Source organism: Trichosurus vulpecula, chromosome 2, assembly GCF_011100635.1.
Source record: "Trichosurus vulpecula isolate mTriVul1 chromosome 2, mTriVul1.pri, whole genome shotgun sequence".
NCBI classification, from domain to species: domain Eukaryota; kingdom Metazoa; phylum Chordata; class Mammalia; order Diprotodontia; family Phalangeridae; genus Trichosurus; species Trichosurus vulpecula.
The window spans coordinates 102,003,294-102,117,534 of NC_050574.1; the positions used below are offsets into that span (position 1 = coordinate 102,003,294).

A 114,241-nucleotide genomic window follows, 5' to 3' on the forward strand; every position below is an offset into this window, starting at 1 on the left:
CCCCTACTCAAAAAATCCTCAGTGGGTTCATACTGCCACTAATGTGAATTGTAAAATCCTCAGTCTGACATCAAAAGGCCTCTATGATCTAATTCCCATAATAATGCAAGACTAGGATAACACATAAAGTTTTGCCTCAACTTTATGCTAAGCAAGACCCATTTCCAGTCCCTTGAATCTGTTGTAATCTATATTAGGTAAAATTTTATGCTGTGAACCAGGTAATTTTGTAGGAACATAACAGCTATGACATGTTTCTAAGAGATTTTCCTAGTAACTTGATCACACTGCTGAAATTAGCGATACCTAGTGAACTGAGTGTGACTCTCAAAATGATTAGTTAGCCTATAAAAGCACCATTTAAATTAGAGGAAGCTACAGAAGAATTGGACCGGAAATGGACATTTTTGTTGGTTCTACTAACAATAGGATAGCTTTGGACAAGTGACCAGCCCAGTGTTTTAGTGGACCAGTGTTTTGTCCATATAGATAAGCAACAGGGAGTATGTTGACTTTTCCAGATAATCTGAATCTGAGGCACAGGCTGCATTGCATATAGCTCTGACATTTCATAGTAATATCTCTCTATGTCTCTGTTTAGTTTTCTCTGATTTAAGAACAAAAAGTACCATCTTGCTGCATAAGAAAGTTGTAAAGAACCATTTTTTCATAAATAGTCAAATATTATGCCATTATATGAATGCATTGCAAACCACATTATTAATTATTAATTAAACCACATTAATTACCAACATTAACCAAGTGAGGACATTGAAAGTTGCATAATGGTCTTCTCAGTCACTATGATCATCTCAGCTACTATATTGTATGTCTAGGGAAAGTTGTATTTAACATACAGTTTGAACTAGAAAAATCCAGACAGTGTAAATTTTAACTAATACAAAGTTATGGGAAACAAAGCCCATCTGCCAAAACAACAACTAAAGAAATTCCCAAATATAACCAGTCAGAACAGACACAGCAATGTGCTGTACTGGCCTTAAAATGTGTGGAGACAAAACTACTTTTTATATAATTTTTCCAATGACACAGGGCTCTAATATTCTTTCTTTTCTCATGGTGTCATCATGCTGCTCCCTTAGAACATAGCATACACGCTACGTATATCCCTCTGAGAGGCACAGCATCTCCTGTTATGTAATTATATATGCTACAATGTGCCATGGCTGATGGCAAGAGGAGAGGAATCCTTGACACCTCACCCCACCAGGGGCACAGAATGATTGCCTCCTTCCTAGCTGGCCCTCCACTGCAAAATGTCACATTCCTCAGAGCTATCTCCCACCTCAGCTGACCCCTGTAAAGAGTGTCTAGCTCTTTAAATGTCACTACGGGTATGGATGATACTTAAATCAGTCAATGGCTTGGTCTATCAAGTTTGATTAAAAAACTTAACTCCTCTGAAAGGAGTAACAAAGTGTAAATCCTACGTTATACTTTAAGACTTTAAAATTTATTGTCTTTGTCATCTCCCCATTACATTTTGTGATTTCATCATCATCTCATTATCTCTGTTATTTGTACCCTTTCATTCTGTAATTTCATCAAGTGGGCTGAGGAGACCTATCAGAATTCCCCTGTCAATTCACCTAAAAATATATGTGTATATATATATATATATATACATATATATATTTATGTATATATATATATATATATATAGTCTTACTGTAAAGGAATAAGATATGCTTTCTGAATTAATCCAGATTTTCTGTAAAAAAATTAAGTATTTTCCCCATCAGTGTTAGCACATTGAAAGTCTAAAGACTTATTCCAGCAATGGTGTCTTGGCTCAAAACATTTTAGGAACCCTCCTTTTGGATTGGCCTTCAAAGACATTTTACCCAGTCACACAAGCAAATCACACCTTGGGAATTTTTTTAATGCCAAATGATACTTCCTAACTGAATCACCTACCTGTTCCCAAATTGGTCTCCATATTACTTTGGGGCTATTTCCAAAAATCAATTTCACTCTTAGAAGAGAAATATTTGCTACCACCGAGGATCTTCAAAACAAGGCTCTAAACATGATTCCAAAAAAGAGCAGTTCCCAGACTGTTTTAAGCATGGTTGGAGTTATCGCCAAGTTTCCCAAAAGTGTAGCTTTGAAAGGGACAAAACTCATTTGTATGTATTCAATTCAAGAAACACTTATTTAGCTCTTCCTCTATGAAAGGCTGTGTAATAAGCCTTTGGGAAGAGCCAAAGGTGAAGGAGGAATATGAATTAGTGAAAGAATCTGAGGAAGAGCCATCAAAAAAGGTAGAAGAACAAAAATAAACCAATATTGTGGAGAGTAAAGGAAAGAGATTACCCATAAAGATAGTCAATAGTGTCTGAAATTCTTTAAAGGATGAGCACTAAGAGAAAAATCCATTGAACATGGCAATTAGCAGTTAATCGGCAACTTTGGAAAGAAGAGTTCCCGTAGAGAATTAGGGATAGAATCCAGATTGCAAAGAGCTGAGGAATGAATGAGTAGCGAGGAGGACGAATCAACCATATGGAATGTTCTTTCTAATAGTTTAGCAGTGAGGCAGAGGAAAGAGATTTAAAAAAATAGCTGAGGGAGGAGCAGGGTTAAGGTTTGGGGGAATTTTGTTTAGGTGGGAATTAGGAAGTTGGGGTTTTTTTAGGATATGGGAGGCCAGAGCAAGTTTCTAGAAAGAGAAGAAGCAGTGTTAGTGAGACTGAAGAACAGAAATGGAACAGGGTCCCAGAGGAGACAGAAGGACAAATGGTCAAGGAAATAAAGGGAAAAGTTGGTCTTCGTGAGGAAGAGGGTCACCTCATCTTCTGAGACTAAAGAGAAGGAAGAGAAGCCAGGTCAACATCCAGAGGTTTTGAGGTGAAAAAAAGCAGAGAAAGGTGGCATCAATTTCTCAGTAAAGTTGGAGCCAAGATCATTTATTAAGGGGCATTGTAAACACACTTAAGAAAGAAATTCAGAACAAGTCGTACAGGCAGTGTGCTGAGGTATCAATAGGAGATTAATCATGACTTCCTCCAGCAACATTCAGCTGAATTCAAATCTAGGTTTTATGACTGAAAGGTGGAGCAAGTTTCAGGTGTGACCATCTATTGGTAGAGATGGAGTTCATAGAAATTGAACAAGTTGATGAACTAAGAGACCAGAGCAATAGAATGGATACATTATATATGCATATATGTACATATACAATACATATTACTACATATTTAATTTTTAATTAGTTACTTATTTCATATACAGAAAACCAGGCCTGGTATATCTCATCATGCACCAAATTCAGAAATGGAGCAGCTATTTGGTCATCAGCAACTATTTGAAGCGCTTATAAAGCACCTATTATGTGCCAGATACCATGCTAGGTGCTGATGATAAAGATATATGTAGGTGCAAAAATTTTAGGGAAAAAAATAGATAGTACTTTCCACACCATTGTTCAGACCTATGATTTTACGTGGTATAGGAAAATCCTGATAAGGAAATTCTCTTTATCAATGCAGGGTGGTAACTTTTCTGAACCTTATAGTGTCAAAATATTAAGGCTCAGAGAGTTGTTTGGGGCACTGAATTCAAGTGACTTAGCCAGGGTCACAGAGCCAGTGTGTGTTAAAGGTGGGACCTGAACCTAGGTCTTTCTGACTCTTAGCTTGTGTCTTGCATAAATTCTGGTTCTCTAAATTTAAAACCAAACCCAACAGCAGCAATCTAAGAAGCTGGGTTTGATGTTTTAAAGAAACTCCCCTACTTGTTCTCCATGTGGATTAAGTAGTGTGGCTCTAAATAGAGTGGCTATTCAGAGACCCAGAGTGTTGGTTGAATATGGTTCTGCAATCATTGGCCAAGAGCAACATACTCAATAAACCTTTTAATTAGGAAGATCCCATTATCGATAAGAGGTACTCGTCTTGAATGTTGTTTTTCTCCAGTGATAGAACTGAGCTGCTTTGAGTTGCTCTCACTCTATTCCCTGGGCACTCCAGGGTCAATGGATGCTAAAACCTTAGAGATAGAGACTATTCATAACAGGAACTCCCAAGTAAGACAGTCTTTTTTCCAGTGTAAGGGACCTGTTCAGAGCCACACAGTCAGACTGCATCAGACAGGGCTTGAATTCAGGTCACCCTGGCTTCTAGGACAGCTCTCTCTGTCTCTGTCTCTCTCTGTCTCTCTCTGTCTCTCTCTCTCTCTCTCTCTCTCTTTCTCTCTCTCTCTCTCTCTCTCTCTCTCTCTCTCTCTCTCTCTCTCTCTCTCTCTCTCTCTCTCTCTCTCGGCATGCTTCCTTTCCACTTTACAATGCTAATACTCTACTTAATAGAAATGTGAGTAATACGTCAACAAAATGATGACATTCAAGAAAGCTAAATCCCCTTCAATGTACATTTAAAGAGCCATCATGTCAAGAACTGGAGGTGACAGTTCCACTGTTCTCTGCCCTGGTCAGACAAATTCTGAAGTGCTGTATTCAGTTCTGAAAACCACTTTAACAATATTGACAAACTGGAGAAGATCCAGAGAAAAGCAGCTAGAATAGTGACTAGACTCAAAATCATGCCAAATGAGAATTGACTGAAGGAACCAAGGATATTTAACCAGCTGAAGAAAAGGCAATGAGGATATGGTAGCTGTCTTCAGAATGCAAAGGGTTATCAGACAAAAAGGTGTTAGACTTGTAGTTCAGTCCCAGAGGCCCAGGCTATAATCAGCAGGTGAAAGTTTGCAGGAAGGAAAATTTCAGCTCAATATAAAGAAAACACTTCCTAACAATGAGGAATGTGCCAAAGTGGAATCACTGCCTCTGGAGATGGTGGGTTTCCTTCATGGGACATTTCCAAGGAAAGGTGCCCACTTTCCAATTAGGCTATAGGAAGGTTTCTTGTTCAGGTATTTTATCACTGTTCAGTTGTTTTTCAATCATGTCTGACTCTTCATGACCCCATTTGGGGTTTTCTTGGCAAAGATACAGAAATGGTTTGCCATTTCCTTCTCCAGCTCTTTTTGTAGAAGAGGAAACTGAGGCAAACAGGGTAAAGGGACTTGCTCAGGGTCACAGAGCTAATAAGTGTCTGAGGTCAGACTTGAACTTAGGAAAATGTGTCTTCCTGACTCTACCCACTGCACCACCAGGCTGCCTAGCTTTTTCAGGTATGGGCTGAACTAAGGGCCTCTGAAGGCCCTTTCCATTCTGAGACTCCGTGATTCTATGAGAGAAGGAATGTCAGGATAGATGAATGGATTTGTAAAGTTGAGATCATGGAAAACAGTGATCCCACAAAGTATTTCTTATTTCCATTCTGAAAGGGGTAGTCCTAGATGGGCATTAATCTAAGTATGACAATGCTTACATTTCTAAGGGGACCCACAGTACACAAAAGTACATTTCACTTTAACAAATCCTAACATGAGAAAATACAAACCCCTACATTCTTTACATTAGAAAATAATCTTCACAGAAGGGTTCACCGTGGGGTTCTTTAAAATAATAAATCTCCCCTCATGTCCAGAAATTTTCTAACCAATAATTTGAATAAAGGCATAAATGCCATGCTTATCAAATTTGCAGATAACACAGAGCTGGAGGAATAAGTATTTTCCTGCACAAAAGAGACGAGATATTGATAGACTACAACGATTGGCCAAAATGACTTGAATGAAATTTGGTAGGGGTAAATATGAAATGATACACAATTATGGGATGAGGGAGACATCCCTAGATTACAGTTTATACAGGATGTTCCTAAAGTCTGGACACATAGGCAAAAATGCATATTTTCAAGAAATGAAATAAAATTTTCAATAACATTTTATTCAATTGGAATATTAACAAATAACATCTTCAATATGATTTCCATCACTTGTGATGCAAAAGTTGATGCACTTTGCAAGATTCACCTGAACTTGATGCAATAACTCCACATTGCCGTCAATTTTAGCACATTTACTCTTTATGTATTCAATCAAGTGTGTTGCATCTGTGGTTTTCATTGGGTACACCTTCTCCTTTAGCATACCCCAGAAAAAGAAGTCAAGGGGGCTAAGGTCTGTGTTAAGGCAATCAGTACATGAGAAGCTCTTTCCCACCCATTTGAATAGGCTTAATGTGGGGCCCCAGGTGGGGCCAACTAAGGGAGCAACTAAGGGAGTAGGGCCAGCTAAGAAGGTCTGATTAGATCTTTGCTCCTAAGTTTGCCCCAAACCCCTAAGTACTAGGTGCTAAGCTGATGTGGGCGTGAAGCTCCCAGGGTCCTAAGGGGAGACACTAAAACCAGAGCCAATCACAGGAGCTTAAGTTCTGGTGGCTCAGACAATGTTTGATGATGTCTGAAACTATATAAGAGGAGAGAACACAGCTTGGAGATTGAGACTTGTTGGAGCCAGCGACAGCGACACCTGAAGCTGAAGCTGAAGCTGAGGCCAAAGGAGCTGAAGAAGCAGGCGCTGCTGGTAGCAGGGCTGACCTGGGTACAGACCGGGGAGTGCTGAGCAAGGGCTTGAAGCCAGTGGGTAATCTTCTTACTAGAGAGGGGAAGCACGAATATGATTTGGTTTAATGTCATCATGTTTTTCTGTAACCTCCTCGTTACTCTTGTGAGGCAGACTTATTGGGCCTGGAAGCTTTTGGCCAGGATATCGAATTGGGGACACTGGTTCGTGGGTCTGCTACTTTGGAGCTTGAATAAATGCTTTAATTCTTCTGCCTTCTACTTAGAGAATTCCTTATATCCTGCGGTTCTGAACCATTCAGGTATAAACATGATTTTCTTTGAAATCATGAATTCTGCCTTCATGATATAATCTGATAAACAAGGAGATCACTCCACATGAACATGTCTTCCAATCCAATTAGGGAAATTGTCATTCAGCCAATCTCTTGCCACTGTGGTGAAATGAGCAGGGGAGCCATCCTGTTGGAACCATTCAGGATGTTTTTCACCTAGCCTTTCAAGTTGGGGCACTAACTGGTCTCTCAACATGGCAAGATAGGTCTCACCAGGGCCATGTTCATTGAAGAAAAATGGCCCCAACACATGAGCTTTCCACAAACCACACCACACCATAATTTTTTGTGGTCCTTGCTGTTTACAATGGTCCACCCAATGCAGATTGCTTTGCAACCAGAATCAAACATTCTGTCTATTAACCTCACCATTCACACAAAACAAAGCTTCATCACTGAACAACAGAGAGTCTTCAGTGAAACGATTAATGAGATGTTAATGAGAATTCCTATGTGTCCAGACTTTAGGGACACCCTATGACGATCTAGAGGTTTTGATGGATTCCGTGTTCAATGTGAGTCAACTAGTGACAGAGTGGCCAAAATTCATGTTACTATGATCTTTGACTCAGCTTCCAAAACAAGAGAGGCTATAGTCTTCCTCTGTCTCTGCTCTGGTCAAACCACATGTGGAATACTACGATCAGTTCTGGACACACCACTTTGGAGTGTGCATAGAAAAATTAATGAGTCATGAAGAGGGTAGACAACATGATTAGACTACTAGAGACCATGCCTTTTGAGGATCATTGCATAAGATCCTAGATTTAGAAGCAAAAAGTCCTTCATAGGTAATCTAGTCCAACCCTCTCCATTAACTGATATGGAATTAAAGATTCAGTGGCTTGCCCACAGTGAAAGAAGGGGATGTTTAACCTAGAGAAGAGTACAGTTGGGTACAACATGGTAGCTCTCTTCAAGTATTTGAAGCACTGTCTTTTGGAAGAAGAATTAGACTTATTCAGCTTGACCCCAGAGAGAGGAACTAGGAGCAATGAATGCAAGTTGCAGAGGAAAATTTCAGCTGAAAAGAAGGAAAGAATACAAGATGTCCAGAAGTTGAATGGGCCAGGAGGTGGTAGACTTCCCATCATTCCCATCATCTCCCATCTCCACACCTTTGCACTGGCTGTACCCCAGCCTGGAAAGCACTCCACCCTCACTCCACCTATTAGGATCGTTTCACAACTACACTCAAATGCCACCTTCTACATGAAGCCTTTCCTGATCCTCTCCCCCTCAAAATTAATCTTGTATTTATTTTCCATATATTTTACACATATACACACACATACATATATACATACATATTACATATACTCATGTACATACATACATACATACAGTCTCCCAAGTGGAATGTGAGCTACTTAAGTGACTTTTTCACTTTTGGTTGTTGTATCACCAGCACCTCACACAGTGCCTAGTATTAGTAGGTATTTAATAAACACTAGCTGGCTGATCGATTGACTGATGGATTGATTAAAGCAAGGGCTAAATAAACATTTGCCTGAGAGGTTGCAGAGGAGATTCCTTTTCAGGTATGGTTTGGGCAAGATAACCTCTCAGGCTATCTTCAACCTTTGAAGTTCTGTGCCCCTGACAGTGAAAGTCAGGTTTACAACAATTGGATTCAAACAAACCTTTGAGGCACATAAGCTTGCATACAGAAAGGTGACTGACTCCATGCCATCTTTGTTATATTTCATAGTTGTAAATAAGCAAACTAAATTCTAAGGTGTGCTCAGGAAATCAGTAAAAATTAGACTGTCCAAAATAAAGCTAGTGAGATTATTTTAATAGTGCTATGCATAAATCTAATCACATTATTATGACAAACAAGGGAACACTGCTGAAGGAAAACAGGAGACAACGGAGGTCAAACCACATGAATTACGGTGTCAAAATAATTCAGTCTGGGACAGGTGGGAAAGATTCTGTACCTGGGTCTCGAGTTGTTGGAAAAATGGAAAGTCCAAGAGGTAGTCAAATGAATGACTGAGCACAGGAACAGCACTGGACTTAATATCAGGCTTTGAAACTGGTAGGAAGAACAATATGAATCAACTAGTCCAACACCATCATTTTGTAGAGGAGGAGCTTGCACCTCATGGGGGTGAAGGTACTTGTTTAGAGTGACGGGGAAATTGGTGGAAGAGCCAGAATTCAAAGCCATGTCTTCTGATCCCAGTCCTAGCACTCTTTCCACAACAGCAGACTTGGGTGGTGGGTCCTCCACTCAATAACCTTTTAAGCAGTTTGTTTATCTACAAAATGGAGGTGATGAGACTTGTCTCACCTACTTACTTTTGTAAGGAAATCTTTGGAAACTTTGAAGTTTTATGTAAATGGAAGCTGCAATTACCTTCATTGTTATGATGAGTCAAGGCAATATGGCACAGTGGATCAAGAGCTTGGCCTAAAGCCAAGAAGATCTGGGTTCAAGTCTCACCTCTGATACATAGTGGTCCTGGATAAGTCATGTCATTGCTCTAGGCCAGATGTTCCCAAATTTATTTGACCTACCGCCCCCTTTTCAGAAAAAAAAAAGATTACTCGGTGCCCCCCTGGGAATCTACTTTCTTTAATGCTTTAACAGTTTTTTTTTAATTTGTGTCATTTCAAAAAACTATAAAATAATTTTTTTAAAAAAGGACACATCTTCAATTTAATAATTTATTATAAATTTGTGGGGGTTTTCCTGAATTGAAATTTTGATGATGCAATATTGCGTCATGTAACAGTACAGTATCATACTGTAAACAAGTCATTACACACACATATTTCCTGCTGATGCATGCTGGACTTCCTGACAATACAGGACACGGTCTCCTGCCAATACTTGCTTGTTAAGACCTGTTGGTGTACTTGACCACGGATTGGTTATGGCTTGCATTTCCTGTATTAATTTGAAAATAATGTAATCACTACAACTTTAACTCTGTTACACAGCAAATGTAACATGTAAGAAAGGTTTTTCAAAATTTTCTTCTCTTCTTTACTTGTGCTTCCACCACCCCCTTATTTTTAATCAACCCACCCCCTAATTGCGCCCAAGGCTACTACCAACCCTGTGGATTGTTCCAACCCCCCCAGGGGGTGGTATCACCCACTTAGGGAACTTTTGTTAGGCAACTCTCTAAGTTGCAGAGAAAGCATTTACAGAGAGGTTTTCCTTACCAGGGAGTTTCCTATACCAATGGAGTCTCAAGTCTAGTCTTTGTCCCTATTATGTTGTGTTACTAGCAATTCTTTTAAAACAGACATGGCCCAAAGATGTACATCTCCTAGAATGTGCTACCCCAGCACTACTAAGATGGAAAGGTGGTACTTTGTATTATGCCACTGATGGTGGGAAATGTCAGGAAAAAATAAAACTTACCTTCAGGCAACCTAACAGATTTGTAGCCAGCAAGTGACAGAAATGTATCACCAAGGTTTTCTGTGTGTGACCTTTACTTTGGAAAGAAGGCATCCATTACATGCTTGAAAGGGCTACTCTTCCATCTGGCTTATGGAAATGCAGGCAAAGTAAAATATGCCATTTTTTATTTTCACGTGTATAAAGCTACATGATTAGATCCTACAATTAAACATTTTTCTTCCTAAATGGCTCTCTTCTCTTGTACTCAAGCAGAGACGTACTATAGTTGTGACATGAATGCCTAGAAACTTCCTATTGAGAATATTAAAGTCAAACCCTTGGTTCTTATGTTGTACATTCAGAATGAGAACTTTAAAATCATTTGGGCAGCTGGGTTGCACGGTGGATAGAGCACTGGGCCTGCAACCGGAAAAGTCTGAATTCAAATCTGGGCTCAAATATTTGCTAGCTATGTGAATCCTGGACAAATCATTTAATTTCAATTTTCTCATCTATAATAACTCACAGAGTTATCGTGAGGATCAAATAAGATGATACTGGTAAAGTGCCTGGAACATAGTAGGCACTTAGTAAATGCTTTTTCCCTTTCCCTTTAGAACTTGGCACACAATGGGTGCTCAGATATGTATTAGTCCTCATGATTATGCCTATCAAAGAGGAAAGAAAAACAAGAGGAACTATCACAATTTTTAATGTTCTATTTTGTATATATAATATAGATATAATACGCAGTTTTACAGGTATGAGTTTTACCTTGGAAGGCAGGGGTGCATTGTGCATTTGTTCTAACAGTGTCGTGTTCCGTAAAGACCACTGAACTTGGAGTCAGGAAATCTGGGGTCATATTCTGGTTTTGCTACTCACTCACTAACTGTACAACCTAAGTAAGACAAATCACTTACTTTAAGCTTCATCTTGCTTATCTGTAAAAGGGGGATAGGCAAGTAACTAAGACATAGTGGATAAAGTTGATGGACTTAGAGCCAGGAAGACCTGAATTCAAATGCAACGTGTGACAATTACTAGCTGGGAGGCATTAAGCAAGCCACTGAGCCTTAGGAAACTTGTAAGACTTCTCCTTTGAGTCACAGACTGGGTCTATTTCCATTAAGGGAGCTTCTAAATGGAGAAAATTACAGATCCTTGACTTAGGGACTTTAAATGGATGCCCCATCTCCCAAGTTTGCTGTGAGTGTCAAATAAAATGATCTATGGGAAGCAACTTATAAACTTCAAGGTGTGACAAAGTGAAGTTATTCTTAGAGAGTACTTAGCATTATAATGCTGTTCAGTTATTTCAGTCATGTCCAAATTTTCATGACCCCATTCAGAGTTTTCTTGGCAAAGATACTGGAGTGGTTTGTTATTTCCTTCTCCAGCTCATTTTACAGATGAGGAAACTGTGGCAAACAGGGTGAAGTGACTTGCCCAGGGTCCCACAGCTAATAAGTATCTGATGCCAGATTTGAACTCAGGAAGATGTCTACCTTACTCCAGGCCCAATGCTCTATCCACTGAGGCACCTAGCTGCCCCAAGCATTGTAACAGCATTCAATACATGTTAAATGGGAAAGAATGGATTGAAGTGAGTAGTGGCTACTACGACCACTTCACAAATTATAAAACTTAGCAATGAAAGGATTTTAAACTTCCCAGGTTGGGTTTTCTTAAAGCAGTGCCCTCCTCTAAGAGGGAGAACTTGTGGCTTCAAGGCCACACATGGCCTGCTGGCTCCTTGGTGTGGCCTTTTGACTGAGTCCAAGTTTTACAAAACAAATCCTTTTATTAAAGGGATTTGTTCTGGGAAGTTCGGATTCAGTCAAAGGGCTGCACTTCAGGACCTAGAGGGCTGCATGTGGCCTTGAGGCAGAAGGTTCCCAACCCTGGTCTACACAGAAAAACTGCCATTTTTAAACAATAGCCCAATGACCAGCTGCATCTAAGTACTATATAACTCAATACCCAAGCAAGTGTTATTTTATTCTCGTTTATCATGGTTAGACTTCAATTGGTCCAGGAAACCCTTATAGACAGCCTGCTACAGGAACAAGAGGATCTGGGTTCAATTCTGATGCCACCAGCATGACCTTGGGCAAATCACTTCGTGACCAAGTTACTCAACTGTGAAATGAAATAGTTGGGCTAGATAACCTCTGAGGTCTCTTTGAACTCCAGACCTACGAGGTTGTGCATGCCTGCCCAGCAGCAGGCATTTTGTTCAGGATGGAAGAACTCACAGCAGATGGACAGCAGCCATCTGACAGAGGGGCAGGCTGCTCCTGTAGGCACTGGTGTAAGAGACATGTCTGCCTAGTGAAAGGTGCCAGAACACATTGACTGTAACGAGATGTTTTCAAGAACAAGGAGTCATGATCTGGAAAAAAGGTTACCCCAGCACATAAGCACACCAGGGAGAATGTCAACAAACAAAGTGGCGTTGGCATGTTTAGGACTGAACAAAACCAGCCACTGAATCCACATGCCTTCCCTTCCTGGGGTTAGAGTGGATTTACAGGCTGGAAAGGAGTTTGCAATGAAGCTTTACCACAAGAAAAACAAACACAGTCATTAATGCACAAAAGGAGATATTGAACACATAGGTAATGTACACTTACACAACACCAGCTATGAGGTAATCCTCTCATCCACAGCTCTTTCTAGAGTTTTCTGTGTAATGTTGGGGACCTTCATATGAAGCATTTAGAGAAGGTTAAAAGAAAAGGCACAATGAAAAGTACAGATTAGAAATAAAACAAAAGTACAAGGGTGTGGGTCAATTAAATTAATAGATTTATCACATCACCCCAACTACAGCATCAAAATACTCTAGCTAAGATATGTTTATCAGGTGAAAACACCTCTATTGACTTAGTCAAACAAACAAACTAATGCACATTTTGCCACATTCTGTGAGTCTTTCTACAAAATAGTACAGCAGTTTGGAAGTCAGCTTTTTAGCTTCTCTCTAGACTAAAGATGAGAGCATCCAGGAGCGTGTGAGCAAATGATGGAAAAAGGAGGATTAGGGAAGGAGAGAAAACCTTGGCCACATATCCTCCAACCCCCACCCCCACCCCTTGACAAGAGGAGGACTTTATGAACTCCAGAGTGTCAGAATTTGGACTTCTCATTAGATTCCTAACAGAATCTAAAACAGTGTCTATACCAGCAGGCAGGGACAAGCCAAACAAATTGAGGAAAAAGAGGTTAAGAACTATGCAATGAGCCTGACAGAGAGTTACACCAATACCTAAAAGGAGCTTATATAATAAATGAGGAACCTAGCAAAGGGAGAAAAGGACTTCTGAGGAAAAAAAAGATTCCCAATAGCCTAGAACCCTGAGTGGAGAACTAGCTAGCCACCCTGCAGGGACTCAGCCTGAAAGCATAAAAGGAGATTGACATAGTGAGCCCAGAAAATGCACTACAAGTGGGAATCTTTTCATGGATCATTTTTTCTTTCTTTTCCTTTTCCCTGCTTAGGAGTTTTAAAATATTGTGCTAATTTTTATTGCTGTTATTTTATTTGTTTGTTTTGTTTCCTCTAAAGCATTATTGCTCAAGTATTGTGTTGTGAACGTTATTTATTTAAAATATTTTATATAACCCTTTAATTCTTATCTATGACTAAAAGAATACCAGCTGTTTTATCATAGCTGTAATCTTTCGCTAACAGTGGTTGACACTTCTATTATGGTTATCCTTTCTAATTTGCATTGTTAGAACTGACCAAATTATTTAGCCAGTCAGGGTGTTGCTCTTTGGTGGTTGGGTGAATATTGGCATTATGAGAAAAATTGTGAAGATGTGATTGTGGCATCTCAAAAATATTGTCAGTTTATTAGGTTATTCATAAGGAACTGGTGACATATAAAATAGACCCCATGTTTGATGAGGGGGATGTTATTAACTTATTGAAAACCAGAATAGGGGCAGCTAGGTGGCACAGTGAGTAGAGCACCTGCCCTGGAGTCAGGAGAACCTGAGTTCAAATTCAGCCTTAGACACTTGACACATGTACTAGCTGTGTGACCTTGGTGATGTCACTTGACCCCAATTGCCCTGCCAAAAAGCAAAAAAAAAAACCAGAATAAAAGAAATGAGGGACTATTATACTTGGGAGTGAAGTCAGGAGAATTCTAGTCATATGCTCTGTGAATTACCAGAATCCCTCAAACATTCAAGAATACCTCAAAGAATCCAGGTATGGAACAGTACCTGGAAATTGGGTCACAGTTCTCCATCTGAGAGGGAGGAGTTATGCACCTATCTTTACACTGCTGTGTTGACACTTTGTTGTTTTGTGTTTGCGTTCTCAATTCCCGCCTTTGCCTGTCATACTGATGATGCGCATTCCCCCACTTTCTATTAGTGCACTGTATTTTTTTATTCTGGGTGTGGCCCTCAAATAATTATTTTATTTTAATGCAGCCCTAAGATAACATAAGTTTGGACAGTCCTGCCTTATAGGTCAAGGATGTTTCCTCTACTACCACATAGATATCTATGGAAGGCAAGCTTTCCCAACTCAGATAACAGGAAGACTTCAGGGAGAAGGCCCAAAGATGATTCCACCATTGGACAGAGTTATTTCACCAGTATATCAAATGGAGTCTCTTGAAAGACACAGAAATGCTTCTTCTAGATATAGATTATAAACTGAAGATATTATTACAGACAGCAAAGATAAATCCAATATAAAAGTGCTTGGCCCAGATACTTATTCCTTTCCTCAGAGAACATTTTTAAGGAAGACCCTTCATCTTCTTCCCCATTCCCAATCCTTGCACCCAGGAAAGACTCTAGAGAGGAAGAGACTATATGTGTGCTGAACTGTTATAGGACTAGCAGACCTGACAGTAACAAAATTCCCTTCTTTTTTTAAATTAATATTTTTTATTTTTAGTTTACAACACTCAGTTCAGTTCCACATAATTTTGAGTTCCAGATTTTCTCCCTCCCCCCTCCCCAAGATGGCATGGAATTCGATATATCTTCTACATGTAACTTAGCATCAAACTTATTAACACAATAGTCAAGTTGTAAAGAAGAATTATGACCAATGGAATGAATCATGACAAAAAAGAAACAGAGCCAAAAAACAAAAACAAAAGAAGCCAAAAACAAACAAAACCAAAATAAAAAAAAAGAAAAGAAAAAAAAGGAGAGCAAACAGATTGCCTCAATCTACATTCAGACTCCATAGTTCTTTCTCTGGATGTAGATAGCTCTCTCCATCATAAGTCCTTTGGAGTTTTCTTTGAACCTTGTATTGCTGAGAAGAGCCAAGTCTATCAAGGTTAGTCAACACAAAATCAATGTATCTGTGGTTTCGTATAATGTTCTCATAGTTCTGCTCCACTCACTCAGCATTATGTTGTGTAGGTTTTTCCAGGTTATTATGAAGTCTGTATCTTCCCTATTTCTTATAGCACAATAGTATTCCACAGCATTCATATACCATAACTTGTTTAGTCATTACCCAATTGATGGGCATCCTCTTGATTTCCAATTCTTTGCGACTACAAAAAGAGCCTCTATAAATATTTTTGTACATACGGGTCCTTTTCCCACTTGTATGATCTCTTTGGGATATACAGCCCTAGAAGTGGTATTGCTGGGTCAAAGGGTATGAACATTTTTATAGCCCTTAGGGCATAGTTCTGCTCTCTAGAATAGCTGGATCACCTCACAACTCCACCAGCAATGTAACAATATTCCAGTTTTCCCACATTCTCTCCAGCATTTATCATTTTCCTGTTTTGTTATTTTAGCCAATCTGACAGGAGAGATGTGGTACCTAAGAGTTGTTTTGATTTGCATTTCTCTAATCAGTAGTGATTTCAAGCATTTTTTCATATGCCTATAGATATCTTTAATTTCTTCTTCTTAATGTAAATCTTTAAAGGCCCTCCCTTTGAACACTCTCAAGACAAAGCAAATGAAACACCAGACTTAATTTCGTAAAATGCATATATGAACTCTAATTATTCTTTCTTTTCTCTTTTTTAATTTTTTTGTGGTGGGAAGGTAGGGCGATTGGGGTTAAGTGACTGAACTCTAATTATTCTATAATCCTGACCCTGACAGTGGCAGTGGAGCTGACTGAGTTTAGAAAAAAAAAGTTTAATGAAGAAGGGAACTTCCATCTCAATCCCTATCATGGTTGAACAACCAGACTAGTAGCAGAAAAGGTGGCACCCCCTGAGTTCTTAGAGTTGGCATCTAGGTACCACAATGGGATGGCAGACTAGACTAGTGAGGAAGACTGAGTTCAAATCCAGCCTCAGACACTAGATATATGACCCTGGACAAGTGATTTAATCTCTGCCTTAGTTTCAACAATAAAATGGGGACAATAACAGAACCTACCTCACAGGGTTCTTGTGAGGATCAAATGAGATAATATTTGCAAAGCACTTATCAAAGTACCAGGTTCACAGCAGTTGCTACATAAATGTTTATTCCCTTCCCACTTGATCAGAATGACCCAAGTGGTCACATGACTACAATGTCCTGACTTAGAAGAATCTAATTAAATTGTCATAGCACTGAAATGAATATTGACCTGTGATGAATCATTTGAGTATGTAGGTGACAAGTTAGGAAGTGTCTCATATGACAAATATTTGACTTCAAAGATATTTTTCCATTCATAGTCCAAGGAAACTAAGCAAGGGAACAATGATACAGGTGCTCACTTAACTGAAGGAGGTCATAGAAACTATAGGGAAAGATGGACCCAGCAACAAATTTGGCTCACTTGGAAAATTAACAAGACAAGGAAACACAATTTTGTGTGTCTCCTAATTTTAAAAAAGCCAGTTCAGAAGCCATCCTAATACATGAATGCATCACCATCAGAAGAAAACCAGGAAGATAAATATTCTTTCTGTTAAAATTGTGATAAAGATAACCATATGTAGGCCACAAGAAGGTAGAAAAAATAATGTTAATTAGGTTGCACAGAAGTTGAGGGCTATAGGGCCAGTTGGGGAAAAGGAAATGGGACCAGAAAAGGAGGTCTCTCCAGTCCCTGAAAACAATAACTGTGACCTTGTCAAACCATTCATTTTGGTTTTTCTGACTAGGACTCAGAGGTTCTGATATGGTATTGACTAAAAATTGAAAATGTAGACTACACTGCTATCCTAGAGAGTCATTCTGTGAAAAATATCAGAAAGCTTATTTACAAAACCATTTACAAGTTTTGGCCTTGGAAGACAGTGACAAACACTACCCCTTACCTGGGATACATTGAAGTAACTTTGGAATTTCTTAAAGATATTTCTGGCATCAAAAAGGCAATGGACTTTCTAACTCTGGTATGCCTTTGACTGGAACCAATTTCTAGTCTATTTAGAATACAAGCAGAAGGCTGCGACTGGGATTCAACACTTGCAATGTCCTGACCATCCTTTCAGATTTTACAGAAATGTATAGGATAATAGAATCAAGTTTTCACAGAGAACAAAAGAACCCTGGCTCTTCAGCTTGCGAAAGAAATTCCAAGAAACTTTAATTTGGCCAATTCTCCAAAACCAAGAGAGAAGAAAGAGTGGTTGAGACAGACATTTAACAAGAAGACAGGCATATTTTCAGTCCATGACTGGGTACAAAATGGGCCCAGGGAGCAACTTCAAAGATCCAACTTAGTGATTCATAAACATTCTGGGAAAGAGCTAGGAAAATTACATTGTCTGTCAAGAATGATTCCAATGAATATTTCAATAATATGCTGGTGATTGGCATCATCCAAGAGTTCAATAGTCAATATACCATGATAAACTTTAAGACATCTTGGATTGTCTGTCTTATAGCTCTTGGTTTTCTATATTGGACTTATGCAGTGGCTATTACCAAATCCTGATGATGGAGGTAAGCAAGGAGATGACTAATTTTATTTGTCTGTCTATTCCAAGTGTGACTGTACTCAGTGGCTTTTGAGATCCCTCCATTATTGATACCCCCAGGACACAAATAGGTGTTCCAAAAAGCAGCTTTTTCCTTCTCTTCATATTCATACTGAGTCATTCAATTAACAAAATTAGCCCTGATATCTTAACCTCTATTGAATCAATCAGTCAAAGGCATTGAACAATCTAGTTCAAATAACTTATTTAATCAATTTGGAAAGATTGAATGATAAGATGAAGCCACACTGAACAATAACTGTATTTGTATTGAATGAGGAGACTTGGTCACAACCTGTGCCTTCTATAAAACAGCAAGCTAGATCACAATCTAAGGTTTGAGCATTGAGCCAGGAGAGAGCAATTCCAGCCAAGCCCTTGAGAGGTTTGGAGTAAGAGGGTTTGGGGAGAGACAGAGACAGAGACAGAGAAGCAGAGAGAGCAAGAAAAAAGACTGAAAGGGAGGTGTGAACCTCAGAGCTGGACTAGAAAGAATTGATGGCACATGGGGCAATATGCAAAAGAAAAAAAATATAGGACTGAATTATGCAGAAAAGGGAAGGAGTGAGGAGGACTATCTAGCCTACAGATAACTTGGGGCAAGACTTACACTGAAGCCACCAGTTGTACCCACCTCTTCAAAACTTTACAGAAGCACCAAGAAATAGGTCTGTTCTTTCTCCAATTTTCTCTCCCAGTGCCTGTCTATTAACAGACTGTCATATATTCTGCTTCTTCATCCCAAAGTTTCTGGTACCATGAATTTTTATCTCCAACATAAGAGACCATGGATTAGCTATAGATAAATAGAAATTTGATTCGAGGCAGAGAGCCAAACTTTTGCCTAGGTGTTAGGTATTTTCCTTACCTTGTAGCTCTGAGTGATTTTGATTATGCTTTTAAGTTTTTGTTTAATATAAACTCCAAAGGGCAGCAGAAAAGAATCCCACTAGACTAGCAGGGACATTATATTCCCCTGGAGATAAAAAAAATAAAGAAATAAATGTTTTGTTAAAAAAAAAAAGCTTAACTGTAGCAGGGCTTAGCTGATTAAATCTTCAGGGACAAAAAGTATATGGAGGGAAAGGTGTTCATATACTGGGAACTGCTCCCTTTGCAGTGACATCTACCTCCCCTAGTGTTACATAAAGACTAAAAGGAACTAGAACTATTTGGAATGAAGAAGAAAAAACTGACAAATGATCAAATAACAATTTAAAATTACATGAAGAGCAATTTTAAGACCAGGTGCAATTATATAAAGACCATTATAAAGACCAAGGTTGAAGGAATCAGCACAGACTGTAAAGAAGCTCAAACCAAAGTCTTCAACATTTACTGTATGTTATTGATATATTGTACTTATTCAGAATAGCTTTTTAAATCCTGGATCACTCCACTTGTTTTGATAAAAATAAATTGGGCCCAAAACTAAACAGAAAGAGAAGAGTAAGCTGAATTGCCTTCAGGAAATTTCAAGGCTCCTTTAATCACACACACACATACACACACACACACACACACACACACACACACACACACACCAATTGTGCACTCCCAGACTTCTCTCAGAAACAAAGACCGGTATTTTTAACAGCAATATCCTATCAGTGTTGTGTGGCCATAAATCATGGAATGCTCTAGTCTCTAAGGTATTAAACGTAAGAGCAACGAAGAGGCATGTGGAGGCTACAATGTATAACCAATAAGGTACACTGAAGAAGTAAAATAAAGACTGTCATCAGGGCAATGTGGCAGTGAAAGAAGATAGACTGATCATACAGTAAGGCTCAAGGTAGACAGCCTAGGTGCTTCATTTGCACTCTTACAAAGACAGAAGAAAGCAAAAGACCCCAGCACATTGGGTGGACATGAAACTGGAGAAGGACATGAACATAAGTTGACCAGGATAGGCAGACTCAATCTGCATCGGTTGGTGGAACGACCATATTAATGAACTCACAGAGATGAATTTGAGTATTCTCCCAATGATGCCTTCAAACCATGGAACATCACCGTATCAGAAAAATCAAAATTATAAATGACCCAGATAATGACAGAAAGATATACAGTGACAGTGGAGGTAAGTAGCCAGCAGCATATTACCAACAGTGATTTGGGCACAAGAAGGTAAATAAAAATGAATCAAAAGAGCATAAATAATCAGAAATGGAGGCGGGCCAATCACACAGTGAGCATAACAGGTCACCATTGAGTGCTAGACTCATATTCATGAAATATTAGAAGACACAGATTAAGGCATCTACTATGTCAACAAGATCCTCTGTAGAAGATACATCAAAGGACGTGAACAAGAATTGAACAACATAAGAAGCCTTGGCTGGTGGGTAGAGCACTGGACTGGAAGTCAGAAAGAACTGAGTTCAAATCCTGCCACTTCCTAACTGTTTGGCACTGGACAAGTCACTTTACCTCTCTCAGCCTCAGTTGTCATCATCTCCAAAGTGGGATAATAACAGCACCTCCCTAAAGAGAATGTTTCAAGGATGAAATGATAAAAATGTATGTAAAGCCCTTGGCAAACCTTAAAGTGTTAAATGTTAGCTATTATTATCATAGGATCATAGATTCAAAGCTTGAAGTTTGAAGAAACTGTTAGTGGTGATTGAGTCCAACACCACCATTTTACAGATAAAAGTGAAACCTTCAGAATTGTTAGGAAAGCACGTTATAAACCTGTAGGAACAACACAGTACTACCATCTTCCTAGTCATGAATTTTACCCCAATCTTTCTTAGGAACTACCCAATTACTAATAACAATCTTAGATGTGCGTTTCACATTTTACATATATAGAAAGTAGACAGTCTGGCCTTATTGAGTCCTTTGTAATTACCCTTTGGTATGTACCTTATATTTCTCTTGGATGTCGTATGTCAAATTTTCTATTAAGTTCGGGTTCTTGTTTTTTTTAACAAAGTCTTGAAAGTCTAACAGTTCATTAAATGCCCATTTTTTCCCATTCAATATTATGCTTACCTTTGCTGGGTATGATATTTTTAGCTGGAACCTCTGTTCTTTTGTTCTTCAATATATAGTGCTCCAAGACCTGCAGTCTTTTAGTGTCACCACTGCTAGGTCTTGTGTGATTCTAACTGTGGCACTGCCATATTTAAATTGCTTTTCTCTTGTTGCTCGTAATATTTTATCCTTGAGCTGGAGGTTTTGTAATTTAACTATAATATTTCTATGGGTTTTCCTCATAGGATATCTTTCAGGTGGTGATGAGTGGATTTTTTCTATTTCTACTTTCACCTCTTATTCTAATGCTTCAGGACAATTTTCTTTAATTATTTCTTGTATTATTGTATCAAGATTCTTTTTTTGATCATAGCTTTCAGGTAGTCCGATTATTCTTATGTTTTCTATTTTTGATCTGTTCTCCAGATCCATTGTTTTTCTTATGAGATGTTTCACATTCTCTTCTGTTTTTTTTTCATTTTTTATATTTTGTTTTATTATTTCTTGATCTCTTAAAGCTTCGCTGACTTCCCCTTGCCCAATTCTGATTTTCAAGGAGTCATTTTCTTCCTTAAGATTCTCGATTTCCTTTTCTAATTGGTTGACTTTCTTTTCATAATATTGTTGTTTTTCTTGCATTGTTCTTATTTTTTTAATTTTTCCTCAATCTTTCTCATTTGATTTTTAGTCTTTTTTAAGTTCTTCTATGAATTCTTTTTGAGCAAGAGACCTTTTGTGTAGCTCTTTGGGGTAGAAGAGGGTTTCTTTGCTTCAGTATCCTCCTCTGAAGATGAACCCCAGTCTTCTCCATTCCCATAAAAACTCTGTAGTTGAATTTTTTCCTCCTTTGCCTATGCTTTTTTTTATTTGTAGTAACTCTATTTTTATAAATACCTCTAGTCCTGGGATATGGGGAATGGTACCTCTGGCCTCAGATCCTCCCTCAGTTCTCCCCTCCAGCTTGGAACTGGAGCCAAGACGTCCAGCTTCCTGTAAGTGCCCACAGCCAGCAGCATCCCACCCCACTGCTTTTGCACTCACCCAAGCGTGTGCTGATTCCTCCTCACCCCTGGCTGCCCACAGCACAGTTGGGCCTGGCACTCCTTAGAATGGCATTCAGTAGAAGTTCCCTCATCAGATGCCCAATACTCCTCACTGTCCCAGGGTAAAAGTTTCTGCAGCTGGGGTGGAGGCAGCTTCCCAACCCAGCTAACCCCAGGGCTTGCCACTTGTAGTTTAAGTGGACAGACCAAACCTCATCCTGGAACTTTTCTTCAAATCTTCTCTGATTGTCCCAGGAGGACCCCTATTCTGCCTCTACTCTTATTTATTTTTACTACTCAATATTCACCCTGAGACTCTATTTCATCTCTTTTGTGGTGCTTGGAATTTTCTGACCTACTCCACCATCTTCCCAGAATCCTCCCCTGGTAATATACTCTAAAATCTCATTGTTCTCTCTGAGAGATTTTTCTCCTCCAACATATACGCAATCAGCTGATAAGTCTATTCCTTTCAGCTCTGCCCTATTACTCATTTGTATCACCTCCCTAATTCAAGTCTCATTGGTTCTCGTTTAAACTCCTCCAATAGTCTCCTAATTGGCCTTTCTATTCCCATTCTCCCCCCCACTCCAGTTCATCCTATACATTGCTGCTGAACTAATCTTCTTATGTGTCCTTTTTGCACAAAAATCCTCAATAGTTCCCATTAACCTACCAAATCAAATCCAAACTACTTTGCCTGGTACTTAAGGTCCTCTATAATTTGACCTCAACCTAGCTTTCTAATGTTATTTTCCACTACTCTGCTTCATATTGTAGGTAATATTTATTCAAATTGTGCTATTTTATATTTCCCAAATATGCCCTATGATTTCCTTTTCCCTGGCTCATACTTCATTCCATGTTTCACCTAATACAATACTTTTAAATGCTTCAAGACCCAGATCAAATGATATCTCTTCACTGGAGCATAAATTGCTCCCTACAGCCAAAAGTATTCTCCCGCTCCTCTATACGAACCTAACATTTTTTGGTTTGTTTGCTTGTTGTATTTTCACATGATATCATAGAAAGTGTTTTATGTCTCTCTGTACACAGTCAATAAGCATTTATTAAGTGTCTACTATGTGCCAGGCACTATGCTAAGTGCTAGGGATACAAAAAGAAGCAAATGATAGTCCCTGCCCTCATAGTTTAAATGAAATAAATATGTGCAAACAAACTGTGTACAAGATAAATGGGGGTAGCTAGGTGGCTCAGTGGATAAAGCAATGGACCTGGAATCAAGAAGACCTGAGTTCAAAACTGACCTCAGACACTTAATAGCTATATGATCCCAGACAAGTCACTTAACCCTGGTGGTCACTGTTTCCTCATCTGCAAAATGAGCTGGAGAAGGAAATGGCAAACCACTCCAGTATCTTGTCTCATTTGATCTTCCCAATAAAGTAGATGCTAGCTATGATTATCCCCATTTTATAGATGAGGAAACGAAGGCTAACAGAGATCCAAAGTCTTACCCATGGTCAAAGAGTTGCCAAGATTTGAACCCAGGACTTTCCTGATTCCAAGACCAGATTTATTTCCATCATTCAATCAATGAAAATGTAACTCAGTTCAATCAATGGAAGTGTTTCTTTGATCTGCTTTTCTAAGGAAAGCAACTTTAAGGGGTTAACAGTTTTCCTTTAATTACACATACATAGATCATTCACTTAGTTCAGGGGAAAATGTCAGCACCCTGAACTTCAGAGAAAACAAACAGAAATTACAAGCAGAAATTATATAAAAAGAGCAAAATAACACAAGTCAAAGAAACTAAATGTGAATAGGAGGGGAAGGAAAGCTAATGTCTAGGAGCCGTTTGTGGCTCTGTGTACCAGGGAATCAATAACAAAAGCCTCCCAGAGCCCTTGAGGACAGTCACCCCTGGAATAGACACTGACTACATGAAAAAGGACCTACAGACATAAGAGATCAATGTATTTTGACAGGTATCTGAATATCAAACAAGAATGATTAAGGACAATGATGAAATTTCTATGTTTTGTTTGTCACTTGTCATCTTTGAAAATTTAATTATCTTCTTTCTCTTAAATAGTGAATACATTGTTTTGTGAAAGAGGTCTTGTAGAGAAGAAACGAATTAGCCTATGCAAATTCCTCCTGGCTTCCCTGGCTTTTTTTCAAGACTCATCTCAAATCTCTGCTTCTGCAAATGGCCTTTCCAGGTGATAGCTCCCCCCTTACTCCACCCCCATTGATAATGCCTTCTCTCTGAGATTACCTCCCCTTTACACTCTATGTATCTCATATGTACAATTTTCTGCATGTTGCCTCACCCCTTTAGAACTTAAGCTCCTTGAGGGCAACATCTCTGTTTTTGCTTGTCATTGAATCACCACTTAGCACAGTACCTGGGACATAGTTAAGTGCTTAATTAATCCCTGACTAACTGAATAAACAGGAGGAGAAGCCACAGCCTTCCACATACCATCTGGCTGAGGGCTCTGGCTTATTCTCCAAGGAACCCTGGTGTGAGAATGTAATAATTCTGCAATCTTAAGAATTTTGTGCTGTAAAATTGACTGGAACCTTCTTCTCATTGGGTAGAGTTCACCAAACAAGCTCATCACCAAATGTGGCTATGAGTTTTCTTGGCCTAAACCTGGATCACAAGTAAATCAGACAAGGAGAGTCCTCAGTTCTGGCTTTTACTATTTTGTAACCTTAGAAAATATTATACTTATTTAACCCATATGTCCAAACCACTTGTTTTCATAGACTTTTGTTTATACAATATCAAGGTCTGAAGATAGGTGAGAGGTTAAGCTCACATAGTAAGAAAAGTTTGGTGGGGGAAGGGAATCCAACCACTATGATTGAATCAAACCTTGCTGGTTGTAAAACTTCAAAGATACCCAGATATAATATATGGATTTTTACTTTGTTGTTACTAGATTCCATCTTATAATGTCATGGTGGAAAGTTTTTATTGGTTTAATCAATATTTTCCCTTGAAGAGATTTCAGTGGTTTTCCCGGAAGAAATTCTCTACCTTTAACAGGCAGTCATTTGTAAGAAGGAAAGAGGCTATCTTACCTTACTGTATAACAGAAATCTAAGGTATGATGAATTCATTTCCCTATGCCCAGGTCATGCCCTAGTAGTATATTAGACAGTTGACACCCTCTAGGTCACTGACTATAACACCATGTAGAATGCTAAAACAGGCCTGCTTTAAATGGCCACCTTGTGACCTGAAATGCTTCTTAACACCTTAGTGTGACTCAGACACTAGGAACAATCAGGCTCAGTAATAATTATAATGACACCAACTGTTACTATCTTTATCTAAAGAGAACAATCTGCTTAACCTCCCGGCTGGTCCTCCCCAACTCCCTCTAGTTGTTACTCCACCTCCACCCTACTAAAATTGCTGTGTGTTTATAGTATGGATGCTATATGTACTCATTTGTGAAGACACTGCAGTCCCCTAGTAGAATGTAAGCTCCTTGAAGGCAGCAATTTTCTGGGTTTTTTGTATTTATATCTTCAGTGTCTAGCATAGGGCCAGGGATTAAACCTGTGATTTTATTGAATGAATGAAGGAATGAAACTCTTATTAAATGCTTACTGTGTGCAAAGCACTGGCAATACAAATAGAAAAGATAGTCCTTGAATTCAAAGAGCTCACACTCTAATGGGGGAGACAACAGCTATGGAAGGTTTTAGCTGCCAATTAGATGCAAAGGTAGCATGATCCTTGGGGTGTAGTAGCAAAGAAGGGGGGAATGTCTCTTCTTTAATGTCATTTACGCTGATAAGATGATATCATTTCCTAATGTTGAACCATTTTACAATGCCAAGGAGTCTGGTGATAAGAACCTTCTTTTCTGGGTCTTCAGTGACTGTGACTGTAGCACCTGCGGAAGCAACTGCTGAGATATATTGGTTCAGGAAAATCCCAGGAAAGGAAGCCCCATCTACTTTCTCCGAAACTTATGGTCTTAGAAAGGTGCCTAGAGCCCTTAGAGCTTAAGTGACTTAAACAGGATCACACAGCAAACATGTATCAGAGACAAGACTTGCACAAAGTTCTTCCTGGCTTCAAGGCCAGCTGCCTCTGGACACATGGTAGACACTTTAGAAATGCTTGAGTTATTGGTTGATCTGAAACTAAAGTTCTCCATTTCCTCATAATAGGGAATCTTTCCCTAAAAGGCAACACAGATGTCACTTGAATTTCACTGACCTCACCATCTCTTGACATAGGCTCCTGGTCACCTGAGGGCACAAAAAGTCCCACCCAGGTGGGACCCATTCTACTTCGTGAACTTCTGAAGATCACACAAGTCCCCACATCCTGCCTTGCTGACTATATAAAGATGAGGAGTGCCACTATATCCTTCTTGCATATCCTTGCTGTGTTAGGACAAAGGAAACTTCCATTAGTTAACTATCCAATGACTTTCTAGTGCCTCATTTCATCTCAACATCAAAGCTTTGGCATTGAACTTGCCATTAACATCATGGCAAAAATCAATCGATTCATGAACAAGCATTTGTCAAGTGCCTCCTATGTCCCAGGCACTGTGTTCATCACTGGGGATACCCAGAACCTGCTGACTCTCTTTTCTTTCTGTGCTATCTGAATATTGACATACAAAATAGTTAAATACAAGACACAGTGGGAGGACACTAGCAGTGAGGAGATGAGGAAAGGCTTCACGAAAAAGATACTGCTAGAGTTGTGTCTTATAGGAGGGGAAAGTAAAGAGGGAGTATGTTCCAAGCATAGCAGACTGCCAAAAATAGGAAGTGGGATTTCTTGAAAAAGAAACAAAGAGATAGCTTGGCTATCTTGGAGATCGAAGGAGGGGAAAATCCTCATCATCTTCAAGGTGAAGGAACCCTTCTACCCACATTCCTCAACTCGCCTTCCTTAACTTCTTTTCCCCTTCATGGATAAAGCTCATTTTAACCTGACATCAACAGCATACAAGTATTGAAGTCAAGGAGGAAGAAACGAAAAGTGTGATTTTCTCAGCCTTCCTCCACCTATGGATGACCCTGGCTTTCCCCAGACCAAAGAGCTAAACAAGACTACAGAAAATCAAAATGTGGTAGCCACCCCAAATGGCATTCCATTTCTGATTCAATAGTCAGGTATGTCCTGAATAGGCCTCCAAGTTGTACAGGAGAGTTTGGATTGAAGAGCAGCAGAGCCACACAGGGTTAGCAGTTAACAAAACTTTATTACTACTCACAAGGGGAAAAGGAGAACAAATGCCAACAGGAAACAGATGTGCTGAGAGGCCCCCATTGCTCCTGGCCACTGGCAGCAAACAGGGAGCTTCCAGACAGGGAATGATGCAATGACTTTCTACACTCTGGTTGAAGGCCTAGAGCCTCTCAGGACTAAAGCTTGTGCAGAATTGTAGACAAAAAAGCCAGCTAGTGCAAGTAGGAGACTTCCCTGTCATCCACAGGGGAAGATAGAAATATAGTCAGGATCAGTGAAAAGAAGATATTTTCTAAATTACCTAATAATGAATGAAGAATACAGGGCCTAGGGAATTTAACTCTAACTGTGCCAGTCCAGCAAAAGGCTGGGAATATGGGGTAATGCCTTTTCTCACAGTTTGTTAACCTTGGCTTACTTGCAGCCTAGGATGCTGGGGCCATACCGGTGAAACCAGTTTTCACAGGTTCATACTACAGAAACTAGTCAGGCTTCTAGAACAGTGGTCTTCATTATTTTTCACTGTATACCCCCATCAGTTAAAAGTTGAACATGCACTCCTAAAATACATTTATTTATTTATTTGAAAATATATATATATATCACTCTACTAGTAATTGTATATTTAACAATGGTTAGATGTTGGAGTTGTTTGACTCGTCGGAAAGCCAACTATCCTCTTGAATGGCCCCCACCTTAAGGTGAATGGAGCCACTCTTCCAATTTCTCCCTTCAGGGCCCATGGTTATGGACCCTTTCCAGTAATCAATATTTTCACTCCACTCCTAAGGGGCAAATGGCACCCTTTGAATCTTTGAATAGAAACACAAGAGATATTTTTCTGAGGCCACTAATATAACTGCTTCTAAAGAAAGTGGTTTCCACTCTCACCTTACCAAACTTCTGTCCTGCTTAGCTCATTCTTTGCTCCAGGGAAACCATGATGGTCTGGATTTATATTGCTTGTACTCTTACTTCTCTAATAAAATGACCTGTTTCTGGGCCCAGAGGACTAGGCGCTGTACCCTCTCCTTTTTCACTAAGGGAACCCTCTCATTTCTAGACCCACACGTGCATTCTAGACTGGATTCAGTCCTAGAGGAGCCTGAGTTCTATTGATATAGGTTATATGCTCCTTTTGTGACACTTCGGCTCTTTATAATTCCTACTCTTAAAATGGTTTTGTGTTCATTTCTAGGTTCTCCCCAAAGAGGACAGTAGAAAGATACTCACTGTAAAATTATACAATATATAATTACAATGTAATGAATAAGGTAAGGAATAGTTATTCTATTTCCTACACGCAAAAGAAATATTAAGCACAAAATATTTACATGTACATTAACAGAAAGACTTAAAATGACTCAGTAACTTAACTAAAAAGTATTGTTATACTCTCCTTGGGGATTGAAACTTAAATATTATCAGCAGTTTTCAGGATTGATGAATAGGCATTTCACCTCGACTCAGCACTGTCCCCTCTAAGTTCATATGTACTGACCAGCCCTAGGTCTTGGGTTCCTGTGTTTGTCGATGAATGTCTTCTCCAGTACAAAGATTTCCCCTGCTTCCAGGAAAACCCAAGACCTCCAGACCTCTTGAACACACAAGTCTGAGTATATCCATCTTGAGATAGATGTTCTGTCACCAGCTAGGATCAGACAAAGAAACACAAAGCAGAAAAGGCAGACAGAGGTCCAGGCTTCAGCTCATCTATCTAAACCCCAGCTGTAGCTGCCACATGGGAACAGTCAACTTGCTACCAGGGTGGAAAGGGGCAGCCCTACCCAACCACTCATAGTGTGATAGGAGCAATACTTCCTGTGACCCCTATCGGCTTAACCATTTCCCCCCTAAAGCCTTTTCCCAGTGCAGATATGTTTTCCAGGCTAGTTGTGTTTTGTTTTGTTTTATATTTTCCTTTTAAGATGTACTAAAACTTTCCTAAAACTTGATAGGCTAGGGGAACCAGCTCAATTTGTTGATGTAGTTTCCTAATCTCCTAGATGCAAAAGCTCACAGAGAGCTCCAGATCTCTCTCTCTGTCTCTGTCTCTCTGTCTCTGTCTCTCTGTGTCTCTGTCTCTGTCTCTCTCTCTCTCTCTCTGTCTCTCTCTCTCTCTCTCTCTCTCTCTGTCTCTCTCTCTCTCTCTCTCTCTCTCTCTCTCTCTCTCTCTCTCTCTCTCTCTCCGTCTGTCTCTCTCTCTGTCTCTCTCTCTCAACCATGGATCAACTGTGTGACAACCCCAGGAAATTGTACTCAGATGAATCATCATGGGGTCCTCACTGAGTATCCTTGTTGAATGACATTCCCTTACCATGGCTGAGAAGACGTCCCCCTGTTAACTATTGAATGAGCTATAAATGTCTCATTTCATTTCAGTACTGGACCCAAACTAACAAGGGATCAGCCTGCATGAGGTCCAACTCACAACATATGGGAAGTCCCAGAGTTACTTCATGCCACCTGGAGGGTCAAAGGAAGAGAGAGTGAGAGGTTGAGAGACAGACAGACAGACAGAGAGAGACAGAGACACACACATAGAGACACAGACACAGAGATAGAGAGAGACAGAGACAGAGAGTCATTCCCTTTTTAAAAGCCCACTGAGTCAATACTCTTCCTGCTCAGTGGCCAACAAGGGAAATGCTCTGCTATCTCCAAAGCGCCCAAGAGCTTAGTTGACACATGAGTTCTGCTGAATAAAGGCAGAAAAGCTGCACACATTCTCTGTGCAGTCTCTAGTTACACCTGCTTTTGGAGGGTGCTAACACTATTTATCAGTAAAATCTCTTTGATTTATTTTGAGCCCCTAGAGGAAGAAATCCCCCAGCATTTTAAAAAGAAAGCTTCCTTCTCTCTGTGTGTGGTCAACTATAACCTCCCTCACATCTCTCTCTCTAAGCAAATGAAATAGCTACAGATCAATCATGAGTTGAGCTAACCATAGTTTTATCTTGATATATGATTGTTGAGAGTAAGTACACAGTAATGTAAAATAGGAATTTTAAAGAAACAGAGATAAGCTTTAGAACAGATTCTCTCTCAGAGGAAGGAAAGGGATACAAAAGCAAAAAAAGATGGATCCATCAACTCCATATGACTTCTGCACAGTTCAGCCACCCCAATCATGGCAGAAGAAGCAGAGGCAACCACAAAAGCACACAGTGAAGTTCTCTCAATCACACTACAGAGGAGCTCCATCCTCTCCTAAGCATACTACTCGCTTCTTGCTTTTTGTGAGAGATTCTGACTCCCTCCTTCTTCTAGGATGAGCAAAAGGAAAGAACTTTTATCTTTTCAGGTGTCAATATATTCCCATTGGTCCCAGCAGCTCATTGAGGCAGGCATCAAGGGCTTTATATCCACCCACAGGTACTAATCTCCAATGTCTCACAACCTTATAACAAAAATAGAAATGTGAAAAGATAGGACACTAATGAAATAGTATTTGATCCTAGAGTCAATAGGGAGTTTATTGAGTAAAGGGGTGATATAATAAGACTTTCAACTTTAGGAAAAATCACTTTGGCAGCTGTGTGGAGGATGGAGCAGAGTGGAGAGAGACTTGACTCAGGAAGACCAATTAGAGATGGACCCTGGCCAAAGGTGATGAGAGTTTGGCTCCCCAGAGATAAGGAGACAGGTGTAAGAGATGAAAAGGCAGAAATTATAAGATTTGGCAAATTATTGAATAGAAGGGCTAAGGAAGAGTAAGGAGTTGAAGATGACAACAAGGTGATTGGAAGGATAACCATGCCCTCAATAGTGAAGTCATGAAAAGGATAAGTTAGAGGGAAAGGTCATGTAATGGGATATGTGATCCGTCATATCCCAGCCAAACCCACTCATCTTGTCCCACTGTCCCACCAACTGAGAGGCACCTGTCAAAGCCATGAGGTAAGTGTTTGGGGTGGGGGAGGTAATGGGGAAGAGTTTTCTGAGGAAGGGGGTGGGAGACAGAAGCTTTCCAATGCAGTCACTCTTATGAGTGTCAGGTAGCAGATGGGGTATAACTGCCCTGAAGGTTTGACACCTAGCTAAATTGGAGAAAGATTAGAAGCTAGCACAAGTGGCAGTGTTGGGAGATAAGAATAGATGTGAATGTGTTAAAGGCAAGCCCTCAAATTGGCTATTTCAAGGAAGATAGGAACCAATCCATCTTCCCAGTTGCCAACTAAGAACATATAGTTTGATGAACATATAGTTGATTACTTGGTGTCAGGTTATAGCCCCTTTAGGGTCAGATTATGAATTCCCATAATGCCCCAGCTTCCACTTTGGAAATTACTTCTCTAGAGCTACACACGATCCCAGATGGATTCAATATTCTTACAGTGAATTCATCAAGGACCATCATGATGTCCTGCCTAGAACCTGGAAAAGTCATTTAATATAATATTCTTTTTATGGTTTTTTTAATAAATCTTAAATATTAGGTTGCCATTTTTTTCTCTTGCTATAGAAGTAGAAAGTCAAATGTTAGGGGAAGGAAGAAACTCAGGTTTAGAAGGTTTTAGTTTTTTTATTTGAAAAAAATTATTCTTATCCCAATCAAGTATTTTTAGATATTTAAGTTTTGCTTGACAGATCAGCGATGACTTTATGCATGGTAATTTTTTTCTTTTTTTAAATTTTATTTACTTTATTCTGAACTTAAGAAATAAAAAAGCATTTCAATAGCATAGCAGAATAGAAAAAAAGATGATTATACATGAAACTGCAAGTCTGTTATGTGCAACTTGCTATCCCTTTTAAATATATAATAAAGTCATTATGTAAATCTTTTTTTCTTTTTTTCTTCCCTCCTCTCCCCTTGCCCTAAAGCTGTCTACCATTAGATGCAAATATATGTGAATAATATATATATATGTAAAACATTCTATGCATACTTGTATTTATCAGTTCTTTCTCTGAATGAAGATAGCTTCTTCTTTCATAGGTGCTTTGTAGTTAATTTGGGTATTTATAATAGTCAAAATAACTTAGTCACCCAAAGTCATTTTTAAAACAATATTGCCATTACTGTACACAATGTTCTCTTGGTTCTGCTCATTTAGCTCTTCATTATTTTGTACAAGTTTATCCATGTTTTTCTAAGACCACTGAGATCACCATTTCTTATAGTACAGTAGTATTCCATCACAATCATATACCACAACTTGTTCAGCCATTCCCCAATTCACAGGCATCCCCACAATTTCCAGTTATTTGCCACCACAAAGAGAGCTGCTATAAATATTTAGTTATTTTTTTTCCTTTTTCCTTAATCACCTTTGGAAACAGACCTAGTAGTGGTATTGCTGGGTCACAGGGTATAGGCAGTTTAATAATTCTTTGGACATAATTCCAGATTGCTCTCCAAAATGGTTGGATCAGTTTACAGTTCCACTAACAGTGAATTCATGGCCCAATTTTTCCATATCCCCTCCAACACTAGCACACACTTTTTCAGGGGGTCATGGTTCTAATTCTATGGGAGCTACTGTTCCTTATTTCACCTCCTTTCTAGGCTCACTCCAGCCTGGTTGAAACCTCAGCTGATGAAACCCAACCTTCCCCGAGTAGACTATATCATTGAATCATAGACACAGAGCTAGAAGGGACTTCCGACATTACTTAGTCCAATCCCCTCACTTAACTTATGAGGTGACACAGATACAGTACACAGAGCACTAGGCCTGGAATCAGGAATTTGGCTATTTAAATTCAAGATGCTTTGTATGACCTTAGGCAAGTCATTTAACCTCTGCTTGTCTCAGTTTCCTCATCTGTAAAATGGAAATAATAATAGTAATTACCTCCCAGGATTTTTATGAGTATCCAATGAGATAATAATTGTAAAGTGCTTGGCACAATGCCTGGCACATAATAATTATTACGTAAATGTTAGGTATTTAGTAATTTTTTTAAATAATAATGTCTGGGCAAAAAAGCTCAAAATCACCAAGACTGAGTTTGTCTTGTACAAGCTCACACCGTGCCAAAATACATGTTTTCATTGCCCCCAGGAAGCTTTGGAGCAGCTAGTTTTTCAACCTCAGGGTTCTCTCAGCATCTTGCTTCTTGTCCTAAGTGATGGAATTCACTGGCAATGTGGTCTGGTCTGCAAAGGAATAGAAAGGAGTTCTAGGTTCTGCTCCCAGTTCTATTTCTGATTCAATCTGACTTTTTAGGAAAGTGTCCATTTCCATATCTATAAAATCAAGATTAAAAAAAAATGACTTTCTTCTCTAGAGATCAAAGTCTAAAGAGGCTTCTGTTCTTGGACAAAACAGGTCCTTTCTCAGCAAAATGCCGTACCATAGCACTAATGTTCAGGAGATCATTTTGTTGAATTTTAATTCTCTTTCCAGATAGGGTAGATCTCTATGGACGAAATGTAGCTGAATTTGATAAAAATTTATTCTTCACAGCAAATGAAAATAAACCAGTTGTTCAGCTGGATTTAATATCTGCTTAGTTGCCGTGAGCTAATTGAGTCATGAGATTATAGGGTTAGCATAAAAGCTGCAGCCTTTTGGTTTATGTAGTTTTCTGAGTACAAATCATTTTCTTAGCTTTACTTGCCTTCTCACTTCAACCTTCACCCTGCAAGACATTATAGTGGTGCATACCTGCAAGGCAGGGCATCTTTACAAATGGCAATGGTTGGTGCTTATCTTAAAAAAAACTGGCTCCCCAATGATAACACGTAGTAAAAAAAAAAAATCACACTCCTATTTGGTCTGCCCTTCTTTTCTGTTGCTACCTTGCAGTTTGTGACTTCTAGACAGTGGGAGGTCTGACGAACTGAACAACAGAGGCTGCAAGGAATTCCATTCCTATTGAAATCCGTGATCCCTTGGTAGAGACAGCTCCTTCCACTTGGTGTGATTTCTTCTGTGTGACTTTGCGAGGGGCTCTGGTATGACTGCTGAACGGATGGCTCACAGAGAGAACGGCACAAGGCAAAAGGAAGCAAGCTGACTGGCTCACAGACGTGAAAGAGAGAGGAGCCCACAGCACAGCAACTGGCTTCCCTCTAACATGCAATTTTGAAGTCAGCAACGCTGAAATCAAATTACCATCATATTGTGTGGGTGAAGGATTAAAGAGACGGGGCTACAGACTGTCTTAATGAGGATGAAGGATCCAGTAAGTCAGAGAACAACCAAGTACATCTAATGTCTCGACTCTGAAGCCTCATGTAAGTTTTCATTATGCTCTGTATTGCTGAAAACTATTTTTAGTGCTATGTTATTTGCCTTCCAGTGTGAAGCTGTGCTTGGCTAAAAGGCAGTCATTACAATTAGCGTTTCTAGTGTGGCCAATTACTTTGCAATCGGTACCGGAGACTTTTTTCTTTTGCATATGGAGAGGCATAGTCCCTGCTGAAATTGCCGACAGAAGTCTGTGACAATCCAGTTTAATATGGCATGTGAACTATAACCAAAAGCATATCCAATTACAATAAGAGTGACACGATGTATTTTTCATCAACAGGCTTAAGGTAGAAAACACAGAGCCTTGTTCTGGGGGACTGCAAGCTATGTTAATAGGGCTATGTTTAATATAGTGCACTGAACAGTATCAACAGAATGAGAGGCAGCTAATGAGGGAGCCTAGGTAGTTACAAAACTTTTTTGCTCAAAGCATATTTTTCTCCCTGAATTCTCACTTTACATTTTATAAACTCATTCTGCTTTGTAACCTTGTTAAAGGGGAAACACACATACACAGTCACGCACGCATACACACACACATACACACACATACACACACACACACACACACACACACACACCCCAAAATAGATCTATTAGTGGATTTTACATGGGACTCTAGAGGAGAGAATAACAACCACATACTTCTATCATTTCTATCAGTTCTTTAAATATTGCTTTAATGATGAAGGGGATGGGCAGAATCAATCCACTGTCAAAGCCCATCAGTTTCACCAGTGTCAGGTTTACATAGTGTGGGGATAAAAAAGATGGATGAATGGTGACCAGAGGTTATAACTTGTTCTTTTTTTTCACATTTCATCTTTGCAAAGTTCAGGCTGAGAAATGGATATTCTCGTGGAAGACGATAGCTCTGTGACCCCAACTACAAACTCCTTAATACAATTAAACCATGACAGAAGACTCTACAAACCTGATTTCCTCTCTGGCGAGAATAACAATTCTGATGCACTTAACTGGACCGTGGATGCTGAAAATGGCACAAACTTCTCCTGTGAAGGTGGCCTCGCACCCCCATGTTACTCCTTACTTCATTTCCCAGAGAAAAACTGGCCCGCATTGCTGACAGCTATAGTGATTGTTCTTACCATTGCCGGAAACATACTTGTCATCATGGCAGTCACCCTGGAGAAGAAACTGCAGAATGCCACCAATTACTTTCTGATGTCACTTGCCATTGCTGATATGCTGCTGGGTTTCCTGGTGATGCCAGTGTCAACATTAACCATCTTGTATGGTGAGTGTCACTTCTGTTCCCTGATGCACACTCACTCACTAGTCACAAAGTGTGTTTGTACATGGGCTCAGTAGATCAGAAATGTGTATCGGGGAAAAATAGAGAAAAAGTAGTCATTATTAGGACCCAAGTCTCTCATGTTCTGGTAGCTAATGAAAAATTACTCTAATTAATATGGATGTTCAGTCATAGGGGAAAGGGAAGACAGTTACCATGGGAAAAGTCAGAGTATCGGTGCTTAGGGGCAAGCATATATAATTTCTCCCTAACTCTTCTAAGTTTTAATGCTTCTAAATAGGTATTTGTTTTGTATCAGTTCCAATGCTATCACAAAGGAATGACTTATGGTTTACTTGTCAGGAATCTGCTTGATTTTTGGTCCTTCATATTCTTCCCCCAGCAAACATTCTAGCCTTCATGAAAGAACAGCTTTATCTTTGTCACCCAGTTTTCTGCACTTCTAATGTAGCAAAGCCTTCTCAATTACTCTGGAACATTTGCAGAGCAAACGTTAATGGTGCAGTGAGCCTCACGTTAAAATATGCAAGCCTCTGTTAAAATAAAATTAATTACTCCCATTTTTAATCATTCTCTCCCGGAGGTTCTTTGACTGCACTTTTCAATGACATCATCATCCATTCAAATATGCGTGCACATACCATTGCAACATAAAATATGCAGTGGGTAATTTTAATGAAGGTAGAAAAAAGTGGGGGGCGGAGTGGAGCTGTGTTCACAGCATTTGAAATAGTCATATAAACCTATCGATGAAGTCTGAAAACATTTGGACTGCTTCAGCTGGGAAACAGAGTGTATGATAGATACCCTTTCCAGAAGATGAGTAATACAACTAGGTATAAATAAATAAAAATCCTTCAGGCAACTGACAGATACAAACTGACAGCCAAATAAAGGTTAAAGAGATGAGTTACAAAGGAGTTCCCATTTAGAGATGTTTTTCTGGCCAATTTTTAGACCATGACTGGGATAAAAATCAGCACAGAGCATGCGAGATGGGGAGCGGAGGAAGTGAGGGATCCAGGTTGCACAGAACCGGGACGGCTCCCTCACTGAAAGTCTTAAAGCTCACTTCGCAGCGGTGCAGACACCCCGGGACACTTCCGTGAACTTAACATTGTCTTTCCACTGCGCCCCAGCGCCCTGCTGCCCTCCAAGGTGAACACCACTAGCCTGGGTGTTATTCTAGAAAGTGCAGAGGGAGGGAAGGAGAAAAAGAGAGAGGCGACCAGTCCTGCGTTAGTGAAGAGCAGGCTGTGGGGCCGCGAGCCAGAAGATCAGGGATGCGCCCCGAGAAAGCAACGTGGTTTGTAAGACTTAGCAGCTGGCTAGCTACACTCTCTAAGCAGAGGAGTCGAGAGCCGGGAATGGGCCTTCACTTGAGAGGACGGCAGCGCCCCCTGGCGGCCCAAGCTAACCCTCCTTCCCCTCCTGCCCCCTTCCACCGCTCTCGCTGCCGTGAATGCCTTGTAGATACTTTTCATCCAGTTGCGCTGTACCGTCTTTGGAGGTGTTGCTTAGTGGGCGGAAAGACCCTTAAAAAAGCTCCAATCCCCACTTCGACGACCCAGCCTAAGCCTCGCTGCTTAGCAAACTTTGCAAAAGCGAGCGGATTAGCCTGGTGCGGTTTTTCTGACAGACACCAAGATGACTCCAGTCTTGGCTTAGGCTGTTTGCCAAAAAACCTCAGCAGAAGTCCTCTAGTTAGTCTGGCATCCTACATACACCCTCTAGGTTTCTAAGCATTCACGCAAGCATTTTCACGAGAGTATTTTTACACTGGGGAGAGTTTCTGCATATATTTCTGGCCTATCATGAGATATGGAACCTTATGATAGGTTATAAAAAAGTCATTACAACTTTGCACCTCACCAGCATAGAAACCCAACACCTTCTCCAAGCCTCAACATGACTCCGTGAACTGTTAATATGAATGAAACCTTTAATGACTGGGGGAAATCACCCGATAAAGTTGATTTGGGAAAATTTAGTTTAAAAAAAAAACTTTCTTAATCCCATATGCTTCATGTAACAACAGATAAGACGAGCTTTAGAATGTACAACAAAAATATAGTAAGCACTGTTATGGGATACCGAAAGCTGTTGCCACACCGATGCTAACCCTCTTTGTTGTTGTAGGGTACAAATGGCCCTTGCCCACAAAACTCTGTGCAGTCTGGATTTATCTGGATGTACTTTTCTCCACTGCCTCCATCATGCATCTCTGTGCAATCTCCTTGGACCGCTATATTGCTATTCGGAACCCCATTCATCACAGTCGCTTTAACTCAAGAGCGAAGGCGTTTTTGAAAATAATTGCTGTTTGGACCATATCAGTAGGTAAGTGAGAACATTCAGCATCTGTCTCCAAGCTGCTTTGCCAGAAGGCTTGATACATTGGTTGACCTTTTTAAAATGACATTCAAAAATTTATAGTTTTGCCACATAATTTAATAATAATCTGATTTCCAAATTGTAGCAGGATAGGCAACACAATTCAATTCAACAAGCATTTATTAAGTGCTACTATGTGTCAGGCGGGCACTGTGCTAGGCATGGGGGGTACAGACAACAGTTCTTGCCTTCAAGGAGCTTACATTCTACAGGTGGACTCAAGCTATACTACATAAGTAAGAATATGTTTATGAGAAGCAGCATGGAGTAGTGAAGAGATAATAGCCTGGGAGTCAGGAAAACCTGGCTTCAAGTCATGCCTCTGACACACTTCATCTGTGTAATCCTAGATAACTTATTTAATCTCTTCGTACCCCTAGACGATTCTCTTCAACGATCAATTTCAGAACAGTTGCTGATTTATACTGACAGAAGGAATTTCTTCACAGGAAGTTCCCTTCCTACCCTGAAGAAATTATAAGTCTGAAGATCAGATAGATGGATGGATAGATAGATCAGTAGGTAGATAGATCTAGATTTATACTCTACATGTCCACATATAGATACATCCATATAAATATACATATTATATACATACATACACATCTAGTCAACTCCATAAACTCTGCATCATATTCCTCCAATTTGCAACTCAAAACCATGAGTACTCACAAGACCCCTAATCAAAAAGATACTCAACATCTGCTGAAGACCCATGACTTTCAAAGTGCTGTTAAGAAAAGATGTAGTTCTAGCCACAAAGTAGCCTGGGAATGGGCTCTAACAGCCATCCATTGGCCAAAAAGAGTGGGATTGTAATGAGCTGTTGGGGCTAAGTCAAAGACCCCCTCCAGCTACTCACTCAGTGCACCTGTGAGGCACCCCCACACACACACCTTCTGATAGCATACCACAAATCAGAGGTTTTCAAAAGCACTGCATCCATCAGGATGATCTCATGTATTTACAGTAGACCAGTCTTGATCATCCATCATAACTGGGTGGCCAGAGAAAGGAGAAGCTCCCAGTTATCAGTCATTTGTTGCTGCCAGATACCTCCTCAGCATGTTTAGCTTTTAGCTAAGGATTCCTTGAGATTAATTTGTTTTAGAACCACAAAATGTGTCAGTGGGTGACGTCGCATCCTTCCTGGAGTGAATGTGTGTATGGAATAAGAAAACAGGCAATTTAAGTCTAAGCAGAGAAATAAGCTCTAGCTTACAAGCTGTGACCTAAAATAAATTAAACCAAGGACCTAATGAAAATCAGGCAATGAGTTAAAATAAATCGAATGCAATCAACCTCTTTTCTTCTTCCTCTTTTGTTTGGTTTTCATGGGTATAAATAAAACTTACATTCCTATAGCACTTTTTAATTTTTGCAGAGCTTTTTCTATTTTTATATACAATCTGAGAATTAGACATAGTTATGTGTGATCACCATTTTGCAGCATTAAAAATGAAGCATGGAGAAAGGCAATATGATGCACTGGGATGAGCTGGGGATTTGTAGTCAGAGGCCCTAGGTTCATATCTTGGCTCTGACCCTTAAGACCTGTGTGTACTTGGGCCTTGGTCAGAGGTCTTGATCTTGGGCCTAAGGTCATTTAACTTCTCTATGTCTCATTTTTTTCATCTGAGGAGGACTGTACTTGATCACCTATAAGTCCTCATCTAGCCCTGAGTTTATGATCCCATGGGATGAAGGGATTTGCCTAAAACTCAGCAATTAGCTAATGGCAGATCTAAGACTAGCACTCACATTTCCTCATTCACAGTCACAGGCCTACTCTTCCTCCCCACCCCCATTAGTAAATGCTATATTTGCTCCCAAGAAATGCATAAGCATCCTTGCCATCAGGCTATGGCAGCTGTTGCAGCATGGAGATAAGTGGATTTTGCAGGATGAATATTGTTTACTTGGACTAGTGTTTGGCAAACTATTCAACATCTTCTTTTAAGTGCCAATCACATGCAAAGCACCATGCCTGGATATTTACTCACAGTCCAGGGGCAGTGGTCAGCCATCCTCAAATTTCGGACTTAGAGAAATGTTTAAGCTGTGAATGAGTTTCTCCCACTACAATCCTGACATGTGGTTATCGAGCTTCTAATTAAACATGTCCAATGACAGGAACTCACTACCTACCAAATCAACCCATTTTATCTTTGAGACAGTTCTAATTATATGTGGGTTCTTTATCTTAAATTGAAACTTGCCTCTCTGTATTTCAATTCATTGGTCTTACTTTTCCCCATTGGAACCAAGAAAAAATAAATCTAATCTCTTTTATAATAACCTTCAAATATCTGAGCATAGCACCTATGTCACCACCAAGTCTATTATGGATGAAATAGCCCAGTTCCTTAAACTGAGTCTCATATGTCATTTTTAGTCCCCTTGCTATCCTGATCATAATCCTCTGGACATCTGTCAACATCTCTTCTAAAATGTGGTACCCAAAACTGGACACAATACACCAATTGTGACCTGACCAGGGCAGAATACAGTGAGATGGCTACCTAAGTCATTCAGTAGACTATGTTTCGAATCAAAGAATTATAGAAACTTAGCTTTGGAACAGACAGCACAGGTCATAGAGTTCAACCCATACTGAGGAAGAATCCCTCTACAAGTCATCAGTCAACCTTAGCTTGAAGACCTCCTGTAATGAAGTACTGGCTGCCTACCAAGAGGACGATGCCACTCTAGTAGAGCTCTAGATGCTAGGAAGCCTTTCCATATATTGAGACAAAATTAGCTTTTCCACAATATCCACACATTACTCTTCACTCTGCACTTTGGGATAAGCCAAACAATCAAGTCTTCTTCAGTGGGACAGCCCTTCAAATACTTGAAGACAGTTCTTCTGTTGTCCCTAAGTCTTTTCTTCTTGAGGCTAAATGGCCCCACTTCCATCAAGTAAAGATTGAATGTTACATGGCAATGTAGCCAATCTTTCATCACCCTAATCCCCCTTCTCTGGGCACGCTCCAGACCACCCATATCCTTCCAAAACTGTGGCATACAAACTGAAAGCTGTACTCTATATGTGGTCTGACCAGCGTGGAGTATAAAAGGACTACTATGTCCTTATTTCTGGAGACTGTGCCTCTGTAACTGAAGCCTAAGTTCACATTAGCTTTTGGCTAATTGTCATATCATATTGTTGATTCATATTAAAATGATAGCACACTAAAACCGCAAGGCCTTTTTTACAGAAACAGTCTTCTAGTCATCACTACCCCATCTTAGGGGCAGCTAAGTGGTCCAGTAGATAGAGTGTGAGGCCTAGAGTCAGGAAGACTCATCTTCCTAAGTTCAATTCTGACCTCAGACACTTGCTAGCTGTGTCACCCTGGGCAAGTCCCTTAACCCTGTTTGCCTCAGTTTCTTCATCTGTAAAATGAGCTGAAGAAGGAAGTAGCAACCCATCCCAGTATCTTTGCCAAGAAAACCCCAGATGGGGTCACAAAGAGTTGGGCACAACTGAATAACAACAACAAAACCCCATCCTATACCTAATGTAATTGGTTTTTTGAGCCCAGTTTTGTAGAGTTTTACATTTATTATAATAATTATCATAGCTAGCATTTATATATATATGTATATATATATAGTTCTTCATAAACCTTTATCTCATTTTACCTTCATTACAGCCCTATAAGATTGGTTCTACTACTACTCCCACTTTATGGATGAGGAAACTGAGGCAGAAGGAGGTTAAGTGACATGCCCCAGGGTTACACAGCTAATCAGGGCCTCAGGCCAGTTTTGGACCCAGGTTTTCCTCTCCCAGGGTTCTGTCCACTGCACCACCTAGCTGTTGAGCTCTTTTTAGGCTCCTTTATCTATTACTCTACTTTATCTCAGACAATTATTCGAGTTAGCTGCAAGGTGGGGAGTTTAGCCAGAGTGAGCTGATCCTGGGAGGGACATCTTGGTCACCCTTCACTTTTGCAAATGTATTGAGAGTGGTTTGAAATGGACAGAATTGAGTCAGAGAGATCAATTAGGAAGCTATTGCAATAACCCAAGTAAGAGATAATGAGGGGCCAAGCTAGGGGAGTGGCTATGGCAGAAGAGAGAAGGCAATGAATGTGAGATGTTGTAAAGCTAGATATGAAAAGATTCAGCAGCTGATTGTATATGCAAGTGAGCAAAAACTGAGGAGTTGCGTATGGCACCCAGGTTGTGAACTTTTGTGGCTGGAAAGATAGTGGTATCCTCCACAGAAATAGAGAAATTTTGAAGAAGGGTGGATTTGGAGGCAAGGATGATGTAATGGAATCTGTGAACCAGTTTGGAATCCATCCATGCCTGTTCATCTTGCACAATTCACAGAGTCCCATTGAATATGAAAAGGAGGACAAGGCTCTATTCACAGTCACCTGCCCCAAGATGCAGAGCTTGCTCTCCCCTCAGAGTGCCTGCCAGAGCCATGAAGTGATCTGGGAGTAGGGGGTTGAAGGAATTTTACTTTGGAAGCTGTTAATGTGCGTGTTTGGGTCCTGATGAAGGGTCCACACCCAGTGGAAAAGGGAAAAGGCTGGGTATTTTTGGCAAGGTATGGTGCAGACCAAGTAGAGTGGAGAATGTTAGTGATCATGCATAAAAGGGTGGTCTTGGAGACAAGCACAGGGACTGGCTATTAGCTGGGGGTGGGGGTTAGATGTGACCCATGTACCTACCTTCTACCCCTATGGATCATGCCAAAGCCCCACTCCCCTAATCTAGCACCCGTGTCTAAAAAAAATGGCATGAGATTTACAGTACATAACATGAATGACCCTATGCTCACTCTAAGCCCCCACCAGTTCCCCTTCTAACTGCTCACAGAGCATCTCATTACATTACATCTCAATACAGTAAATTCCAGACTTTTGCCAGGAATCAAAGCCAAACACAGTAGTCTATAGTTTAAGGAATCTGTTCTCTTTTCTGTTTGAAAAATCAGGATGATGTTTGCTCTAACTCGATGACATTTATCTCTCAATGATTTTTCAAAGATCACAAATAACTACTCAGCATTACTATCCACCACTACATCCATATCCTGCGATATAGATAGACATAGACAATAAGCATTTATTAAGTGCCTACTATGTAGCAGGCATTGTACTAAGTGCTGGGGATGCAAAAAAGAGGCAAAAGACAGTGTCTGCACTCAAGAAGCCCACAATCTAATGGGGGAGACAATGAGTAAACAAATATGTACAAACAAGCTATGTGCAGGATAAATAGGAAATAAATAACAGAAAAGGGCACTAGAATTAAGAGGGATTGAGAAAGGCTTCCTATAGAAGACGAGATTTTAGTTGAGCCTTGAAGGAAGCCAGGGATGCAAAAAAAAACCCAGATACAAGGAGGGAGAGGGACTATAATCATATGTTGGTGGGTTATTTGTTTGTTTTTTAAATTCATGTCTTCTCCATAGCCATGATAATACATTCATTAAAATCTAATAGGGAACTCTATCTGCAAGGAAAATTAGTTCAACCTGCGGCCATCACCCAGTTGCTGGTAATTACCACAATAATGATGATTTTGGAGGGAGAATGTCGCATTCTAGGAATGGCAAGAAAGCCAATTTGGACTGACCAAAGAGTGTATAAGGAGAAGCGATGTACAATAAGGCTGGAAATGTAGAATGGAGTTAGGTTGTGAAGAATTTATAAGCTAAACAGAGGAGACTATCTTTGATCCTCTTTGATATACCTTTGATCCCCCAGAGGGAGCCACTGGAGCTCATCAGTTAGGAAGGCGGATGCACTCAGACTTGTAGTATAAGAATTTCACCTTGGCAGCTGTATGGTTGATAGATTGAAGAGGGAAGAAGTGTGAGTTAGGGAGACTGATTAAGAGGCGATTACAATAATCTAAGTGAGGGATGATGAGGGCCTCAACCAGAATGGTGTCTGTATTAGTAAAGAAAAGGGAAAAGATGCAAGAATTATTGCAGAGGTAAAAATGACAAAATCTGGCAATGGAATTAGATATTCAGGTTGAGTGAGAGTGGGAAGTCCAAAGTGAAATCAAAGTTGCAAACCAAGAGACTAGGGGATGGTGGTACCCTTGACAGAAATAGAGAAGTTTTGTAGAATAGTGGATTTGAGAGAGAAGATATTGAGATTTGTTTTGAATATGTTGACTTTGAGATGCCTCTGTGACATCACTTGAAATAATCAAGAGAATGCTAGTGATATGAGATTGGAGCTCAAGAGAGATATTAGAGCTGGATGTATAGTTCTGGGGGTCATTGGCACAGAGATGATCATTGAACCCATGTGAGCTGATGAGGTAACTAAGTTGAAAAAAAAAGACAGAGCCTTGTAGGATAACCACAATTAGGCAGGATGATATTTCAGCTTCTTTTTATATGTAGTGTTTCCTCATTAGATTGTAAGATCCTTAATTATGAGGGATATAGAATTATGAGGGATTATAGAATGATAAGGGATCATTTGATGGAGAAGATGAGAGGTGATGGGATCAAGGGTCCATATAGATGGTTTGACCTTCATCTCGTCATCAGAGGATAGAGGAGGAGAGAATGAAGGATATAAAGAAGGGGGAAAGAGTATGTAGCAAATGCCTTCTATTTTCTCATTAAATATGAGGCAAGCAAGATCTAAGACCAAAGATCAAGATACCATCCAAGCATAATTGTTTCTATTATTTTCTCTTTTGGATAGTGGTTCATGGGTTGTTAAAACCAGCAGGAACCTTAGAGATCATCTAGTCCAACACCGTCATTTTGCTAAAGAGAAAACCGAGGTGCAGAGTAGCCAAGTGACTTATCCAAGGTTTGCTTATTTGCAATGTTGAGACTCTAATCCAGGTCCTTTGATCCTTTGATCCTTTGCCCTAGTGTTCTTTTCACTACCTGCTATTGGAACATTTCCCTGCTCCAATCTAAGAGGGAAAAGCATCAGTGTTTATCAGTCAGACTATTTCTTAGTTTCTCTGGTTAAATGTCTATTGAGGGAAAATACTGAAGCTATTAAATTAAGTGAGATTAGTTGGTTTTCTATGGATTTCATTTTTCCCCGTTAGATCTGATCCTTATTAACCACGGGCAATCAAGCATTCATTACGTTAAACAGTAATTCTTTCCCCCTTCAAAATCTACAGTAGCTTAAATTAAGCCTATGACATTAAATATTTAAGAAAAGAGGAGGGAGCAGTCTAAGACAAAGAAATAGGAATGGAACTCCAGTTATCAGAGACTTATTAGCTAGTAAGAATTTAACTAAAATCTTTCATCAACTAAGCATATACATGCAAAAACAGATGCATGTAGACATACAGTGATGTTTTCTCACCTGCACAATGAAGAGGAGGTGAAATATACGGTCTCCAAGTTCTCTTCGAGATCTAAACTTTATCACCTTAAGATCTACATTTATTCATGCACGCACTTACATATTTGTACATACACAATCTATAGCTACCAACAACGAGCTACTGCAGGAGGAGAGAACAGGCCTTAGTGACATCACTACGAAGCAAAAGGTTTCTGCTTCTCAGATCATTCAGAAGCTTCTGTTTGTTTGTCTAAAGGAATCTGCCAACGCATTCCTCCCCTACCAAAGAAACCCCATTGCACCAGATTATCGTATACAAAAAGTACCCAGTAGTCATTTCTTAAATCTCTTTGTATTTTCCTTTTATTTGCATTGCATTAAGCCCAGTGAAATGAACACTAGCATCTCTTGTTTGAAGTTTCCATCTCCTTTCCCTGGGGTGTGTGAAAATGTATTGAGCTGGGTGAAGATTTTATCTGAAATCTTCCACAGAGATATATTGTTATACAGCCAAATGCATTGTCAAGCCCCTGGTCTTGTATAGACATAATCTTCAGCCCTTTATTTCCTGGCAGTTCAATAACTAGGTAAAAGGTGATGTGCGTAGATAAATTTTATAAAAATTAACATGTCCACAATAGTTCTTGCTTAAAGCAGAAGCAATTTCCTTCTTGTGATTACATTTCAGTCAGTCAATCAGTCTATCAATATTTATTAAGTACAGTGCCAGACACTGTACTTAGCACTGGGGATATAAAGAAAGGCAAAAGACAATTCCTTCCCTCAAGGAGCTCAAAATATAATGGGAGAGACAACATGCAAACAAATATGTACAAACAAGCCATGTACAAGTTAAACAGGAAATAATTAAGAGAGGGAAGACGCTAGGATTAAGAGGGACTGGGAAAAGGGACGCCAGGAGGCAGAGATGAGGAAGGAGAGAATTCCAAGCATGGGGAACAGGGAGAAAATGCCCCAGAGCCAGGAAAGACTATCTTGTTCATGGAGGAACAAGGACACCAGTGTAACTAGATCAACGAGAATTGGGGAAGGGAGGTGTAAGGTATAAAAAATACTGGAAATGTAAGAGGGTAAGTTATAAAGGGCTTTGGATGCCAAACAAAGGATTTTAAACTCATGCATATCCACATACATTGAAATTGAGTGGTTCATTAGTATAACAAGCTTACTATATAGTTTAGTAAGATGGTTACATCATATTTAGTTCACTAACATTTTAGTTGGCTAATAAATTATTAATGACAGTAGCTTACAAAGTGTTTCATATACATTATATGATGTGAGCTATACACACAGGTGAGGAAAGCTCTACAAGTAATATTTCCATCATATGACAGATAAAAAATTGAAATACAGAGAATTAGTGTCTTTCTTGAGGTTACACAGCTAGTAGGGGACATCAAATACTCTTAAGTTTTCCTGACTTCACCTTCTTAGATGAGCCCCACTTCCATTTCACATATCAAATACTGAGATTCCATTGTCAGAGTTGATATGAATAAGTTGCTATTGATAATTGGCAGATCTAGTTTGTTTTGCATCTATTTGTTGTTGTCATTTTAGTTTAATTTACAAATTTCCTTAGGATGATTTAGTTTCATTGGCTTTCATGTCACACGTTTAGCAGGTTTGTTTTCACTTCCATTGCTTTTCACTGTTTTCTAAGATAGTACTGTTAGTGACTATATGTCAGACAATACTTCTTATATTTCTGTCATCATCTTGCTGATAAACTTGCACTCTAGACTGTCATTGGCCTTGTCCAACTTGTCTATTTGTTTGACAAGATGACTAAATGTTTCCTGACTGAAGTGGTGTTTTAGGCTCCTTATTTCACATTTCTGTTGTATGTAAAGTACTTTGCAAGCTATTATTACTAATAATCATCATAATAGTCAACTAAAATCTATTGGTGAACCAAGTGTGTTGTAGTCATCATACTGAAATGTTTAATAAGATTATTTAATAATAAATAACAATTCTAACATTAGCATATTTGTTTAATTAAAATAAGGAAGTAACAATACATTTTACCAGTTCTCTAGGAAATGGTGATAATCAAAGCCAATATTTTTACTATTATCCATTTCCCATTTTAAAGAGTCAATAGATTAGTTGAATAAGTCAGGTGAGTGTTGTTGCTGTTATACAGTGTCAAATCACCATTATCTTTTCTTCTAAGTTGATATTAATTTTTATCTTTAATATTGATGTCAAATAGCTGATTCTAAAATGACTTTCATGAAGGTATCCAGCCATATACTACTGCTAAAATAGTATTCACAAAATCCAAAACTTTATGACTATCTGCTAAACACCAAAAGGAATCCCCTACAAGTCTCTAATATCTTTCAGTTCTTATTTCCAATTCACATTTTCGTGTATTTTTGTTGACCTTTTCTGTGCCCACCTTTGCACTGAAGTAATTGAATATTAAGAAATGTTTTGATTTCACTGGAGAATAAAATGTCATTATCACCAACTGTAGCTGTCTTCATGGTGGGTAACCCTACTTACATTCATGATGAAAAACAAAATGAAAGATGACAAAATGTCCCATGAAGTTATACTTCCTGTTACTCTTGGGTACATAATGAAACCAACTCCCCTGATCCTTTATACACCACTCCAAGGAAAATTTGTGTCCAACTTTCCAGTAAGCTTCAATTTCTTTACGTTCTGTGACATTATTTTACCTTCAATCAGTATATTGACAGTTGGACTAGGATCTCATATTTATAGTGCCAACAGCTAAACTAATGTATTACATTTGGTCTAAAAATGTCTAGCACCCTCTGTTCTGCCCCCTTAGCCTTGTATTTAGGAGGACAGGATAGTTAATAAAAAATACTGGGTATGGAAGACTTGAATTCAATTCCTACCTCAGATATTTGTTAACTCTATGAACCTGGGAAAGTCATTTTACTTTCTAAGTATCTATTTCCTTATCTTTAAAATAAATATAATAATAGCATTTAACCTCATCAGCTTGTTGGAAGGATCAAAAGAGAAAGCATGCTTTGCAAAGTTTTAAAAGCTATATAAATATAAGCTATGATTGTTTTATTATCATCATCTCATTCTCATCTTTTTCAATAGATTTCAACTAGAAATGGTCTTGGATAAGTTGCTAGTCTTCAATCATTATTTTGCATGTATATTTAATGTTCCATGTATTATCGTAAAGGTCAACAAGATAACTACTTTTTGTATTGAATAGCAGTAGTTGGGATATTATTTTTATTATTATTCTGATGAAGATAATGATGAGTATTCATAGTAGTGGCAGCAGCAACTTAAGTTTAATGGGTGATCATGACTAAAAAGTCCTTCACCTAGGTGTAAGAAGACTAGTGAAATATGAAGGAGAAATGTCATGAAGGGCTTTAAAAACCAAACTGAGAATTTTATATTTGATCCTAAGGGCTGTATGAATGAAGTTTATTGAATAAGGGAATGATATGGTAAGAACGGTATTTTAGGAAGATCATTTTAAAAGCTGAGTGGAGGATGGACTACAGCATGGGGCTGGGAACCTGCAGCCTCAAGGCCACATGTGGCCCTCTAGGTCCTTAGGTGTGGCCTTTGACTGAGTCCAAGTTTTACAGAACAAATGTTTTATTAAAGGGATTTGTTCTGGCAAGTTGGGATTCAGTCAAAGGGACAAACTTGAGGACCTAGGAGGCCACATGTGGCCTTGAGACTGCAGGTTCCCCATACCTGGACTAGAGAATAACAAGAGTCTTGAGAGAGACCAAATGCCAAGTTATTGTACTAATCCAGGTGTGAGGTGATAAGGGCATGAGCCAGAAAGTTTGCAGTTTCCGAGGACAGAAAAGGACACAGAAGATATGTTACAAAGGTAGAAATGGTGGGATATGACTACTGATTTAATATAGGGGAGGGCGAGAATGGAAAGTTGAGGATGATACCAAGTTTGCAAACCTGGGTGACTGGAAGGTTAATTGTACCCTCGGAAAATTAATGGGAACTAGGAAGAGAGACAGTGTGTGTGGGGGCGGGGAGGGGGAGGAAGATGATGATTTCAGTTTTGAACATTATGACTTTAAGGTGGCTACAGGAGATCTAGTTCAAGATTTCTAAATATTAATGAACATACAAGTCTGGAGTTTAGGAGAGAGATTAGGACTTGACAAATAGATCCAAGAGTCATCTGCATAGAGATGGTCATTGAAACTATGGGAACTGATGAGACCACCAAGTGAAATAGTATAAAGATGGAAAATAAAATGGTCCAGGACAGAACAGTGGGGGGGCCCCATGGTTAGTGAGCCTGATGTGGGTGAAGATCAGTAAAGGAAGCAGAGAAGGAGCCTCCAGATAGATAGGAGGAGAACTAGGAGAAAGCACCGTCACAAAAACCTAGAGAGAAGAGGATGATTGGCAACGCCAAAGGCTGAAAAGAGGTCAAGAAGGATAAGTATTGAGAAAAGGTCATGAGATGTGATAATTAAGCAATTATTAGCTACTTTTGAGAGAATAGTTTCAATAGAATGATGAGGTTAGAAACCAGACTGCAACGAGTTAAGAAGAAAGTAGGCAGAAATAAAGTGGAGGCACCTATTGTAGACAATCTTTTCAAGGAGTTTAGCCACAAAAGACAGGAGGGATAGATTCATTAATCTTTGGTAACTTGATTGATATGACACTGAATAAGAAAATATATTTGGGTAGTATTGTCATTTTTATTACATTGGTTTAACCTACCCATGAGCAATTAATAAATGTCCTATTTTTAAATCTGTCATTATTTCTTTAAATAGTGTTTGTAGTTGTATTCATATAGTTGCTGTGGGTGACTTTTAATGGAATTTCTCTATCTCCTCTCTTCTTGCTGGATTTTGTTGCTAATATATAGAAATGCTGATGATTTGTGTGGATTTATTACATATCCCAAAACTTTGCTGAATTTATTATTTTAATTAATTTTGACTGACTCTTTAGAATTTTCAATAATTTTGTTTTCTCTTTGCCAATACTTATTCCTTCTCTGTCTTGACTTTTTGCTATTGCTAGCATTTCTAGGACTATATTAAATAGGAGTGGTGACAATGGATATCTTTTCCTTTCCCCTGATTTTACTGAAAAGCACTTAAATTTTCTCCTTTATATATATCGTTTACCCTTGGTTTTTGATAGATATTATTTACCTTATTAATGAAAAAGTCATTTGTGAATATTTGTTTTTAATAGAAACACGGGTGGGATTTTATCAATAGTATTTTGAATATCTACTGATATAATCATATAGTTTTATTAGGGTTAATATTAACAAGATTTTTAAAATATTTATAATATTCCTTATGTTGAATTAATCCCAAATTATTCATACAAATCCACACTGGTCATAGTGTATAATCTAATATTATTGTAGGCTTTTGCTAATATGTTATTTTAAATTTTTTATCAATTCTATTTTGGGATATTGGTCTATGTTTTTCTTTCTCTGCTTAATCTAACCCTGGTTTGGGTATCAAAATCATATTTGTATCATAGAAGGAGACTGATTAGAAGAGTACCTTCTCATTATTCTATTATTGCAAACAATTTATGTAATATTAGAATTTATAATTCCAGGAATGTTTGATGGAATTCACTTGTAAATCCATCTAGTCCTGGAGGTTTGGGGGTGGAGGGAGGAGACCATTTATGGTTTGTTCAAATTTTTTTTCTGATATTAGGTTATTTCATTTCCTTTGTTCTTTTTTTCTCTTCAATTGTGAATTCTTTTTATCTTTGATAGTTTGGTTTTTTTCTCTCTTTATTTTTCAAAAACAAAACATTTATTATATGCCTACTAAGCTTAAGGCACTAGATTAGGCAATGAAAATACACAGAAAAAAATAGTTCCTGTCCTCAAGAACCTTAAATTCTCCTGGGGCATACAAAAGTCAAACAAGATAAGTATACAATACCTGATGATTTGAAAAGAAAGCACTGACAGCTGGGGGACCATTAAATATGAAAGTTTTTCAGAAAATAAAATCTCTATTCAAATTTCCTGTTGTAATAATAACTATAAATCCAAGATTCAGACCCATAACTTTGATTTTACAAAGACTGGGTTCAATCTTGGATGCAGGTTACAAATCACTTTTTAGTTTTTGTTTCCCACCCAGGGTTTCTCGAAAATTAGAATATGGCTCACGTACACTTTTGCACAAGTACTTCTGCGCCAGGACATAGCAGAAAAAAGGATATAATGCTAATAAAGAGCAAGGTTTGGGTTTGTGGTGGGCTTTTCTCTTGCTGCTCCTTGGACCGAGAATTCAGTAGGGTCCACTAGGAGGCTTGGTCAAAGAAATTGTTTTCTTCTCTCCAAGAGGTTTGGTCCAAAAAATCCTTTGCCAAGAAATCCTCAGATGATGTCCATAGTTTCTTTCATAAATATTTTAAAAGTCACCCCTGAAAGCCATGAGAATTGTGTTACCTCCTTCGTGGATTGGTCTGTATTGGCAAAACTTCTCTAAAAAAGGCCGATAGTCACAGACAATATTTCGTCCCATCTCCCATTTTGGTGGGAGTGTTTAAACAGGTCTTTAAACACTTCAACAGAGTTTAAACTCTTTCAACGGGTCAGGCCGGTGCTGCTGTCACTGCACACCCTAAGGTCTTCTTTTTCTTACCTCTCCCCATCCCACCTCCCAGCCCCTTTTCTTCCCCACCAAAGTTTTACTTTTAACGAAAACAAAGGTGGTGGATCCCAGGAAGGTTGGGGTAGACTCAGTCCTGCTGCTCGGCCCTGGAAGCCCCCGCGTTGGGCCGAAGAACCGCGCCCGGGGAAGGGTATGGGCACTGCTGGAACAGGGGTCCGACCGCCGTGGTGTCTGCGCCCGTCTTGGCCTCGTTCTTTTTGGGGAGACCCGTGGACCAGGTGCCCCGGGGGAAGGGGGAGTCCGAATAGGTGCTGGGGTCCATGGAATCCAGCTCTTCATCCTTGCTGCTGGCCTTAATTGTCTTGGGGTAGAGGGCCATCTCATCCCGGCGATGGTGGCGCCGCTACATGGCCTCGTCCCTCTCCGGCTTGCCATACCTGTGGTCCAGCCTCTCGTAGCCGCGCTCCAGCCTCTCGTAGCCGCGGTCCGGCCTCTTGTAGCCGCGTTCAGACTTCTTGTGGCCGCAGTCCATCTTTTCTTCGGCCTCCAAGTTGCCCTTGAGTTTCTTGGCCGCCTTGGTGATGACCGAGCTGGGGTCGTGGAGGTTGGGCCAGGGCACGAGGTCCGTCTCCACATGCCAGTAGTAGGGGAGGCCGCACACCAGGTCGAAAACTTTGTACCAACTCGGGGCAGGCCTTCGAGTCGGGTAGCCTCGTAGTCCACTGGGTCGTTGTCGTAGTCCTCTAGAATGATTTCTTCCTCCGGCTCGGGTTCCACCAGCTTGAGGAGCCCTTGCTTGGTGAGGCGGGACTGGAGGGCAGCAGAGAGTGGCATGGTGGTGAGCCTGAAGAGTTGGTGGGAGATAGGAGTGGCGCGGCCCAGCGGCTGCGGACCTCCTCCTCTGAGCATGCTGGCTTCCTTCTCTTTTTTTTTTCTCTTTTTAAAAATCAGCTAATTTTATCTATTTTATTAGTTTTTCCCAAAAAATCCCCTCTAGTGGTAAATTCAGTATTTTTCTTTCAATTTTACTCATCTCTTTATTTTTCAGAATTTCTATTTTGTTGCATAGTTGGGGGTAGGGGAGCACTCAGATAGGTAGGAGGAAACCAGGAGAACCAGTGTCACAAAAACCTAGAAAAAAGAGAGTGACCAAAATGTCAAAAGCACTGAGAAGTCAAGAATGATTAAGACTGAGAAAAGACCATTAGATCTGGCAATTAAGAGATTATTAGTGACTTTAATGAGAGCAGTTTCATATGAATGATGATGTTGAAAGCCAGACTTCAAAGACTTAAGAAGAGAGTGAAAGGAAAGAAAGTAGAGACACCTTTTGTAGATGGACTTCTCAAGGAGTCTAGCCCCCAAAACAACTAGAGGGATGAGTGACTCAAGTGAGGGTTTTTGAAGATAACAAAGACATAGACGTATCTGTAGGCAGTAGGGAAGTAGCCAGGAGACTGGAAGAAATTGAAAATTAAGTACCAATGTCTGTTGATTTTACCTTCACAACATCTCTTGAGTATGAGCATTGTACAAATGTGCTATTGTGAAAGAAGTATATGTTTTATCTGGGGACTCTTCCCTTCAAAAAGTTGAAGTTACAATGCATAGAATTTGAGAGTTCTCAAAGACACTGGAACCAGCCTCTTGATTTCCAGAAGGTTAACACTCAATTATTCAAGAAGGAACGGGGATAAGAATGGGAAATAGTATTATGACAGATTAGTGACACTGGCATTAATCCCTGGCAAAATTCTAATCAAATGACTACATGATATTATTAGGAGCTATCATGGGTTCACTAAAAACAAGTCAAATCAGAATAACTTCATTTGTTTACCAAACACATAGTGTATCTTGAATTCAAAGTACTAATAAACAAATTCTTCCATTATATCCATGTTCAAGATGAGGAAATATAGGTTGAATAAAGACAAAGCCACAGGGAATTGAAAACTATATCCAAAGAACATTATTTAATGGATTGATGTCCATCTGAAAGTCTTGGTTCTGTTCTGTTTAGCATTTGTGCCAATGACTTGGCAAAAGACAAAGAAAGAATTCCAATCAAATTTCTAGATGGTCAAAGCTGAAAGGGATAATCTAATGTGTTGGATGACAGAATCAAAATTAAGGAAAAATCTAATAGGGTGGAAGCTAGCAAGATGATATTTTAAGGCTAAATATAAAGTCTTATACTTTAGTTCAAAATTTCAACAAGATAAGGGATACCTGACTTAATAGCAGTTCATATGAAAAAGTCCCCAACATTTTGTTCAACTACAACATCAAGGTGAGCCAAAAGTTAGATATGGCTGCCAAAAAGGCAATTAACTATTATGCTACATTAATAGCAGTCTAGTGTGAGGCACAAGAGAGAAAATTGTCATACCAACCTAACCATATCTAGAGTATTATGCCCATTCAGGGTACCACGATTTAAAATAGACATTGACAAACTGAAATGGGTTCAGAGAGGAAGCCAACCAAGGTAGAAACCATGTGGCCAAAGAAAAAGTTGAAAGGGTTCAAGATATTTTACCCAAAGAAGAGAAGGAAATATAAGGACAATAAACAAATAAAAAGTGGGAAATATGTATCAAGATTTCTAAAACAAACTACTTTCTCAATTAATGATAATTTTAGAGCTACCACATTTGAACTCTAACATCACCATTCTCAATATGCGGTATGAGGAAGCAGAAAAATGAAGCAGCTTTTAAACATGGCTGTGCCAGACCAATTATAAAAGTACAGAGGCAGTCTACATTTGAGACAACACAATTTTGAAGGGGAATTAAATCTCAAGCTTGCTGAAAGATGAAAGGAAACCAAATTAGGGGGCAGGGTGGGAGATGGAAATCACAAGTATTATTGTATATTGGAGTTTATCACAGACACTTACTGCTGAGATTTTTCCTAGCTACCTGCTTACCTTATAATTTTACTTACATTCATTTTTATATGAAATATTCAAATTTTATATAATGAAAATTGTCCATTTTATTTTCTGTAGTCTTATTTATTGCTTTTTAATCATAAACTCTTTCCATATCCCTAGATCTATTTCTTCTTGCCCCTCTAATTTGTTTATGATGTCATCCTTTGTATCTACCCATATGGAGCTCATCTTAGTATATAAGATGATATGCTGATACATACCTAGTCCCTGTCAACCTGATTTCCAGTTTTCCTAGCAACTTTTGTTCACTATTGAGTCAACCCAGTAGCTGGGGCCAATCAAACACTGTACCACTATACTCATCATTCTTTACATTGTCTGCTTAATCTGTTCCATTGATCTACTTCTTTATTTCTGTACCAGATTTGGTTATTACTTTTGTGTAGTATGCTTTGAGATCTAGTTCCTTTGGGCCCTCTTCCTTCCCACTTCTTTCATCATTACCCTTGAGATGCTTAACTTTTTGTTCCTAATTTTAATACTCTTTTTTCTAGGTGGGTGAAGTAATCCTTTGGTAATTTGATTGGGATGACACTGAATGAGTAAATTAATATGAGTAGTATTGTCATTTTTGTTACATTGGTGCAACCTACCCATGAGCAATTAATATTCTTCCTATAATACTGTCTTCATTTCTTCAAAGAGTATTTTTGGTTTTATGTGGATGCGTGTGTATAGTTCCTGTGTATGTCTTCCACATATTTCACATTCTTTATTTTCCATGAAACATCCCTTTCTATCTGTTTTCTTCTTGCTATATCTTGTTGCTAAAATGTAGACATGCTGGTGATCTGTGTAGATTTAATTTATATCCTATTACTTTGTTATTATTTCAATTAATTTTTAGGTGAATTTCTCAAGTTCTCTCAATAAACGATTCATATCCTCTACCAAAAGTAATTATTTTGTTTCTTCTTTTCCTAGTCCTATTCCCTTCATTTCTTTTTCTTATCTTACTCTAGTACAATATCAAATGGTAATGATGATCGTGGATAACCTTGCTTTATCCCTGATCTTACATCACTGGAAATGTTTGAGAAAGCATAGATAATCATCTCTCAGGGACATTATAGAGGGGTTCCTACATTAGTTGGGAAGTTTTACTGGACCAAGGATTTTTTACCTTTTTGTGTGGTATGGACTGCATTTACAATCTGATGAATCCTATGAACACTTTAGGATAATTGTTTTTAAATGCATAAAATACATCACATAGGATTATAAAGAAAATCAATTGGACTGAAATAAAATTTTGTGTATATATACGTATATATGTATTGTGTATATGTATATATAAATATGTATACACACACACACACACACACACACACATAAACAAATTCACAAACCCGAAGTTAAGAATCTCATATACTAGATGATCTTTAAGCTTCCTTCAAATTCTATGAAGACTGGGTTGATGAAAAAAATTGTTTGCTTCTTTACCTTGTTGTATACCTTCCTCTTAACAGTGCTTAGCGAAAGAAAAATCAACCTAACCCATAGAACAAACTCTGCATACAATCAAATTATGTTCTTCCTCTGATGTATCTCACGTGTTAGGACATTGTCCCTTAAAGGGATAAGAGAATGAGGACTTACGTGCATTTGCTGGTGATTAAGTACGACTGGGTGGACTAAGAGAGGTAAAAGTCTGGTTCAAGCTGTGCTCCCAAAGGATAAATAGAATACCCTATTGAGATCAAAATGCAAAGAATTCACAGAGTCAACCAGTTGAGAGGACTGGGCATCCAGGTGTGAAATAATGCCAGGAACACCAAACCTAGGAGGAAAGTGAATGGAATTAGAGCTGGAGGGCATCACAGATGGAAAAAACCCAAGGTGTCAACGAATGGCAGGAGGAGGAGGAGGATCAGGAGGAGGAGGAGGAGGAGAAACCACTCCTCATCTGGATCTCCCCACTCTCCTGCTGGATGAAGCCTTTTCTCTGCTACTCTCTAGCCAGGGAAGCAATATTAAGTTCTTTTAGCCCGGGATTTTCAGAACTTCCCAGGTCTTCCTTAATCCTGACATATATCTACAAAGCTATTCAAGTCAGCTCACTAGGGTTTGAGGGATTTTCTCCTCTAGAGCCATAGAGGGCATTAAAAGGTAATGTAGACAAGTCTGGTGGAGAAAGGGTTCCACTCTCTTAAGCTATACTTGGCATTAAAGAGCAAGGTAATCTTTCTCTAATCACTCTTCAAACTCCAGAGGATTCTGCATTCACCAGTTAGCTCACAGAACTTTTCTCCAATCAAATCACCTCCTTCATCAACTTCAGAACTTTCTGTTTAGTCAGCCAGTTTCAACTGGACTCAGCTTTCTTCTGTGTCTGCCCCACTTCTGTTGACTTTTTAGCTCTGATGGCTTATAATGTTGGCTTCTTTTCTGGCTTCCCTTCTGTGCTTTCTCATCTGGTTCCTTCTGCCTCTAATCAGGACCTACTCATGTATAATGACCCACCTTCTTAGCCACAAACTTCAACATCTTCAAAATTCACACACAAATTAATTGCTGGGAAACAATGTCCAGTAATCATCTTTACTATCTGCAAGTAAGTACTTTGGCTTCTTATGGGCTGCTTTCTCTAAGGTCCTTTCTGAACTGTCCATATTTTACTCCAGCTGCTTTTTCCTATTTCTCTAAAAAATACCCTTTTTCCTGCCGCTTTCAATTAATAAAAGTCTACATAAGAAAAGCATTGTACCTTATATAAAGAAACTGAGGTTCATTGAGGATTGTAAAGATGGAATATAACCACAGAAAGTTCAGGAGTAGGTAACCAAGATGATTATTATTTTATTATTATTTCATGTGAAAAAAAATCTGAGACTTTGAGCAGATTTCAACTTCAGTAGGAATGTGATATACTAGCCAGAAAAGCTAATTCAATTTTATGTTCCTTTGTGAAAGGGATTCTCTTCCAAGAAAGGGCGGCATTGGTCTTACTATATTCTAACCTTGTCAGATTATACTGTATTTTATTCTGAATATCACAGACTTGGAAGGATATTGAGAAATCGGATCATGTCTTGAGGATGGTAACCAAGAGGATTGTAGAGAGGACTGCAAACCATGCCATGTAAAGATCAATTGAAGGAACTGGTAGCATGGCAAAACTTGGAGAACAGGAGACTTCTGAGGGCATAATGGCTGTCTTCAAATCATTGAAGGCTGTCATGTGAAAGAAGAATCTACCTCATCCTTCTCTTCTGCTCATATGATAGGTAGATGGACAAAAGTAAAAGAAAAGTTTTGAGGTACTCTGACTTTTGAGTATCTTTCCCCTTGTTTTTCATGTACTCAGTTGTGTTTCTATAGAATCAGATATAGCAAGACCCTAGGAGTTAGCACCCAAGAATGAAAGAAGCCCACCAAGAGGTTTTGGTTTTAGCAGTTGGCAGATAACTAAAAGTCACACTTTGTCTTTTCAAGAACACAATGTATTCTTTCAGGAGGAAGTCTAATTAATTCAGCAGAAACCTTTTAGAGCATCTTTTCATTAAGTAAATGGGATTAGTATGACTTTCGTTAAGAAACATTTACATTTCTTATAGAAGCAAAATCAGTTCAGTGAGAGAGATTACTGCTGGTAGGTAGTAACATTACTCAGGGAAAGAGGAGACCCTTAGCTCCTTGCCACATGTTCATAGCACATCTGAGAGCTAGCACTGGGGCCCTGCCATAACTGCATTCCTTAGGAAGATTCTTTAGCTGGTCCTGAAGGCCTACCTACCTAACCTAGCCATTCTTTTCTCTCACATTTGCCTTCATTATTAGCAAGAAATCAGAGGCAAATTTGAGGAACAAAAAACTTAGCACAAGAGCTTAATTAGACCATGTAGAGGATTTTCTTTGTGCTTCCATACAAACTGACCTTAAACAAGAAATAAAGCCTCTTTTGCCAATTGCAAGATTTCCTAAATGATGTTTGCCAAACCCTAGCATTCCACACAATGTGAATAGGATTTCTATAAGAAAGTCAATGCTAGAAGTGTTTTTTCTCTAAATTATCAAATGTGAAATTATGTTTGCTTTACAACTTCTTATTTATTACTTTGATACTTCAATCCTGTAGTGAATCTGTACTCTCATCAGTGAAGGTACTCCCTACAATTACACAGATTGTAGCAAATCCATTTGCCCTCTTATGCTGTATGACTTTTTTCCATGGTCTCTTAAATCCTGAACACACAGAGAGGGTTTTTATCCAAAATGCTAGGACCATCCTCTAGTTCTGTTGACATTATATGAATACCATTGTGGCACAAAGCCTGTCTGTCCAATGATTATACCTAATTCCCATTACCTGATTGTTCCACCTCCTTTGGTCATACATCTCTCCAATGACAGCCTTCATTCATCTTCTACTCCACAAATCTTGACATTAATGGCAAGCCATGAAATAAAACTATTTCTTATGGGCAGCATTTTCAATATAAACTTTATTTTACTCCAAAATCTCACCTATCTTTCTCTTCCTAGAATGCTCCTCTCCTATTCTTCCTTCTCACCACCACCTTTTCGAATTCCTAGTTTTCTTCAGGGCTCTCTGCTCAAGCATCACTATCTAGAGGAAACCTTTCCTGAAGCTCCCCACTCCCAACTATTAGTGCCCTCTCTCACAAAGCTAACTTGTATTTATTTTCTGTGTGCATGTGTGTACATATACCTGAATATTTATGTATGTACACTCCACAACAGAATGTAAATTCCTTGAGGACAGGGGATATTTTATTTTTGTCTTTGTAACCCCAGTTCCTAACAGTGCCTGATGCTGAGTGTGTGCTTAGTCAAAGCTTACTGATTATCTCCGAGGTATTCTATACCCAGCATCCCTAGACCAGCATATGTGGGTTTCCTCAGCTTACTTCAAATCCAAAAGTGTTCTATAGACAAATGTGATTGGCAAATTCAGATGAGTAGAAAGGATTCCTTGAGCTGTCAGTATGGGTGTTGCTGCTATTGCTTTAATATAACCTTTTCATGGTTTGTAAATGCAAAAACTGTTATTTTACTTGAGTTATTTAGAGAGAATCATATGTATTTATAAAGCACTATGCGGGCATTTTCTCTAGCTGCTTTTGCCTTCAAACAAGCTAAAAAGTCGATTATCACTGTTATTCTTATTAGATAGAAAGTATTAAAATTAAGAAATAATGTAAAGAACAGAAATTCCATGCCATTCTGATGAAGTCAAATGAACTGTCTATCAAACTGATGACAGTAATGTATTGAATTTCTGGAGTACTGCTGAGTCAGCTTACTTTCTAACTGCTTTATGTATCTACAAGGTTTCACCTCTACCTTCTTCTCTAACCTTTATCACTAAAAAAGTTTAAATGTCACACATTTCCAGATTTTAACAGGGCACATGTTAATATCTATCAAAGCATCACCTTTCATTTGTATCATTTTTATAGGACATCATTATGTCTATTTTTAAAGAAAAAACAGTGAGTATAGTGGAGCTGACTTCTCTGGAGACCTTTTAAAAATAGCATAGATAACCAATTATCTGGCTTGGATTGTTGAGACAATTACATAGTGATAAAGCTGGAAAGAACCTTAGAGGTCATCTGGCCCAACTCCCTCATTTTATGAATGAGGAAACTGAGACCCAAAGAGATCAATTGAATTGACCAAGGTCACACAGCCCACAATCACAAGTGGCAGAGCTGAGATTCCAACCCAGGCCTTATGGGACCCCAAGTCTAGTGTTCTTACATGACACTTGATTTGCCTAGCAGTTAGGGGCTAAACCAGATCAATCAATAAATTCACAAGCAGTCATTTTGTAGCTACTCCGTATCAGGTCCTGTGCTAAGTGCTGGGCATAAAGATATGAGTGAAATAGCCCCTCCCCTGGGGTGGGGAGGAGTGCAGAGAATACGGCATGCTCACACATAAGTAGATATAGGATATATACAAAATAAATTGACATTGATGATATCTAGAGACCCCTTTCTAGCTGTGATTTTTTTTACTTCTTCATATGGCTGGCAAGAACCTGAACAGAGATACTTTTATATAGGCATAATGGTTCTCATCCTAAGTATAAATCATGGGTTTTCAGAATCATGAATATAGCAAGTCATATGTCAAACTGTAGGAAAAAACCTTGACACTATTTTAGTGGGCTGCCCAAAGCTTTTGATGCAAATAGTAACTTTTTTCTAGGTAGCTGGGTGGTATAATACATAGAATGCTGGATTTAAAGTTAGAAAGTCTTGAGTTCAAATCTTGTCGCAGATACTAGCCCTCTGAATTTTAGGCAAGTTAGCCTCAGTTTTCTCATCTGTAAAATAGGAGACAAACATTTATTTAACTTCTACTATGTGCCAGGCACTGTGCTAAGCATTTTGTTTATTTTTGTTTATATTTTCAGTTCCACATTCTCTCCCTCTGTCCATCCCTCCCCCACCCATTGAGAAGGTAAGAGGAGCCATTATACATATACAGTCATGCAAAACCTATCTCTGTACTGGCCATGTTCTGAAATAGAGGGGAAGCAAGAAAAATAAAGAAAGGGAAAAAATATGCTTTAGTCTATATTCTGAGTCCATCAGTTCTCTATCTGGAGGTAAATATGATGAGTCCTTTGGAGTTGTAGTAGCTCATTGTACGGATCAGTTACTAAGTCTTTCGCAGCTGACTATATTTACAATATTGCTTTACTGTACAGATTATTCTCCTGGTTCTGCTAATTTCACTTTTCATCAATGACCATAGGTCTTCCCAGGATTTTCCGAAACCACCCCCTTCATCATTTCTTACAGCACAACAGTATTCCATCACATTCATTTGCCAACATCTCTTCAGCCATTGGCCAATTGATGAGTATCCCATCAGTTTCTAATTCTTTCCACCACAAAAAGAGCTGCTAAGCACTTACAGATATTTCATTTCTTCCTCATGACAACCCAGTAATGCAGGCGCCATTATTGTCCACATAATAGGGATAAGCAACATAAAGCACTTTGCAAATCTTAAAGCACCATATAAGCACTAGTTTTTATTATTATTATTAATCATCAGCATCATTATTATCTTCGTTGGCTAGTTCTGGCCATTTTACTAATACCATGTATCTTTTAATCAAATAACCATAGAAACAAGGACCCATTTCTTACAGCAACACTGAAGAGAACATTTTCAATATGATCTTTCTCTGTGCTATCATACTGGCTGAATGCTAAGCAACCTATTTATCAATAGCCATTTGATGGATTGCTTAGCAAAGAATTTGAAAAAGATAGATTGGCTGCACCAGCACCATGGTGGTAAGATACACCACATGGAGTTATTTAGTCCAGTTTCTTATATTCAATTTTGATTGTACATAAAGCAAGTGTCTCTCTTTTTCTGATTAATTATCTTTTGTTTATAAGCTAATATATCACATTTGTATAGCACTTTATTGTTTACAAAGGACTTTCCTCACAACCCTGAGAGGTAAGTGTTGACTTCATGTCTTGGCATCTTGGCATCTACTCTGCTACACAACCTTCTATCCCACTCCCACCCTCAGCTTTCTACTTCTTACTGTATGAACCATAACCAAAACAGAGTTACCATTTCTTCTGAAAAGGGCATGACAATCTAACACTTAATGGCTCAGCCTTACTATCCCCAAACCAAAACTCCCTTTCCTAGCCATCACTCCCCTATATATGTTGTCTTCCCCTGAGAGCAGGAATATTTGCAAAATCTAGCACAGTGCCTGGCATACAGTAACAATAAATGCTTCTTTTTTCATTCATTCATTTATCTCTATTTTACAGGTTCAGTGAGGGTAAGGGACTTGCCTGTGGTCACACAGTAGTACACTTCTGAGTTGAAACTCAAACCCATCTCTCTGTCTTGATTCTAGGGCCAATGTTCTTTCCATTATACCACACTGCTGGTGAGGCTGTCCTATTTGTTTCAATGATATTGATTATAACATTTACAATCCTCCAGGAAGCTCTGCTATGTATTTAGATGGTTAATGAATTCAAGTCCTGAAAGAGTCAATGAGAAATAGAACTAAGCTAGTTCTTGTAGTTTGGAAACAAACCCATGAATGATGTGCTAGAAGTTTTTTTTTAATTAAATCCTTTTTCATTCCACAAGAATTTATTTTCTCTCCTTCCCTTATTCCCCTGCCATAATTTAAAAAAAAAAACAAAACTCATGTAACAAATATGCAGTCAAGTAAAAATAAATATCCACATTGGACAGAAAATGTGTCTCATTCTCCATATTTAGTCCCTCACCTCTCAGCATCACAGTACTAATAATTACCAATAGACTAGAAGGAGATAGAAGGTAGACATTAGCTGTACAAGGGTTGTCTGTCTTGTTTTGGGGTTTTTTTTCTGTTAAAAAAAAGGTTTGATTTCTCAGCACTTCATAAGCCTAGATGGTTTAATTGGACAAAAAGAATGATTGTCATAGGAGAAAAAACATTAGACTCCTAAGCAAGAAATCCAGTTTCTAGGCTGACTCCATAACTGAACAGCTGGGTAATCTCATTCTTATTAGCTCTTGTGCTTGGTGAGGAGGAGTTGTGGTGTGGCCCAACCACTGGATTTAGAGTCAGAGGACCTGAGTTTAAAACACAACTATTTCTTTGTCAAGTGACTTTTGAGCAAGTCACTTTACTTCTGTCCTTTGTTTTCTGATCTATAAAATGAAGAGGTGGGAGTGGGGATCAAGCTAGGTGACATCTAAGAGCTCTTCTAACCCTAATTCCTGTGATCCCATATTTCTAGGTTGTTTCAAGCTTTGCCAGTAACTCATATATGTCCATGTGCCCAGCAGATGTTCCATGAGTGTTATTTAATGGTTATATGTGAGAGTCAAAAAAGACAAATATTAACATGTAGAGAGAATCATCTTCCTACAATTTCTATGGCCTTGTTCACCCACAATTATATTTTATAATAAATTCCTTGAAAATCAGACTGGGAATTATTTTCCTTTCCATCTGCTTAAATTCCTTGTCTTTAGGAATCTCTCCAGGACACCACACAGCAATAATCCCTTAGATTTACCTGGCATCTCTTCATCCTTGAAGCATCCCAAAGGATTTTATATACTTCACAGAGAGGGATTATTCAACTCTTCTTGAAATACTCTTACCTTCCCAAAATGGAACAGAACAGGAGTAGTGTTTCTCCTTAAACAAAAGAAAATATTTTTAAAGGATGTGACTATATATATTTACAATGGATTTTGTTTTCCTCACCTTCTTAATGAGTGGGGGATGGAGAAAGAGAGACAAGGGGAGAGAATTCACAACTGAAAATAAATAAAATTGAAATTTAAAATGAGGAGAAAAAAGATGTGGAAAAACAGCAATTTCCGTGAGTGACATTTGGAGAATACATGAGATAAGTGGCAATAATTTTCTGAGTTGTCACTTGCCAAGAACTCCTAAAATGACACTTCCAACCCAGCAAGCTTCCAGAAAGCTTCCATATAGATCTTTAGCCCACATAAATCAAAAATTTTAATCATAATAAAAAACAGTCGAAGCTTCTGTTTATACTTCCTGCACTTCCAAGCGTACAACTTCCCTTCATAAAATTTTTCAGCTTGTCATTCTGCCCCAGCTCTGTGATGTTCCTAACCCAATCTACACCCCCAAAGGTGTTGCACACTCCATGAGCACTACCGAGTTTTCAGATCATTCACATGAGAATATATTGAGATTCTGACTTCCCTAGGGAAAAGAAACCCAGGGTGCCTTTCTTCATTGCCTTGGAGAGATGGAGAAAAGACGTGTCTAAAAATAGAAATGGGCCTTATTTTTCCCAACATGAATACCCTGTCAAATTCACTATAATAGTGTGTGTTATCTGGTTGTCCACAGGAACTGGTTGCTTAAAAGAGAATTAGCTCTCTCTTTGCAGATCCATAAGCTTTCTCCAGCTGGGGTAACTGATGAATCACTTTTCTTGGTCCGATTTTATACTCCCAAAAATTCTGCACTTTAGACGGGAACAAAGGACAAGAGAAATGAAATTCTAGAACTTTTCTTAGTAGCTTCTTCCTTATGTCTTTAATGTCCTTCCTTAAGTTTGTTTTTTTATAATGCTTTCATAATTTAAAGAAAGCCTATCAGGCTTTCTTTATTTCTATTTGCTTAACCATCAGACTGCCATAATAGCATAAATTGACAAACAGAAAGTTAGAATGAGACAGTGAGAAAAAACCTATGATTGGTTGAAAACTCAGCTGTACCAAGTATAGGTTGGGGAAGAGATGTCAAGACAGAAGGTCATGTGAAAAGAATTCAAAACTGAACGAATAAATAGATCCAAAGAATGATTGCATGTCAACTGGGAAAGTCTCTAGTGGAGTCCCCTAGGGATCTGTGCTTGAACTTGTGCTCTTGACTATTTTTGACAACAAGTATAGGTGGCAGGCTAAAAAAAATATGCTAATGACATATAGCTGGGAAAAAAACAGTTGGAACACAGAATGAAGAAACAAAAATATATTCATAGGCTAAAACATTGGGACAAATCTAGTAAAAGGAAATTTAATAAGGACAAAGGGATAGTCATAGGATCATAGATTTATAGCTTAAAGGGACCACAGATGCTATATCACCATGCCCTTCATTTTGTCAATGAGGAATCTGAAATTAAAGTGGCTTAAATGACTTGCCCAGGGTCACAAAGAATGAGCATTGGAGGTAGAATTTGAATCTCTTTCCTCTGACTAGAGCCAGTGTGCTTTCTACTTCTTTTTTAAAATCAAATTCACAAGTAGAAGAGTGATGAGGCATAGCTAGATAGCAGTTAAGCTTGATATAAGTCAACCTTAGATTATCGCAGCCATTATGAGGAGCTTAGCATCTTTTATAAGGTGAGAGATAGTCCCACTGTGACTTGTTCTGGCCAGCCCACATCTAAAATACTGTGATCAGTTCTGGGCATTATAATTTAGAAACAGGAAAGGAAGGATAGAAGGAAGGAAAGAAAGAAGAAAAGACTAAAAATGAGAGAATGAAAAGGAAGTTTAACAGAAGACGAGACATTCATGATTTTTTAAAAGGTCAGAAGATCTAACGAATGAATAAGAATGTTTTTTACAATCCACTCTTACATCCTCTCATGTGATTCCCAACAATGCATAATAGTAACCAGCACAAAAGATAGCTTAGTTAATCCATGGAGTTTGGCTTGTCTGTGCCAAATTTTTTTAATGGGGGAGGGGGAGGTGAATAAGGTGTGCTGCTGCTTTCAACAAAGGATGTTCTCTCTTCTTGGCAAGTAGAGTAGGTGACCTGACTTAGCCCATAGGAACCACAAGAAATATAAGTCACAGCCAAGAACAGGAGGAGGTAACATCCAAAATGATTTGTGAATACATCAGCCAATAGCCCAAGTGAGAATGCCCAGAAAGTGTATTAAATGTACAACAGAAATAGATGGGAGCATAATGCAGTGCTCTTCTAAACCCAGCCAATTAGAAAGCGACATCACAATAATATAAACTAAAAATGTGCTCGCATTTTATAACTAAATTGTACCCTCAGTTGACAACCACATTAACTGGGCAAAATATTATAAATTGGAGCTAAACTCTCATGAAAAGAACTCACCAGCTTAACCAAAATTGATGCTATCCAACATGAGAGTGGTGAAGAAATAGGTTCTAATAATAGTGAAAAGAAAAAGGCCTCTGCTGATAATCAGAAGACAGCTATTTGTTCCCAAATGAAAAAATAGAGTAACAAAGGATTCCTGAATGTCAAAACCAAAAGGGACCTTAATAATCATCTAATCCAATAGTCTCATTCTATGCATGTAGAAACTAAGTCCCCCAGGATGACTTGTCCAACATCACATAGCTAGTTTGTAAAAGAAAAGGATTGGAACTGATGCCAATTGATTCCTAATTCGTGATTCTTTGTACTACACCATGAAAGAATTAACAGTGATTAAGAAAACAGGCAGGAGGTGGGGTCCTTTATTTTTGTATTTAGATCCCCAGTCAGATGTTCCTCCTATGATCATAAGTTCTTCAGAAAGGGCACACTCAGGATGCCTGGGGCTCTCACCAAGTACTCTTGACGTTGTATAAATTCCAATGGCACATATAGGATTTCCATCAGTTTTTTTGCTCTTGCCATTTGACTGGCTCACAGTCCTTCTTCCAGCCATACTGCTTTCTACTGACATGCTTTATACTACTTCTTTTTTTCAGTCCTTGGTTGGCAGCATGTGGTAACCTACCCACACCCGTCACATACATCACCATTGCCCTCTGAGTGATCCTCGACTTTAATTTGTTGGAAACCAGTAGTCAATGACTCATAGTCATACAGCATCACTTAAAGAATATTGTTATTAAAATTATGGGCTTTTCTTTCAAAGAGAAGTTTGGGGTCATAAGGACAATACAAAATTTCCCAAAGGTAATCCAGCCCACTTTCCTCCTCTGATTCAATTCTAGGTTTGATTCATTGTCCACGCAGAGTGCCTATCCAAGATATATGTGCTAATAGACCAGCTCTGTGATTTGTTGATATAACTAAATATCATTGTCCATACAATGGGTATTTTTATCTACTTACACATAGTTGGGGCAGAATACATGTTTATTAAAGTGAATGCAAGCATGTCAAATGGTAGAAACACATTAGTGCTTCTACAACTATATAAAGGCATATTAAAATTATTTCTATTATGTGCAATAACATGGAATCCTGAAGACACCTGTCTCAGAAGACATTATCATAAGCTATTTACATTAACATACATCTATATGGAGCATGTATTAGAAGAAACATAAGACTTGAAGCATATTCAGAAATACATGTCAAGGTCTACTTTCCTACTGACGTAACTGCATTCCAACCAAGTTCTCCAGTTTACTTGTGTCTTCTTGAAGTCCAAGGCTTGTCATACTTAAAAATTGGAATCTATCCTAATTTTTGTTGTTCAGTAATTTTTCAGTCATGTCTGACTCTTTGTGACCCCATTTGGGTTTTTCTTGGCAAAGATGCTGGAGTATTTGCCATTTCCTTTTCCAGCTCATTTTACAGATGAGGAAACTGAGGAAAACAGGGTTAAATGACTTTCCCAGGGTCACACAGCTACTAAGTGTCTGAGGCAGGATTTAAAGTCAAAAAGAGGAGTCTTCCTGACTCCAGGGCCAGCACTCTATCCATTGAGTCACATAGCTGCAACATCTATCCTAACTCCTCACTGAGATGAGGAGTTGCTTAGGCAAAGTCAAGCTCAGATAGGTCCTGAGGACCAAACTACCTAAACCCCAGTTAAATATATCACTTGGTTCACTTAGAATAGTGATGCCAAACTCAAATAGAAACAGGGTCCACTAATGCACACAAAAGGATCCCTGTGAGACACAAATTGACTTAGTTGTAAAACGTAATATTTTGGTTTTTATTTATTTTATTAAGTATTTCCCAATTGTATTTTAATCTGGTTCAAACCACACTGGGGAGTGTCCCAGTGTTTGACACCTCTGGTATGGGGTAATGAATTTTTCTTCCATAGCAACTCTCAAATTTGATAGTGGGATTAAGAGCACTATCTGTGGATGGGTTGCCCACCTGCAACAAATTGTAAATTCTTGAATTAACAAAATGTAAAAATACTTGACAGTTGCAACTAAACATAAATGCCAAATACAAAATAATTTTAAAACTATTTAAAAACCATAGTACAGTGGAAAGAGTACTAGCCCTGTTGTCAGGGGATCTGGACTCACATCCCACCTCTGGTACTACCTCTGTGACCTTGGGGAAGTCATTGAACCTCCATGTGACTCAGTTTCCTTCTCTGTAAAAGGGGAGAGAGTGGATTAGATGGCCTATGAAGTCCCTTCCAGCTTTACAGCTAAGATCTATCTTCTGTAAGCAAAGTATCAACTTCAACCAGGTCATGCCTGAAGAAGCGTCATATTTGGAAATGTTACAAAATATCCTAATACTTAAACACAAGCAAAGAAGATACATGCAGGCAGAATACAGCACGAATCACTTTCTCTTATATTCAGTTTACTCAAGCTATCAACATATACAACGATTGGAAAGCCCTGGGCCCTGACTTATTAAAGGTTCACATTGTAAGGAGCTCAACAGAGCGTGTATTAAATGTTTTGAAAGAATATTCTGCAAATAACCATGAATACCTAGTTTTATGATACCTGAAGTTAGCTTCTTTTTGCCAAAAAAGTGAAAGACTTCATATCCTGCTAAGTATAAAATAATGGCAGGTCTGCAGGAGAAGTTAGGGAGCATAGTGAACAGAGTGCTGGACTTAGATTCCAAAAGGTATGAGTTCAAATCTTGCCTCAGATGCTTTCGAGCTGTGTGACCCTGGGCAAGTCACTTAATCTCTATTTACCTCAGTTTCCTCAACTGTAAAATGGAAGATAATAATAGTACCACTTCCCAGGGCTGGTTTAAGGATTAAATGATAATGATAATAAAATCTAGCATTTATATAACATATGTAAAGTACTTTACAAGCCTTAAATCACCATATAAATGCAAGCTATTCTTCTTCTTTGTCATTGACAAAATAATGGCATCCATTTTGGTGAGAAAATGCTAGACTCATTGCAAGAAAAATTTCATACCTAATGATTTATTGTTCTTCCTGACACTAGAGAGGGAAGGATATAATTTGCCAGGAGTTAGGGCCAAAAGCCTCCCATGGCAGTGGCTGAAATTTTCCAAATTGTAGAGAAGGTCAAGCTGTAAGTTAAAAGTTTTCTGATCAAGGAGAGGTCACCTATATTGGGTTAGTCATGCAGAGCCAGGCCCCATACTGCAGATGTGGAGTACTGAATCTGGAGGCCAAAGGCAAGGTGTAGATCAAATGTCAATCCTTATCAGTACACACAGGGCTTAAGGAATATGTAAAAGACATAGTGAGGGTCAGGGAGAAAGGTTTGATTATTGGAAACATGAGACTGAGTTTAAGTTTATCACAGAGTCCCAGATAATTGGCTGCTGATGCAGCTTCACCTAAATAAGGGAGTGCTGTCATGCTCTGGTGAATGAGACTTTTCCCTGACTCCTCAATTCCATTAAATGAGATTCAGCTATTCCTTATCCTTTTGCCTCCAACATCATTATGCCTGGGGAAAATAGCATTCTAAGGGGCAGTAGATACCATTCTGTCCCTCTGCCAGTCCCCCAGGGTTTTCCAAAGCCCTGGAGCCATGACTTAGTAGGATACTGTCAGCAGAAGGTCTTGCAAACTTTGAGTTCACATAGGTGATATGCCAGTTTACAAATTCTTTCCTCTAACATATAACCTTCCTTCTCACCATACTTGGAACTGGAGGCAGCCTCAATGGTGTGTCTTAGGGAAGGCTTTCTAACTTTTCCTGCATGAGCTTCATCTGGGCTACCCCCTGTTGCCACTGGCTTCATTAAGTTCTAGGGAAATGGCTGCCTCTAAGCAATGAACAGATCAATGAACAGAAGGATTTCAAAAATTATCACAAGGTTACAAAGACAAAGTTGTTATAGATCGAATGATCAGAAACCAAAGAAATTTGAGAGCGAATTGGACAGATTTTTAAATCTTACATCACCACTGTCTCACTTCTGCTTTGTAGAGATTCTGAAGGTTAATGAGATTGACTTTTCAATTGTCAATTTTTTGAGGCATGAAATGAGCATATAGAATGCCATCTTACATCTTTCAGTGGAGAAAGGGACTATCAAAACAAGAGAATAACGGGAGACTTTTTTCTCTCATCTTCAAGCTGAATCCATTCAGCAGAAAAATAAGTAACAATGATACACAAAGTGAAAGTATGAAGAAAAACATTACATTATAAATCATTTGCTCACTTGGAAAACTGGAGGCTCTGTATTTACTCCAAAACACAGTTTCAGAAATTATTGAAAACTAGCAAGAACGTTAGTGATCGTATAGAAATAGAACTTGAAACGGATGTCAATATTTATGTGAGTCAATATAAATGGTGAAGACAATTTACTGTATTCCTTTATCAACAAAAGTAATATTATTGTATAAGTGCAAAGGGAAGCCTATAAATATCTAGACAAAACAGAATCTCGGAGTTAGGAGCTTAGATGCCAACCCATACTTATATCATTAATTTTGTGTACGATGTTTTCAACACATGATCATTCATGCCCTTGACCTGGAGATCCCCAGTGTCAGAGGATTCCCTATTCCTTTCAGGCAACCCACTTCACTTTTGAGAGGTTCTAATTTTAAGAAAGGTTTTCCTCATTTTGAGACAAAATATATATCCTTTACGTTTTTGTCCATTGGCCCTACAGGTTTATAGTATGAGGAGCACAACATAGCATGTATGAAATTTTTTTTTAATATTTTTAAAACAAACATGAATACCTGGTTTTATGATACCTGAAGGTATCTTCTTTTTGTCAAAAGATTGAAAGAGTCCTAGTCTGCTAAACATTGAACAATGATAGGTCCCCAGTAGGAATTAGAGGACACAGTGAATAGACAGCTGGACTGGGAGTCCAGAAGTCATGAGTTCAAATCCTGCTTTAAACCCTTTCTAGTTCTGTGACCTTGAGCAAGTCATTTAATTTCTCTTTGCCTCAGTTTCTTCAACCATAAAATGGGACATAATAGTGGCACCTAATAATAGCACTTCCTAGGATGGGCTTAAGTATTAAATCATGACAATAATAATAACATTTAGATAATACTTAAGGGTTGTAAAACACTTTAAATGAATGACAACTGAAGTGCTTTTCAAGCCTTAAATCACTATGTCATTATTATTATTATTTGCCATTGACAAAACAATGGCATCTGCTTTGGTGAGAAAAATGCTACACTCATTGGGAGAAAAATATCATGCCAAATGATGTACTGTTCTTCGTGGCATTGGGAGGGCAAGGTGTCACTCTTCCAGCTATATAAAACAAGTTTAATTCTGTTTCCCCATTCTCTTTCTGCAGCTCAGGGAGACTAGCAACAGAACAATTAAATAAATGCCACTGAAAACATTAATTTAATGTCCAAAGAAAATATTAAATGCATCACAATTCAGGGAACAAAATTGAGAAAGAAGAAATGGTACATTAGAATAAATGTTGGATCTGTAATCAGAGAATCTGGATTCAAATTCCAGTTCTATCACTTACTACCTATTGGGTAGTAAGGTAAATAATTTCTCCTTTCCTCTCTAGGATTCAATTCCTCATTGGCAAAATGAGGAGTTGGACTAGATCATCTCTAAGGTTCGTCGCAGCTCTAAATCTTTTCTCTTATAACAATACATTTTTGTGGTGTTATTTTAAAATACAAAAAAATCATTTGACATTATAAAATCATCTATGTTAAACCTAGATATCACGAGAAATACCATCAGAGTATTAATGGTAAACTACTGAATATATAGGAGGCAGCTAGATGGCTCCATGGATAGAGCACCAGGCCTGGGGTCAGAAAGACCTGAGTTCAAATCTAGCCTCAGACACTTATTGCATAAAGCTGGGCAAATCACTTAACCATGTCTGTCTCAGTTTCCTCATCTGTAAAATGAGCTGGAAAAGGAAATGGCAAATTACTCCAGCATCTTTGCCAAGAAAACCCCAAATGGGGTCACAGAGAGTTAGACACAACTGAACAACAGCAATATTAAATGTATTCATTAAAATCTACAATTATTAAGATTATTCTATCCCTTGGAGATAGTGAGAAAAGAGAATTAATATCAATAGTTCGTAATGTTTCCAGGTTATAAAATAGAGTAATAATCCATTTACATATATCTTCATGGTTTGCATTATCTCATTTGAGATAGCCCTGTGTGTAGGTTATATCATTACCTCCATTTTACAAATGAGGAAATGGGAATTGAGAGAGGTTAAGTGATTTTCCCAGGGTCATCTAGGTAGGAAGTATCTGAAGTAGAATTTTAACTCGGGTCTTCTAGACTCTAGACGTTCTATCCATGATGCCACTCTGATACTTAGTTACTTCCATGAGAAGCCTGATCAAAAATATAAACAGATCCATTTTATAGCACTGAAACTTGGGAAGATAAGCATAACCCAACTGAAACCAAAACAAATTTTGTGGTATCAGTCTGTATGGGCTTATTCAAGCTAATATAGACAAGGCCACATTTGATTTATAACTGAAGTAAAGAAGTTGTTGGTGAGATTTCAGCCTTTCATTTAGCTTGAAAATGTAGTTATCTCCGTTAAAACCTGTCACAATTACACAATAAAGGAATATTTGATTGATAATAGAAAACATAATGTTTGATACCTACATATATATAATATATGTATGTATGTATATGTATATATACATATATGTGTGTATCTGGCATTTATATACTACTTCAAGATTTACAAAGTGCTTTATCAATGTGATCTCATTTGATCCTCACAATAATCCTCTACATAGGGGCTATTATTAACTTTATTTTATAGATCAGAAAACTGAGACTCAGTGAGTAAATGACTTGCCCAAGGTAACACAGCTCATGAGTGTATATGGGGGGATTTTAATCCAGACCTTCCTGACTCCGATTCTAGCACTCTCTCCTCCTACTCAGCACTACCTCTAGGTAAGGCATTACTTTGGTTTCTATAGATTAGATTAATATGCATAATTGTGTTTCAGTAAAAAAAAATTAGGGATTATTTGAGAAGGCAATTGTTCTGAGATGTACTAGAATAGAAATATAACAAACCAACAATCCTTGATCAACAAGCTAGATATTTTATTATTTGAAAAGTTAATAAAGCATGGGGACTTGTCTCTTTGAGTAAAAATATCATGAAATCCTAGGCATAAGAAAATAAATACCTCATTTATTGAGTCATGCCCCCCATAGGCTCAACCATTCAGAACATAATCCAGAACAAGAAAGGAGTGGAAATGGCCCCAATACATCCAAGACAATATTCACCAAGCTTGTGAACTTTTGCCTCATGCACTTTAGTCATAAGAAGTCCTTCAAACCCTTTCATTTGAGAGACAAAATAAGTTTAGTCAGACACATCATAGATTAGTTGAAAAAGCAATAGATTTGGATGCAAAAGACCTGAGTTTAAATCTTGACTCTACCACTAACTGGCTGTATGATTTGGGGCAAGTTACTTAGCCTCAGTTTTGTCACCCGTAAAATGGAGACAAAAATATTTGTACTGCCTACCTTACAGATTGTTGTAAAGAAAGTGCTTTTTGAGAGGGGAGATGGTGTAAAAAATGTGAGCTATTATTGCTTGGTTTCCAGCTCATAGATTAGGAGGAAAAATGAGAAATGTTCTAGGGCTGTTATAAGCAATAAGAAGTGACAGGGAGGGAAGAAACAAGGAAAAAAATGTTAACTCAAAAGGCATGAAAGGCTACAATCATTAAGTTAAGGAGCAAAGAGTTTTAAATATAACAGGCCCTGAAAGCAGCACAGAGCAGAAATTAACATTCATAAAGATGATGATTGTATTAACAGCACTATTCCAGGAATAGTGAGGACCCAATGGACTCCCTTTACTGGCCAAAACTGTTGAGATCTGTTAAGCAAGTTATAGATAGCATGCTGTATTAGGCTGAACCTTCTCCAGACAGCTGTGCTCATCAGAGAGTTATTTAGTATGGATATGCAATCTCATGGACATTTATGAGAATTTCTAGCTCAATAAAACATGCAAATCTATCAAAAGTGATTTCCAGAAATTTAGGATATAATTCTTAAAAATAATCGTAAAGAAGCACACAAGCATTTTTGCAAATTACGTCGGAATTATATTATAATTCATCACATCTCCTAACCAGTACTCCTTGGGTGCATTTTGCCAGTGAACATGAGGTCTCTTCGTTCCAAACCAAACAGAAAAAGAGACGGAAGAAAGAAAAGAAAAGTAGAGTGGGAAGAAAGGAAGAGGGAGAGTGACAGTGAGGAAAAGAGGAGACAAAAGGCAATCTGCCTATCTGTACATCAAAGAAGAGTCAAAAACAAGAAGGAATGTTTTTTGTGCATCTTCCCTGTGTCCTCACTACTTCACAGTCTAGCCAAGTTACTTCCCCCTGAGTAACAGAAAGATTAACTGTCCTAATCATAGATTAAGAAGAAAGAATTAGAAGGGGGCTAGAACTGTTATCAGCAATGAGAAGTGACAGAGAGGGGAGAAGAGAGGAAACTCTTTAAAAAAAAACTCAAAAGGCATAAAAAGCTACAGTCATTAGGTTAAGGAACAAAGAGTCTTAAACACAACAGCCCCTAAAAGGAGCCTGCCAAATTTAATGCTGGATTTTGGAGATGCTGTCTTGTTCTAAAGTACAAGTCAGTTTTGAATTAAAGAGTTCCTAGGCTATAAGTGGCAGAAAGATGTTTCCTCATTTCAGTCACATGACCCAGTGTTTCCCACGACACCCCCTTTCCAGGACTTGTTATTCTGGTGGGAGTCCAATATCCTGTCTTCTCCCATTCTAAGTGTCTAGAATATAACTCAGTTGCCACTAGAAAAACAATACTGTCAAAGATTGCTAAGCAGGCTGGCCCTTAACAGATAAATTATGTTCTGCTTACTTTATTTAAGAGAGCAAGGAAGCATGAAACAATTTTTTAAAGATCTTCTTTTGTTCTTAATTGCTAGAAGAAAAGAAGCTTTGAAGAATAAAGGGACAAGTTTAGTTAGCTGAAAGAATCGCTTATGTGGAACAACTCATTCCTTGATAATCCTAGATAAATGCAGAATTATTTGGTGTACCCTTTGCAGGTTACCTAAATCTGCTGTGGAAAATGAGAAACATCTAATTAAAATCAATTATGTCAGCAACCAGTTTGGTCTATGTTATAAGCCCAGGAAGTCAGAAGAGTTATTTTCAAGAACTCATCACTTCCCCAGGAGAGTTCAATGATCTTATTGGCATAGATATTCCCTCCAATCATGCAGTTCACAGCCTATGCACACCTGGTCATGCTATGGGCCTTTCATCCTTATCTTCTCATAAATCTGCCATGGGGGTTCACCCAAGAAGCCATGCACCTTCCTCAAGATCTTTTGATATTACAGTTATTAGTCAGTCAATAAGCATTAATTAAGCACTTAATATATGGCAGTGGAACACATGGGCTATCTTTCAGTTTTCCCTTGGATAACTGAGGAATGAAAATAGAATTTTAAAATAACACTGACAAAGAGACAAAGAAAAATTCCCCCACGAGAGTGTGGAGGAAAGATCCAGAAAAGGCTAACCCCCATTCAAAGGGTCTACCATGGCTACCTAACAACAACATTTTAGAGATCAGAAGATCATAGTTCTCAAGCTTTAAGAGACCTTAGATTCCTAGATGTTTTTGAGAAAAACTAACTCTCTCAGTAGTTCAATACTTACAAAGTGAAATAGAGCATGGCGGTAACTAATTTAAGTTATTCATTTCCCTCCCCAAAAAATTTATTGACAAAATTATGCAACTCATTGATACAAAGAGGCTTTTTGGTTTTTAATTATCTGGATAATTACTATGGAGTTCGATTTTTGCTTGTCTGGTATAACACTGGGCCTAATCTCAGTCTGGTGAGGTCTGAGTTTTCATGACCATCTTTAGCAGCCTGATCATTTTAACTTAATTAAGATAATTTCCCTAGTATCTCTATTAAATTTTTTTTCTTTATGAACTTTGAACTGTTGCCCGCATCTTGTACTTCGTTTTGAAACCATGGAAAGTTTTATTTTTTCACTTATGTACTGACCTTGCATCACTCACAAACTGCCCCTTCCTTCTCTTTCCTCCTTCCCCTTCACTGAAGGTTTCCTTTTCTCAGTCAGCCATAGTTTACTACCTTCTGAAACAAAAATAAGGACTAGACTTACTCATTAATATCCTTTTTGAAGGAGGATAAGAATTAATGCACTGGGTCCAAATTAAAACTTTACTACCATAAGGTCAGAGCATTATACCAACCTCTACCCCCACACAAGTTACTCATTCCTTAAAAGGTATTTAAAACCATCCCCAAGACTCTTGGTTGGCTCAGGGGACTAATGGCTCAGACAGTTGACATCACTGATAGCTTGAGTACAATGCAGCCATGAGGAGCTCCAGGGGTTATCTGATCCTTGGCTGATAAAAATGATAAGCAATGTTAACAAGGTGATTTCCTTCAACTGAATCACCTGAGGAGTCCTCCCTACATATCCTTGTTGATGATCTCTCTTGCTCTGAGTAAATCTCATTTTGTTCGTTGTTTAGCGATCTATGAGTATTGCCATTTTTTTCCATTAGCAACCATAAACCAGGAAACTAGCCTTTGTCAATTCTAGATCAAACCTTGTATCATAGATCTTCGTGGAAGAAACAACCTGGATGAATTTTAGGGTTGTACCACTTCTTTTGACTTGAGCTACAAAAAAAAGGAAAAGAAAAAGAAAACAGAACCTTGGGAACATCTCCAAACAAGGCAGTCCTACAGACTGGGACCAATTCGACATTTGAAGGACTCTGACCATGGCACATGCCAAGGAGCTTTGTTCCTCAGGGGAGCCAAAGGACAAGGTGCACTCTCCAAGTGAATTATAAGCCCTCTCATTTCCCCAAGGGCCCAACCTACTTCTTTGTTTTTCTCCTTCTTTGTACCTAGTTTTTTTCTTCCCCTTGTTTTTTGTCCATGTTCCCCCAAGCCTGCTATTATAGAACAGCAAGTATGTATTAAAATTTAAAATCTATATTTTCCTCTCTACTTAGTCTTCTATTTCTGCTAGCAATAACAACAAATAAAAAATAAAATCTAGTGAGACTCTCTTTTAAGGAATCAATCTTTCCCACCGTGATGATAAAAAGATATCTCTGATAACATTTCATTTGTGGAAATTATGCCCGTGTGCCAGTTATTCTTCATCTTATGAAAGCTTTTCATGACTTTCTCCCAGTCATGAAGCTTGTAAATGGAAGTAACTCTATTCTACTCTGGCCTCCATGCTCTAGAAGTGTTAAAGCCATTAGCAAATGATAATAATAGTAATACATCAGACTTCATTATCTCAGTAATGGAATCTGTCAAGGTCAGCCACAGATGGCCATTAATGACCACTTTGTTGATAAATAGGTCTCAGACTAGGTGGTAGCTTCGGTAATGTTCCTGCTTTAACAAATAAAATATATTCTGATTAAGGAGCTATTCTGCTTGGCTGGAGAGCAATTAACTAGCTTCTGGTGGAAATATCATTCAGGATCTCTTCATTTAAGGAAATATGCTAAACATTAACATAGATCACTTTTGATTTTTCCCATCAAATAAAAATACTTTTCTACCTCTAAATAACCAATCCAAAGCCAGATGTCATTAATAACCACAATAAAAATACATGCATACAGTACTTTGAAGTTTGCAAGACACTTTGCTCACAACACCACCATGTGTTGGGTAGTTCAGTGATCATTATTCCCATTATTCCCATTCCCAGGGAACAGAGACTCAAAGAGTTCAGTGACTTATCCAGGATCATATAGTTTCCAAGCGTTGGAGCCAAGGCAACAAACTGAAGTCTTCTAACTTCAAGACTTCTTTCAGCTACCCCATATTTCAGGTTTGTTTATCTTCAGTCCCCTCTTTTCTTCCCCTCCGCTGCCTAGGTCCAAGTCAATAACCACCTCCTACAGAAAGCCTTCCCTAAGCCTCCTATGTACTTACCCACATAAACATAAGTATGTTGTTTGCACATTTCTTGTGAATTTATACATTTTTATTGTGTCATAGTTGTCTATGGTCAGAAAGTAAAAACAGGATTAGAGAGTGTTGTTTTCAACTGAATCAAAAGGCCATTATCCTACATAAATTTTCTTTAGTATACATGTGATGAAAAGTAAGCAGCTAGGGGAAAAGTAGCAGATAAAATGCTAGATCTGGAGTGAGGAAGACTTGAGTGCAAATCCTACCTCAAACACTTACTAGCTGGGTGACCCTGAGCCAATTATTTAATCCAGGTGCCCACAAATATTATCTCATTGATCATCCTACTCCTAGGAGGTAGTTGCTATTATTATCCCCATTTTGCAAATGAGGAAACTTGAGGCAAACAAAGATTTAGTGACTTGTTTACAATCCAGTAACTAGGAAATGCCTAAGGCTGGATTCCAGTTCAAATCTTCCTAATGCCAAGTCCAGCAGTCTATCCATTGTATCACCTAGTGGCTATCTGCTTGTCTGAGAAGGTACAAAGGAAAGATGCTATGTAAATTCAAAGACCTTAAAGTGGGATTTGCTCCTTTGTTTTTATTGACTAAGTGACTGGTCCAACCCACCCATTATTCTACAGGGTGTCCCTAAAGTCTGGACACATAGGCAAAAATGCCTATTTTGAAACATTTGGAATATTAACAGACCTTAACCCCCTTGACTTCTTTTTTCTGGGCTATGCTAAAGGAGAAGATATACTCAGTGAAAATCACAGGTGCAACATACTTGAATGCATAGAGAGTGAATGTGCTAAAATTGACAGCAGTGTGGAGTTATTGCATCGAGTTCATGTGAATCTTGCAAAGCGCATCAACTCTGTATCACAAATGATGGAAATCATATTGAAGATGTTATCTGTTAATATTCCAGTTAAATTAAATGTTGTTGAAAATTTCATTCATTTCATTTCTTGAAAATATGCATTTTTGCCTATGTGTCCAGACTTTAGAAACACCCTGTATTACTAACAGAGAAAGGCTTCTTAGGTACATATGCTGAAGGTACATAAAATTATGCGTTCATAGACTTAGAGCTAGAAAGAGACCAGAGAGGCCATCTAGTCCAATATCTTCATAGTGACTTTCCCAAGGTCCTACAGTTAGTAAACAGCAGAGAGGGAAGCACTCTGACTCAGTTCAATTCAATTTACATTTATTTAGCACTTACTATGTGCCAGGCACTGTGCTAAGCACTTGGGGCTACAAAATAAGAGAAAGAAAGACAGTACCTACCTTCAGGGAGCTTATAATATAATGAGGGAAAGACAACACATTAAAAACAAGCTGAAATATACTCCCTATACTCATGCTCCCTAACTTTGGGTATAGTCCAAGGCTCTGGATTTTATCTGATCTTTGTATCACTGTACTCACTTTGTAGCTCTGAGCCTCAGTTTCCTCCTCTGTAAAATGTGGGAAATGGATGTAGAGTCAGAGGGTTCAAATTTCAGAGTTCTGTAACTTTTATGAACATACCAACAACCACTAAATGTATTTGCTTCTTGACTCTAGTACAGTTTTTTTTTGTTTGGTTTTTTTGTTGTTGTCATATTTTTTTTCTGAAACTGGATTGTAAGAACTACATACTGACTTTAATTATCAACAGAATAAATGTATCCAGTTTGTGCCATGCATGGCTTCACTTGCACTGCAGGAGACAAGTTTTCTCCTTTGGGGATTTTCTTTAGTTAATCTTGACTTAGGGTAATTGAGGTAAAAGCTGTGGGAAAAAAAAATGGATATTTTATCTTACTTAGCCTAGATTCCTTCTCACATTAGAAGTTAAATAGCATACTAGAATTCCTTAAATAGCAAAATATATTCATTAATGAAACAACCCTAACAAGAGAAAATATGGATTGTGTGCATCAGAGATTCTGAAAATGATGCGAATAAAGAGATACACAAATGGCAATACTCAGTGATGTGAATATTTATAAGTTGTCAACTACAAGCCTTCATTACACTTTAATAGTGACTACACAGAGACTGTAAGCTCTACGAAGGCAGGAAATGCATCTAATACAGCTTTGAATGCCTCATAGTCCTAGCATAATGCCTTGAAACCAGAGAATGCTCAAACAAATGTTTGCTAAAGTAAATAATTGAATAGAATGAATGCAAAGATTGTAGTTAAGCTGTTTCACAATATAAAGCAATTCCATTTCTCACATAAATGTTTAAAAGTGTCTATATTAGAGAAAACATAATTTCTCAAATCATGCAATTTTAATACTAACATTCGTGATTCAATTTCATTCCATTTGCACAGAGAATGAAAATAGACTCCCCCCCTTCCTACCCCCCAAAAAAGACTTATGCCATTAAAATGTTGGGGAAACTGCAATTTTGCTATGATTAACCATCTAAGATTATCACAAATGGGAGAGACCCATTCTCACTTCACTTTCCATTAGCATGCATTTCTTCCTTGGGGGCACACTAACAAAGAAGGGAAAAGCCTAGCTAATGCATCAAGCATTGATTTAGTTGGAGTTGATTAAATATCTTCTTCACTGCTGTCAAGAAATTTAGAAAAGTGGGTGAATACTACATTGGAAAATTCATTTATTTATTTATTTATTTATTTATTTATTTATTAGAGAACATTAAAAACATTCAAACCTCCTACAATGCCTGAAATCCTGTTATGTTGAAAGGAATGTCTTTGTAGGAAAGAAATCTTATGTGAAGTCTTCAGCTTTAGTGAACTGGCACATGGGAAATCATGATTTGTCTAGAAGTGTTTTCCTATTTAATTCCCCTAGGCTCTGTTTAGAAGACATTCTATTCTCAGAAGCTGCTCAAAAGCAGTGTGATTGCCAGAGGATGCAGATGGGCACAGATTTCAAAGAAGGGTCCCCTCTCCCCTTCTCATCCAGTATGGCCCTAGCAACATATTGCTGCTAGCTCTAATCCACCTTTCTCCATCACAAAGTATGTATGATAGCAATAAGGAGGATTGTGGGAGCAATAACCTAGAAGAGGAAATCCAATGAAGTCCTACATGGGGGATAGGGACAGAAATTTCCACAGTAATTATTGTAAGCAACAAGGGCCAACATAGGTTGGCTGAAGTATTCATCACCCTCTAAGCCCACAGACTACTTAGCACACTCTTATAATTTACTCTCCTTCCTTTTATGTAGGCAGAGCCTCCCTAGAAGTTCACTTCCCCACAAGAGCATGGCTTTCCCTTTATAAGCAATTCATTCCCTCTCCTTTTATATGGTTAGGTTTGCTTTACAAAGCCCAGAAAGCCTGACAAGTGGCCTCTAGCAACTAAAAAGAAAGTGAAAAATTCTCACACTTTCCTTCCTTCATAGCTTGCTGTTTTGTTTTGGGGGTGGGGGTGGGGAGGGTGTTTCAACCAGCTCATGATTTTATTTCTAGATTCCACATTCATTGCCAGGTTCACAACAATTCAATATTATTCTCCCACTTTGTTCAACTGTTCTAAATTAACTCCAAATCCCCAGATCAGTATCTATTGATCAGAGAGTCTACTGCTTTTGAGAAGAGAATGCTCTTTCTCTCTTCTGTACTAGGGGTACTTAACCAAGAGTCTATAAACTACATCAGGGGGCCTATAAACTTGGATGGGAAAAAAAAATCACATCTTTTTTTTCCACTAACCTCTAACTGAAATTTAGCATTTCCTTCAATTATTTCGAAGCATTATCTTGAGAAGAGGCCCACAGGCTTCTCTAAACTGCCAAAGTAGTCTATGCCAAAAAAAGGGGCGGTAGAGGGGTTAAGAACCTCTGCTCTATACGACATGAGCAATAAGTAAAGTACAGCAGGTTAAGGACTTTACTAACTTTTTTTATCATAATTAAAAACCTACAAACTCAAAAGGTGCATTTAAAAGCAAAGACAAAGTCGTCTCAGCCCAGAAGAAAGCCAAGTTAAAGTGAGCAGACAACTCACAAGGACAGTCAACTTTCTGTTTAAAGAGAGAGGGAGGAGGTAGAGGAAGAACAGATCGTTTTCATCCTTCTCTATGTCCCAGCAGCCAGACCCACTGCAGTCGGTGGCCTTGGCATTAGCGAGATTTACTGCACCTCACTTGTGTCTGTGTCTGCTTGCACAGCTTCTCTTGTTTCTGTGTCTCCTACCCAGGAACCTCTTTTCCAAAGGGGAAGGGGTAAGCTTGGGAAGCAAGGTGAGCTTGTTCTGACATCTGCAGTGGGTGCCTTGTCTCAAGTCTTTCTGGCTCTTTTGTAAACACAACTGTTAAGTTGGGACTATATCACAATACAAAAAGAGCATCTAATAAATGCATGTACTCCCTCATTCATTCACTTTAAGGCCCCTTCCTGCTCTGAAATCTTTTTTAAAATAAGAGGCACATTTTCTACGGAAACCACTGAAACAGGATTTCCCTACTCAACCTCTATCAAACTCCACATCCTTAGATTTCCTAGTGTCAGAAAATGAGTCTCTGCCTGGCCTAATGAGTTATTTATTCATAATAAATGTTCCTCTTTTGTTGTCTTGCATGTCCCCAAAGGCCATTCTTCTTGTTTTCTCTCTAATAAACTGTAACTGTTGCTTCTTGAATAGATTGTACTGGGGAGGGAGCACCTTAGGGGGCCAACTAATTCTACAGGTTACAGAATGAAGCTCTTTCTTCAGGTGAACAACTTGGATTGGTTGTTCTCCTAGTCCCATTTCTATCCACTGCCCTTACTGGGATATTGTCAGAATCCACTTATCTTTCCTACAATGCTCAGAGCTCCTCAGGAGTAAACACTCTATAAACTGAATGAATAAATGAATAAATTTTAAAATATTAAGTAGAAAAAGAGAGAAAACAAATGCAAAGTGTTCTAACTAAACAGCAGGGGTAGAGCATATAAAAAAGATAGAGTAAGAGGAGGGGGTTGAACTAAATAATCTAAAAAACTCTTTTTCAAATCTAATTCTTTAATGCTCTGAAGAGATCTGGGCTCTACAGATGTCTCTGCTACGAAGTCCTGAACCTTAGCCGAGGCATTTTTCCTCTGTGGCCCTCACTTTTCCTGTCTAGAACACCAGAAGTTTTAGTCAGATGGCCATTGAGCTCCTTTTCAAGTTCTTTGCAAGGAGAGAGAGAGAGAGGGACAGAGAGAAAGAGACAGAGAGACAAAGACAGAGATAGAGACAGAGAGATAGAGATAGAGAGAGAGACAGAGAGAGAGAGAGAGACAGAGAGAGAGAGAGAGAGAGAGAGAGAGAGAGAGATCTATAAAGGATCTTTTTGGCAAATTCAGATTAGACCAACTCAGGTTAGATTTCTCAGGTTAGACCAATTTCTCATCTTATAAGATGTGTGATGAAAAGAGTGTTAGATTTGGTATCAAAGGACTTGGTTTTGATTCTCTGAGTCTGATGCTAGTTGTATGGTTTTAAGCAGCCCACTTTCTAATCCAATCCAAATTTAAAAAACATTTATCAAATGTTTAATTGTACAAGGCACATTGGTAGGCCCTGGAATACAAAGAAAAAAAAACCGAACACTCCCTGCCCTCGAGAAGCTTACATTCTACTATCTATAAAATGAAGAGCTTGACCCAGATGATCTCTAAGAATATTTTCCAGCTCAATCATTCCTGGATTCTGTTCTTACCTAACAGGGCAGGTGGTGTAGTAGATGAAATACCAGCCCTGGAGTCAGGAAGACTCATCTTCCTGAGTTCAAATCTGGCCCCAGACATTTAGCTGTGTGGCCTGGGGCAAGTCACTTAACCCTGTTTGCCTCGGTTTCCTCATTTGTAAAATGAGTTGGAGAAGGAAATGGCAAACCACTCTAGGATCTCTGCCAAGAAAACCCTATATGGGGTCATGAAGAGTCAGACACTACTAAAACTACTCAACAATAACAACAGGGCATCTTTCAAAAGCATTGAAGTCTCCCATTCAAATAAGGTTAGTTAGGAAAAATATTGGATTTTCCTCTCCTCACTCCCCAGTGGAACAAAAATCTAATTAAAAACTTTTGTGTTTTGGAGGTATGCCTCGTTTAGCATGAAGCAGACAACTGAGTTGTACTGTACTGTTCTCTAGGCAAATGTTCTTCGTCTTCCTCTCTAAGCCATTTTTCCTTTCCAAAAAAGAAAAGGGCAGTGTGGTGATCCCCAAATGGGGGAAGACAGGGAGTTCTCAGACTCACAGGTAAAATGATGATGACAAGAATGAAGAAAGTGTGAAAATGTTTTGGGAGGTCTTGTATGGAAGGAAATGAGGAAATAAAGGGAATGAGTAAAACAGCTTGGTGGGAATCTAGGGTATGCTGATGAAGAGAAGAATTTCACCTCCCTAATCCTATTTAGCTATAGTTGTAAGATAGAGTAAAAACATTTTTCCCATAGCACTCCTGTGAGGAAGGTAGGATAAATAGAATTATCTCCATTTTACAAATGAGGAAACTGAGACTCAAATAAGTAAAATAACATGTCCATGCTAGTCGTTAGCAAAGCCAGGCCTCCTGCCTCCAAAGCCACCATTCTTTTCCCCCTAACACATTGTCTCACACTGAGAATTGAGTAAAATGTTCGGTACTCAGAACCAAAGGGAAATTTTGGCTCAGGGATATGCGGGCCAGGAAACAATCTGACACCAACCAATCTAATAGAAAGAGGCTGAGCCAGGAACTTAGGTGGCTTTGTTCCCAGATAGGAAAAGACCTTGGTTCTCAAAAAGTCTAGATAAAAGGTTTAACTTGGGCCTACAGATGGAAATAGGGAATAGGGGGAACTAGGTTGAAAAGATGGTTTCTTTCCCATCTCCCCATCCCTGGATACAAGAATAAGGAAATTACCTATGCAAAAATATACACTAAGGATATTAATTTCCTACAAAGCAGTATAAATGCATGGCAATGAGATGGATAGTCACTTTAGGTGAGCAGAGCGAGGAGAATCAGTGTGGTTGATCTCCAAACTCCTTCAAAACTTCCAAACTTTCATAGGCGCTAGTCTCTTCTGAGACCCATCTTCTTTCCAAGAGCAACTCTAAGACTCAACACCCCTATCCTACCCCCTCCAGGACCTGATCTCTTCAGACATTCCCTCCCTCCCTCTTACCTTTATCTTCTGGTTCCTTCCCCAATACCTACAAATATTCATGGGCCTTTCTCATCCTTAAAAAACCCTCATATGACACTGTACACCCCTTCAAACTCTCATCTTATATGTCTTCTTTTCACAGACTCCTAGGAAGTCATTGCCTCCATTTCCTCACCTTACAATTTCAAGCCTTTGTAATCAGGTTCCCTACCCCACCACTCTACTGAAATTACTTTTTCCTATTATTTTAATTTTTTTTTATTTTTTTGGAGAGGGGAAGGCAGGGCAATTGGGGTTAAGTGACTTGCCCAAGGTCACACAACTAGTCAAGTGTCAAGTGTCTGAGGCTGGATTTGAACTCAGGTCCTCCTGACTCCAGGGCTGGTGCTCTACTCACTGTGCTACCTAGCTGCCCCTAATTACTTTTTCTAAACTGTCTATTTCGACTGCTAAATCCAATGGCATCTTCTTAGTCCTCTTATTCCTTGTTGTATTTGAAGCTTTTTACACAGCTGAACCTCCGTCTCTGGATATACTCTCTTTCTTTGGCTCCAATAACACAATTCTTCGCTTAATCTGACTGTACCAACCAAGATATAGTCTAGAGCAATGGTGTTAAATGCAAATAAAAACAAACCCCTGCAACCATTATTCCATAATTATTGACTTATAAAACCACAAATTAACATTTCTTATGTCATATTGTATTTTTATTTATTTTATTAAACATTTAGCAGTTATGTATTAATTTGCTTCTATTTAGAAGTGCCTCTTGGAGTCCATGTACATCTCTTCTAGACCATTCATAGCTCCTGGGGCCTCTCTTGGACTCTGTGATGATTTGTCCCCATCACTCTACCACAAAGGGGCAGGTGGGTAGTGTCCGAGGTTCATGCTTATTTGTCAAGAATTTTGATGTATGGACTACCCAGTCATGTGTAATGATATTCCCCAATCCTCCTAATGCCTCTGCGCTTCTCTGATTCACTTTCAGAACTTATTATACAAAACTTTAGTCAAATAACAAAATTAATAAAGTAAATAACATCAATACATCCAGCACAGGCATCCGAACATTGTCCTCCGAGCGGGTAACAATTCTCACTGTGATAGCCAAGCCAAAAACCCAGAGGTTTTCAGTTTGCCAAAAGGGCTCCCACAGGAAGCTGTGGTGACATCCCTCCACTACTTTTTATGTTCATAACAAAACCTCCCAATAGATCCATGTTTGGTGCTTGGATGTAATGTCAGGCCTGTAGATTGATCATTTCTGAGAATGAGGAAGCCTTGTGCTAGGTAGGGCTTCATTTTTAAGCTTTGAGATCCTTGCTTGGCTTGCTCAGAAGCTCAGGAGCTAAAACTAAAATGGTATACTAGCTGCATCCCCCTAACAATGTCAAGTCCTCAAAAGCAGGGAAGGCATGTTTCATTTTTGCCTTCTATTTCTCATCCTAGCATGATGCCTTCCACATAGCAGGTGAATGGTTAATGCTTGTTGAATGGAAGAAAATTGAATCACATTGATTTGTTATCTCAGGTTTTGAGTCCACATGAGAAGCTTAATCTGTGGGAAAGAGAGGAAAGGAATAAAGAAAGCAAGAGCCAGACCAGCAAGAAAAATTCTTTCCAAGAAACAAATGACAAAGGCTGTCAGGTTTTATGGCTCGAATATTTAAAAGGTCACCAGCTAAGGTTAGGGAGGAACAGCCTCTATCTGACAGGAATGCTCAACTATGAACTTCTCAGGAAAGTTTCGAATGTTTTGTCTGAAATATCTAGCTCTGACAAAACGAGATATAAGTCAAGATTGATTATCATCTTTCCTTGTTATTACTGTCATTTCTGTAGTGTCTGCCCCTTCACGACCCCATTTGGGGTTTTCTTGGCAAAAATACTGGAGTGGCTTGCCATTTCCTTCTCCAGTTCATTTTACAGATGAGGAAACTGAGGCACACAGGGTTGAGTAGGTTACTCAGGGTCACACATTTAGTAAGTTTCTGAGGCTAGATCTGAATTCAGGAAGATGAGCATTCCTGACTTCAGGCCTGGCGCTCTACCCACTGTGCAATCTGGCTGCCCAATCACCTTTCCACACCTTAGCAAATGACCTTTCACAAGTTACCAAAATTCACTAGCTGGTGAAAAGCCTCCAAGAACTTAGCTAGGCTGGTCCTCTGTCAAGAGATATACAGTCCATCTCTGGGTCTATACTATTCCGAGCTTTTCCAGCTTGATTGAACTGGTCAGATCTTTCAACCTATGGGCATCATATTTGAGGATATATCAGAATTTGAACTCAGGTCTTTTTAACTTCAAATCCAACACTATCTATCCACTGTACCCCCGGCAGTCTACTACTCACTACCTACTATTAAATAGGCTACTCTTTCTATCGTGGGTTGGAAGGGGAGAGGAAATGGAGGCTAAAGATTCATCCAAGAAAAGCTAAGGATGGGAACCATACTAGGTCTTCCCACCCACGAGTTCAAAGTAAAACCACCATCCAGGCATAACAATTTCACCTCAAATGAAATGAAAAATTACAAATGTGCATAATACGTTCACATCTAAAAGGCAAGCAGATCTGTTCTAAAGGATAGATACGAACCAAGATTCTTCTGACCCCAGATGTCAGCATTTCAACTGCATCTCATCTGTTTAGAAGAGAAAAGAACACAAGTATGAATATATTTGTTCTGCTCTAGCCCTCCTTTGATGTCTCATCATGGTGTGGTGGTGACCTTGAATTCTTAAAGGCTCTTCCAATGGAGTTCAGCCTCTGGAGGGTCCACACTAGACCCCCACTGGGTACTAGCCAAGCTAAACTTGTCAGGGTTCATTGCCAAAGGTAATCTACCAGGAAATGAATTTTTCTGTCCATGGCAGCTCATAAAGCCATCTATTAAGGGACAGAGGAGTTGCAAACTGTTCCAAAGGAAAGATAAATCACAGATCCTTTGCAACATTTAAGTATGGCATAGATGCACTGAGTGGCCATGGGTGATAGACCAGCACCCTGAATCCTCTTTTTCATTGTTGTTCAATAGTTTTTCAGTCATGACCGACTCTGCATGAACCCATTTAGGGTTTCTTGGCAGAGATACTGGGGTAGTTTGCCATTTCTTTCACCAACTCACTTTACAGATGTAGAAACTGAGACACACAGGGTTAAGTGACTTTCCCTGGGGTCGCATAGGTAGTAAGTATCTGAGATGAGATTTGACCTCAGGAAGATGTCTTCCTGACTCCATGCCCAGAACTCTATCCACTGTACCTCCTAGCTGTCCTTTTTTTCACTAGTTTAGAAAAATACATTAAATAAAATAGAACACCGCATGGTTCAGACTATGGTCCTTATTAAATGCACAAACTTGAAGTGTAGGAAGATTTCATATCTCTGAAAATGCTAATATTGGACAAAAAAACTTGAATAATCTCTGCTTCAGTGATGGCCAGAGGTTGGCATCAGTGGCACAGGAAGGACATCAGCCAATGCCTTTATCCTAATTTTCACGATCTTGATCTTCGAACTATTTGTCTTACCCACATGATCCACTTTCAACACTGAAATAGCTTCCTTGTTTGAGCACTAGTAATGGGATACATTGTGCTAGTGAATGATAAAGTTAACTTTCAGAATTCTCTTTTCTGACATCATGTAATATACACACCTAGGAAAGTGGCCCATCCTAAGAAATAGTCAACTTGATTCCTAAGAGCTATAGAAAGGAATCATTATTTTCCCTCTTCCCATATTCTTCCCCATCTACAGAGGAGAAAATAGATCTCCAGCCATAAATTATACTCCATTTTCTCAACTTCAGGGAGCAACTCCTGTGAGCCTTAATCATTGAATCTCAGAGATGATCTAATTTCAGGGTTTTTAACCTGGAATCTATAAACTTTGGGTTTTTTTAATATTTTGATAACTAAATTTCAATGTAATTGGTTTTACTTACTTATATTCCTATATATTTTATTTTATACACTTAGAAACATGATTCTGGGAATAGGTCCCTAGGCTGCACCTGTTCTCACTGCCTGACACACCTTATCTAGGTGATATATGGTTATGGAGCTTTTCCCTGCTTCCTAGCTTCAGCCCAAGTTTTGACTATGGTGCTCTCTTTTCTTCATGGGAAAAATATGCCTTGTCATGTTCTTTTAGCTGAAATTACCAAAGTTTTCCACAGTTCTTTCAGAGCAGCAGCCCTCAACCAAGGACCAGCAAATATTCTCCTGGCCTGTTTGTTCTCAGTACTTTGGGTAAAAAAGGTTTTTCATTTCTAGGAGGAAATTTCTGTTGTGCTCTCCTGTGCAGATGAGTTGGGGAGAGGGAGTAGGAGGAATAGGCACAGAGCCAAAGCTAAGCCTAGAGGACAAAGTTATTATTTGACATTCCCTTTCCCCCAGCTACATTCCTGCCTTTTATATGTGTGTATATGTGTGTATTCACATGTGTGCATGCATGTATGTGTATCTGCACATAAATATAGTTTATTGTGTGTGCATTGCTTGCATGTACATGTATGTGTGTGTGTTTAGAAAAATGGGAACTGAGACCTAAGAGTATTATCCAGTTCATCTGACTCCCAGTTCCAAAATCATGAAATATCAGAGTTGAAAGGAACCTTAGAGGCCATCTAGCCTAGCCTATTCTGTGCCTGAATAAGAATTTCTCTTCAGCATATGTCATGTGTATATCTGGCATTTGCCTGAAGACTTCAAGTGAGAGAAAACCTTGACTTTCTGAGGCAACCTGTTCTACTATCTGATAGCACTAAGTGTTAGGAAGTTTTTCTTTACATCAAACCCAAATCTGTCTCTCAGCAATTTAATACATCACTCTTAGGTCTGCCTTCTAGGGCCAAAGAGAACAAAGGTAGTCCCTCTTCTATATGATAGGCCTTCAAGTATTTGAAGAGAGCTATCATGCCCCCACCCACCCAAGTCTTCTCTTCTTCAAGTTAAACATCCCAAGTTCCTTCAACCAACTCTTATATGACTTTCTCCCCAGGATTTTTGCCATCCTAATCACCCATCTCTGAATGCACTTCAGCTTTTCAATGTCCTTCCTAAAATGTGGTACCCAGCATTCTACACAGTATTCATTTACTATGCTTAAGAATAATGCTTATAATTGAAGCCAAACTTGGGGAAAAAAAAGATTGAAAGATACTTGCTAAATTAAAATGAGTAGCAAATCTATAGTGATCAGGAAAGAAACTAATCATTCTAACATTTTTAACTAAAAGATATAGTTAAAATCATTTAACTATTTTAGTTTAAGAAGCTCCACTTCTAAACTAAAGAGATGTTGCCACTGATGTTGATAAACAGCCAATTTGTCTCTTTGGCCTTGCTGGCAGAACACAGCCAAAGCAAGCTAGAGGAAGGGAAAATGAATCAAGAACTCCAGGCTGAATAATTCTGAGGGGTTGGAGTGTGAGATCCACTTATTTATTATATTACCAAAGACTCTGCACTAGATAAACATGTTGTATATCTTCCCTTTACTATATTATGTTCAAATTCTGGAAGAAGGAAGCACTGCATTCTTAGCAATCTTATCCTAATTCTGCATTACAATTAGTACTCTGTAGAATAGGAAAAAGGAAGAGTTGACCAGAAGGCCAAGATTTGCTGTAGGGCCCTAGCTCTTTGATCTCTTGGTCACCTTAATAGACTACACATAGGTAGTAGATAGACCTACCAGAACACAACATATACACCAGATATTAGGCAGGGTTAAAATAGTGCATGATCATGCTGAATTGTCCTTTGGCATAGTTCTGCTTCTAACTGTCAACATTCTCCTTGACATTCCAAGAACACTTGAAGAATCTTTCATGAAAAGAAAAAATGTTAAGTCTTATCAACTAAGGCTGAGAAACTGATAGCAAGTGTCAGCAAGAGATATCAATTGGTTATTTCACTGAGTCAAGCACTGTAATACATGCCTATAACCCTAACTACTGGAAAGGCTAAAACTAGTAGAACTCTTGAGCTTAGGACTTTTAAGCTGCAGTGAGCTAAGCCAATTGTGTATTCTCATTAAGTTCAATATCAGTATGATACCCTAAGAGCAGGTGGTGTACCAGGTTGCCTAAGGAGGGAAGAATCAGACCAAATCAAAGTTTCACTGCCAGTCAGAGTGAGGAGTAGCCTAGGCTCTTCCATACTGGGCTATTAAGTCCAGATAAGAAAACCGACTCACTAAAACCATAATATTAATAATTTCACTGACATCAAATCATCCTACTTGCTAAGTTGGCCAGTGAGTTTGGTTTTTGTTTGTTTTTGGAAGGAAAGTCTTGTATCGTCTGTATCTATATACTTTGTTTTTACTTCTCTGTGTACAAGCTTTCCCTCCCCTAACACTCACTCACCCACCCACACTAAAAAAAAAAAGGTCAGCTAATTCAGAGAAGAAATTGTTTTGTTTTGTCTTTGCATCCCCAATACCTAGGACAACCCCTTGGCACAAAGTGGGCACTTAAAAATGCTTATTAATTGATTTCTTCTCCCCATGGAAATGACAGAGTTCAGTTTTGGTCTACCTAGACAACGTTTCTATTGCACAGTTTCCAAAGGGAATTGGACAGGGAGTAAGGTAAATGCAGAGAGCATGTTGGCACAATAATTCTCATATGATATTATCCAATTCTGTCACACTACTCTGATTAACTTTGATTTAAGTAACACAGCTAACAGATGTTTCCTTGAGTGTTGCTGCAAGGAATGGACTTGTCACTTTCTAATATAATAGAAGAGATGGGAAAAGGGAAAGGAAGGAAACTACTCTCATTCTCCCTCAGAAGGTAGAAGGTAATGTCCCAGTCACATAAGAATCAAGCTCAGTAGAGCAGAAAAAAAATAGGTGTAATATTTCTTTCACTTTTCCTCTTTTTCAATCACCTCAATTCTTCCATCAATCAAAGGAAAAGGAGCAAGCTGTCATCAGCTTGCACTGACCTCGCCAATATGCACATGCCCAGGCAAGGCACATGGAACACTTGCCCATACCACAAGAAAGCTGCCGTGCTATATGGATCATCACCCAGCCAGCAAATCAATTAGCACCTACACCTGCCCTGTAGACACTGCCCAGTAAATCACCCAAGACTTAGAGAGCTAATATTGAGCTCCCATACATGTCTAATTGATAATCTGGTATGGCCTGGACATAGTTGAGTGTATCAGTGAGGAAACTGACTTAGGAAGTGATTTTTACTTCTCCTCTGTCATCAATGTAGTGGTTTTCTATTTGGTAGCTCTTTTGAGTGACTTTGACTTGAAATCTATTTTAATTACAAAAGATGGATTAATAATAGTAGCATTTACAGATAGATTGACAGATAGAGGTATAACTTAAAGGCAGCTAAGTGGTACAGCAGATAGAGGATGAGGCCTGGAGTCAGGAAAAGTCATCTTCCTAAGTTCAAATCTCTCCTCAGATACTTACTAGCTGTGTGACCCTGGGCAAGTCACTTAACCCTGTTTGCCTCAGTTTCCTCTTAGGTAAAATGAGCCAGAGAAGGAAATGGCAAACCACTCCAGTATCTTTGCCAAAAAAAAACCTAAATAAGGTCAGAAATAGTCAGACTGACTGAATAACAATGACACACTTTAAGGTTTACAAAGCACCTTACACACATTATCTCATTGGATCCTCACAACAACCCTGTGAAATAGGTAGTATCATCATCACCATTTTACAGATAACTGAGGCTGAGAGAGGTTAAGTTACTTGTCCAAGGTCACACAACCAATAAATGTCTGAAGCAGGATGTAAACTCAGGTCTTTCTGACTCCCAGTCCAATTCTCTTTTCTCACTATGCCACATAGTTAGCTCATTAAAGCTATATCAAATTAAACTCAGTATCTACTGTATCTCCTTAACATTGTTACTATATAAATAAATGTAAACCACTATTTATTTCAAAAGAGCTCTCTGGACTGAAAGCCTTAACAAAAATGATCACTTTTAACATCTTACTATGGTACAATTCTTCTTTGAACAATGAACATTAAATACAATTGCTAGAATCTTTTCACATTTGTACTTGAGATCATACTTAGTAACCTTATTTCTTCTGATCAATTTCAAGGTATATCAATGCCAGTTCCAGTCATTGGCCTACAAGATGACTCCAAAGTCTTTAAAGAAGAGAGCTGTTTACTGGCTGATGAGAACTTTGTCCTGATTGGCTCTTTTGTGTCCTTTTTCATCCCCTTAGCCATTATGGTGATCACCTACTTTTTAACAATAAAGACACTTCAGAAAGAAGCTACTTTATGTGTGAATGATGTTGGCACAAAGAACAAATTGTCGTCTTTCAGCTTCCTCCCTCAAAGTTCCCTGTCTTCAGAAAAGCTCTTCCAGCGTTCCCTGCACAAGGAACCTGTTTCGTATGGAAGGAGGACTATGCAGTCTATCAGCAATGAACAAAAGGCTTCCAAAGTCCTTGGTATTGTTTTCTTCCTGTTTGTTGTAATGTGGTGCCCCTTCTTCATCACCAATGTGATGGCAGTCATCTGCAAGAAGTCATGCAATGAAAATATCATTGGAATTCTACTGAATGTATTTGTTTGGATTGGTTACCTCTCTTCTGCTGTCAATCCATTAGTGTATACACTGTTCAATAAAACTTACCGGTCTGCTTTTTCTCGTTATATCCAGTGTCAGTACAAGGAGGACAAGAAACCTCTTCAGTTAATTTTAGTGAACACCATACCTGCATTAGCTTACAATTCTAGGCAAGCCCAAATGACAGAGAAGGATGAAAAAAAAGACTCTGAGGTGACGGATAAAGACTACACTGGGATTGATATTGGAATACACAACTTAGATAATTCACCCAAGGACAGTGTCATCCCAGTCAATGAAAAGGTTAGTTCTGTGTGATCATATCAGAGAGTGAGTGGCTACTATGGCAACCATGGAGTACACGCTGAGAAAGTTTTCATCGAACTGAAAAGAGAGAAAGACTTGGAAAAATTAGACCAGTCTAATAGATCCATCAATAGCATCAACATATTCTTCATGTTATTCTGTCAATGGGAAACAGAGTTAAATACCATAAAAATTGCATCTTTTTAAAAAATAAAAGAAATTCATAAAGAATTTCAGCTATTTTAAGCATAGCCTTTACTAAACTTATTTTTTAATATCTTAAAAAATATATTTCTTAAAGGCAAATACCATTTATGGTACAATTTTAATGATGGCCACAAATAAATCAATTTTGATATTTTACTTTTGAAAATAAAACTATGCTACTGTGTCATTTATTGACAGCATAGGATTGAATTAGTTACTTTCTGGTATAATTATTAATAAAAAGAAATTTGAAGATAATGAATATTTTTAGAACCTTTGGAATAAAGGATAATGTTAATTAATCTGTCAACATATATACTTTGAAAAAACCACCCAGGGTACTTGTCTTATAATAATAACTGTATTGATGAAATAATTACATAGAAAATTTGGTAATATTTTATTAATATTTATTCAGATGCCATTCTAAAATATAAGTGATCCCTCTGCTATTTACCATATGCTGCACTTCAAATTAATTTTCCTCAGAAGTTGTAAAACCTTATTCAGTTAACACTACTTCCAGTTCCTTTTTTTTTAAAAAAAATTCTTTCCTTTATTCTGAATGTCTCCTGTGTCCTCATGCTAGATTTTGGATATATCGTTGAAAGAACTTATTCATACTACCAAACAGATTTATAGAAATTGTTTTTAGAAAAGATTACTTACTCTTAATATACCCTTTGATTTTTCTGTGATGTTATGTCTTCATGACAGCAACAACAAAAAAAGTTTTGGAAATGAATCAGGGCAGATGATTCTTGACAGCAACATCTGAAGCCATGTCTAAGATCATGTCACGTTGGACGTGTTCAGTCATTATAGCTGTCTTTACAATCAATACTAATCAGCAGAAATGAGCCTATTCATGCTAGTCATTAAAACAGCAAAAATTAAAGAGAATTGATTTCACCTTTAGTTCACTTCACCTACATTAACAAAACAGTAACCTGGAAACTTTGGTTTCTTTTCCCCACTCCCACCCACCCACCCACCCACCCACCCCCCAAAAAAGTTGCTACTGGTACATTGAGGGAATCCTATAAACCAAAACCCACTAATTAGTCATTAAGGCATTAGGTTCACATTCTGCCTTATTTTTAATACCCTGGCTATTAGCTCCAGGTAGAAAACCAAAGCAAGAAAGGAAAAAACATCTTTGGCCAAACAATAAAGAAATATTTGAAAACAGTGGTCTTATATAAGAAGCATCACGGTATATTTGAAAGAGTTCTGGATTTGGAGACAAAGGACATGGGTTCAATCCTGGCTTTTCCACTTACCATTAATGTAACTATTAGTTGGTCACCTAACCTCCTTAGGCCTTAGCTTTCTGATTTGCAAAAGAGCAGTTTGGGCTATCGAATTCAATAAGCATTTATTAAGCATCTGGGATTACAATACAAAACATTATTTGCCCTCAAAGAAATGACATTATGCTGAAGAGGTGGCAACTAAGATCCCTTCCAATTACAAGTCTGCAATAGACCCAATCTATATTGCTAAAACTGTAAAGTATTATTATTCCTTAAGTTTTGTTCACTCTTTCTAGGAGAAAAAAAAAATCTATTTTCACATTACTCAGTGATGCTAGACTATGTATAACAGCAGAGCATCTGTTATTTCTTTAAAGGGTTTTCTGTTTTAGTTTTTTTAAGGTCATTTAAACATAGGGCATTCATACCTTAATCATGATCCTTTCAACTATTACACTAGGTCAAATAGCACTGTGATTGCTGTTGAAATAGATAGGATGATATGTGGTAAACAATAGGAAGATCCCATATTGCCAATTCTGTTGAGATATAAATAGTTACTCACTCTCTCCATCCCAACCCCAGGCCTTCAGAACAGATTATTCAAATGAATTATGGGGAGGGAGGGGGAGAGAATTCCTGGGGGTTTATCATTTCCATAATTTACAGCTGCTTTAAGGATAAATTCAGTAGTTATGTCCTACCAGATATATTGCTGACTGAAGTAATGGTAGAGTAACTCAAAAGCTAGAAAATATAGTATGCAGCTGATATCAAGCCTGTGTTTGATCTGAATTATTCTTTAATGGTTATGTAGATGTATTGGATAAAGTTCAAATGCTACCAAACTTCTTGTTTAATGTATTTTGCCTTAGTTTGTGATGTTGCACATCTCTTTATGTATATAGATAAAAATTGGAATTCCTACCCCCATATAGCCTATCTTGAATTGAATGTACATAATTATTGCCTGACAGCTACCTGACAATTATATAGATATTATCAATGTTCATCAGTGTGTTTCCCACTCTCTCCATGAAGTGTACGTCTTTTATTATGTATATATATAAAGATGGCTATGTATATATGTACATACACAGATATGTCCAAACAGTTGATCCAATATTTATATATTTATATGGAGGAAGAGAGAGAAACTAATGAAAACAAATTGTATTTATATACATATATATATATACACACATATGGGCATGTTTGTATTTTGTATATTTCAATGTGAAACTGTGTTCTAAGATTTTTAATATATCTCTTGACTGTCATAGCAGATTAAAGTGATATAGTGCCAGCAGCTTCTTTATAAACTGGAAGTGTGTCTTAAATAATTTGGGAATTCAATGATAATATAATTGTGATGGAAATGAAAGAATATAGTTATATATATGTATGTGTGTATATGAACACACATACATATATATGTACAAATTATATATATGTATGTATGTATATATACATATATATATGTATGTATGTATGTATGTCAATTCTTCAAGCATCTGTGATTCCATGGCTCTGGGTGCTCCCTCCACCAACACAGATGTAGAGTAACTTCTTTATACCTTGATAAATGGGTCTTTGTCAATTGCTGTGACATTCATTACCCGGTGGTCAGCCTGCTAAGCTGGACCTTAGAGGAGAAACATATGGTCCCTTGCTGGTCCTGAACTCAATGCCTTTTCATCTTACAAAGCATCTACTGGAGATTGCTCTCCCCTGGAGTAGCCACTGAGAACCATGGTGGTTTCACTCTACACCATAATAAAGGATTGAGGAAGAACTACTGTGAAGGAGATTACATATAAACATAGGTGTTTGGTTTATTGGTCTCAGATAAACCAAAACCTTAAGGCACTTTATAATCTCAGTCTGGGGGTTTCTGACTACTTTTCCAGTGAATTCTTATTTTCCATAACAATGCGGACTCTTTGGACAACTGATAGATCGTCAAAGACTGACTTTAAAGGATTCACTCAAGCAATAGTATTATTCAGATTATCAAGTTTTATTTTTTTTTTCCTTTAACAAAACTCAAGTGGTAAATCCTTCTAACATGAAGTAAAAGGATAAATGCCATCACCATCTCAATGAAAAGTTCTCAGGAGCAGAACGCATATATTTAATCTGCTTGACCACAGTGCCATCTCATGGTCATTTTTAAAAGTGCTATTCTAGCCAACCAAGTTACTTACTGTGCTGCTTTTAGCAAATGGTGCTGTTGCCGTTTTGTGCGTCACTGGAAAGTATTCATAAAGCATTGAATTATTCTGTATGATATGATATGCAACAAGTATAGTGCAAATAATTTTGTGTATGGAGTGTGATTAAAGCAAATTTAGGATTTCAAGGAATGACTGTAAATAAAACATACTTGAAAGTGAATGAATGGCAGTGCTGCGTGTATCTATAGATTTGTCAGTACAAGGAAGACTGCAAAGAGGACATAGTATTATGAAGATTCAGCCTGCCTGGTTTGTCCTGTGTCATTTTGAGGCACCAAGGTACAGCAGAATGAGTCCCAGATTTGGAGTCAGAAGACCTGGGTTCAAATTCTGTTTCAGCCACTGTGGAACCTTGGTCAATGTACCTCACCTCTCCGGATCTCACTTTCCTAATTCATATAAGAGGGGGTTCTACTCAATTTCCCCTAAGTTCTCTCCCAGTCCTAAACTTATGATTCTATGACCTTAATTTTCTTTTTCTTGATTGTGCAAACATTTATTAAGCTCCCTATGTCATGTGGAAGAAATATAAAAATGGATCTTAAAAATCCACATTATCATGTTACTATCACTCCATTATCACCTGAGTGACAAAACTACTTGGTGGTTCCAGTGTTAAATTAAGCGGTTATTAATCATTTACTGTGTACCCCCAATGTACTCTACTTGATAAGAACATGGAACAGCATACAACTCATTATACTTGGAACTAAGTTATACAACTCATTACACTAAGTTATACACTCATTACATACAATCAATTATAATGGAATCAAGAGTCCTCCCTCACTCTTTAACTTCACTTGTATGACCTTGGGTAAGTCACCCAACCTCTCTTATTTTCATATTCCCCATCTGAAAAAATAGGCACAGTATTTGCTCCAACCACCTCATAGGGTTGACTTAAGAATCAAATAATATAGTGCTTTAAGGCTCATAAAGGATCTTAATATTTGGAGAGCCATGAAACCCTGTTCTTATTGTCGCCCTGGAGACAGGAATAGAAGTCACACCCCTGCTTATATAATTTATTGCTATGTCTCCCTTATCTTCTCTTAGAAAATGCAGTTAATCAGAGCTGGTAACAGAGACGTAACTTAGATAGCCTTATAATGTAGCATGAGAGATGCTTTTCAATGTTGATTTAAATAAATGAGTATGTTTTAAGGCTAGAAAATTCCCCTAAATGTCTCCTAACCATGACATTTAGGTATTGATTTTGTAGAAGAATCAAGTACAATTTTCAATTGCTGCCTGGAGTACCCAAATGTCTTGTCATGGCTCTGCAAATGACATCCTCTAATCCAAATGTTTGGGCATTGTATTTACACATACAAACAGACATGAAAAATTGAAGCAATTATCTGTACTAGTTTTTGTCCTAGGCATGTGAATACATTGGTTAAAGAAGTTCTGTTAAAAAAGTTTTTATCAATGTAGAGAGTCTTGGAGAATTGACTAGAACCTTTATTTATTTGTCCAGGCTCACATAGTCATTATATGCACATAAATTTGAAGAATATATTTACTTGAAATATCCTGGGATATTTCAACTCAAAATTGGAGGGAGCCAAAAAAAGTTTATTTTAATAAAGTAATTGCCTCAATTCTACCTTTCACTTTCCCTGCATAGAAGGAGCTTATGAAATTTCCACCTACATAACTGTGGTAACCTCAGAAGAGTTTACCTGGTTTCTGCATTTATAAAATGAGCAGGATGAGCATTTTCACTTTCACAACTATCTACAATACCTATTAGTCCAAAGGTTTAGACTAACATCTGAGTGACATGACAAGAGGAGCAAAAAGAGGGTGCACCAAGTTGGGAAAGGTATATTTCCTAGTGTCCTTTCTATCACGCCATATCAATATCTATTCTCCCGATATGTTGTGCCAATCTTGTCTACCATGTCATAAAACTTGTTTCTTGAACACTTAGACCACTTGGGGTAGTATACACAATGAAACAAAATTATTTATCTCTTTTTTAAGCACTTTTTCACTGAGATGTACACTGTAAGTATGTCAACCTGGCCAGACACATTTGGAGAATAAGCAGTTTTTGTACCTATTTGGGGTATCAAGACTATAGCATGGAGCTGAGAGTCAGAAAACTATCTTCTAGCATGAACTCTGTTTCTATTTTGGGTATCAAGACTATAACATGGAGCTGAGAGTTAGAAGACTATCTTCTAGCCTGAACTCTGCCTCTAGTCAGCTGTGTGTCTTTGGGCAAGTCACAACTCCTCTGGACTTCAATTTCCTCCTTTATAAAGTGAGCAGGTCAGATTACATCTTCTAAATCCCCTTCAGCTATAAAGTTATATGAGTCTATGACTGCTAGGGAAGCCTTGCCACATCTTTGATGATGTAAGGCACAACTTCATGTACAAAAGTGATAGGGGGCATTCAAAGAGTTTCCAAATTTTTTCCAAATTCCTCAGAACTAAAATCTGAGACAATTTTCTTTTCACATTTACATGAAAAGTCTGTGTTAGTATTAGACTACAACTGATCTTAGCCAACAGTTCAATGTCACCTGGGAAGAAGGTCTCCTGCAGAGTACCCCAACGATCTGTGATTGGCTCTGACATAGAACATTGTTTTCAATAACTTGGATAAAGGTGGCATAGTTATCAAATTTGCAGATAACACAACATTGAGAGATTGCTAACACAGAATCAAAATTCAAAAAGATCTTGACAGGAGAGAATATTGGGGAGAATCTAGCAAGACAAAATTCAGTAGGAATAAATATAAAGTGTTGCACGTGGGTTCAAACTATCAACTTCCCAGTACAAGATAAAGGAGGATATTAAAAATCTAAAGGCAGTCACCTAAGATAGTAAAGAGACCTAATGCCATATGAAGAATTAGTTGAAGGAACTGAAGATATGATCCTAGGGAACAGGAATTTTAGAGTGGATAATAATAGCTATCTTCAAGTAAATATCATATGCTCCCCATCCCAATGATTCTAATCTCATGGTTGCCAGTGTAACAAACCCTGTTCCCTACCTCTGGATGTCTACTCCCTTACTGTTAAATGTCTACTCCCTCACTCCTAAATCTTCATATCTAGCCTTCATCTCCACAGTACTGCATCACCAACTACTTTTTGGACATATTGAACTGGTTTTCTGGTACACATTTCAAACTCAACATATGCAAAACACAACTCATTTTCTTTCCTTTTGCTCCCCTTTTCCCAACTTCTTCATTACTATCAAGGCATTATCATATCACACAGGCTCACAACTGTGCTATTATCTTCAAATCCTCACTCTTGCTAATCCCAGAAATTCAATCCATTGCCAAATACCTTCACAAAATATCTTCTTTCCAATCATACAGCTTCCATCTTAATTTAGGCCTTTAACATTTCTTGTCTGAACTATTGTAATAGTCTTTTAAGTGGTCTCTCTTCTTCAACTCTCTCCCTTCTCCAATCTATCCCCCATTCATCTAATGAAGTCATTTTCATAAAGTACTGATCTGATTATGTCACCACCACTCCCATCAAATACTTCAATAGCTCCCTATTACCTCCAAGATCAAATATAAAATCCTCTGATGTTTAAATCCCTTCACAAGCCTTATAGACTTCTTACACCTTACCTCCTCTCCGTATACTCTACAATCCAATGACCCTGAAATTCTTGCTGTTCCTTGCACATAACACCCAATCTCCTGACTCCATGCCTTTTTACTGGGTGTCCCTAATGATTGGAATGCTCTCCCTCCACCCTTCTGTCTGCTCTGTCACGACTCAGCTCAAAACCCAACTTGTGCAAGAGCCCTTTCACTATCCGTACTCCTCCCCCCCGCACCACCCCCCCTTTTCTTCTAAGATTTCTTCCCATCTATTCTGTATATATCTGTTTAAATACCCATTTATGTATATGTTATCTTTCCCATTAGAATGCTTTTTGAAGAAAAAGGCTATTTTCACCTTTCTTTGTATCTCTAGCACCTAGACCAGTGCTTGGCACATAATAGATTCTTTATAAGTGCTTTTTGGTTGAGCGAATAAAGTATTTAAAGATCTTAAAAACAAAATTGGGTAGGAAAAGGTCAAAGGGAGCAATTTATGAAAATGGGGCTTGAAAGAAAGAATTAATACAGAGAAAGCAGGTGGGGATGGAAAGCTGGTAATGTTGGAATAATAATTCAGTCTTAGAATGCCCTTTCTCCATATACCTAGAGACTGAAAAAAGAAATCATGGTGCTTCTATCAATATTCCTCAAACTTTTGTTGGGGAGAAGGAGAGGGAAGTCAGAGGAGGAGAATTCCCTTGAGCTCTCTTACCTTAAAAAAACAAAGGACAAAGCCCACAGAGATTAAACTTTCAGAATACAAAACTTGACCAATCTTTTTAAGTGATGATACTATTAAGAGGGAGCCAAGATAATTTACTTTATGTTTTTATTGGCAAGTAATCTTTTGTGGAATACAAAGAAGAAGAAAATTTTAAACATAATAATAGCATTTTTCTATTATATACAGAGCCAAAATATTTGAAATTTATAGTGCTTATCTTATCACATTACATTTAGTTAGTAAAATACTATCTCAGATGCCGCCAGACAATATGTATTTTATTAGTCAGATAAGCTGGCATGAATAATTAGTTTGGTCAGGACAAATCGGAGAATCAAATTCAATATTCCTTGATTCAATAAAAAGGAAAGCTATCCAGCATACTAACTACTTCTAAATATACATGTATTTACATAAAATATCTAAAACATCCATTGAGCATTTGAGTTTTTATTCACAAACGTGTATCTCAGATTCTTACAAATAGTACTCAACCTATTGGGGCCATCACCAGTCGTCCTGACCTATGTCTTGCCACTGGACTGAAAGACTCTGAAGGAGAGAGTGATGCTGATGACTTTGTACAGCCCTGCCTCATTTAAATCCAATTCACTTGCAAGTCAAAATATCACCCTCCTAATGTCATTGGTCCTTTTCAAGAACTAAGAATGAATAACAAACAACCTATAGAGACATACAAATTCAATAGCCTACCATAGATGATGCCTTCTAATTATAATGATTTTATTACAGTTATCCATTGATATTCATAAGAATAGTGTTCTCCATTTTTGAAGTATTCAAGGATACTAAAATGCAAATGACAGAGCATCTGCTCAATTTATTCAGTCAGACAAATAAATGTATGTAATCTAAAGCTGTTGAAATTATTTGGGAAATGATACTCACAAAATCATAGAATTTTTTAACAGAATAGAATATTAGAGGTTATTAGAGGTTTCAACATTCCCATTTCACAAATGATGAACCATGTCCCTGACATGAAGAGACTTGCCCAGTGTCATAGAATTTTTGGCAGAACTGAAGAGAGAACCCAGCTCTCCCAAGTCCTAGTGCAGACTCTTCCTTACATTAGAAAGATGGGTATGATAATTTTATTTGGTATTTATATCTAAATGTTAATTAGGCTGTGGGAGAGACCACACAATTCTTTCAACAAGTATTTAATGAATATCAACAGTAAAAGTAAATAAAAATTTTGTGAATAAAGATTTGCCCAAACCCATTTATAAGATTAACTTGAGATTTTTTTTTGACTTGAGATTTCTTTTGGGATTTCTTTGTGTCTTAACATGACTTAGCCCCCTGGAGATGACTATGAGATAACAAACCTACCCAACAGTTGCCTTCAATTTCATGCACCGTATTTTGAAATGACTTTGATAAGCTAGAGAGCACCCAGCGGAAAGTGATGAAGATGGTGAAAATTCTCAAGATCAAGTTATCTGAAGCTAACTTAAAAGAACCAAGAATGTTTAGCCTGAAGAAGAGGAGACATAAGGGGGATATAATAACCTCTATGTATGCAAGTATATGGAGGATGAAATAGACTTATTATGATTGACTCTAGCTTTTGGCATGATATAAATAATTAATCAACATGGAATATATTAAGTGCATATGATGGACTAGGCACTTCTTAGAACCCAGGGTACAAAGGGAAAACAAAAACAGTCAAGGAACTTACAGGGGCAACTTGAAAAGGCGTCTTGCAAAAAGTTGTGTCTTCAGATAAGCCAAGGACTCTAAGAGATGAAGGTGAGGGAGGTAAAGGTGAGAAAGGAGAACAGTCCAGGTACGGGGAATAGCCTTGAGAAGGAATGGCAACAGTAGATGGAGTGTTGTGTATGAGGAACAATAATTATACCACTCTGGCTAGATTGTAGAGCACATGTGGGAGAATAAATTATAAGAACATAAAGGTAAGAAAGAGGCAAATTATGAAGAGTTTTACATGCCTAAACGAGGAGCCAGTAGAGTTCACCAAATAGGACAAAGGACACGGCTAGAACTGTGCTTAAGGAAAGTCACTTTGGCAACTAGGCAAAGGATGCTACTGCAGCAGCCTAGCAAAGAGATGATGAGAGCCTGGACTAGAGTGGTAGACGTGTAAGGAGAAAGAAGGAAACAAATGGGAGATAATGGAGATAAAAATAAACTACAAGACATGGCAACGGCTTGGTTGTGTAGGGTGAGTGAGAGTGGGGAACTGGAGATGACACCAAGGTTGGAAACCGAAGTGGCTGGAAGAATGGTGTCGCCCTCAACAGCAGTGGGAATATTTGAAAAAGGAGTAAGCTTGGGGGAAATAGTTCTTTTTTGGATATGCTAAGTTTGAGATGCATTTAGGACATCCACTTTGAAATATCCAATTAACAACCGATGTGAGCCTGGAACTCAGGAGAGGGATCTGAGAGTCATCTGAGTCGATATTGGATTAATGTAACGTCACAGGGTTTACAACATACTTTGCAAACGTCATCTCATTTAATCCATAAAATAACCTTGTGAGGTAGATGCCATTATTATTCCCATTTTGCAGATAAGGAAATTGAGAAAGTTAAGTGACTTGCCCAGGATCACACAGGTAGTAAGTTTCTAAGGTGGGATTTGAATCCAGGTCATCCTAACTCCAGGTTCAGAAATCATTCTACTACACTATGCTAATTCTTTTGTCCAAGAATGAATCGGACTAGATGACCTCTGAGATCCCTTCCAAGTCTGAGATTTTGCAAAGTTGTATCACAACTAACAGATCCCATTTAGCAAATATCCAGTAAAAGAACGTCAAGACTGCTTAAAAGCCTGACATTATGCTTAGACTACAAGAAGCAGGATGCTAAATGCCATCAAACAAGGTTTCAAAGGGTGGCATATCCCTAGAAATTTTTTTTTTTAGCAAAACTAAAACAGTCCTTCTCTAACTTCTTCCCTGCATTTATATTACTCCCCTCTGGGCTCCAAGTTTTCCACTGGCATGAATCAAGAAGAATAGCTTCAGGAAAGCAGAAATTAAAGAGCTCTGGATTTGAAGTCGGAATTTTGCCCAAATCACAGCTCTGCCATTCATTTCCCATCCAACTTTGCACAAGTTATTTAACCTTCCCTGGTCTTCATTTTCTACTAGCTCAATTCAACCATCATGTATTGCGCCCATAGGAACACAGTTTAAATAGAGGCAGCGTAGATGGTATAGTGGATGGAAACCCGAGCTTGAGTCTGAACTCCGACAATGGCTATGGGGTCTTTTAACAACTCAGTGCCCCCTCCCCCGCCCCATGCAATTCTCTAAGACTATAAATTGAAGAAAAGTTATCAGTCTGCATTGATATAGAGAACTGTGAATGAAATCACAGGTCCTCTTAAAAAGATGCTAGACACTGGGTTTTAGAGAGAAAATGAAATAGTCTCTGGATTAACATATTATGTACTCGAGGATATATAAAGTTTACTTTTCTCAAACTCCAACAATCTATCTACTATACCATGCTGTTTTGCTTGTTTAATTATGGATTGAATTAGATGACTTCTGAGATTCTTTCCATTTCAATTTTTAGGGTCAGAGGAAAGTGCCCTATAGGATCACAGATCTAGAAATGGACCTTAGGGGCCATCTCATCCAACCCTTCATTTTAAAGATAAAGAAACTCAGGCCCAGAGAGGTTAAGTAACTTGCCCAAGGTCACACAAGTAGTATGTATCAGTGATAGGATCAAAATCCAGTTCCTCCAGTTCCAAAGCTGATGTACTTTCCAATATGCCATGCTGAAGGTAGCACATAAGCTAAGTTTAGAAGGGAGATGAGGATTCAAGAGGACAAGAGAAGAAGGGAAAGCATTCCAGACATAAATGATCTTGAAAGTGCCTTCTAGCCCAAAAACCTATGGTCCCAAGTCACAGAGTCAAGCAGAGCAAGAAAGAATGAAAAGGAGGCAGTGATGAAATTAAAGGAAAATTCTACTAAAAGAAACTGAAGGAAGAAATACAAAAACACAAAACAGAGATTGCTTCAGAATGTTACATGTCTAATGAGATGACTGGCAGATACTCTGAAGATAGCTTAATAATCCTTTTACTTCCAAAGATGAGAGGTTCAGATGTTCTTTTTCTCTCTCCATTGAATAGAAAAATGGAAAATGTTGCTTTTTCATGCATGAACAGAACAACTAAAGTAACTGATCATTTCAAAATTTAAAAAAGACAAGACATTTTCAAGACTGATGGTATGCTGGGAAGAGAGCATTATATTTTTACAAAATGGCATTACTCTACTATCAATCTTCCAGGAGTCACCAAGACAATCAACTAGTATCAAAATGATATTAAATTTGTTTCTCTACTATAGCACATGTGAGAGTCCATTTTTGGAACTGTACCCACTGATAATCATTTTTTATATCAATCTAGTAACTTCAGTAAGGGTCAGACTGATTAACCAGAAGAGCCTGATCCTAACAATCTCTTCGTTCTCTGAAGTTTGCTCAGAGAATACCTTTTCCTGTGTCAACAGGGCCAGATCAGGCTGACCTAGGAGCATGCTTTCCTCTGCCTGTTAACCATTAAAGAATGAGACCCTAATCCTGAGAAACTATCTTGCTTAATATTTTATGGGCATATACTATGTTATGGAATGTTAATGGTAAATTAAACACAGAAACGCTGGGTTGTAATTCCAGTTGACACTTTGTCAACTCTCTTATCTTATTGTATTTACAACCTATTCCATTAAGGAAAATCCTTGTCTTGTATCATGGTTAAACATACATGGGGATCATAAAAGTGAAGTAATGCAGGCATGCTGAGTCTGCTAAAAATAATGTTTAAAAGCTTCCTCATTTCTTTGTTCAGGCAGTCAGACTTTGTCCGGCTCCATACATGTATGTTACCGCTGGCTTAAGGGAATAAATGAATAAGTAATATAAATTTTTCTATTACCTAACTTCTTGCCTACTTTAACCAAACTCTCAGGTCAACACCATTCACAGGCAGGGACACTAATCTGTCAGTGGTTAGATAGCCCCATCCAAGTATAGAGAGTTATTCTAAATGAACAATGGTATCTACAGACATTGAAAGAGGGCTGTTAGTAATTCAAATGCCATGTCACTTTTGACTGTTCAAGCAACATGAATAAAGCACTGAACCCATTAGAAGGTACTTAGAACCTTCAGGCTCAGAGATATTTACTTCAATGACTTTAAAAGGCAATTGAAATCATTCCTACTTAGAAAGTAGATGTTTTGTTCTGTTTTATTCTACTTGGCTCAAGTTAAAGCTAACCCACTGGTTTTGAATAATCCTATTGTTGGTTTGTCCTTTGTTCTTGAAGAAGAACATGACATCAGGGAGGTGGTGCCATGACATGCAAGGGAATTGGATTTAAGTGAAGGAGGGCTGTGCAAAGTCATCGACCTCACCTTCTCCTCCAGAGCAATCTGGGTCCACTGGCAAGATGCTGATCAGAATAACTGGAAATGGCCCTGAATGCAATAGGAGACCTTAGCCTTTTTAAGCTAAGGTCATTAACAGGCCTAGTTTGACTGAGTCATCACCTCATTCAGTGATTAAGGCCAGGTAAGAAATAAAGCAGAGAACAGACTCTTTTGCTAGTCAAAAAAAAAATCAATATAGGAGGGAAGACCCTCAGGGTTTCTGGCCAAAACAAAAACAATTGCTATTTACATTCACTTTGAGCCAATCAGGGCCCAAACGACTGAATGGGGCTTGCCTGGGACCTGCTATTGTCCAGTCAATGTGAGCCAGTGATTTGGGTTTACAGCATGGTCCTTAAGAAAAAAAATCTAGTACATAAACCCCAAAATATCTTGTGAGGTTTCAGCAATCAAAATTTACATTCCTCTGGGCAGAGTGGGTATGGTACCCAATGTGGACAAAGGGGAGGGGAAGAAAGGAGGAAGGAAGGAAGAAATGGAGGAAGGGAGGGAGGGAGAGAGAGAGAAAGAAAGAAAGAAAGAAAGAAAGAAAGAAAGAAAGAAAGAAAGAAAGAAAAAGAAAGAACGGGAAAGAGGGAGAAAGGAAGGAAGTGTTATACCAAGAGCGAGTTAGACACGCCACAGAGTATAAGTTTTAAATGGAGAATTTATTAGCCGGCGACCATTCAGGGTTCAACCCAAATCAGAATGGCCCCGAGCTGGGGTAAAGAAGTCGTATTTATGCAGGAAAAAACAGGGTGCAGTGGTTAATTATCTCTTGAAATTTACGGACCAGGTCACAAGGTGGTCTGGGGGCACAGGGACAGATCAAAGATTCTGACAGGTTATTGTTTGGTGGGATGATCTTATCTATTGACATTCCTTGGAGGAGTCACGGAGCCCCAGGGACATTTGCTAAATGCCAAAAGGTCTGAGTCCATTCTTTCTTATGCAAACTGGGGTTTTCTCAGGGGCTGTGGGGCAGGGGTCTCCTTAGCAATAACTGATTTCTCCAGTACCACAGAAGGAAGGAAGAAAAAAGAAAAAGAAAGAAAGGGAAAGAGGGAGGAAGGGAGGAAGGAAGGAAGGAAGGAAGGAAGGAAGGAAGGAAGGAAGGAAAGAAGGAAGGAAGGAAGGAAGGAACTATGTGGGTCCCCAGGGGGAAGTTCCTACTACTACTCAGAGGTTTTTGTTTATTCTTCATTTTAGAAGATAACCAACGACATCACAGGGTGATAGATTGACTTGTTTGAGAATTGGATTTGTTAGGCAAAGTAGCACAAGATTGTCAACCTCATTCTCTTCCAGAGTCATTGCAGTCCAAGATAAAAGTCAAGATAACTGTCAATGGCCCAGGACGTAGTGGATGACCTTGGCATCTTTGATGTCTGACCAAGCTCTAAGCACTGCACAGCACCTGCTTCAGTTGCCTTCATGGCAGTTGGAACAGATTGTTATCCACCCATTCTGCTGGCGGAAGGCTCCACATGCTTGGGGTAGGTATTCCCCTAATTCACATCAGTTGCACTCAACCTGGTTTAGCCTGTCTGCTGAGACAGTTTACTGGGGTGTGCCCACTGCACATGCTACAGCTTTCTGGAGCCACAAGTGAGAATTGAGTGTTAGGTACACCAAAGGTGTCTGAGAATCCCTAGAAAGGGCTAAGAAAGTCCTCACACCTCACACCTCACACCAGAAGTGCTAGTCCTCCCTGAACACCCCATACATTCTGTATAATATACTTATACAACCTTTTTTTCAAATTTGAAAAAGAATGAAAGGAACCTCAAGACACTCCAGCTCTTCTGTCCTTTTTACCAAGATATGCATCATGGGGATTCTAGGATCATAGATTTAGGGCTGGAAGAGATCTTAGAGGTCATTGAGTCCAACCCACTCATTTTGCAAATGTGTCTAAATCACTATTATAAGAAGTAACATAGCTCTTTAATGTTTGCAAAGTGCTTTATATATGTTATTTCATTTCTTTTTCCAACAATGTTGGGATTTCAGGAATTATTAACCCAATTTTACATATAAAGAAACAAGTTCAAAGAGCAACATGCTCACCACAGTAACAGGCTTCTAAATGTCAAAGCCTAAATTTGAACCCAGGTCTCTAAACTTCAAATTCAATGCTTTTTCCACTATGCCTTGTTGCCTCTCATGACTTATTCTCATGAGTCAAACATTTAAGAATGGTATGAAGTAGTATCCAAGTCTTATGAAAAATCTAACACCTCTACTGAGTTGCCTCTGTAGGATAGATCAGACACTGAGAAGTATGTGGCTTAATAATATTATTCCAAAACATAGTAGAATTTGGCTTCTTTTGATGAGATAGATTTTTTTTCCTATCGGGTTCTTTTTTCTCATTAATATACATTCATATACAAGAGAATATTACTTATGATTAGTTTCTCCTGCATGAAAGAAAGGGTTTGGTAACCCCTTGCCCTTCACTCCTGTTGGAATGACTTTTTTAAAAAAATTTCTGATCTATATTCCTCATTTGAGCCAAAAATACGTCCCTTTCTCTTTTCTCTTCACCAGTCACAAAAAAGAAAAGGATTAGAAGTGAAAGCAAGTATGTGGAATGCTGAGTAAATTCTACTGAATTCTGCAAATTCTATTTTCAAAAGTAAATTTTACTGTACGTACCCTATTGGCTACCCAGTGCAAGAGCAGCTAACTCGTTCAAACAACATCAAATTCTCAGAAAGTTAGATAGCTTCTTCTCTTTCTCATGACCATGTCTAGTTACACAGCTATTTAGCTTAAAACCTCATCACAATGATAACTGCTTAAAGCTTATCACAAAGAAATGTATTTTGTTAGAATTCAACTCAATATGAAGTGATCCAGCCATTCTAGAGAGCAATTTGGAATAATGCCCAACTAGGTCTGTACCCTAAGGAGTTCATAAAAAAGGGAAAAGGACCTACATATACAAAAATATTTATAGCAGCTCTTTTTGTGGTGGCAAAGAATTGGAAATTGAGGGGATGCCAATCAATTGGGGAGTGGCTGAACAAGGTGTGGTATATGAATGTAATGGCATATTATTGTTCTATAAGAAATGATGAGCAGACGGATTTCAAAAAAACCTGGAAAGACTTACATGAACTGATGCTGAGTGAAGTGAGCAGAACCAGAATGCTGTACACAGCACTAGCAACACTATGTGATGACCGACTTTGATAGACAGCAGTTCTCAGCAATATAATGATCTAAGATAATTCCAAAAGACCAATGATGGAAAATGCTATCCACATTGTTATAAATAAACTCCCATTATCTCAGAATAAACAATACTCGTTGGGAAGCCAGGAACATTTTAATTATATTTTACATTTATTTGGTCTGAATAAATGGGTACGTCCCCTGAAGAGAGTAAGGGGCGTATAAGGACTCAGAGGGACTCCAGTCCTTTTATTGACTCCCACTTTGAATCTCCTGCCAGGCTCTTCATTGGCCAGATGCAACCCCCTGACTGCCTACATCATGCCCTCCTCAAATGACTCATTTAAGCATGCATACAAGTCTCTAACCTGTCACCCAAGCAGAAACCTGGTCTCTGCTAGATCTTAGCTCTGATTAGAGCTAATTCTAATCAGTCACCTGACTTGCATTCTGCTAAAGCTGGGGGAAAGGTGGGGAGAGGGATACTTTCAACTCTGTGGAAACAAAACTGCTTCCACCATTTCTCACAACATCCAGAAAAAGAACTATGGAGTCTGAATGCAGATCAAAGCATACTATTGTCTCTTTTTTTGTTGTTTTCTCTTTCTCATTGTTTTTGTCTTTTGTTCTGATTCTTCTTTCACAACATAACTAATGTAGAAATATGTTTTATACAATTCTACATATTTAGTCTATATCAGATTGCATGCTGTTTTCGGGAGTGGGGAGGAAAGGGAGGGAGAAAAAATATTTGAAATTCAAAATCTTATAAAAGTAAATAGTGAAAACTATCTTTACATGTAATTAGAAAAAATAAAATACTATTAAGTGGAGGGGAAAGAATTTAACTCAATACAATAAGCATTTATTGTCTTCTATTCGGAAGGCCCTGCAGCACTGGAAACAGAAAGGAAAAAAATTAAAACAATCCCTGCCCTCGAGAAACTTGTATTCCAAATCAGGGAGGGGACAAGTTGGAGCTTTACAAATCTAATCCTCAGAATAAAATTTCCAGAAGACAATAAAAAGAAATGCAGCTCTTCTGATACTTGTCATGAAAGGAAGTTGTGCTCAGATGGCATCTCCACTAATCATGCTTTCAAGATTCTCATAAACAGTCAGTGCACTGATCACATTAACTAATTATTCAAACTGCATTGTAATGTAATAGAAATTAGACCATTTACAAATCGAAAGCTTTAATATTCAGTGTAATCTAAACCCTGAAGGTAGGGGGTGGGGGCAATAGCAAGAAATGGCATGGCAGCTAAATCAGATACCACTCTGCAATCAGACAGACTGGAAGGGACACAGGGATATTTCTCCCCAGACAGAATGAGTAATCATGGATGAATTCATGGATGAATCTGTATTCATGTAGGGAGTGAACACACTAATGAGCTTATAGATGTATGGAGTCAGAATCATAGAATCTCAGATTTGAAAGGAACCTCAGAGTCATCTATCTAGTCCAACCCACGCCTGAACAGTAATTCCCTCTATGACATCTCCCAACAATGGAGGGGAGCCTGTTCTACTTCTGGGCAGCTCTAATCCTTCTGAAGCTTTCTTTAGAAGAAATCTAACTCTGCCTCTCTGTAACTTTCACCTATTGGTCCTAGTTTTGCTCTTTAGAACTAAGCAAAATAAATAAATACCCTCTTCCACATGACAGTCCTTCAGAATTTGGAAACAGCTGTGATATCTTCCCACCCTATTGCTTCAAGTATACTCTTCTCTAGGCTAAATAACCCTAGTTACTTGACTCTAGCTGATTATCATATGGCAAGTTTCCCACTATCCTGGCTACTTTCTCTGGATCAATGTCTTTCACGAAATGTGGCACCCAGAACAAGGCAGGCTATTACAAATGTGAGCTGACTAGGACAAATCAGAGTGGGATTATCATCTTCTTTCTAAACTACATATCCTATAATTGCATATTAAAACTATTTTAGCATTTTTGGCTGTCACAATACACTGCAATACATTAAAACCTATATCTTTTTTCTTTATTAACTCTTGTCTACTAAACATTTTATTCTAAAAATGACATGGTAAATATATTTAGTGAGTGTGTGCCTCTGTTTTATAGGGCTCAAACCAAGTCAACAAGAATTTATTAAGAACCTACTACGTGCTAAACACAGAGGATGCAAAGAAAGGCAAAAAAAAAAAACAATCACTGCACTTGAGATCATTGTGGGAGAAAAAAATTAATTAAGGTGGGACTTTTTTTTTTTACTGTTTTCTCTTTTAGAATGCTAAAGTAATCAAGTACCTTCAATTAAGTCTTACTATGTGCTAAGCCTCAGGCCCACACCGTTTTGCTGATTAGATGTGAAGCCTCCAGGCCCTAAGAAGAGTATATAAACTCAGAGGATAGTATTTCTCTTGGGGCTCTCACTGACTAGAAAAGTGTTGTGTGATTTGACTAGACAAGACTCTGGGTAGCCATTGTTAAGGACCCTCAGTTTTGGAAAACCCAGATGTTGGTGCTTCTCTGGTAACTACGTATATTGTGATTTGGTTAGACAGAAATGTTGATCTGTTTATATTGTCTCTGTTTGTAATTTCTGTTTGTATTTGCTCTGAAATTCAGAGTGCCGGCTTTTCCCCCTGAACTAAGTGAATGATATACGTATGTTTGATTAAAGTGAGATTGTTAACCCCTTAAAGTTTCTTTCCTTGGAAAAGCAGATCAAAGAACTTGTGTTGGAAGTCCTTCTGTGTGCTCTTGTTGTGGGTCTTACACAGCCACAGTAGCTGCTAGCAACATTGTTATTATACAAGACATATACAGGATATATAAAAATAAGATATATACAGGACACATTGGAGATAATCTGAAA

General features: G+C 38.4%; 1 protein-coding gene and 1 pseudogene across 1 annotated transcript; one reads left to right on the forward strand and one right to left on the reverse strand.

Annotated features, from left to right (window-relative positions):
• Positions 1-34,440: 34,440 nt before the first annotated feature.
• HTR2A (5-hydroxytryptamine receptor 2A) lies at positions 34,441-95,487 on the forward strand. Its single transcript, XM_036745419.1, has 4 exons — positions 34,441-34,505; positions 35,360-35,779; positions 37,937-38,137; positions 93,948-95,487. Exons 2-4 carry the CDS (start codon positions 35,368-35,370, stop codon positions 94,742-94,744), a joined length of 1,410 nt encoding a protein of 469 aa, XP_036601314.1. The 5' UTR covers positions 34,441-34,505; positions 35,360-35,367; the 3' UTR covers positions 94,745-95,487.
• LOC118838195 lies at positions 52,264-52,970 on the reverse strand (annotated as a pseudogene).
• Positions 95,488-114,241: the final 18,754 nt, after the last annotated feature.

Excerpts from the sequence above, each read along its gene's own strand:
- HTR2A (XM_036745419.1), top strand. The coding sequence starts at position 35,368 with ATGGATATTCTCGTGGAAGACGATAGCTCTGTGACCCCAACTACAAAC. Across the intron at positions 35,780-37,936 it reads AACATTAACCATCTTGTATG|GGTACAAATGGCCCTTGCCC; the intron begins GTGAGTGTCACT and ends TTGTTGTTGTAG. Across the intron at positions 38,138-93,947 it reads TGTTTGGACCATATCAGTAG|GTATATCAATGCCAGTTCCA; the intron begins GTAAGTGAGAAC and ends ATCAATTTCAAG.